This window comes from Mesoplodon densirostris, chromosome 18 (assembly GCF_025265405.1).
Source record: "Mesoplodon densirostris isolate mMesDen1 chromosome 18, mMesDen1 primary haplotype, whole genome shotgun sequence".
In the NCBI taxonomy this organism is placed as follows: domain Eukaryota; kingdom Metazoa; phylum Chordata; class Mammalia; order Artiodactyla; family Ziphiidae; genus Mesoplodon; species Mesoplodon densirostris.
Genome location: NC_082678.1, coordinates 489,411 through 633,589, shown reverse-complemented (window position 1 = coordinate 633,589; position 144,179 = coordinate 489,411). Strand labels below are relative to the sequence as shown.

General features: G+C 47.8%; 1 protein-coding gene, 1 long non-coding RNA gene and 3 pseudogenes across 8 annotated transcripts; 4 read left to right on the top strand and 1 right to left on the bottom strand.

The window, feature by feature from the left end:
• The first annotated feature begins 32,008 nt into the window (after nucleotides 1-32,008).
• LOC132478452 (phosphoethanolamine/phosphocholine phosphatase-like) lies at nucleotides 32,009-37,993 on the top strand (annotated as a pseudogene).
• Nucleotides 37,994-38,936: 943 nt separating this feature from the next.
• LOC132478336 (uncharacterized) lies at nucleotides 38,937-107,589 on the bottom strand. 7 transcript variants are annotated; one of them, XR_009530388.1, is made up of 8 exons: nucleotides 107,412-107,589; nucleotides 106,168-106,264; nucleotides 59,529-59,605; nucleotides 53,030-53,106; nucleotides 52,372-52,614; nucleotides 47,731-47,973; nucleotides 45,257-46,951; nucleotides 38,937-39,005 (listed from the first exon to the last, which is right to left on the bottom strand). It is a non-coding gene; the product is annotated as an uncharacterized LOC132478336 (long non-coding RNA). The 7 variants fall into 7 exon arrangements; XR_009530384.1 differs by lacking the exon at nucleotides 38,937-39,005 and adding an exon at nucleotides 40,302-41,089; XR_009530386.1 differs by lacking the exon at nucleotides 38,937-39,005 and adding an exon at nucleotides 40,302-40,813.
• On the top strand, nucleotides 55,139-63,419 carry LOC132478333 (probable ATP-dependent RNA helicase DDX28; annotated as a pseudogene).
• LOC132478334 (DPEP2 neighbor protein-like) lies at nucleotides 66,165-68,369 on the top strand. The gene is made up of 2 exons (XM_060081434.1): nucleotides 66,165-66,231; nucleotides 67,360-68,369. Exons 1-2 carry the CDS (start codon nucleotides 66,165-66,167, stop codon nucleotides 67,620-67,622), a joined length of 330 nt encoding a protein of 109 aa, XP_059937417.1. The 3' UTR covers nucleotides 67,623-68,369.
• Nucleotides 69,477-71,178, top strand: LOC132477907 (dipeptidase 2-like; annotated as a pseudogene).
• Nucleotides 107,590-144,179: the final 36,590 nt, after the last annotated feature.

Genomic DNA, 144,179 nt, shown 5'->3' with positions numbered 1-144,179 from the left:
TGACGCCCGTCCTAACCAAGGCCCTGACACTGTCCCTCACTAAGGCCCTGACACTACTTCTAACTCAGGCCCTGACATTATTTTATACCTAACGAAGGCTCTGATGCTAACCCTAACTAAGGCCTTGACTCTATTCCTAACTAAGGCCCTAGACCTAACCCTAGACCTAGCCCTCCCCTAACCCATCCCCATCCCCATCCCCATCCCCAGTCCCTGATTCTGATCCTATAGAGGCCCTTATGCTCCTCCTAGGTCTTGCCCTGAAACTGTGCCTACCAAAGGCCGTGATACTGGTCCCAAAGAAGGCCCAGGTGCTCTCGATAACTAAGGCCTTCAAAGTGTCCCTCGCTCCGTTCCTGACTTTATCCCTATTCCGTAGTTACTGTCCTGCCTCTTACCCTACCTGAAGCCCTAATACTGTGCCTAACTAAGGCCCTGACTAGTCATCACTAAGGCCCTGACACTGTTTGTAAGTAAGGCCTGGAAGGTGTGCCTAATGCAGGCCCTACTGCCGGCAATAACTAAAGGCCTAACACTATCCTGAGCTAATATACTGACCCATCTCGAACCAAGGTCCTGACACTATCCCTAAGTCAGCCCTGACACTGTTCCTCACTAAGGCCCTGAGACTACTTCTAACTCAGGCCCTGACATTATACCTCACGAAGGCTCTGATGCTAACCCTAACTAAGGCCCTGACAGTGACCCTAACTAAGGCCTTGACACTATTCCTAACTAAGGCCCTAGCCCTCCCCTACCACATCCCCATCACCAGCCCCATCCCCAGCCCCGATGCTGATCCCACAGAGGCCCTTATGCTCCTCCTAAGCCTTGCCCTGACACTGTCCCTACCAAAGGCCGTGATACTGGTCGTAAAGATGGCCCAGGTGCTCTCAATAACTAAGGCCTTCAAAGTCTCCCTCTCTCCGTTCCTGACTTTATCCCTAGTCCATAGTTAATGTCCTGCCTCTTACCCTACCTGAAGCCCTAATGCTGTCCCTGACTAAGGCCCTGACTAGTCATCACTAAGGCCCTGACACTGTTTGTAAGTAAGGCCCGGAAGCTGTCCCTAATGCAGGCCCTGCTTCTGGCAATTACTAAAGGCCTAACACTATTCTGAGCTAATATACTGACCCATCTCGAACCAAGGTCCTGACACTATCCCTAAGTCAGCCCTGATGCTGGCCCTAAATAAAGACCTGAGGCTGTCCCTACCACAGGCCCCGAAGCTACCCCTAACTGAGGCCTTGACCCTCCACCTAACTCAGGCCCTGATCATGTCTTTAACTAAGACCGTAATGCTGATCCTACAGAGGCCCTGATGCTGCTCCTGAGTCATGCCCTGACAGTGTCCCCAGCTAAGGACCTGATGCTAGGCCTCACTCGGGCCCTGTCGCTCTCCGTACGTCAGGCTGTGACGCTGTCCCTACCTGAAGCCCTGACACTGGTTCTAAACAAGGCCCCGATATTCTCAGTAACTAAGGTGTTGACACTATACCTGGGTCATGTCCTGACAGTATACCTAGATGATAACTTATCCCAGTCTTTATCTAAAGTCGAGCCTCTTATGGCAACTAAAGCCCTGATGCTATGCTTAACTCAGGCCCTGAATTTAGCCCCAAGGCCGTGATACTGTCCCTAACTAAGGCACTGATATTGTCCCTAAGTAAGGGCAGTACTCTCTTCCTAACTCTGGCCCTGCAATTATCAAAGGCTCTGACGCTCGTCCTAACCAAGGCCCTGACACTGTCCCTCACTAAGGCCCTGACACTACTTCTAACTCAGGCCCTGACATTATTTTATACCTAACGAAGGCTCTGATGCTAACCCTAACTAAGGCCCTGACAGTGACCCTAACTAAGGCCTTGACACTATTCCTAACTAAGGCCCTAGCGCTAATCCAAGCCCTAGCCCTCCCCTACCACATCCCCATCCCCATCCCCAGCCCCAGCCCCGATGCTGATCCTACAGAGGCCCTTATGCTCCTCCTATGTCTTGTCCTGAATCTGTGCCTACGAAAGGCCGTGATACTGGTCCCAAAGAAGGCCCATGTGCTCTCGATAACTAAGGCCTTCAAAGTGTCCCTCGCTCTGTTCCTGACTTTATCCCTATTCCGTAGTTAATGTCCTGCCTCTTAGCCTACCTGAAGCCCTAATACTGTGCCTAACTAAGGCCCTGACTAGTCATCACTAAGGCCCTGACACTGTTTGTAAGTAAGGCCTGGAAGGTGTCCCTAATGCAGGCCCTACTGCCGGCAATAACTAAAGGCCTAACACTATCCTGAGCTAATATACTGACCCATCTCGAACCAAGGTCCTGACACTATCCCTAAGTCAGCCCTGATGCTGGCCCTAAATAAAGCCCTGAGGCTGTCCCTAACACAGGCCCTGAAGCTATCCTTAACTGAGGCCTTGACCCTCCACCTAACTCAGGCCCTGATCATGTCTTTAACTAAGACCGTAATGCTGATCGTACAGAGGCCCTGATGCTGCTCCTGAGTCATGTCCTGACAGTATCCCCAGCTAAGGACCTGATGCTAGGCCTCACTCGGGCCCTGTCGCTCTCCCTAGGTCAGGCTGTGACGCTGTCCCTACCTGAAGCCCTGACACTGGTTCTAAACAAGGCCCCGATATTCTCAGTAACTAAGGTGTTGACACTATACCTGGGTCATGTCCTGACACTATACCTAGATGGTAACTCATCCCTGTCTTTATCTAAAGTCGAGCCTCTTATGGCAACTAAAGCCCTGATGCTATGCTTAACTCAGGCCCTGAATTTAGCCCCAAGGCCGTGATACTGTCCTAACTAAGGCACTGATATTGTCCCTAAGTAAGGGCGGTACTCTCTTCCTAAATCTGGCCCTGTAATTATATATAACAAAGGCTCTGACGCCCGTCCTAACCAAGGCCCTGACACTGTCCCTCACTAAGGCCCTGACACTACTTCTAACTCAGGCCCTGACATTATTTTATACCTAACGAAGGCTCTGATGCTAACCCTAACTAAGGCCCTGACAGTGACCCTAACTAAGGCCTTGACTCTATTCCTAACTAAGGCCCTAGCGCTAATCCAAGCCCTAGCCCTCCCCTAACCCATCCCCATCCCCATCCCCAGCCCCAGCCCCTGATTCTGATCCTATAGAGGCCCTTATGCTCCTCCTATGTCTTGTCCTGAATCTGTGCCTACCAAAGGCCGTGATACTGGTCCCAAAGAAGGCCCATGTGCTCTCGATAACTAAGGCCTTCAAAGTGTCCCTCGCTCTGTTCCTGACTTTATCCCTATTCCGTAGTTAATGTCCTGCCTCTTAGCCTACCTGAAGCCCTAATACTGTGCCTAACTAAGGCCCTGACTAGTCATCACTAAGGCCCTGACACTGTTTGTAAGTAAGGCCTGGAAGGTGTCCCTAATGCAGGCCCTACTGCCGGCAATAACTAAAGGCCTAACACTATCCTGAGCTAATATACTGACCCATCTCGAACCAAGGTCCTGACACTATCCCTAAGTCAGCCCTGATGCTGGCCCTAAATAAAGCCGTGAAGCTGTCCCTAACACAGGCCCTGAAGCTATCCGTCACTGAGGCCTTGACCCTCCACCTAACTCAGGCCCTGATCATGTCTTTAACTAAGACCGTAATGCTGATCCTACAGAGGCCCTGATGCTGCTCCTGAGTCATGCCCTGACAGTGTCCCCAGCTAAGGACCTGATGCTAGGCCTCACTCGGGCCCTGTCGCTCTCCCTAGGTCAGGCTGTGACGCTGTCCCTACCTGAAGCCCTGACACTGGTTCTAAACAAGGCCCCGATATTCTCAGTAACTAAGGTGTTGACACTATACCTGGGTCATGTCCTGACACTATACCTAGATGGTAACTCATCCCTGTCTTTATCTAAAGTCGAGCCTCTTATGGCAACTAAAGCCCTGATGCTATGCTTAACTCAGGCCCTGAATTTAGCCCCAAGGCCGTGATACTGTCCTAACTAAGGCACTGATATTGTCCCTAAGTAAGGGCGGTACTCTCTTCCTAAATCTGGCCCTGTAATTATATATAACAAAGGCTCTGACGCCCGTCCTAACCAAGGCCCTGACACTGTCCCTCACTAAGGCCCTGACACTACTTCTAACTCAGGCCCTGACATTATTTTATACCTAACGAAGGCTCTGATGCTAACCCTAACTAAGGCCCTGACAGTGACCCTAACTAAGGCCTTGACTCTATTCCTAACTAAGGCCCTAGACCTAACCCTAGACCTAGCCCTCCCCTAACCCATCCCCATCCCCATCCCCATCCCCAGTCCCTGATTCTGATCCTATAGAGGCCCTTATGCTCCTCCTAGGTCTTGCCCTGAAACTGTGCCTACCAAAGGCCGTGATACTGGTCCCAAAGAAGGCCCAGGTGCTCTCGATAACTAAGGCCTTCAAAGTGTCCCTCGCTCCGTTCCTGACTTTATCCCTATTCCGTAGTTAACGTCCTGCCTCTTAGCCTACCTGAAGCCCTAATACTGTGCCTAACTAAGGCCCTGACTAGTCATCACTAAGGCCCTGACACTGTTTGTAAGTAAGGCCTGGAAGGTGTGCCTAATGCAGGCCCTACTGCCGGCAATAACTAAAGGCCTAACACTATCCTGAGCTAATATACTGACCCATCTCGAACCAAGGTCCTGACACTATCCCTAAGTCAGCCCTGACACTGTTCCTCACTAAGGCCCTGAGACTACTTCTAACTCAGGCCCTGACATTATACCTCACGAAGGCTCTGATGCTAACCCTAACTAAGGCCCTGACAGTGACCCTAACTAAGGCCTTGACACTATTCCTAACTAAGGCCCTAGCCCTCCCCTACCACATCCCCATCACCAGCCCCATCCCCAGCCCCGATGCTGATCCCACAGAGGCCCTTATGCTCCTCCTAAGCCTTGCCCTGACACTGTCCCTACCAAAGGCCGTGATACTGGTCGTAAAGATGGCCCAGGTGCTCTCAATAACTAAGGCCTTCAAAGTCTCCCTCTCTCCGTTCCTGACTTTATCCCTAGTCCATAGTTAATGTCCTGCCTCTTACCCTACCTGAAGCCCTAATGCTGTCCCTGACTAAGGCCCTGACTAGTCATCACTAAGGCCCTGACACTGTTTGTAATTAAGGCCCGGAAGCTGTCCCTAATGCAGGCCCTGCTTCTGGCAATTACTAAAGGCCTAACACTATTCTGAGCTAATATACTGACCCATCTCGAACCAAGGTCCTGACACTATCCCTAAGTCAGCCCTGATGCTGGCCCTAAATAAAGCCGTGAGGCTGTCCTTAACACAGGCCCCGAAGCTACCCCTAACTGAGGCCTTGACCCTCCACCTAACTCAGGCCCTGATCATGTCTTTAACTAAGACCGTAATGCTGATCCTACAGAGGCCCTGATGCTGCTCCTGAGTCATGCCCTGACAGTGTCCCCAGCTAAGGACCTGATGCTAGGCCTCACTCGGGCCCTGTCGCTCTCCGTACGTCAGGCTGTGACGCTGTCCCTACCTGAAGCCCTGACACTGGTTCTAAACAAGGCCCCGATATTCTCAGTAACTAAGGTGTTGACACTATACCTGGGTCATGTCCTGACAGTATACCTAGATGATAACTTATCCCAGTCTTTATCTAAAGTCGAGCCTCTTATGGCAACTAAAGCCCTGATGCTATGCTTAACTCAGACCCTGAATTTAGCCCCAAGGCCGTGATACTGTCCCTAACTAAGGCACTGATATTGTCCCTAAGTAAGGGCAGTACTCTCTTCCTAACTCTGGCCCTGCAATTATCAAAGGCTCTGACGCTCGTCCTAACCAAGGCCCTGACACTGTCCCTCACTAAGGCCCTGACACTACTTCTAACTCAGGCCCTGACATTATTTTATACCTAACGAAGGCTCTGATGCTAACCCTAACTAAGGCCCTGACAGTGACCCTAACTAAGGCCTTGACACTATTCCTAACTAAGGCCCTAGCCCTAACCCTAGACCTAGCCCTCCCCTACACCATCCCCATCCCCATCACTATCCCCAGTCCCTAATTCTGATCCTATAGAGGCCCTTACGCTCCTCCTAGGTCTTGCCCTGAATCTGTGCCTACCAAAGGCCGTGATACTGGTCCCAAAGAAGGCCCAGGTGCTCTCGATAACTAAGGCCTTCAAAGTGTCCCTCGCTCTGTTCCTGACTTTATCCCTATTCCGTAGTTACTGTCCTGCCTCTTACCCTACCTGAAGCCCTAATACTGTGCCTAACTAAGGCCCTGACTAGTCATCACTAAGGCCCTGACACTGTTTGTAAGTAAGGCCTGGAAGGTGTCCCTAATGCAGGCCCTACTGCCGGCAATAACTAAAGGCCTAACACTATCCTGAGCTAATATACTGACCCATCTCGAACCAAGGTCCTGACACTATCCCTAAGTCAGCCCTGATGCTGGCCCTAAATAAAGCCCTGAGGCTGTCCCTAACACAGGCCCTGAAGCTATCCGTCACTGAGGCCTTGACCCTCCACCTAACTCAGGCCCTGATCATGTCTTTAACTAAGACCGTAATGCTGATCGTACAGAGGCCCTGATGCTGCTCCTGAGTCATGCCCTGACAGTATCCCCAGCTAAGGACCTGATGCTAGGCCTCACTCGGGCCCTGTCGCTCTCGCTAGGTCAGGCTGTGACGCTGTCCCTACCTGAAGCCCTGACACTGGTTCTAAACAAGGCCCCGATATTCTCAGTAACTAAGGTGTTGACTCTATACCTGGGTCATGTCCTGACACTATACCTAGATGGTAACTCATCCCTGTCTTTATCTAAAGTCGAGCCTCTTATGGCAACTAAAGCCCTGATGCTATGCTTAACTCAGGCCCTGAATTTAGCCCCAAGGCCGTGATACTGTCCTAACTAAGGCACTGATATTGTCCCTAAGTAAGGGCGGTACTCTCTTCCTAAATCTGGCCCTGTAATTATATATAACAAAGGCTCTGACGCCCGTCCTAACCAAGGCCCTGACACTGTCCCTCACTAAGGCCCTGACACTACTTCTAACTCAGGCCCTGACATTATTTTATACCTAACGAAGGCTCTGATGCTAACCCTAACTAAGGCCCTGACAGTGACCCTAACTAAGGCCTTGACTCTATTCCTAACTAAGGCCCTAGACCTAACCCTAGACCTAGCCCTCCCCTAACCCATCCCCATCCCCATCCCCATCCCCAGTCCCTGATTCTGATCCTATAGAGGCCCTTATGCTCCTCCTAGGTCTTGCCCTGAAACTGTGCCTACCAAAGGCCGTGATACTGGTCCCAAAGAAGGCCCAGGTGCTCTCGATAACTAAGGCCTTCAAAGTGTCCCTCGCTCCGTTCCTGACTTTATCCCTATTCCGTAGTTAACGTCCTGCCTCTTAGCCTACCTGAAGCCCTAATACTGTGCCTAACTAAGGCCCTGACTAGTCATCACTAAGGCCCTGACACTGTTTGTAAGTAAGGCCTGGAAGGTGTGCCTAATGCAGGCCCTACTGCCGGCAATAACTAAAGGCCTAACACTATCCTGAGCTAATATACTGACCCATCTCGAACCAAGGTCCTGACACTATCCCTAAGTCAGCCCTGACACTGTTCCTCACTAAGGCCCTGAGACTACTTCTAACTCAGGCCCTGACATTATACCTCACGAAGGCTCTGATGCTAACCCTAACTAAGGCCCTGACAGTGACCCTAACTAAGGCCTTGACACTATTCCTAACTAAGGCCCTAGCCCTCCCCTACCACATCCCCATCACCAGCCCCATCCCCAGCCCCGATGCTGATCCCACAGAGGCCCTTATGCTCCTCCTAAGCCTTGCCCTGACACTGTCCCTACCAAAGGCCGTGATACTGGTCGTAAAGATGGCCCAGGTGCTCTCAATAACTAAGGCCTTCAAAGTCTCCCTCTCTCCGTTCCTGACTTTATCCCTAGTCCATAGTTAATGTCCTGCCTCTTACCCTACCTGAAGCCCTAATGCTGTCCCTGACTAAGGCCCTGACTAGTCATCACTAAGGCCCTGACACTGTTTGTAAGTAAGGCCCGGAAGCTGTCCCTAATGCAGGCCCTGCTTCTGGCAATTACTAAAGGCCTAACACTATCCTGAGCTAATATACTGACCCATCTCGAACCAAGGTCCTGACACTATCCCTAAGTCAGCCCTGATGCTGGCCCTAAATAAAGCCGTGAGGCTGTCCCTAACACAGGCCCCGAAGCTACCCCTAACTGAGGCCTTGACCCTCCACCTAACTCAGGCCCTGATCATGTCTTTAACTAAGACCGTAATGCTGATCCTACAGAGGCCCTGATGCTGCTCCTGAGTCATGCCCTGACAGTGTCCCCAGCTAAGGACCTGATGCTAGGCCTCACTCGGGCCCTGTCGCTCTCCGTACGTCAGGCTGTGACGCTGTCCCTACCTGAAGCCCTGACACTGGTTCTAAACAAGGCCCCGATATTCTCAGTAACTAAGGTGTTGACACTATACCTGGGTCATGTCCTGACAGTATACCTAGATGATAACTTATCCCAGTCTTTATCTAAAGTCGAGCCTCTTATGGCAACTAAAGCCCTGATGCTATGCTTAACTCAGGCCCTGAATTTAGCCCCAAGGCCGTGATACTGTCCCTAACTAAGGCACTGATATTGTCCCTAAGTAAGGGCAGTACTCTCTTCCTAACTCTGGCCCTGCAATTATCAAAGGCTCTGACGCTCGTCCTAACCAAGGCCCTGACACTGTCCCTCACTAAGGCCCTGACACTACTTCTAACTCAGGCCCTGACATTATTTTATACCTAACGAAGGCTCTGATGCTAACCCTAACTAAGGCCCTGACAGTGACCCTAACTAAGGCCTTGACACTATTCCTAACTAAGGCCCTAGCCCTAACCCTAGACCTAGCCCTCCCCTACACCATCCCCATCCCCATCACTATCCCCAGTCCCTAATTCTGATCCTATAGAGGCCCTTACGCTCCTCCTAGGTCTTGCCCTGAATCTGTGCCTACCAAAGGCCGTGATACTGGTCCCAAAGAAGGCCCAGGTGCTCTCGATAACTAAGGCCTTCAAAGTGTCCCTCGCTCTGTTCCTGACTTTATCCCTATTCCGTAGTTACTGTCCTGCCTCTTACCCTACCTGAAGCCCTAATACTGTGCCTAACTAAGGCCCTGACTAGTCATCACTAAGGCCCTGACACTGTTTGTAAGTAAGGCCTGGAAGGTGTGCCTAATGCAGGCCCTACTGCCGGCAATAACTAAAGGCCTAACACTATCCTGAGCTAATATACTGACCCATCTCGAACCAAGGTCCTGACACTATCCCTAAGTCAGCCCTGATGCTGGCCGTAAATAAAGCCCTGAGGCTGTCCCTAACACAGGCCCTGAAGCTATCCTTAACTGAGGCCTTGACCCTCCACCTAACTCAGGCCCTGATCATGTCTTTAACTAAGACCGTAATGCTGATCGTACAGAGGCCCTGATGCTGCTCCTGAGTCATGCCCTGACACTACTTCCAACTCAGGCCCTGACATTATTTTATACCTAATGAAGGCTCTGATGCTAACCCTAACTAAGGCCTTGACACTATTCCTAAGTAAGGCCCTAGCCCTAGCCCTAGCCCTAGCCCTAGCCCCAGCCCCAACCCCAGTCCCACCTCCTGCCCCCGCTCCTACAGAGGCCTTTATGCTCCTCGTAGGCCTTGCCCTGACACTGTCCTTAACTAAGGCCTTGACACTACTACTAACTCAGGCCGTGATACTGTCCCTAACTAAGTCCCTGACAGTGTCCCTGACTAATTGCCTGACTCTCCTAACTCTGGCCCTGCCATTATACATAACAAAGGCTCTAACGCTCGTCCTTACCAAGGACCTGACACTGTCCCTCACTAAGGCCCTGACACTACTTCTAACTCAAGCTCGGACATTATACCTAACAAAGGCTCTGATGCTAACCCTAACTAAGGCCCTGACAGTGACCCTAACTAAGGCCTTGACACTATTCCTAACTAAGGCCCTAGCGCTAATCCAAGCCCTAGCCCTCCCCTACCACATCCCCATCCCCATCCCCATCCCCAGCCCCGATGCTGATCCTACAGAGGCCCTTATGCTCCTCCTAGGCCTTGCCATGACACTGTCCCTACCAAAGGCCGTGATACTGGTCGTAAAGAAGGCCCAGGTGCTCTCGAGAACTAAGGCCTTCAAAGTGTCCCTCGTTCCATTCCTGACTTTATCCCTAGTCCGTAGTTAATGTCCTGCCTCTTACCCTACCTGAAGCCCTAATGCTGTCCCTGACTAAGGCCCTGACTAGTCATCACTAAGGCCCTGACACTGTTTGTAAGTAAGGCCTGGAAGGTGTCCCTAATGCAGGCCCTGCTGCCGGCAATAACTAAAGGCCTAACACTATCCTGAGCTAATATACTGACCCATCTCGAACCAAGGTCCTGACACTATCCCTAAGTCAGCCCTGATGCTGGCCCTAAATAAAGCCCTGAGGCTGTCCCTAACACAGGCCCTGAAGCTATCCTTAACTGAGGCCTTGACCCTCCACCTAACTCAGGCCCTGATCATGTCTTTAACTAAGACCGTAATGCTGATCGTACAGAGGCCCTGATGCTGCTCCTGAGTCATGTCCTGACAGTATCCCCAGCTAAGGACCTGATGCTAGGCCTCACTCGGGCCCTGTCGCTCTCCCTAGGTCAGGCTGTGACGCTGTCCCTACCTGAAGCCCTGACACTGGTTCTAAACAAGGCCCCGATATTCTCAGTAACTAAGGTGTTGACACTATACCTGGGTCATGTCCTGACACTATACCTAGATGGTAACTCATCCCTGTCTTTATCTAAAGTCGAGCCTCTTATGGCAACTAAAGCCCTGATGCTATGCTTAACTCAGGCCCTGAATTTAGCCCCAAGGCCGTGATACTGTCCTAACTAAGGCACTGATATTGTCCCTAAGTAAGGGCGGTACTCTCTTCCTAAATCTGGCCCTGTAATTATATATAACAAAGGCTCTGACGCCCGTCCTAACCAAGGCCCTGACACTGTCCCTCACTAAGGCCCTGACACTACTTCTAACTCAGGCCCTGACATTATTTTATACCTAACGAAGGCTCTGATGCTAACCCTAACTAAGGCCCTGACAGTGACCCTAACTAAGGCCTTGACTCTATTCCTAACTAAGGCCCTAGACCTAACCCTAGACCTAGCCCTCCCCTAACCCATCCCCATCCCCATCCCCATCCCCAGTCCCTGATTCTGATCCTATAGAGGCCCTTATGCTCCTCCTAGGTCTTGCCCTGAAACTGTGCCTACCAAAGGCCGTGATACTGGTCCCAAAGAAGGCCCAGGTGCTCTCGATAACTAAGGCCTTCAAAGTGTCCCTCGCTCCGTTCCTGACTTTATCCCTATTCCGTAGTTAATGTCCTGCCTCTTAGCCTACCTGAAGCCCTAATACTGTGCCTAACTAAGGCCCTGACTAGTCATCACTAAGGCCCTGACACTGTTTGTAAGTAAGGCCTGGAAGGTGTGCCTAATGCGGGCCCTACTGCCGGCAATAACTAAAGGCCTAACACTATCCTGAGCTAATATACTGACCCATCTCGAACCAAGGTCCTGACACTATCCCTAAGTCAGCCCTGATGCTGGCCCTAAATAAAGCCGTGAAGCTGTCCCTAACACAGGCCCTGAAGCTATCCGTCACTGAGGCCTTGACCCTCCACCTAACTCAGGCCCTGATCATGTCTTTAACTAAGACCGTAATGCTGATCCTACAGAGGCCCTGATGCTGCTCCTGAGTCATGCCCTGACAGTGTCCCCAGCTAAGGACCTGATGCTAGGCCTCACTCGGGCCCTGTCGCTCTCCCTAGGTCAGGCTGTGACGCTGTCCCTACCTGAAGCCCTGACACTGGTTCTAAACAAGGCCCCGATATTCTCAGTAACTAAGGTGTTGACACTATACCTGGGTCATGTCCTGACACTATACCTAGATGGTAACTCATCCCTGTCTTTATCTAAAGTCGAGCCTCTTATGGCAACTAAAGCCCTGATGCTATGCTTAACTCAGGCCCTGAATTTAGCCCCAAGGCCGTGATACTGTCCTAACTAAGGCACTGATATTGTCCCTAAGTAAGGGCGGTACTCTCTTCCTAAATCTGGCCCTGTAATTATATATAACAAAGGCTCTGACGCCCGTCCTAACCAAGGCCCTGACACTGTCCCTCACTAAGGCCCTGACACTACTTCTAACTCAGGCCCTGACATTATTTTATACCTAACGAAGGCTCTGATGCTAACCCTAACTAAGGCCCTGACAGTGACCCTAACTAAGGCCTTGACTCTATTCCTAACTAAGGCCCTAGACCTAACCCTAGACCTAGCCCTCCCCTAACCCATCCCCATCCCCATCCCCATCCCCAGTCCCTGATTCTGATCCTATAGAGGCCCTTATGCTCCTCCTAGGTCTTGCCCTGAAACTGTGCCTACCAAAGGCCGTGATACTGGTCCCAAAGAAGGCCCAGGTGCTCTCGATAACTAAGGCCTTCAAAGTGTCCCTCGCTCCGTTCCTGACTTTATCCCTATTCCGTAGTTAACGTCCTGCCTCTTAGCCTACCTGAAGCCCTAATACTGTGCCTAACTAAGGCCCTGACTAGTCATCACTAAGGCCCTGACACTGTTTGTAAGTAAGGCCTGGAAGGTGTGCCTAATGCAGGCCCTACTGCCGGCAATAACTAAAGGCCTAACACTATCCTGAGCTAATATACTGACCCATCTCGAACCAAGGTCCTGACACTATCCCTAAGTCAGCCCTGACACTGTTCCTCACTAAGGCCCTGAGACTACTTCTAACTCAGGCCCTGACATTATACCTCACGAAGGCTCTGATGCTAACCCTAACTAAGGCCCTGACAGTGACCCTAACTAAGGCCTTGACACTATTCCTAACTAAGGCCCTAGCCCTCCCCTACCACATCCCCATCACCAGCCCCATCCCCAGCCCCGATGCTGATCCCACAGAGGCCCTTATGCTCCTCCTAAGCCTTGCCCTGACACTGTCCCTACCAAAGGCCGTGATACTGGTCGTAAAGATGGCCCAGGTGCTCTCAATAACTAAGGCCTTCAAAGTCTCCCTCTCTCCGTTCCTGACTTTATCCCTAGTCCATAGTTAATGTCCTGCCTCTTACCCTACCTGAAGCCCTAATGCTGTCCCTGACTAAGGCCCTGACTAGTCATCACTAAGGCCCTGACACTGTTTGTAAGTAAGGCCCGGAAGCTGTCCCTAATGCAGGCCCTGCTTCCGGCAATTACTAAAGGCCTAACACTATCCTGAGCTAATATACTGACCCATCTCAAACCAAGGTCCTGACACTATCCCTAAGTCAGCCCTGATGCTGGCCCTAAATAAAGCCGTGAGGCTGTCCCTAACACAGGCCCTGAAGCTATCCGTCACTGAGGCCTTGACCCTCCACCTAACTCAGGCCCTGATCATGTCTTTAACTAAGACCGTAATGCTGATCGTACAGAGGCTCTGATGCTGCTCCTGAGTCATGCCCTGACAGTGTCCCCAGCTAAGGACCTGATGCTAGGCCTCACTCGGGCCCTGTCGCTCTCCCTAGGTCAGGCTGTGACGCTGTCCCTACCTGAAGCCCTGACACTGGTTCTAAACAAGGCCCCGATATTTTCAGTAACTAAGGTGTTGACACTATACCTGGGTCATGTCCTGACACTATACCTAGATGGTAACTCATCCCTGTCTTTATCTAAAGTCGAGCCTCTTATGGCAACTAAAGCCCTGATGCTATGCTTAACTCAGGCCCTGAATTTAGCCCCAAGGCCGTGATACTGTCCTAACTAAGGCACTGATATTGTCCCTAAGTAAGGGCGGTATTCTCTTCCTAAATCTGGCCCTGTAATTATATATAACAAAGGCTCTGACGCCCGTCCTAACCAAGGCCCTGACACTGTCCCTCACTAAGGCCCTGACACTACTTCTAACTCAGGCCCTGACATTATTTTATACCTAACGAAGGCTCTGATGCTAACCCTAACTAAGGCCTTGACTCTATTCCTAACTAAGGCCCTAGACCTAACCCTAGACCTAGCCCTCCCCTAACCCATCCCCATCCCCATCCCCATCCCCAGTCCCTGATTCTGATCCTATAGAGGCCCTTATGCTCCTCCTAGGTCTTGCCCTGAAACTGTGCCTACCAAAGGCCGTGATACTGGTCCCAAAGAAGGCCCAGGTGCTCTCGATAACTAAGGCCTTCAAAGTGTCCCTCGCTCCGTTCCTGACTTTATCCCTATTCCGTAGTTACTGTCCTGCCTCTTACCCTACCTGAAGCCCTAATACTGTGCCTAACTAAGGCCCTGACTAGTCATCACTAAGGCCCTGACACTGTTTGTAAGTAAGGCCTGGAAGGTGTGCCTAATGCAGGCCCTACTGCCGGCAATAACTAAAGGCCTAACACTATCCTGAGCTAATATACTGACCCATCTCGAATCAAGGTCCTGACACTATCCCTAAGTCAGCCCTGACACTGTTCCTCACTAAGGCCCTGAGACTACTTCTAACTCAGGCCCTGACATTATACCTCACGAAGGCTCTGATGCTAACCCTAACTAAGGCCCTGACAGTGACCCTAACTAAGGCCTTGACACTATTCCTAACTAAGGCCCTAGCCCTCCCCTACCACATCCCCATCACCAGCCCCATCCCCAGCCCCGATGCTGATCCCACAGAGGCCCTTATGCTCCTCCTAAGCCTTGCCCTGACACTGTCCCTACCAAAGGCCGTGATACTGGTCGTAAAGATGGCCCAGGTGCTCTCAATAACTAAGGCCTTCAAAGTCTCCCTCTCTCCGTTCCTGACTTTATCCCTAGTCCATAGTTAATGTCCTGCCTCTTACCCTACCTGAAGCCCTAATGCTGTCCCTGACTAAGGCCCTGACTAGTCATCACTAAGGCCCTGACACTGTTTGTAAGTAAGGCCCGGAAGCTGTCCCTAATGCAGGCCCTGCTTCTGGCAATTACTAAAGGCCTAACACTATTCTGAGCTAATATACTGACCCATCTCGAACCAAGGTCCTGACACTATCCCTAAGTCAGCCCTGATGCTGGCCCTAAATAAAGCCGTGAGGCTGTCCCTAACACAGGCCCCGAAGCTACCCCTAACTGAGGCCTTGACCCTCCACCTAACTCAGGCCCTGATCATGTCTTTAACTAAGACCGTAATGCTGATCCTACAGAGGCCCTGATGCTGCTCCTGAGTCATGCCCTGACAGTGTCCCCAGCTAAGGACCTGATGCTAGGCCTCACTCGGGCCCTGTCGCTCTCCGTACGTCAGGCTGTGACGCTGTCCCTACCTGAAGCCCTGACACTGGTTCTAAACAAGGCCCCGATATTCTCAGTAACTAAGGTGTTGACACTATACCTGGGTCATGTCCTGACAGTATACCTAGATGATAACTTATCCCAGTCTTTATCTAAAGTCGAGCCTCTTATGGCAACTAAAGCCCTGATGCTATGCTTAACTCAGGCCCTGAATTTAGCCCCAAGGCCGTGATACTGTCCCTAACTAAGGCACTGATATTGTCCCTAAGTAAGGGCAGTACTCTCTTCCTAACTCTGGCCCTGCAATTATCAAAGGCTCTGACGCTCGTCCTAACCAAGGCCCTGACACTGTCCCTCACTAAGGCCCTGACACTACTTCTAACTCAGGCCCTGACATTATTTTATACCTAACGAAGGCTCTGATGCTAACCCTAACTAAGGCCCTGACAGTGACCCTAACTAAGGCCTTGACACTATTCCTAACTAAGGCCCTAGCCCTAACCCTAGACCTAGCCCTCCCCTACACCATCCCCATCCCCATCACTATCCCCAGTCCCTAATTCTGATCCTATAGAGGCCCTTATGCTCCTCCTAGGTCTTGCCCTGAATCTGTGCCTACCAAAGGCCGTGATACTGGTCCCAAAGAAGGCCCAGGTGCTCTCGATAACTAAGGCCTTCAAAGTGTCCCTCGCTCTGTTCCTGACTTTATCCCTATTCCGTAGTTACTGTCCTGCCTCTTACCCTACCTGAAGCCCTAATACTGTGCCTAACTAAGGCCCTGACTAGTCATCACTAAGGCCCTGACACTGTTTGTAAGTAAGGCCTGGAAGGTGTGCCTAATGCAGGCCCTACTGCCGGCAATAACTAAAGGCCTAACACTATCCTGAGCTAATATACTGACCCATCTCGAACCAAGGTCCTGACACTATCCCTAAGTCAGCCCTGATGCTGGCCCTAAATAAAGCCCTAAGGCTGTCCCTAACACAGGCCCTGAAGCTATCCTTAACTGAGGCCTTGACCCTCCACCTAACTCAGGCCCTGATCATGTCTTTAACTAAGACCGTAATGCTGATCGTACAGAGGCCCTGATGCTGCTCCTGAGTCATGCCCTGACAGTGTCCCTCACTAAGTCCCTGACACTACTTCCAACTCAGGCCCTGACATTATTTTATACCTAACGAAGGCTCTGATGCTAACCCTAACTAAGGCCCTGACAGTGACCCTAACTAAGGCCTTGACACTATTCCTAAGTAAGGCCCTAGCCCTAGCCCTAGCCCTAGCCCTAGCCCCAGCCCCAGCCCCAACCCCAGTCCCAGCTCCTGCCCCAGCTCCTACAGAGGCCTTTATGCTCCTCGTAGGCCTTGCCCTGACACTGTCCTTAACTAAGGCCTTGACACTACTACTAACTCAGGCCGTGATACTGTCCCTAACTAAGTCCCTGACAGTGTCCCTGACTAATTGCCTGACTCTCCTAACTCTGGCCCTGCCATTATACATAACAAAGGCTCTAACGCTCGTCCTTACCAAGGACCTGACACTGTCCCTCACTAAGGCCCTGACACTACTTCTAACTCAAGCTCGGACATTATACCTAACAAAGGCTCTGATGCTAACCCTAACTAAGGCCCTGACAGTGACCCTAACTAAGGCCTTGACACTATTCCTAACTAAGGCCCTAGTGCTAATCCAAGCCCTAGCCCTCCCCTACCACATCCCCATCCCCATCCCCAGCCCCAGCCCCGATGCTGATCCTACAGAGGCCCTTATGCTCCTCCTATGCCTTGCCGTGACACTGTCCCTACCAAAGGCCGTGATACTGGTCGTAAAGAAGGCCCAGGTGCTCTCGAGAACTAAGGCCTTCAAAGTGTCCCTCGTTCCATTCCTGACTTTATCCCTAGTCCATAGTTAATGTCCTGCCTCTTACCCTACCTGAAGCCCTAATGCTGTCCCTGACTAAGGCCCTGACTAGTCATCACTAAGGCCCTGACACTGTTTGTAAGTAAAGCCAGGAAGCTGTCCCTAATGCAGGCCCTGCTGCCGGCAATAACTAAAGGCCTAACACTATTCTGAGCTAATATACTGACCCATCTCGAACCAAGGTCCTGACACTATTCCTAAGTCAGCCCTGATGCTGGTCGTAAATAAAGCCCTGAGGCTGTCCCTAACACAGGCCCTGAAGCTATCCGTAACTGAGGCCTTGACCCTCCACCTAACTCAGGCCCTGATCATGTCTTTAACTAAGACCGTAATGCTGATCGTACAGAGGCCCTGATGCTGCTCCTGAGTCATGTCCTGACAGTGTCCCCAGCTAAGGACCTGATGCTAGGCCTCACTCGGGCCCTGTCGCTCTCCCTAGGTCAGGCTGTGACGCTGTCCCTACCTGAAGCCCTGACACTGGTTCTAAACAAGGCCCCGATATTCTCAGTAACTAAGGTGTTGACACTATACCTGGGTCATGTCCTGACAGTATACCTAGATGATAACTTCTCCCTGTCTTTATCTAAAGTCGAGCCTCTTATGGCAACTAAAGCCCTGATGCTATGCTTAACTCAGGCCCTGAATTTAGCCCCAAGGCCATGATACTGTCCCTAACTAAGGCACTGATATTGTCCCTAAGTAAGGGCGGTATTCTCTTCCTAAATCTGGTCCTGCAATTATATATAACAAAGGCTCTGACGCCCGTCCTAACCAAGGCCCTGACACTGTCCCTTACTAAGTCCCTGACACTACTTCTAACTCAGGCCCGGACATTATTTTATACCTAACGAAGGCTCTGACGCTAACCCTAACTAAGGCCCTGACAGTGACCCTAACTAAGGCCTTGACACTATTCCTAAGTAAGGCCCTAGCCCTATCCGTAGCCCCAGTCCCAGCCCCAACCCAAGCCCCAGCCCAATCCCCAGTCCCAGCTCCTGCCCCAGCTCCTACAGAGGCCTTTATGCTCCTCCTAGGCCTTGCCCTGACACTGTCCTTAACTAAGGCCTTGACACTACTACTAACTCAGGCCGTGATACTGTCCCTAACTAAGTCCCTGACAGTGTCCCTGACTAATTGCCTGACTCTCCTAACTCTGGCCCTGCCATTATACATAACAAAGGCTCTAACGCTCGTCCTTACCAAGGACCTGACACTGTCCCTCACTAAGGCCCGGACACTACTTCTAACTCAAGCTCGGACATTATACCTAACAAAGGCTCTGATGCTAACCCTAACTAAGGCCCTGACAGTGACCCTAACTAAGGCCTTGACACTATTCCAAACTTAGGCCATAGCCCTAACCCTAGCCCTAGCCCACCCCTACCCGATCCCCATCCCCATCCCCATCCCCAGTCCGTGATTCTGATCCTACAGAGGCCCTTATGCTCTTCCTAGGCCATGTTCTGACACTGTCCCTACTGAAGGCCGTGATACTGGTCGTAAAGAAGGCCCAGGTGCGCTCGATAACTAAGGCCTTCAAAGTGTCCCTCGCTCCGTTCCTGACTTTATCCCTATTCCGTAGTTAATGTCCTGCCTCTTAGCCTACCTGAAGCCCTAATACTGTGCCTAACTAAGGCCCTGACTAGTCATCACTAAGGCCCTGACACTGTTTGTAAGTAAGGCCCGGAAGCTGTCCCTAATGCAGGCCCTACTGCCGGCAATAACTAAAGGCCTAACACTATCTTGAGCTAATATACTGACCCATCTCGAACCAAGGTCCTGACACTATCCCTAAGTCAGCCCTGACACTGTTCCTCACTAAGGCCCTGAGACTACTTCTAACTCAGGCCCTGACATTATACCTCACGAAGGCTCTGATGCTAACCCTAACTAAGGCCCTGACAGTGACCCTAACTAAGGCCTTGACACTATTCCTAACTAAGGCCCTAACCCTCCCCTATCACATCCCCATCACCAGCCCCATCCTCAGCCCCGATGCTGATCCCCAAGAGGCCCTTATGCTCCTCCTAAGCCTTGCCCTGACACTGTCCCTACCAAAGGCCCGGAAGCTGTCCCTAATGCAGGCCCTGCTTCTGGCAATTACTAAAGGCCTAACACTATTCTGAGCTAATATACTGACCCATCTCGAACCAAGGTCCTGACACTATCCCTAAGTCAGCCCTGATGCTGGCCCTAAATAAAGCCGTGAGGCTGTCCCTACCACAGGCCCCGAAGCTACCCCTAACTGAGGCCTTGACCCTCCACCTAACTCAGGCCCTGATCATGTCTTTAACTAAGACCGTAATGCTGATCGTACAGAGGCCCTGATGCTGCTCCTGAGTCATGTCCTGACAGTGTCCCCAGCTAAGGACCTGATGCTAGGCCTCACTCGGGCCCTGTCGCTCTCCCTAGGTCAGGCTGTGACGCTGTCCCTACCTGAAGCCCTGACACTGGTTCTAAACAAGGCCCCGATATTCTCAGTAACTAAGGTGTTGACACTATACCTGGGTCATGTCCTGACAGTATACCTAGATGATAACTTCTCCCTGTCTTTATCTAAAGTCGAGCCTCTTATGGCAACTAAAGCCCTGATGCTATGCTTAACTCAGGCCCTGAATTTAGCCCCAAGGCCATGATACTGTCCCTAACTAAGGCACTGATATTGTCCCTAAGTAAGGGCGGTATTCTCTTCCTAAATCTGGTCCTGCAATTATATATAACAAAGGCTCTGACGCCCGTCCTAACCAAGGCCCTGACACTGTCCCTTACTAAGTCCCTGACACTACTTCTAACTCAGGCCCGGACATTATTTTATACCTAACGAAGGCTCTGACGCTAACCCTAACTAAGGCCCTGACAGTGACCCTAACTAAGGCCTTGACACTATTCCTAAGTAAGGCCCTAGCCCTATCCGTAGCCCCAGTCCCAGCCCCAACCCAAGCCCCAGCCCAATCCCCAGTCCCAGCTCCTGCCCCAGCTCCTACAGAGGCCTTTATGCTCCTCCTAGGCCTTGCCCTGACACTGTCCTTAACTAAGGCCTTGACACTACTACTAACTCAGGCCGTGATACTGTCCCTAACTAAGTCCCTGACAGTGTCCCTGACTAATTGCCTGACTCTCCTAACTCTGGCCCTGCCATTATACATAACAAAGGCTCTAACGCTCGTCCTTACCAAGGACCTGACACTGTCCCTCACTAAGGCCCTGACACTACTTCTAACTCAAGCTCGGACATTATACCTAACAAAGGCTCTGATGCTAACCCTAACTAAGGCCCTGACAGTGACCCTAACTAAGGCCTTGACACTATTCCTAACTAAGGCCCTAGCGCTAATCCAAGCCCTAGCCCTCCCCTACCACATCCCCATCCCCATCCCCATCCCCAGCCCCAGCCCCGATGCTGATCCTACAGAGGCCCTTATGCTCCTCCTAGGCCTTGCCGTGACACTGTCCCTACCAAAGGCCGTGATACTGGTCGTAAAGTAGGCCCAGGTGCTCTCGAGAACTAAGGCCTTCAAAGTGTCCCTCGTTCCATTCCTGACTTTATCCCTAGTCCATAGTTAATGTCCTGCCTCTTACCCTACCTGAAGCCCTAATGCTGTCCCTGACTAAGGCCCTGACTAGTCATCACTAAGGCCCTGACACTGTTTGTAAGTAAGGCCAGGAAGCTGTCCCTAATGCAGGCCCTGCTGCCGGCAATAACTAAAGGCCTAACACTATTCTGAGCTAATATACTGACCCATCTCGAACCAAGGTCCTGACACTATTCCTAAGTCAGCCCTGATGCTGGCCCTAAATGAAGCCGTGAGGATGTCCCTAACACAGGCCCCAAGGCTATCCGTAACTGAGGCCTTGACCCTCCACCTAACTCAGGCCCTGATCATGTCTTTAACTAAGACCGTAATGCTGATCCTACAGAGGCCCTGATGCTGCTCCTGAGTCATGCCCTGACAGTGTCCCCAGCTAAGGACCTGATGCTAGGCCTCACTCGGGCCCTGTCGCTCTCCGTACGTCAGGCTGTGACGCTGTCCCTACCTGAAGCCCTGACACTGGTTCTAAACAAGGCCCCGATATTCTCAGTAACTAAAGTGTTGACACTATACCTGGGTCATGTCCTGACAGTATACCTAGATGATAACTTATCCCAGTCTTTATCTAAAGTCGAGCCTCTTATGGCAACTAAAGCCCTGATGCTATGCTTAACTCAGGCCCTGAATTTAGCCCCAAGGCCGTGATACTGTCCCTAACTAAGGCACTGATATTGTCCCTAAGTAAGGGCAGTACTCTCTTCCTAACTCTGGCCCTGCAATTATATATAACAAAGGCTCTGACGCTCGTCCTAACCAAGGCCCTGACACTGTCCCTCACTAAGGCCCTGACACTACTTCTAACTCAGGCCCTGACATTATTTTATACCTAACGAAGGCTCTGATGCTAACCCCAACTAAGGCCCTGACAATGACCCTAACTAAGGCCTTGACACTATTCCTAACTAAGGCCCTAGCCCTAACCCTAGACCTAGCCCTCCACTAAACCATCCCCATTCCCATCACTATCCCCAGTCCCTAATTCTGATCCTATAGAGGCCCTTATGCTCCTGCTAGGTCTTGCCCTGAATCTGTGCCTACCAAAGGCCATGATACTGGTCCCAAAGAAGGCCCAGGTGCTCTCGATAACTAAGGCCTTCAAAGTGTCCCTCGCTCCGTTCCTGACTTTATCCCTATTCCGTAGTTAATGTCCTGCCTCTTAGCCTACCTGAAGCCCTAATACTGTGCCTAACTAAGGCCCTGACTAGTCATCACTAAGGCCCTGACACTGTTTGTAAGTAAGGCCTGGAAGGTGTGCCTAATGCAGGCCCTACTGCCGGCAATAAGTAAAGGCCTAACACTATCCTGAGCTAATATACTGACCCATCTCGAACCAAGGTCCTGACACTATCCCTAAGTCAGCCCTGACACTGTTCCTCACTAAGGCCCTGAGACTACTTCTAACTCAGGCCCTGACATTATACCTCATGAAGGCTCTGATGCTAACCCTAACTAAGGCCCTGACAGTGACCCTAACTAAGGCCTTGACACTATTCCTAAGTAAGGCCCTAGCCCTATCCGTAGCCCCAACCCCAGCCACAGCCCAATCCCCAGTCCCAGGTCCTGCCCCAGCTCCTACAGAGGCCTTTATGCTCCTCCTAGGCCTTGCCCTGACACTGTCCTTAACTAAGGCCTTGACACTACTACTAACTCAGGCCGTGATACTGTCCCTAACTAAGTCCCTGACAGTGTCCCTGACTAATTGCCTGCCTCTCCTCCTAAATCTGGCCCTGCCATTATACATAACAAAGGCTCTAACACTCGTCCTTACCAAGGTCCTGACACTGTCCCTCACTAAGGCCCTGACACTACTTCTAACTCAGGCTCTGACATTATTTTATACCTAAGGAAGGCTCTGATGCTAACCCTAACTAAGGCCCTGACAGTGACCCTAACTAAGGCCTTGACACTATTCCTAACTAAGGCCCTAGCCCTAACCCTAGACCTAGCCCTCCCCTAAACCATCCCCATCCCCATCACTATCCCCAGTCCCTAATTCTGATCCTATAGAGGCCCTAATGCTCCTCCTAGGTCTTGCCCTGAAACTGTGCCTACCAAAGGCCGTGATACTGGTCGTAAAGAAGGCCCAGGTGCTCTCGAGAACTAAGGCCTTCAAAGTGTCCCTCGCTCTGTTCCTGACTTTATCCCTAGTCCGTAGTTAATGTCCTGCCTCTTAGCCTACCTGAAGCCCTAATACTGTGTCTAACTAAGGCCCTGACTAGTCATCACTAAGGCCCTGACACTGTTTGTAAGTAAGGCCCGGAAGGTGTCCCTAATGCAGGCCCTACTGCCGGCAATAACTAAAGGCCTAACACTATCCTGAGCTAATATACTGACGCATCTCGAACCAAGGTCCTTACACTATCCCTAAGTCAGCCCTGATGCTGGCCCTAAATAAAGCCCTGAGGCTGTCCCTAACACAGGCCCTGAAGCTATCCTTAACTGAGGCCTTGACCCTCCACCTAACTCAGGCCCTGATCATGTCTTTAACTAAGACCGGAATGCTGATCGTACAGAGGCCCTGATGCTGCTCCTGAGTCATGCCCTGACAGTGTCCCTCACTAAGTCCCTGACAGTACTTCCAACTCAGGCCCTGACATTATTTTATACCTAACAAAGGCTCTGATGCCAACCCTAACTAAGGCCCTGACAGTGACCCTAACTAAGGCCTTGACACTATGCCTAACTAAGGCCCTAGCCCTAACTCTAGACCTAGCCCTCCCCTAAACCAATCCCATCCCCATCACTATCCCCAGTCCCTAATTCTGATCCTATAGAGGCCCTTATGCTCCTCCTATGTCTTGCCCTGAAACTGTGCCTACCAAAGGCCGTGATACTGGTCCCAAAGAAGGCCCAGGTGCTCTCGATAACTAAGGCCTTCAAAGTGTCCCTCGCTCTGTTCCTGACTTTATCCGTATTCCGTAGTTAATGTCCTGCCTCCTACCTTACCTGAAGCCCTAATACTGTGCCTAACTAAGGCCCTGACTAGTCATCACTAAGGCCCTGACACTGTTTGTAAGTAAGGCCCGGAAGCTGTCCCTAATGCAGGCCCTACTGCCGGCAATAACTAAAGGCCTAACACTATCCTGAGCTAATATACTGACCCATCTCGAACCAAGGTCCTGACACTATCCCTAAGTCAGCCCTGACACTGTTCCTCACTAAGGCCCTGAGACTACTTCTAACTCAGGCCCTGACATTATACCTCACGAAGGCTCTGATGCTAACCCTAACTAAGGCCCTGACAGTGACCCTAACTAAGGCCTTGACACTATTCCTAACTAAGGCCCTAGCCCTCCCCTACCACATCCCCATCACCAGCCCCATCCCCAGCCCCAATGCTGATCCCCAAGAGGCCCTTATGCTCCTCCTAAGCCTTGCCCTGACACTGTCCCTACGTAGAGCCTGAGACTACGGCTAACTCAGGCCGTGACACGATACTGAACAGAGGTTCTGATGCTGGTCCTAACTCAGGCCCTCACACTATTCCTAAGAAAGGCTCTGGTGCTACTCCTAACTAAAGCCCTGAGACTACTCCTAATTCACACCCTGACACTCTCCCTAAATAACGCCCTGACATTACTCCTAGCTCAACCCGTGAATGTGTCCCCAACTAAGGCCCTTGTACTCATAATATAGGCCCTACCACGATACCTAACAAAGGCTCTAATGCTAGTCCTAACTAAGGTCCTGACACTGTCCGTAACTAAGGCCCTGACACTACTCCTAACTGAGGCCCAGACACGATGCCTAACGAAGGCTCTGATGCTAATCCTAACTAAGGCCCTGACAGTGACCCTAGCTCAGTCCCTGACACTGTCCCTAACAAAGGCCCTGCTGCCGTCAATATCTAAAGTTTTGACACTATCCTGAGCATATATCCTGTCCTATCTCTTACTAAGGTCCTGAAACTGTCCCTACATGAGCCTTGACGCTGTCCCTAAGTGAGGCCCTGAGAATGTCTTTAACCAAGACCCTGATGCTGATCCTACAGAGGCCCTTATGCTCCTCCTAGGCCTTGCCCTGGCACTGTCCCTACCAAAGGCCATGACGCTGGTCGTAAAGAAGGCCCAGGTTCTCTCAGTAACTAAGGCCTTCAAAGTGTCCCTCGGTCCTTTCCTGACCTTATCCCTAGCCCGTAACCTGGCTCAGTTCATAGTTAATATCCTGCCTCTCATCCTACGTAAAGCCCTAATGCTGTCCCTTACTAAGGCCCTGAATAGTCCTCTTAAGGCCCTGACACTGTCTGTAAGTAAGGCCCGGAAGCTGTCCCTACTGTAGGCCCTGCTGATAGTAATAACAAAAGGCCTGACAGTATACTGAGCTAATATACTGACCCACGTCTAACCAAGGTCCTGACACTATTCCTAAGTCAGCCCTGACGCTGTCCCCAAATAAAGCCATGAGGTTGTCGCTAACATAGGCCCTGAAGCTACCCGTAACTGAGGCCCTGACGCTCTCCCTAAATTAGTCTCTGATCATGTCTTAAGACCGTAATGCTGATTCTACAGAGGCCCTGATGCTGCTCCTGAGTCATGCCCTGACAGTGTCCCTAGCTAAGGGCCTGACGCTAGGCCTCAGTCATGCTCTGACCGTCTCTCTGTCAGGCTCTGACACTGTCCCTACCTGAAGCCCTGACACTCGTTCTGAACAAGGCCCTGATACTCTCAGTAACTAAAGTTTGACACTATCCGTAGGTTATTTCCTGATACTATACCTAGACCTTAACCTAACCGTTTCTTTAGCTAAAGTTGAGCTTCTTATGCCAACTAAAGCCCTGATGCTGTGCCTAACTGAGGCCCTGAATTTAATCCCATGGCCGTGACACTGTCCCTAACTAAGGCCTAGATACTCATCCTAAGTCAGGGCCTCATACTGTCCCTACCTAAGGCCCTGACACTATTCCTAACTGAGGCCCTGACACAATCCCTAACGAAGTCCTTGACACTACTGCTAACTCAGGCCCTGACAGTGTCCCTAAATAACGCCCTGATACTACTCCTAACTCAGGCCATGACATTGTTCCTAAAACTAAGGCTCTGATACTACTCTTAACTCAGGCCCTGATATGATACCTAACAAAGACTCTGATACTATTCCTAACCAAGGCCCTGACACACACTGTCCCTATCTAAGGCCTTGACGTTGCTCCTAACTCAGGCCCTCACACGATTACTAACAAAGGCTCTGTTGCTAGTCCTAACTAAGGACCTGACACTGTCCCCAACTAAGGCCCTGACACTACCCCTAACTCAGGCCTTGACATGATACCTAACAAAGGCTGTGATGCTAGTCCGAACTAAGGCCCAACACTGTCCCTAACTAAAGCCTTGACACTACTCCTAAGTCAAGGGCCTTAGTTAGGTCCTGTTTCAGCACCTTAGTTAGGAATAGCATCAGAACCTTTGTTAGGTATCGTGTCAGGGCCTAAGTTAGGAGTACTGTCAGGGCCTTAGTTAGGTACAGTGTCAGGGGCTGAGTTAGGAGTATGGTGAAGGCCTTGGTGAGGACAGTGTCAGGGCCTTAGTTAGGACTATTCAGGTCCTTAGGGACAGAGTTAGGGCTTCAGGTAGGCTAATTATTACTTACTTAATAAGTAAGCCTTGTTAGGTATCGGGTCAGGGCCTAAGTTAGGAGTACTGTCAGGGTCTTAGTTAGGGACAGTGTGAGGGCCTTGGTTAGGACTAGCATCTGAGCCTTTGTTAGGGACAGTGTCAGGGTCTTAGTTAGGACTAACGTCAGGACCTTCTGTTAGGTACACTGTCAGGGCCTGAGTTAGGATTAGCGTTAGGGCCTTTGTTAGGACAGTATCAGGCCCTGACGTTGGACCAGCATCTAGCCCTTAGTTAGGGACAGTGTCAAGGCCTGGGGACTAAGTCAGGGCCTGAGTTACGCACAGCATCAGGCCTTTAGTTGGCATAAGAGGCTCGACTTTAGCTAAAGCAGGGTTACGTTAAGGTATAGGTATAGTTTCAGGAAATGACCTGGGGATAGTGTGAATACCACAGTTACTGGGAGTATCAGGTCCTTGTTTAGAACCAGTGTCAGGGGTTCAGGTAGGGATCGCCTGGGAGCCTGTCCTAGGGAGAGCGACAGGGCCTGAGTGAGGCCTAGCATCAGGCCCTTAGCTAGGGACACTCTCAGGGCATGACTTAGGAGCAGCATTAGGGCCTTTGTAGGATGAGCATTAGGGTCTTTGTTAAAGACATGATCAGGGCCTGAGTTAGGAGTAGGTTCAGGGCCTTAGGTAGGGAGAGTGTCAGGGCCTTAGTTAAGACTAGCATGAGAGCCTTTGTTAGGCATCATGTCAGGGCTTGTGTTATGTGTAGTGTCAGGGTCTTTGTTAGGGACAGTGTCTGACCTGAGTTAGGAGTAGTTTGAAGGCTTTAGTTAGGGCCAGTGTCAGGGCCTGAGTTAGGAGTAGTCAGTGACTTAGTTAGGGACAGCATTAGGGCTTCAGGTAGGATAAGAGGCAGGACATTATCTACAGATCAAGTCAGGTTATGGGCTAAGGAAAATGTTAGGAAATGAGCGAGGGATAGTTTGAAGGCCTTAGTTATTCAGAGCATCAGGGCCTTATTTAGGACCAGCGTCAGGCTCTTATCTAGGGAAAGCGTCAGGCCAGGCTTAGGAGCAGCACAATTGCCTCTGTAGGATGAGCATCAGGGTCTTTGTTAAAGACATTCTCAGGGCCTGTGTTAGGGACAGCCTCAGGGCCTCACTTAGGGACAGCGTCAAGGCTTACATCAGGAGAGTTCTAGGACGTTATTAAGACATTTGTTAGAATATATTCTCAGGATAGTGTCAGGACTTTAGATATTGACGGCAGCAGGGCCTTAGTTAGGGTCAGTGTTAGGGCCTTAGGACTAGCATCAGAGCCTTCAAAGGACTTGTGTGAGGGCCTGTGTTAGGAGTAGTGTCAGTGCTTTAGTTAGGGCCAGTGTCAGGGCCTGAGTTAGGTGTAGTGTCAGGGCCTTAGTTAGGGACAGTGTCAGGGCCTTAGTTAGGACGAGTGTCAGAGCCTGAGTTAGGAGTAGTGTCAGGGCCTTAGGACTAGCGTCAGGGCCTTCTGTTACGTACAGTGTCAGAACCTGAGTTAGGAGTAGTGTCAGGGCCTTAGTTAGGAACAGTATCAAGCCCTGACCTAGGAGAAGCATCTAGGCCTTAATTAAGGACAGTGTCACGGACTTGGGACTAAATTCAGGGCCTGAGTTAGGCGCAGCATCAGGGCTTTAGTTATCATCAGAGGGAGGACATTAGCTAGTGACAGGGTCAGGTTAACATCTAGGGATCGTGTCACGACATTAGTTAGAGTACCAGGGCCATTTTTAGAACCAATGTCAGGGCTTCAGGTAGGGACAGCGTGAGAGCCTGACTTCGGGGGAGTGACAGGGCCTGAGTGAGGCCTAGCGTCAGGCCCTTAGCTGGGGACACTGTCAGGTCATGACTTCAGAGCAGCATCAGGGCCTTTGTAGGATCAGTATTAGGGTCTTAGTTAAAGACATGTTCAGGTCCTGAGTTAGGAACAGGTTCAGGGCCTTAGTTACGGAGAGTGTCAAGGCCTTAGTTAGGCGTAGCATCAGAGCCTTTGTTAGGTATCGTGTCAGGGCCTGAGTTAGGACTAGTCAGGGCCTTAGTTAGGGACAGCATTAGGGCTTCAGGTAGGATCAGAGGCAGGACATTAGCTATGGATCGAGTCAGGTTAAGGGCTAGGGATAATGTCAGTAAATGAGCAAGGGATGGTTTGAGGGCTTTAGTTACTCAGAGCATCAGGGCCTTATTTAGAAGCAGCGTCAGGGCCTTATCGAGGGACAGTGTCCGGGAAAGGCTTAGTCGCACCACAAGTGCCTCTGTAGGATCAGCATCAGGGTGTGGGTTAAAGATAGTATCGGGGTGTCTGTTACGGACAGCCTCGGGGCCTCACTTAGGGACAGCATCAAGGTTCACTTAGGGAGAGTTTCAGGACTTCAGTAAGAGATGGGTCAGGATGTAAGCTTAGGATTGTGTCAGGATATAGATATTGACAGCAGCAGGTCTTTATATAGGGACAGGGTCAGGGCCTGAGATAGGAGTAGCATCGGTGCTTTTGTTAGGTTAGGGTTAGGGTTAGGGTTAGGGTTATGGATAGAGGTTTTGGGTTAGAGGTTTAGGGTTAGGGGTTAGGGTTAGGGTTAGCGTTAGTGTTAGATATGGGTAGGGTTAGTTAGGGTTAGGGTTGGGGTAGGGTTAGGTTTAGGGTTAGGGATTTAGGTTTAGGGTTTAGGGTCAGGGTCAGGGTCAAGACTAGGGTTTTGGGGTTAGGGTTTAAGGGTTACGGTGAGGGTTAGGGTAAGAGGGTAGGCTTAGGGTTAGCATATGGGTTACGGTACAGGTTAGGGTATGGCTACGGCTTAGGCTTAGGGTATGTGTTAGGGTACAGCTTAGGTTTAGGGTATGGATTAGGGTTAGGATACAGGTTAGGGTACAGTTTAAGGTTAGGGCACAGTTTAGGGTTGGGGTATGGGTTAGGGTCAGGGTCAGGTTAGGGTTAGGGTTTAGGGTTTAGGGTTAGGGTTAGCGAACGGGTAAGGTTTATGGTAAAGGTGAGTGTTAGGGTAGCGTTAAGGTTAGGTTTAGGGTTAGGGTAAGGTTTAGGGTTAGGGTTACGGGTTAGGGTTAAGGTTAGGGTTAGTGTTAGTGTTGGGTTAGGGTCAGGTTCAGGGTTAGGGTTAGGTTAGGGTATGGGTTTGGGTATAGGTTAGGTTATGGTTTAGTGTTAGCGTACGGGTTAGGGTTAGGGTATGGGTTAGGGTATGGTATGCCTTAGTTTTAGGATTCGGGTATGGGTTAGGGTACGGTACGTGTTAGTGTTAGGGTCTGGGTTAGGGTACAGGTTAGGGTATGGGTTAGGGTACGGGCTAGGGCTAGGGTACAGTTTAGGGTGTGGAACAAGGGTGTCCTGAAGGGAGTGGCTTGGGGTCAGGAGGTGGTGGAGACTGTGTTTCGTGGGAGAGTCTTGCTCACCTGTGACATTTCGTTCTCGGGGTCAGCACGGCCGCGCGGATCCACCATCTGCCCATTTCTCTGTTCCTTCATCGCTCACTCATTTCCTTGCTCATTCATTCATTTTCCCTCTCGATCCGTGACTTGAGCAGTTACTAAGGGTGTACTGTCTGCAGCAAAACACAGGACGCAGAGGGCCCGAGAGATCTGTCTGTCGGTAAGACTAAGGCCTGCTCAGCGCGTCACTCACAGTGAGCCTGGGAGTGAACTGTGCACCACCAGGGCAGGGGCTCCAGGGGGACGAGAAGACCATGGAACTGGGGTGCCGCCGCTTCCCGCCTCTTCTCCCTCAGGCTCCCTGGCCTGCCCGCATGCCTGTGGCACAGCTCTGTGTTTGGTCACCCTTTGTGTGGTATAGGCCTGGAGGAGATGGTCAGTGTCCTCATGGGAGGATCCTGCTGCCCACAGAGTACCTGGGACTCTGAATCCAAGTTCAGCAAGGGGAATACTCTGGAACTTTCTGACCCTCCAGGCCCCAAAAGCCTGGGAGCTTGGCTGGGCTCCCATACCCACTTATGCAGTCTCCCTGGATCCTCCATCCCACCACAGTGAGGATCCAGAAGGTGCTATGTGAGGCCCTTTCCAGTCTGGGCAGCACCAGGGCCCTGGGGCTCTTCCAGGCCCAGAGCATCTCTGAGTGTGTTCCAGTGTAGTGAAAAATTGACAGTTTTCACACAGTGTAGAACAGGCCTGGCTGTTATTTATGGTTTGTGTTGTGTGTGATTTTTTATGGTCTTGGAGAGTCCTATCATTTTTTTTAATGCATCAGCACATTTTCCCACAGCACGTGCTTGAGTCCACAGGCTCAGGGGGTATTCCTGGGTTCTCTGGTCAGGAAGGCCCAGTCAGACTGGAGGGGAGACTGACCACACCCAAGGCCTGGTCCTTGTCAGGCAGAGGGCAGGAGATAGTCCAGTTGAGGCAGGATTGAGGCTCATTCCAGGAGGGTCATCCTGACTGTGGTCTAAAGAGATGCTGCTGCTTCTGGGAATATTTTTTTCTAGAGGAGAAAAACAGATGTTGTATAGAGCATGACTTGGACTAACAGGCAAAGGCAAGTCCGTGCAGGCCTGCAAGAGGGGGATCATGTCTCCCAGATCTTCATGGACTGTAGACCCAGCACCTCCGCAATCAGCCCCAGGTGGAGCAGCATTAAGACATAGAAGAAGTGGACTTGGGTCAGACTGCAGCTTTGTGACTGTGCACAGAGATGGCTGACTGTTTCCCAACTCCAGGGTTCTAGAACTGGGGCCTCTGGAGGGCATAGGCATTCAGGAATATGGTGAAGTGCTTATGGAAGAGTAGATAGCAAAATGTAAGCCTCAGCGCAGAGCAAGATACCATGCAAGATAACACAAGACCTCCTGTCAGGAAGTAGCACAGACATGACCTGCAACTGACACTGAGACTTGCTTCTCCCACGAGCGGCTGGGGCAGCGGAAGGCTCGGCTGAGGCAGCTGAGCAGGCTGGGTCTGTACCCCACGACTGGACAGGGCAGAGCGTGCTTGAGCCTTCAACGAGCCTCAGTGACAGGTGCAGGGCCGTGACCATCTTTATTTCCCAGGGACCATCTTCTGTCTCCTCGTTCTTGGGGAGGCTGAAACAAAAACAAACGTTGTGAAATTTCCTGAGCTTTTGTGTGTATGCGTGTGTATTATGTGATTGTGCGCAAGCATGTGCATGTGTGTGCTGTCTGTGCACAGGTCTGTGTACATCCGAGGGCATGTGAGTGTGTTTATGTGCAGGCAGGCACATGTGTGTATGCACGTGTTTTTGCATGCACAGCACGTGTGGTTGTGTGCCTGTGTGTGACTGCAGTCCATCTTTGCATGTGTGTGTGTACATGTGTGTGAATGCAGGTATGCTTGGGCGTGTACGTGTACATGTGTGTGTACAGATGCATACTGTGGGGGGGATGAGGAAGGCACGGGGTTGTTGCTTTCTGGTGCCGCCTTCCCCCACCCTCCCTTTTGCTGTTGCCTCAGCACTTTGTGGTGAAGTGTAGAGACTCAAAAGGAGGACCACTACCCGCTACCGTGAGTGATCTGCCTGCTCATCGTCATGGTCATCCATCTGTCCAGTAAACATCCCTGAGCCTGTGCCATGTGCTGGGGCCTGGGGTCCACAGTGAAGCAGGCGCATGCTCTCAGCTGTGCTCAGCCCAGCCGTGCGCGGGACAGAGAAGCTGCAGGCCAGGTGTGTCTGTGGAGGGAGAGGTTACCTCTGGCTGGTGGGTCAGCGGAGGTGGCAGCTGAACTGAAGGAGCGGGATGGACGGAGCTCGCTCTAGAGGAGGGTGGGGGCAGGGGAAGGGGCTGGGTTCCTGGCTCGCGGAGAGGACGCATCGCAGAGGGGCTGCAAGGGTGGCCAGACAGCTAGCTTTGACTTCGTTTTATAGACAGAACAGTTTTGGAACCAGAGTGACAGGATTAGGCCCACATTTTTCCTCTGGTGGCGGCTGAGGGGTTTGATGGCAGAAGAGAGGAGATGGGCCGAGGAACAGGGGTGACGGTGGGGGCTGTGCCTCCGCCAGGCTTCCAGCCTCTTTGTGGTGGTCCCTTGGGTCCACAAGGTTAGCACACACCTTGCGTGAGGCCGGAATGGGGCTCATTCCCTCTTTCCCAGAAGTAAACGCAACACAGTTTGGAGTTGGTGAGACTGAGGGGGCCATCTTTCAGGAAAGGCAAGCGTCAGCGTTGGCTGGGGTGCCCACCCGGGGACAAGGGGGACCCTTAGCCAGACCCGCAGACCCCGGGGAAGGACACGGTGTGCTCAGAGAGGCAGGGATAGTCAGGAAAGCCAGGTGTGCAGAGAAGGCTCGGCCAAGGGGGCCCTGGGGGCTCAGAGACTCAGGAAGTGAGGGGAGGGGCGGCCAGACAGCCGTGAACTAGGCCCAGGGGTCGACGGACCAACGGTCTTGCTGTGTGCAGGGTGGACACACAGGGCCAGAGGCTCTTCTGTAGGGAACGTCTCCTGGCTGCAGTGGGCTCTGGAAATTGTCTGCGGGTTGCCACACCTTCTGGGGGCTCTCCGGCCCAGGCCCTAGCTGGGAGCTGCCTGTCCAGCCTACCCTGGCTCCACCTCCAGACTGCGCAAGCCTGGGCGGGCGGGACGGGCTCCTCGTGCCTTGGTTGCCATGACCTGTAACGTTTCCTTTCCAGTTTCCAGATTCATTGTAAGTATATATGTACAGTTTCTTGTGTTGTCTTGCGCCACCCATTGGCTTAGGGAAGAACTGCCCTAGTAGGTTGGCCTGCAAGGTGTGCTACTTCAGAGCCTCCATCTGACATACTCTTCCCTGTCCGAAATGCAAACACAGCACACACTCCCTGCCTGGTTTGGGAATGATGACACCTCACCTCTCGCCCCTCCTACCCTGTCCTGCCCACACTCCAACCTCAAGGACACTTCGGTTCCCCATCTGACTCCCGACCCCTCCAGCTGGCTGGGGACAGGCAGCCTCATGACACAGTGTGCACAAAGGTTTCTGGCCGGGCCGTGAGGATGGGGACCAGGTCCCACCTGTGCCAATGAAGCAGGCGTCTCACCTGGATTAGTCTCCGGGCTGTTGAAGGTGGACTGAAGGTCAGACAGTCCAGAGGCCAAGGGCCCCAGAGGAGGGGGGTGTGGGCACAGGTAGACCAGGAGCAGCTGCCCATCTGGTCAGGAGAGTCCAACAACCCAGAGCTTTCTGGTTCCTGGGGGGAGGAGAGGGCAGAGGCAGTGGGGGCCCAAAGACAGGTCTTGCTTCACCTCTGGATGGAGCCACTCAGGTGAGCCCAGGTTTTGAGGGATGAGTTAAAGGATGCAGGCTAGAGGGTCAGGGTTAGAGGATCAGGTTAGACGGTCTGAGTCAGGGTCAGGGTAAGGGTTGGGAGTTTACAGGTCAAGGTCGAGTATCTAGGGGCTAGGGGTTAGGAGCCTTAGGGTTTAGGATTAGAGATTAGGAGGTTAGGGTTAGGGAGTGAACAGTAGAGATTTGGGCGTTAGGGTTAGTGGGTTAGTGTTAAGCACAGCTGACCCACAGCCCCCCTAACCCCACACGTCTGAGTCCTGTAGGGTGGACAGGACTTGCCCGGGGTCACTCACGAGTGGGGGTTCACCTGGACCGCTGGTTATCTACCCCCATCCTGGAACCTGATGGCAGAAGAATGAAATGTCTGCTCTGGTCACTGACTGCTTCAAATCCAACTCAACCTCAGTCAACGGCTGTTAGGGCCTCAGAAGCCCACAGGGTTTCCTCCTACCATCTGAACTGGAGAGAGTAGTGCTGGCCCCACTTGGCCTGGGCAGCCCGGGTCCAGCAGAGGCCTGACTGAGCTCACTCCATGGTCATGTTATGAATTTATACAGAACTTGGTGCAGCGACCTACCAGCCCCCAGGTGCTGCCTCCTGAGGGCTGCTGGGGCCCTCCTGGGACTGCAGGCATCCTTTGTCCCATCTGAGTGGGCATCAATAGACATCAAGTCTCAGGACAGCCCTTGACCTCTGACCATCCAGGCAGTCACCTATGGTCCTCCAGCTCAGGCCAGTCTGGTCCCTGTCAAGCCCCTGTGGCCAATTACTGAGCTGACCTTGCTGCTGGCAATTGAACAGCTACCTGGGCAGCACAGACAGCCCTTTGGGATGTTTCAGTTACTAACATGCATGTGGTTGAGAAAAGGGCCTCCCCCTCACAGGCCCATAGCCTGCCAAGTGAGGTAATAACCGTCTAAACATTTGAGTGTGTCCCTGACACAACAACCATACAGCAGACCATGGCCTTGCAATCCTTTGGGATTCCAGCTGTAACAAACTTTTGATATTCATACTCATTAAGAGTCAAAGATACGGGAGCAACTGGGCCACCCAGTGGACAGTTTCACACTGAGGCCGCATGGTCTTGGAGATCCACATGCACCCATGTGGTCTCTGAAAGCTGCCAATGATGGATTCCATGATACAGCATAATCCTTGAGCCTCCCACTGCTTCACTGAGCAAGAATTTCCTAACTACCATAGCATTTAGTCTCTGCTCTTTGTAAAGGAGGGAGGAGGCTGGATAAATGAGCAGTATTGTTCTTGGGGGATGGGTGAGTCATGTGGCCAGGGGGCAGGTGTGACTCCTGGGCTCCCGCCACCAGAGACATCAAGGAAGGCTGTGCCTTTTGCAAGAGGAAGAGGTTCTTGCTGTTGTGGACGGACAGCAAGAGCACTGGATGGGTGGCTGCAGCCCCTGACCCTAAATCAGCCCCTTCCTTCCTTGGCCTTCAGATCCCACAGCTGTGCAGTGGGCCATCAGTGATGTGGAATCTGCCGCTTTCCCCTATCCAGCATCTGTTCTCATGCCAAAGTCCAGAACCTCAGCTTTCCTTTGGGAACTTCTTACCTGTTTCCAGTCCAAACAGTTCCACAGGGCTGACGCTGTGTTCCACCCACCTTGAAGATGGGCATATGATCCACATCTAGCCAATCCCATGTTCCATCCTGTGAGTGCTCTGATGGGTTCAAGGACGATGCTATGATCCAAACCAGGCCAATGACGTTAATTTTATTTTATTTTTTGGCCATACTGTGCACGCAGGATTTTAGTTCCCTGACCAAGGATTGAACCTGTGCCCCCTACATTGGGAGCTCAGAGTGTTAACCACTGGACCACCAGGGAAGTCCCATCCCCTCATTTTCAAAACTGCTATTGATTTAAAGCACACAAGATGGTTGTGATATGAGTGGCCTTTTCAGTATGACTTCTTTGACTTAGAATGTTTTCAGTGTTTATCCATGTTGTAACATGTATTATGTGTTTCATTCATTTTTTTATTGTGGTTAAAAATACATAACATGGGGATGGGGGGCAAGTGGAGGGAACGGCCCAGATGCACACCATTCACGGACCCTCTGGACTGGAAGGACTCGTGAGAGCCAGAGCCCAGAAATCCGGGGATGGATAAGATGCAGCGTCCCCTCCAATTCCTGTAAGCGCCCCTTGCTCCATCCTGCACCCAAATACCTCAGCTAGGCCCTCGCCCCACTCTTGACACTCCAGACTCAACCGGGACAGACCTCTGCAGCCGCCGCTCCCCACCCTGCAGGAGAAGCTCAGAGGTCCTGTCCCCCTTTCCTCTGAGGGACTCTTTTTGGTGACCACAAAAGGATTTCGTCGCTCAGGACAAAGCTGGTAGAGGACAGTGGGATGGCTGTGCCCGGCGCGCCACGCTTCCTCCTGACCTTCGACTTGGACGAGAGTATCGTGGACGAAAACAGCGACGACTCCGTCGTGCACGTGCCGCGGCGGGCCAGCGGCTGCCTGAGAGCCTGCGTGCCACCTAGCGCGAGGGCTTCTACAACGAATACATGCAGCGCGTCTTCCAGTACCTGGGCGAGCAGGGCATGCGGCCGCGGGACCTGCGCGCCATCTACGAGGCCATCCCCCTGTCGCGCGGCACCGGCGGGCTGCTGCAGTTTGTGGCCAAGCAGGGTGCCTGCTTTGAGGTTATTCTCATCTCAGACGCCAACACCTTTGGCGTGGAGAGTGCGCTGCGCGCCGCCGGCCACCACGGCCTGTTCTGCCGCATCTTCAGCAACCCGTCGGGGCCCGACCCTTGGGGGCTGCTGGCGCTGCAGCCCTTCCACGCACACAGCTGCGCTCACTGCCCCGCCAACATGTGCCAGCACAAGGTGCTCAGCAACTATCTGCGCGAGCAGGCCCACGACGGCGTGCACTTCGAGCGCCTTTTCTACGTGGGCGACGGCGCCAACGACTTCTGCCCCATGGGGCTGCTGGCAGGCGGCGACGTGGCCTTCCCGCGCCGCCACTACCCCATGCACCGCCTTATGCAGGAGGCGCAGAAGGCCGAGCCCAGCTCCTTCCGCACCAGGGTGGTTCCCTGGGAAACCTCCGCCGAAGTGCGCCTACACCTGCATCAGGTGCTGAGGATGTGGCCTGCAGGGGCCACCCGGGCGGGGAGGGGGTGGGGCGGTGGGGGTTGGGAAAGAGAAAGCTAGTTTTATTATTCCCTTTCCCTTTCGTTTCGGTATATCCCTCCGGGATTTCCCGGAATCCCAGGTTGGTCCATTTGAGGACTGGAGGAGGGAGTTGGAAGCTGTCCCCATCTGTGCAGTTAACCCAGCTCGGCTGCCTCCCCCAGTTCCACTGCAAGCGAATTCTGGAGTCTGGCCGCAGCAGCGTGGCACGCATATCTGAGCAGGCGGCAGTGTTTCCACAAACCTTGCCCTCTCAGTTGGGAGGACGGGGTTCCCTGTCAGGGTAGAGAAGGAACATGTCCCGCCGCGTTGCGGTTAACTGTTGCCTTGGGCTGCATGGCCTCCCTCCTCCAGTCTTCTGTCCAGAGGACCCAGGCCCCGAAATGTTTCCCCCACACCTCCCCGCACCAGACTCCCCACGGAGAGAGGTGGCGCTCCTTGCTGATGGTCCCAGGCCTAGATCTTGCTTTACCTACTGTGGCTGTATACTACACTCCTTGCCTCCCCCAACCCCACCCTGTTAGCATCCCCACAGGATAAAAAGCTCGAGGGAACAGTCACCTCCTGTTGGTGGAAAGAGGTAGCACACTGTCCCGGGGCTCGGGTCTGGCCAGCCAGGGACCTCACAGAGCCTGAAGATGTCTCCTTGCACCCCAGCCTCGTCTATGCAGCAAGAAAGCAGGGACTTAACCAAAGTCTCCCCACTGACTGGGCCCTTTTGAGTCCCCCTCCTCCCGTATGGAACAGAAAGCCATGATGCTGTAAAGCAGAGCCAGTGGAAACCCAAGGCCCACCTCCTTCTTTTGGAGTTTCAGAGCTGTGAAGGAGGTGAAGGGGCAGAGGTGAGCGAGGTGTCTCACGCTGCCGTCTGGGGGATGAGGGCGAGGTGAGCTCTGCTCTCAGCCCCACCTAAGTGAGGGAGCTGGTTCCCACTCTTGGAGGAGTGTCCAGCCTGGGGCACCAAGACTGAATACACAACAAAGCAGGCAACAGGCAAAAGAGCAGGGTGCGGCCCACCTTCGCAGAGGGGCACAGGGATCTAGTGTGGAGGGCTCAGTGAGCACCAAGGAGATGGGAGATACTGCTGCTTAGGGCAGGCAGAGGAGGCTTAACTAGTGGGAGCCTTACAAGTGTGTTGCCTTTCAGTCCCTCGGCCCGCTAGCCCTGCAGGGCAATCATCAGGAGGTCATCAGAATTTTATTCAAAGTTGGCACTTGCAGCTGGAGACCCGGTCTTGCATGGCGTAAGGGTCCCCTGTGGGTAAGGTCACCAAACTTCTTGGCTTCCAGTTCTTTTTCCTGTCTCCAGCAGGCCTCTGGGTGCCTCCTCTTTCTTTACCTGGACGCCTTCCCACTGCAATGGGGGAAAGGAAGAGACGCAGCTCACAGCCCAGGAGGCGTGCCGGTCTGGTCCAGTCTTGACTGGAGCAGGCTTTGGTGTGGGACTCAAGAGGCTCACTCAAGGCGGTGCTTGGGTCAGCATCCCAGAGATCCCAGGTTGTCAGCAGCTGGGCTGCGCATAGTTCCTGGGGAAGAATCCAGACCCCTCTGAGCCGATGCCCTCACAGCAGCCATCGGAGTAGTGGCGGGTGATGCAGATAATGGTGCCCTCAGAGAAGGAGAGTTCATTGTCCTTCTGGCGGGTGTATGGGTACAGTGTCATTACTGCAGGGCGGGAGGCGAGGGGTGCCATGAGACGTGCCTCCTGCCCCGCCACAGGGATGCTTGTGCCCACATACTGGACTCTAGGGGGCAATGTGGGGAGTGGGGCAGGAGATGCCTTCTTCAAAGCCCCAGGACTCCTACGCAGCTGAGCTAATATTCAGTATCAGGCCAGCTGCTTCCCTCCTCTGGGGTGGGGTGCGGTGGCGTGGAATAAAAGGCTCCACAAGTGTGACACAAGCCATCCCCTCCACTCCAAGAAACTTCAGTGTTTGAGAGCAGGGCCCCAGGATCTACCCATGTTTTGTAATCTGCTTTCAGCCCCCGTTCATCCTGGTCTTCCCACAATGTCTCTGGCAGGTGCTGGAGGTATTGCTCAGTAGGTGCTCTAGTAGGTGCTCAGTAAATACAGCAACACTGAACAGTGTAGACTTGGCCGAGTGAGCCTTGGGCAAGTCACTTAGTTTAACCTCTCAGGCTCAGCTTCGTCTGTTAAATGGGAGTGTGAAGATCCTAGGAGGTTAAGTAAAAGTGAGAAAATGGATGAGAAGCTTCGACTCTGGGGTCTGGTATAAAGCAGGGGCTAAATTATGTTAAAACCCCCCACATTTACCATTTAAATCATTTTGAGCATACAGTTCTATGGCATTAATTACATTCACGTTGTTGTACAAATATTCTCAGCATCCACCTCCGGAAGTTATTTTCCCTATGGAAAATTCTGTATCAGTTTCTCTAAATTTTTGCCAACATTTGTTATTTTTAGCTTTCTTGATTGTAGGCTTTCTAGTGTGTGGAGGGGTCGGCGTTGTGGTGTTAACTTGCATTTCATCACGACTAATGACGATTAACATCTCTTCATGTGCTTGCTGACCATTTGTATGTCTTATCTGGAGAAGGGTCTTTTGAAGCCCTTTTTCCATTTAAAACATTGGGTTGTTTGCCGAGTCCCGCCAAGCGCTCCTCCTGGCGGCGTTGGTGTTGGTGAGTCCAGCCTGGAGCCGTCTCCGCGCTGCAGGGGCCCGCGCCCCGGGGCATCGCTAGCTGCCTCTCAGGAGAGGAGACGCCCGCCCCCCGGCGCCCGTGCCTGGAGCGCCGAGATCGTGCTGCGCCGCGCAGACGCGGCGCCGGCGGGGCGGGTCTTGCTAGGCATTGGGTGCGGGTCACCTGAGCGCGGCGGCGGTCTGCGCACCTCTGCCGGAAGAGAGTGTCTTGGAAGTGGGCGTCCCGGCCAGAGCGCACCTGGCGCGGGGCGTCCTCGGGGCTCCTCGCCGTCGGCGCCACGCGAGCTGGCGGGGGTCTACGGAGCCAGCACACGGCTGCTGGGAACGACCCGTTCCGTGGGTCCCTGGCACCCCAGCGGCATCCGAGCGCGGAGCGGAGGGCTGCGGACCGCAGGTAAGGGGACAGGGGTTGGTGGGGGTGGGTGGAGGAAGGAACGAGGAATTACACCAGAGCTGTTTGGTACAGGGGCAGAAACAGAAAACTCAGACGTACCACTGCAGAGGCCATGGGAGTTAAGTTGTAAATGCTGCTGGCTTTCAGTAGCCTAGCCTGCAGCCATTCTCTTCTGTAGCTGATGGGATACAAAGCTCTACTGGGTTCTTTGCACGGGATAGTCTTGTTTTGCAGAAATTCAGCTCAGAGCCATCCTTGATGTGTAAGTGTAAGGTCGGATCTTAACAAACGGCATTGCAAAACAGAGGAAAGCTTCAAGTGAGCTTTATTAGGGTGCGCTCCCGGGTGAGGTTCACTGGTCCGAGAGAAAGGGACCAGAGAAGTCGCCCCCGGGCGAGGGCTGGGCAAGATTTTATAGGAGAAGGGAAAGGGGTGTGGTGAATCTGGGAGGGCGCAGGGAATTCCTTATCTGGTTGTCTCTTCGGGTGTTGTGGCACTATCTGGTGCCGATTACATCAGTCTTGGGACCGCTAGTCCCGTCCCTCGAAAGGCGGGAAGGCTGGGCCGGGTGGAAATCCCCCAGGTCAGTTCCTGGAACTGGGTGGTCCGGAATGTCTCCAGGTCAGTTTCTGGAACTGGGTGGTCCGGAGAGTTTCGGTCTGATGCAACCTGTGAATCTGATTGCGTCCCCCTGCCTCGGGCCAGTTGGCCTTACATCCCGACATCTTTGGTGTAATGGGGCGGCGTTCCGATCTCTGGCTACTTCATGCTGAATGGGGGCATCGAAAGGGGAGTCGGGCGACCAGAGGTCCGAGGCTTAGGGGAGACCAGTGGGGGTTTCTGTAGGAAGTAAGGTGTAAGGACCGAGGAACATTTGGTTTGTGGCCACCCGAGAGACTTCCTCCATGCGCCGGCGAAGGAACCTAAGAAAACGGGGGGCAAACATGAGCAAGATACAGATGAGAATTAAGGGGCCTCAGATTGGTGTTAGCCAGGTATAGAGAGTGGATCGCCACCAATCGGGAATTGGGGAGGCGGACTGTTGGTGTTTGCGTTGGAGTTCTTCTCTTAAGCGATGGAGGGCGTTTACAGCAGCATTCCTCCTGTAGGAAGAGGCAGGTACCTCCTTTGTCGGCCGTCAGGAGATCCAGGGCTCGTCGATTCTGGAGAGCGACTCGGGCTATGGAGGTGATTTGGCACTGGAGAGAGGAGATGGAGGCGGCGGAGCCTTCAATGGCTAGCTGGAGTTTATGTTCTAAGTCGCGGGATGTTGAAACACTATGTGTTAGAGCTCCCCCCCCGCCCCCCGAGGCCTGCAGCGACCAGGGAGGAGGCGAGAGAGATGCCTGCGACCAGAGGAAGAAAGATAGCTCTTTTTTGTCGGGTAAAGGGCGGCGTGATTAGCGAGGAAAATTCATCTTGGCTATACAGTGTGAGTTGTGGGACGAGAGTAACGGGGATACATGGGAAGGGGGAGGAAGAATTGATCTCTTTTGTGAGGGAACCATTGCACCACAAAAACATGCCTGGTGGTGCTTCAATTGATGTGTTTACCGTGAGGGATGTGTTGCAAAGAAACCCAGTATCAGGTAGATTTGGGCGGCTGCCGTAACAGATGGTGAGATTTTTTTGAATCAAGGAATATGGGGACTTTTAACGGGGAAAAAGGTGGGTTTTGGGATGTGTAGGAAGTAGAATTGAAGGGCTGGTCGAGTGGGACAGCAGCCAAGGGTGGACGGCCAAGCGAGGCACATAGAAAGCAGTCGGAGATGTTGCCTATTCCTGTGTGGTTGAGTATCTGTAGTGTTTGGTCAGTTCGGCTGCTGCTGCTAGGGCCCGAAGGCATGGTTGCCATCCCTGAATGGTTGGGTCTAGCTGTTTGGAGAGGTAAGCCACGGGGCGGTAGGAAGGCCCTACAGGCTGGGCAAGGAGTCTAGTGGCTATTCCGGCCCGTTCATCCACAAAAAGGTGAAAAGGTCGGTTTGGGTTGGGCAGAGAAAGGGGAGAAGATATCAGAGCGTTACGGAGGGTGAGAAAGGCCTGTTGAACGGCGGAAGGAGAGGTGAGGGGTCCTTGAGGGGTTTCCTTAGCGGCTAGATATAAGGGTTTAGCGAGGAGAGCAAAGTTAGGGATCCAGTGTAGGAAAAATCCTGTAAGGCCCAAAAAGGAGAGAATTTGTTCCGCTGTTTCCGGAGGCTGGAGTTCACAGATAATCCGGGTGCGATTGGCTGTTATATCTTTTGTGGTAGGGGTAAGATGGAGCCCCAGGTAGGTTACAGAAGATATAGATAACTGAGCCTTGGCTGGGGAGACCCGATAACCGCGAGAGCCAAGGTGATTGAGGAGATCTTCAGTATGTTGTCTTGAGAGGCTGAGAGATGGGCTACAAAGGAGGAGGTCATCTACATATTGAAGGAGTGTGCTGGGGGTACGGGAGCAGGAAGTGAAGTCTTGTGCCAGCGCCTGACCGAAGAGGTGAGGACTCTCGCGGAAGCCCTGGGGAAGAACTGTCCAGGTGAGCTGACTGGAAGTATGAGTATCCGGATCCGTCCAGGTAAAGACGAAGAGGAAATAGGAGTCGGGATGTAGGTGGATAGTGAAAAAGGCATCTTTGAGATCCAGAACCGTAATGTGGGTTGTGGATGGGGGGATATGGGAGAGCAAGGTGTATGGGTTTGGTACTACTGGGTGGAGAGGGATTATGGCTTCATTGATTAGTAGGAGGTCCTGGACTAGGTGATAATCCCCAGAGGCCTTGCAGACAGGCAGGATGGAGGTGTTTCAGGGAGAGTCACTGGGGATAAGGAGTCCCTGGTTTAGGAGTCCTGTGATAATAGGTTGTAGGCCCCTAAGGTGAGTCTCAGAGATGGGAAACTGGGGCCTTGATGGAAATTTGGAGGGGTCCTTTAGGCGGATGAGGACGGGGGAATGGTGTGTTGCTATTATGGGCTTAGAAGCATCCCAGACATGGGGATTGATTGGGTTCCATGTGATTGGAAGAGGGGGATAGGAGGGGGAGGGTTCTAGAGACAGGCCGAGAAGAGGAAGCAGGAGTTGGGAGGAGGGGACCTTAGGGTCAAGTCTATCCAGCTGGAGGGAGGCCCCTAAGTGGAAAAGGACATCTCGGCCTAGCAAGGGAACTGGGCAGGATGGTATGACTAAGAAGGAATGAGTAAAAGGGAGCCCTTTGATATGACATGGGAGTCGACTGGTCTGGAGTGGGAAGGATGGTTTGCCATCAATACCCATAACCGAGATCTGGGAAGGAGAAAGTGGCTCGGAATAAGTAGGCAGGACCGAATAGGCAGCCCCCGTGTCCACCAGAAATGAAATGGACTTATCCGCTACCTGTAGCGTTACCCTGGGCTCGGTGAGGGTGATGGGGGTCTTCGAGTCCGGGTGCCGTCAGTCGTCAGCCAATCCCAGCAGTTCGAGTGGTAATGCCATTGGGTCGGCCTGCCCCCCCACGTGGAGATGCTGAGGGAGGGCCAGTCGTAGGGCAGTCACTCTTCCAGTGGCCCGTTAACCCGCAGCTGGGACAGGGCTTAGAAGGAGGTTGGGGATTGGGACATTGGCGAGCCCAGTGGCTTTCTTTTCTGCATTTGAAGCAGGCCCCCGGCGGGGTTGCCTTTTGCGGACCCCATGGATGCTGTGATACATGGGAGATGGCCGGCCTTAGGGCGGCTACAAGAGGTTGGGTTTGGAGGGCCACCTTCTGGTGCATCCGAGCCTGTCAGCTGGATCCTGCCAAATCCTCAGGGCCATTGTAGACTTTAAAGGCCATCTTTACCAGATCTCGAATAGGGGTTTGAGGGCCGTCTTCTGCCCGTTTTAATTTCTTTCGGATGTCCGGGGCTGATTGGGTGATAAAATGGGTGGCTAGGACCGCTGCCCCTGCCGGGGTGTCAGGATCCAGTTGGGTGTAGAAAGTTAAGGCCGCTGTAAGGCGATTGAGAAAGATAGCTGGATTTTCGTTAGGTTCTTGGATTATCTCTTTTAGTTTTTCAAAATGGACTACCTTATGAGCAGCAGCCTGCATGCCAACCAGGAGGCACTGGATCATGAGGTCGTGTTTATGACGGCTATCTTGGCCATCCTGATAAGTCCAGCCTGGATTGGTACCAGGTACAGCAGTCACTCCGACAGGCATGGAGTTGTCGGTAAGGTGAACCTGATCTGCATGGTTTCGGGCAGCAGTTTGAATTCTCTTTCCCTCTCATCAGGGGTCAGAGTAGAAGATAGGATCACAGCGATATCATACCAGGTTAGATCGTAAGCTTGAGAGAGGTAGCGAAATTATTTGATGTAGCGGGAAGAGTCCGCCGAAAAGGAGCCTAATCGCGTTTCTATTTGAGAGAGAACTTGGAGGGAAAAGGGAACATGAACTGTAACTAATCCTTCCGCTCCTTCTACCTCCCTCAGAGGGCAGAGATTTGGATCTTGGGAGTCGGGAGAGCGTGTATGTGCACTAATTGGCGAAGCAAGGGGCGTGGCAGGAGAAACCGTTGAGGGAGGCGAGGGAGCGGTTGGATGGGCCAGAGCGGCTGCGGGATGAGGAGGGACCGCTTCAGGGTTGGGTGGAGGCTGGAGAGAAGCTCTGGAGCGGGGAGAGGCGAGAGATTCGGGTGGGTCGCCTAGTGGAGAGGAGTCATCATCAAAGGAAATTAGGGGCTTGGATGTAGGAGATGTCTGTTTGGCAAGAAAGATCTGGGAAGTGGAACAATCGACGTAGAGGGAGGGGCGGGAGCGTAAATACCAGAAGGCCTGAACATAGGGGACCTCGGATCATTTGCCCATCCTGCGGCAGTAATTATCTAGATCACAGAGGATGTTAAAATTGAAAGTCCCTTCAGGAGGCCATTTGGATTGATTGTCTAGAGGATATTGTGGCCTGGCCACAGTGGAATAGAAAATAAGCCGTCGGCAACGGAGAACTTGGGAGAAACCGAGGGCTGTAAAATTGGCTAGGAGACACCCCAGGGGTGTCTTAGAATCTGGTTTCGATTCTGAGGTTCCCATGACCCCCAGTCTGTCCCTGAGTGAATGGAGAAGGAGAGAGGCGTGCCTGGTCTCAGTCTCCAGTTCACGGCAGGTCGGAGGGCAGTCAGGTGATTGGGACGTCTCCACAGTTCCATAGACCTCACTTGCTATATGGTCGGTCTTTTGATATATGTATTTAATAGGTATTTGTACACGTATGGTAACCCTAATCTTAATTTTTCCATTCACTCCACTTATCCTTTTAGATAAGCATACTTCTAAGTCTGTGAGTGTCTTTCTCTGTGGAAATATGTTCATTTGTGTTAGTTATTAGTTAACACCTATAAGTGATACCATAGGATATAGGTTTTTGCTTTCTGACTTACCTCATGTTCTGTGATTATCTCCAAGCTCATCTATGGTGCCTCAAATAGCAGTGTTTCATTGTTTTCCATGGCTAATATTCTGTTGTATAAATAGACCACTTCTTCTTTATCTGTTCATCTGTTGATGGACCTTTTGGTTGCTTCACTGTCTTGGCTATTGTGAATAAGGCTGCAGTGCAGATTTTTCAGCCTGGGTCTTCTCGATTCAGGTCTCAGGTGAGAGGCCCAGTGGTGTGACTGCTAGATTGAATGGTACCTCAATTTTTATTTTAATTGCAGCTCCCTTCTGTTCTCATTATTGGCTGTTACCACTTTACATCTCACCAGCAGCTAGAGGGTACACAGTTCTCTAAAATCCCTTCAATATTTATTGTTTGTAGTCTTTTTGCTGATGGCCAGTTGGCTGGTGTGAGTTGAAACCTTTTTGTAGATTAGATTTGCATGAGTCTAATAATTACTGAGGTTGAGCTTTTATCCATTTTCCTTTTTTTAAAAGTGAGCCAAATTAACCTCTTCATATTATTTTCTTGAAAAATTTGCAGTTTTGAATTTTTTTGGCCATTCCCTACCTCCGCACAGTTGTTTAGGGCAGGTGTCCTTTACAGCCCTGAGTCCTTCTGAATGTTAAGTGACCATTAGCTGTGGGTTTAAAGCCGCTCTTGTGGGAAACGGCCACAAGGCGGCAGCTTTTCTACATTTCCAACTCTGGGTTTTTGGGCAACAGAGCTTTCCTGGAAATTGTGTTAGTAAGCAGCAAATTAGAGTGGAATGTGCCAGCGAAAAGCCCCAAGAGCATATATATCCTAAATTGTTTGCTTTTTAAATTTAATTTTTATTAATTATCAGAGCAAATTTGATAAAAATGTAGTTCTCCTAGCTGTACAGTTTCTGATTCATCCTATCAATGTATCTGTCTATTCCTCTTTGGATCCTTTCCCGTGTATATTATAGAGTGTTGAGTAGACCTCTCTTCGTATCCCATAGGTATTGTGTGATTATATATTTCATATGTATTAGTACATGTCTGTTAACCCCCATATCCTAATTCATACATTCCTTACACCTTTCCATTTGGTTAAACATAATTTGGTTTTCTGAATCTATGTGTGTCCTTCTCTTGGAAATTATTTCATGGGTATCAATTTTTAGGTAACACCTGTAAGTGATGTCATAGGATGTCTGTCTTTCGGTTTCTTTCTTACTTCAAGTTGGGTGATTATCTGTAGATCCTTCTATGGTGGTGCCAACGGCACTGTTCCATGCTTTTTCATGGCTAATATTCCATTGTGTACATGGACGACTTCTTCTTGGTGCATTTTTCTGTTAATGGACATTTTGGTTTCTTCCAGGTCTTGGCTATGGTACATGTTGCTGCAGTGCAGGATTGCCAGCCTGTGTCTTTTTGATTCTGGTCTACTCATGTGACAGGCCCATTAGTGGGCCTACCAGATCACATGGTAGCTCCATTTTTACCCTTAAACGCATCTCTATTCTGTTCTCACTACTGGCTGTTTCCAGGTTACATCCCACCAGCAGCTAAAGGGTACACAGTTCTCTAAAACCCTTTCAGCATTTATTCTTTGTAGACTTTTTTTTTTTTTGCTGATGATCATCCTGAAGGCTGTGAGGTGAAAGTTTTTGTACACTGGATTTGCATGGCTTTATTAATTCCTGATGTTCAGCCTTTTTCCATTCCTGTTTTTTTAACAGAAAAAGAAAAAGAAACAAAACAAATGTGCGTAAAATAATGCCTCTTGAAACTGTCGTTTTGAAATGTGGACGTCTTTTGAATTTTTTGTTCGATATACGACCCCAGGATTTGTTTTCAGGGCAGGTGTGATTTACAGGCCTGCACTTATTTTGAATATCAACTGACCATTAGCGCTGGGATTAAAGCTGCTGTTGTGGGAAATGGCCACAAGGCGGCAGCATTTTTCCATTCCCAAATCTGGTTACTAGGGCAGCAGAGCCTTTCTGGAAGTCCTGTGCTTAGGTTGTAAATTAAAATGGAATGTGCCAGGAGAAACCCCCATAAGTTTATCTTACATTAATTCTTGTTCGTTGTTTTAGTTTTTTAATCAGGGTAATGATTAGAATATTGTTTGTCCTAGGTGTACACAATCTGGTTCATTTGTGCATTATATATATATATATATATATATATATATATATATATATATATATATATATTCCTGTACAGAGCCAATTCCCATGTAAATTATTGCAGAGTGTTCCATAGACCTCCCTTGCTATATGGTCGGTCTTTTTAATATATGTATTTAGTAGGTATTTGTACACGTATGGTAACCCTAATCTTAATTTTTCCATTCACCCCACCATTCCTTTTAGATAAGCATAGTTTGTTTTCTAAGTCTGTGAGTATCTTTCTCTGTGGAAATATGTTCATTTGTGTCAGTTGTTACATAACGCCTATAAGTGGTATCATAGGATATGTCTTTTGCTTTCCGACTTACCTCATGTTATGTGATTATCTCCAGGATCAACTATGGTGCCTCAAAGAGCAGTGTTTCATTGTTTTCCACGGCGAATATTCCATTTTGTACATGGACCACTCCTTCTTTTTCCACTCATCTGGTGATGGACATTTTGGTTACTTCCATGTCTTGGTTATTGTGAAAATTCCTGTAGTGCAGCTGTTGAAGCCTGTGCCTTCTCGACTCTGGACTTCTCAGGTGAGAGGCTCAGCAGTGGGCCTGCTGAATGGAATGGTGGCTCAATTTTTACGTTTAAATGCAGCTCCTTTCTCTTCTCATTATTTGCTGTTACCACTTTACATCTCACCAGAAGCTAGAGGGTACAGAGTTCTCTAAAACCCCTTCAGCATTTATTGCTTGTAGACTTTTTGCTGATGGTAGTTGACATGTGTGAGTTGAAAATTTTTGGAGGTTAGACTTGCATGAGTCTAATAATTCCTGATGTTGAGCTTTTACCCATTTTCCTCTTTTTTGAAAATGAGTGAGTAAAACTTACCCCTCCATACTATCTCCTTGAAAATTTGCCAGTTTTTTTTTTTTGGCCATTCCCTACCTCCGCACAATTGTTTAGGGCAGGTGTCCTTTACAGCCCTGAGTCCTTGGGAATGTTAAGTGACCATTAGCTGTGGGTTTAAAGTTGCTCTTGTGGGAAACAGCCACAAGGCGGCAGCATTTCTACATTTCCAACTCTGGGTTTTTGGGCAACAGAGCTTTCCTGGAAATTGTGTTAGTAAGCAGCAAATTAGAGTGGAATGTGCCAGCGAAAAGCCCCAAGAGTTTATATCTCCTAAATTATTGTTTGTTTTTTTAATTTAATTTTTATTAATTATCAGAGCAAATTTGATAAAAATGTAGATTCTCCTAGGTGTACAGTCTCTGGTTCATCCTATCAATGTATCTGTCTATTCCTCTTTGGATCCTTTCCCGTGTATATTATAGTGTTGAGTAGACCTCTCTTCGTATCCCATAGGTATTGTGTGATTATATATTTCATATGTATTAGTACATGTCTGTTAACCCCCATATCCTAATTCATACATTCCTTACACCTTTCCATTTGGTTAAACATAATTTGGTTTTCTGAATCTATGTGTGTCCTTCTCTTGGAAATTATTTCATGGGTATCAATTTTTAGGTAACACCTGTAAGTGATGTCATAGGATGTCTGTCTTTCGGTTTCTTTCTTACTTCAAGTTGGGTGATTATCTGTAGATCCTTCTATGGTGGTGCCAACGGCACTATTCCATGCTTTTTCATGGCTAATATTCCATTGTGTACATGGACGACTTCTTCTTGGTGCATTTTTCTGTTGATGGATATTTTGGTTTCTTCCAGGTCTTGGGATGGTACATGTTGCTGCAGTGCAGGATTGCCAGCCTGTGTCTTTTTGATTCTGGTCTACTCATGTGATAGGCCCATTAGTGGGCCTACCAGATCACATGGTAGCTCCATTTTTACCCTTAAACGCACCTCCAATCTGGTCTCACTACTGGCTGTTACCAGGTTTCATCCCACTAGCAGCTAAAGGGTACACAGTTCTCTAAAACCCCTTCAGCATTTATTCTTTTAGACTTTTTTTGCTGATAATCATTCTGACGGCTGTGAGGTGAACGTTTTCATACACTGGACTTGCATGGCTTTATTAATTCCTGATGTTCAGCCTTTTTCCGTTCCCATTTTTTTAACAAAAAAAGAAAGGAAAAGAAACAGAAGCCAAATGTGCATAAATTATGCCTCTTGAAACTGTCGGTTTGAAATATGGACGTCTTTTGAATTTTTTGTTCGATATACGACCCCAGGATTTGTTTTCAGGGCAGGTGTGATTTACAGGCCTGCACTTATTTTGAATATCAACTGACCATTAGCGCTGGGATTAAAGCTGCTGTTGTGTGAAACGGCCACAAGGTGGCAGCAGTTATCCCTTACCAAATCTGGTTACTAGGGCAGCAGAGCCTCAATGGAAGTCGTGTTCTAGGTTGTAATTTAGAATGGACTATCCCAGGAGAAAGCTCCTTAAGTTTGTCTCACAACTTCTTGTTCGTTTTTTTAATATAATTTTTATTTTTTATCACAGCAAGTTTGATTTCAATATTTGGCTTGTTCTAGGTGTGCAAGATGTCGTTCTTGTACACATAAACATATGTCTATTCTTCCTGGGATCCTTATCCCATGTACGTTATGACAGAATGTTGAATAGTCTTCTCTTGGTATTCCGTAGGTCTTTGGTGATTATATATTTCACCTGTGTTTGTATACGTCTGTTAACCCCAATATCCTAATGTATCCAATCCTCACACCTTTCCATTGGTGAACCATAAATTTGTTTAATGAATCTCTGATAGCCTTTCTCTGTGGGAATATCTTCACTGGTATCAATTTTTAGGTAACACCTATAAGTGATATCATACAATATGTGTCTTTCTCTTTCTGACTTACTCCAGGTTGTGTGATTACATCTAGAATCATCTACGGTGCTGCACAGGGCAATGTGTCCTTTTTTTCCTTGGCTAATATTTTGTCTGTACTTGTACCAGTTCTTCTTTGTCCACTCATCTGTTGCTGGACTTTTTGGTTACTTCCATATCTTGGCTATTGTAATACTGTGCAGTGCATATTTGCCTTCCTGTGCCTTTCCAATTCTGTCTTCTTTGGTTATAGGTCCAGGAATGGGCCTGCTGAATGATATTGTAGCTCAATGTGTACCTTTTAAAGGCATCTCCATTCTGTTCTCATTAGTGGCTCTTTCCAGGGTACATCCCACTGAAAGTTGAGGGTATGCATTTCTCCACAACACCTTCAGCATGCATGCATGAATTCATTCATTCATTTATTTTCGTTTGTTTGTTTTGCGGTACACGGGCCTCTCACTGTTGTGGCCTCTCCCGTTGCGGAGCACAGGCACCCACGGCATGTGGGATCTTCCCAGAACGGAGTATGAACCCGCGTCCCCTGCATCGCAGGTGGACTCTCAACCACTGCGCCACCAGGGAAGCCCCAGCATTTATTGATTATGGGTTTCGTGCTGAAGGTTATTCTGAGGGGTGTGAACTGATACCTCTTTGTGGTTGAATTTCCGTGTGTCTCATAATCCCTTGACATTAAGCTTTAAGGCATGTCCTTCTTATTTTTCAAACTGTGATTACAGCTTAGCTCTTCAAAGTGTTTTCTTAAAGTATGTGTCACATTTTGAAATTTTTTGGCCATTACCTCCCTCAAGACATTTTGAGGGCAGGTTTCATTTACAGCCCTGCAGTACTTGTTCACATGAAGTGACCATTAGCACAGGCTTTAAAGCTGCTTTTGCAGGTAACAGCCAGAGGGTGGCAGCCTTTCTAAGTTCCCCACGCTGGTACTAGGGAAACAGACCTTCCTGCCAGTGGTGTTCCTCGGTTATAAATTAGAGAAGAATGTGCCCAGATAAACCCCCAAATGCTTACGTCTCCTTACTTATGTTTGTTTTTAAATTTAATTTAAACTTTTTATTGGAGTAATATTCCATTGTGTACATGGACCACTGCTTCTTGGTGCACTCCTCTGTTGATGGACATTTTCGTTGCTTCCAAGTGTTGGCTATGGTAAGTATTGCTGGAGTGCAGAATTGCCAGTCTGTGAGGTTTTGATTCTCATTTTCTCAGGTGACAGGTCCAGCAGTGGGTATGATTGATTGCCTGGTAGCGCAATGTTTCCCTTTTCAAAGCACCTCCATTGTGTTTTCATTAGTGGCCCTTACCACATCCCCCTTAGAACGGAGGGTACGCACTTCCCCACGATCACTTCAGCATTTATTGCTTGCAGCATTTTTGCTAATGGCCATTCTGACTGCTGTGAGCTGATAGGTTTTTGTAATTTGGGTTTGCGTGTCTTTACAAATACCAAAAATTCATCATATTTCCAAGCCGTTTTTGTTTCTGTTTAAAAAAAAGGAGAACAAAGTGTGCATACAATATACCTCTTGAAATTGTCTTCTTGGAAGGTTGCCCTCTTTTGAATTTCTTATACGGTTTTCGACCCCAGAAATTTTTTGGTGGACAGGTGCCATTACAGAACTGCACGTTTGGTGAATAGTTAGTGACCATTAGCAGTGGGTTTAAAGCTGCTGTTGTGTGAAACGGTCACAAGGAGTCAGCATTTCTTCATTCCCCAATCTGGGTAGTAGGGCAGGAGAGCCTTTCTGGAAGTCATGTTCCTAGGTTGTAAATTAGAATGGAATGTGCCAGGAGAAACCCCCATACGTTTATGTCTCATTACTTCTTACTGGTTGTCTTAATTTTTGTAATCGGGGTAATTATTAGAATATTGTTTGTCCTAGCTGTACACAATCTGGATCATTTGTACATTATATATGTCTATTCATATACAGATCCTCTTCCCATGCACAGTGTTCCGTAGACCTCCCTTGCTATATGGTCGGTCTTTGTGACACATGTATATAATATGTATTGGTATATGTAACACTGATCTTAATTTATCCATTCCTCCCACCTTTCCTTTTAGATAAGTATAGATTTTTCCTACATCTGTGAGTGTCTTTTTCTGTGGAAATATTTTCCTGTGGGTCAGATATTAGATAACGCCTATAAGTAATATCATAGGATATAGGTCTTTTGATTTCCAACTTACCTCATGTTCCATGATTATCTCTAGGCTCATCTGTGGTGCCTCAAAGAGCAATAATTCATTGTTCTCCATGGTGAATATTCCATTGTGTACATGGACCTCTTCTTCTTTATCCATTCACCTGTTGATGGACATTTGGGTTGCTTCACCATCTTGGCTATTGTGAATAAGGCCGCAGTGCAACTGATACAGCCTGTGTCTTCCCGATTCTGGACTTCTCAGGTGAGAGGCCTAGCAGTGGGCCTGCTGCGTCGAATGGAAAACGTAGGGAGTAACCAGGCAACAGTCAGTTACCATGGCAGCCCTGGGAAAAACATTACCAAGTGACACTAACACTCCCAGGAGCCTACATTTGTTTCCACAATAGGTAAACCTTTCTCATTTCTAAAGTACTATACTGTGAAATATGCATCTCAGTCACAACTAGAGGTTACTCAGTGTCTGCTGTGAGTGGGAGGAAAACAGAAGGGCCTTACACAGTACCTAAAGCAATGACAAGAAGAAACTAGGGTCCACGGGCAGAGACAGACAGGCTCAGTCAGGCTCCTATCACTATGACATTCTGAGGAGATTCACTTTGTAAGGGCCCGAGCACGAGAAAGCAGCCACTAACCAGCTACCCTGTCTCAAATATGTGGAGAAAGTCAATGCAAATGCATACCTATGTATTATTCTTTTCTGATCATTCTTTCAGCGTAGCCCTTCTGGCTTTGTGCAAAGCGATTCTTTGTTTTGTACCTGAAAAATGAGTGGCACATGTAAATGGATGAAACTTGTCAGAGCAGACATCCAAGGAGCTCTTCAGCTAACGAACGAGGAGCTCCGAGTTCTGGGAGAGAATCGTAAAAGTGGTGTAGAATCACAATATCTTAGAGCATCCTTTATATGAAATCCCCTCTTGCATATCACCAGTCACTGGTCATCAGCCTATACATGAACTTTGCAGTGACAGAAAACCCAGCACTGTCTAGACAGGTCTAGGCACTTCTAGTTGCTACAGCAGTCTATTATCAAATTCAGAATCTGACTCCCTGTCACGCATCAGTCCCAGTCTGCCTTCTGCAATGGTACACCCCATGGCACACCTCATCTCTTTTCCATCTGGCCCATTTCCCAAACACATGAGGACAATTTTGTTCTTCCTAAAGCTCTCTTCTCCCACGTCACCCTCCTAAATCACTCCTTCCTTCCTGTGTTTATGACTTTGAGGAGCCCCCAAGGTTTTCTCATCCCAAGGCCATGACAAGCAATGGCATCAGTGTGCCTGCTACAGATTCTAGGAAAGGGGCAGGGCCACACAAGGGTCTGGCAAATGTGACTGACAACCTGAAGGGAGAGTACATGTGAGAACCTCAGCCTCTCTTCAGTCCTCAGCCTCTATCCAAGGTTTCTCCATAGCACACTATTGACATTTTGGGCCAGATAATTCTTTTGGGGTGGTGGGGAGGGCTGTCCTATGCCTTGTACGATATGTAGTAGCATCCTGGCCACTACCCACTAGATGTCTGCAGCACCGCCCCACCCGCCCCCACACCCCGGATGTGACAAAGAAAACTGTCTCCAGCCATTGTCAAACGTTCTGGAGGACGGGTGATGGCAAAATCACCCTCACTCAAGAGCCACTGCTCTTTCCAATGACTCTGTTCACCCATGAGGACTCAAAACCCTCTCCTCTGCTGGCTTAGCATTCAACTCTCCAGAACGTCTATCGGGTATCAAAATGCTATTTGAAATTTGATAGTATTTATCTCTATAACGGTGTCCGATGAAAGTAAAACTCTTTCGCCAGATGTTAAGAACCTCCCAGGTGATTAATCCACGTTTACCTTATCTCCTACCCAAGACACTGGAAATTACAGAAGTGATCGGACACCCATTTTCGGTATCCGTTCAGGAAGTACCTGTTGTCTAAGGCTTTTCGGCAACCTGAACAACTGAACTAAAGTAAAATATCCTGCCTGACCGTGGCTTTGTGAGACAAGACACAAACCTGTAGCAGGACCCTCCTCTCTGCTGTTTACGGAATTGAGGTATCTGACTGGAAAGCCGTTGGAGGTGAACTACCCAAGAAAGCAGTGGGTTCAGGATGAGAATTTGGAAAGGGTGACAAGGGAGGAGAGAATGAACCTCAGCTGAAAAGAAAGGGGAAAAGTACCAAGAGATGAGTTCTCTTGACTGAAGAGAAGATACGCTGAAAGCCATCAGCTTGCCCTCGGGGCCCTCAGCTCTCTGGGGAGCTCCAAGGGAAGGGTGAGCCTGGACCTACGACTCCGGACTCCTGGTCTCGGCCCCCAGGCCTGACCCATTCACTCAGACTCTCAATAAATACTTGTATTCAAAGACCTTACACGGGGACCACATCTGGGAAAACATCGCCGCACCCTCATCATAAGTCACAGGGGGAGACCCGAACTGGCCAAGCCATGACAGGAGCTGTGAGGGCGACAAAAGAGCACGGCAGGGATCGGACATCGGATCGCCAGAAGCCCTCCGCCCTCCTGGTTCGTAATGCCAGGGCCCCATCGCCGCGTATCGCCGGACCCCGGTCCTGCCTCCGTCGCGCACCCTTCCCCAAGGCTGGCGGGGGTCTGGAGTCACCATCCCCGGTTCGGACCTACACACCTCGCCGCTGCTGAGCTCTACACATCCCACTCCTTCCACACAGTTCGCCGAGTCCGCGGGCCTTACTGAGCCGCGCCAGCCACCGTCCGCGAGGCCTTGGCGCGCCTGTGACGTCACTGTCGTGCGCCTCTCCCGCAACGAGGGGTGTATGGCTCTCGCACGGCGGCTGCGGCTGTTGTCGCTCACGGCTCGGTTGCTTCCGGCGCCTCGCCGGGACCTGACGGTCTGCGGTCCCATCGAGCCCCTGCCCGTGGTGCGCATCCTGCGGGCTCTACAGCGGCGGCAGGAAGAGCGGCAGAGTGGGCAGCGGGGCCCCCCGCGGCCGGTGCTGGCGCGACCTGGGCCGCTGCCACAACGACTGAGCTCACGTGCCGCAACTACTGAAGCCCACGCGCCTAGAGCCGGTGGCCCCCAAAAAGAGAAGCCACCACAATGAGAAGCCGGTGCACCGCAACGAAGAGGAGCCCCCACTCACCGCAACTAGAGAAAGCCCACGTGCAGCAACGAAGACCCAACACAGCCAAAAGTAAACAAATAAATAAAATGAAAAAAGATACAATACAGTATTGTTAACCATAGTTGCCATGCTGCACATTACATCCCAGAACGTTATTTGTCTTGTAACTGGAAGTTTGTATCCTCTGACCACCCTCACCCATTTCCGCCCCCCCCCCCACCTCATCCCCATAGGTTAAAATTTTAAATAGAGGAGCCCAGATAAACTTCAATGAGCAGGTGACATCTGAGCAGAGATCTGAGTTAGCCAAGTCCGTATCTAATGGAAGAGCGCACAGGAGAGGTAAGGGCCGGTGCAAAGACCCTGGGGCAGGAGCTTGTCTGGTGGGTTAGAAGAACAGGAAGGAGGCCACTGTGGTTGCAGCACAGAAAGGAGAAGAGGGTAACGGAGGTCAGATACACAGTGGATGGAGAGCAGTGAGCAGGCCGGACACAGCGGTCGGACCCCGAATGGCCTTGTCGGACGCTCTGCGGGCTGTGTTGGCGCTTCACGATAGGAGCCAGTGAAGGATTTTAAGGAGAGGAGTGGCACGACTGATCACATTCCCCATGATCACGCCGACTGCTGTATGAAAAACAGACTGTGGGGGCCACGGTAGACACTGGCAGATCATCAGAAGGCTCTTCTGCCACCGATGTCAGAGATGATGGTGGCTCAGGACGGAGAGATAGTAGGGGAGGTGGCGAGAAGTGGTCACATTCTAAAAATATTTTGAAGGGAGAGCAACAGGAGTAAAACGAAGAAAATCCAAATCCCGTGGCCCAGAGATAACTGATAATTTATTTATTCTAAGCAAACTCGGTCCCTCCTAAAAACCACAAAGCTTGCCAAGGATGCTCTTCTCAGAGGTACTACCTTTGTACTACTCAGCCCACTCCGGCATGCCCTCCCCCTCTGCCACTCTCCCCAAACCGCTCTGATTCAAGTCACCAATTACCTCGAAGTGGCTCAATCTATGAGACACTGACCTGTCCTCAATCGTGTTCTGCTAGCAGCACATGGCACGGTGAAGCCTCCCCTCTTGCTTGATCTCTTTCCTCCCTGGGTTCGTCGACCGCACACTCTCCCAGTTTTTCTCTCTACCCCTGCTTTGCAGTCTCTTTTCCTGGTTTCACCTCCTGCCCTCACATGTTGAGGTTGCTCCTCAGTCGTGGGCCCTCTTCCCTGCTAATTTCACACATCCTGCCCCACAAATTTATTCACTCCCATGGTATAAACTACTGGCCACGATCATCTCCAAAGGCATCCCAACCTCACACCAACTGCTCAAAACACATCCCCACTCGGATGTGTTAAGGGCATCTCCTACTCCACGTGTAGAAGACAAAGCCTTGATCAACCTTCCTAAGCTTCATACTCCGTCTCCAATTATTTATTCAGCGGACACTTACTGAGCCCCTAAGATATGCCAAGCACTGCTAGGCACTAGAGACAGAAAGACGAGGCAGGAGGGTAAGGTTCAATAGAACAGAGGGTTATAGAAAGGGAACTTACAGATACGTGTGAAAATAAAAGTGTGCATGGTGCTATGATGGAGCACTTACGTAAGGCTGTAGGAGTCTAGCTCAGCAGCGAAGAGACTGATGGGGGTTGAGGAGGGCCTCCCTCAAAAAATCTCTGTGGACTTCCCTGGTGGCGCAGCGGCTCAGAATCCGCCAGCCAGCACTATTTACAATAGCCAGGACATGGAAGCAACCCAAGTGTCCATCGACAGACGAATAGATAAGGTGTGGCACATATATACAATGGAATATTACTCAGCCTTAAAAAGAAACGAAATTGAGTTACTTGTACTGAGGTGGATAGACCTAGAGTCTGTCATACAGAGTGAAGTAAGTCAGAAAGAAAAACAAATACCGTACGCTAACACATATGTATGGAATCTAAAAAAATAAAAGAGTTCTGATGAAGCTAGGGGCAGGACAGGAATAAAGACGCAGACGTAGGGAATGGACTTGAGGACACGGGGAGGGGGAAGGGTAAGCTGTGATGAAGTAATAGAGTAGCACTGACATATATACAATACCAAATGTAAAATAGCTAGGTAGTGGGAAGCAGTGGCGTCGCAAAGGGAGATCAGCTCAGTGCCTTGCCACCACCTAGAGGGGTGGGATCAGGAGGGTGGAGGCAGACTCGAGAGGGAGGGGATATGGGGATATACGTATGCATAGAGCTGATTCACTTTGTTATACAGCAGAAACTAACACACCATTGTAAAGCAATTATACTCCAATAAATATGTTTAAAACAAAACAAAACAAAAACAAAAACAAGAATCCACCTGCCAATGCAGGGGACACGGGTTTGCTCCCTGCTCCAGGAAGATCCCGCATGCCTCGGAGCAACTAAGCCCACGAGCCACCGCTACTGAGCCCGTGCGCCACAACTTCTGAAGCCCGCGCACATAGAGCCCGTGCTCCGCAACAAGAGAAGCCCCTGCAGTGAGAAGCCCGTGCCCCACGACGAAGGGTAGCCCCTCCTCGCCGCAACGACAGAAAGCCCACGCGCGGCAACGAAGACCCAACGCGACCAAAAATTGATTAATTAAAGCTTATATTTAAAAAAACAAACAAAAAAAAAACACAAAAAAATCTCTTGCTGGGAATTCCCCGGTGGTCCTCTGGTTAGGACCCTGTGCCTCCAGTTCAGGGGGCCTGGGTTCAATCCCTGGTTGGGGAACTAAGATCCTGAAAGCCGGCACCGCAGCCCAAATAAAAATGAAATAAAATAAAATAAAAAAAGAAAGGATCTCTGATTCAAGGTCTAAAGGGTGAGAAGGTGTTTGTCAGGCCAATACGTGGGGAGAAAATTTTTCCCATTTCAGTAAGTAGCACCTCCATTTACCCAATTACACACCATTAACCCACATTCCCCACATCCAATTCATCGCTTACTCCTATTCGCCTCCAAGCCATCACTAACCTTCCAAATATGACTCTAACGTGCCTGCTTTACTCCACCTCCAAGGCCACCACTGTGCACAAAGCCAGCCTCCTAATGAGTCTCCCCAAATCTTCTCCTGCCCCCTCCTATCCATTCTCTTACAATAGCCAGTATGGTGTCTGAAAAAGGCATCTCTGCTAACACCACTTCCCTGTTTATACCCTGCAATGGCTTCCCACCAACTTTAGGATAAATCCCAAACAGATGATGGACTGGAGGTTGGAAGACCAGAAGGAGGTAGGGTGTTAGGTTAGAAAGAGGGATAAAGGGTCTAGGCAAACAGCGAAAAGGGCTGAAAAGAAAATGATCGGCACTTGTACAACAGTCCGGATGCAGGCAGGAGAATGCAGGAATAGCGAAGGAATACGAATAGCCAGCCACTTTTTATTTCTGCAATGCCTTTGCAATTCCCAAAGTGCTTCACTTATAACTGTGATTCTCAAACCTAGCTGTACATTGGAATCATCTGGAGAGATTTTTAAAACTACCAATGGCCAGGCCTCACCCCATTTTAATCAGAATATACACTTCACTAGGGCAGGAATTTTGTCTGTTTCACTCACTGTCCATATGAAAAGTACCTGGGACATACATGGTGCTCAGAAAATATATACTGAATGAATAAATGAAGGAAGGAATGTACCACTATCACCTGAGATCCAAGGAGACATTCTTTTCAAAACTTAGGGAGTAACCAGGCAACGGTCAGTTACCATGGCAGCCCTGGGAAAAACATTACCATGTGACACTAACATTCCCAGGAGCCTACATTTGTTTCCACAATAGGTAAACCTTTCTCATTTCAAAGTACTATAATGTGAAATATGCATCTCAGTCAGAACTAGAGGTTACTCAATGTCTGCTGTGATCGGAGGAAAAGAGAAGGGCCTTACACAGTACCTAAAGCAATGACACGAAGAAACTAGGGGCCACGGGCAGAGACACACAGGCTTAGATAGGCTCCAATCTCTATGACATTCTGAGGAGATTCACTTTGTAAGGGCCCGAGCACGAGAAAGCAGCCACTAACCAGCTACCCTGTCTCAAATATGTGGAGAAAGTCAATGTAAATGCTTACCTATGTATTATTCTTTTCTGATCATTCTTTCAGCGTAGCCCTTCTGGCTTTGTGCAAAGCGATTCTTTGTTTTGTACCTGAAAAATGAGTGGCACATGTAAATGGATGAAACTTGTCAGAGCAGACATCCAAGGAGCTCTTCAGCTAACGAACGAGGAGCTCCGAGTTCTGGGAGAGAATCGTAAAAGTGGTGTAGAATCACAATATCTTAGAGCATCCTTTATATGAAATCCCCTCTTGCATATCACCAGTCACTGGTCATCAGCCTATACATGAACTTTGCAGTGACAGAAAACCCAGCACTGTCTAGACAGGTCTAGGCACTTCTAGTTGCTACAGCAGTCTATTATCAAATTCAGAATCTGACTCCCTGTCACGCATCAGTCCCAGTCTGCCTTCTGCAATGGTACACCCCATGGCACACCTCATCTCTTTTCCATCTGGCCCATTTCCCAAACACATGAGGACAATTTTGTTCTTCCTAAAGCTCTCTTCTCCCACGTCACCCTCCTAAATCACTCCTTCCTTCCTGTGTTTATGACTTTGAGGAGCCCCCAAGGTTTTCTCATCCCAAGGCCATGACAAGCAATGGCATCAGTGTGCCTGCTACAGATTCTAGGAAAGGGGCAGGGCCACACAAGGGTCTGGCAAATGTGACTGACAACCTGAAGGGAGAGTACATGTGAGAACCTCAGCCTCTCTTCAGTCCTCAGCCTCTATCCAAGGTTTCTCCATAGCACACTATTGACATTTTGGGCCAGATAATTCTTTTGGGGTGGTGGGGAGGGCTGTCCTATGCCTTGTACGATATGTAGTAGCATCCTGGCCACTACCCACTAGATGTCTGCAGCACCGCCCCACCCGCCCCCACACCCCGGATGTGACAAAGAAAACTGTCTCCAGCCATTGTCAAACGTTCTGGAGGACGGGTGATGGCAAAATCACCCTCACTCAAGAGCCACTGCTCTTTCCAATGACTCTGTTCACCCATGAGGACTCAAAACCCTCTCCTCTGCTGGCTTAGCATTCAACTCTCCAGAACGTCTATCGGGTATCAAAATGCTATTTGAAATTTGATAGTATTTATCTCTATAACGGTGTCCGATGAAAGTAAAACTCTTTCGCCAGATGTTAAGAACCTCCCAGGTGATTAATCCACGTTTACCTTATCTCCTACCCAAGACACTGGAAATTACAGAAGTGATCGGACACCCATTTTCGGTATCCGTTCAGGAAGTACCTGTTGTCTAAGGCTTTTCGGCAACCTGAACAACTGAACTAAAGTAAAATATCCTGCCTGACCGTGGCTTTGTGAGACAAGACACAAACCTGTAGCAGGACCCTCCTCTCTGCTGTTTACGGAATTGAGGTATCTGACTGGAAAGCCGTTGGAGGTGAACTACCCAAGAAAGCAGTGGGTTCAGGATGAGAATTTGGAAAGGGTGACAAGGGAGGAGAGAATGAACCTCAGCTGAAAAGAAAGGGGAAAAGTACCAAGAGATGAGTTCTCTTGACTGAAGAGAAGATACGCTGAAAGCCATCAGCTTGCCCTCGGGGCCCTCAGCTCTCTGGGGAGCTCCAAGGGAAGGGTGAGCCTGGACCTACGACTCCGGACTCCTGGTCTCGGCCCCCAGGCCTGACCCATTCACTCAGACTCTCAATAAATACTTGTATTCAAAGACCTTACACGGGGACCACATCTGGGAAAACATCGCCGCACCCTCATCATAAGTCACAGGGGGAGACCCGAACTGGCCAAGCCATGACAGGAGCTGTGAGGGCGACAAAAGAGCACGGCAGGGATCGGACATCGGATCGCCAGAAGCCCTCCGCCCTCCTGGTTCGTAATGCCAGGGCCCCATCGCCGCGTATCGCCGGACCCCGGTCCTGCCTCCGTCGCGCACCCTTCCCCAAGGCTGGCGGGGGTCTGGAGTCACCATCCCCGGTTCGGACCTACACACCTCGCCGCTGCTGAGCTCTACACATCCCACTCCTTCCACACAGTTCGCCGAGTCCGCGGGCCTTACTGAGCCGCGCCAGCCACCGTCCGCGAGGCCTTGGCGCGCCTGTGACGTCACTGTCGTGCGCCTCTCCCGCAACGAGGGGTGTATGGCTCTCGCACGGCGGCTGCGGCTGTTGTCGCTCGCGGCTCGGTTGCTTCCGGCGCCTCGCCGGGACCTGACGGTCTGCGGTCCCATCGAGCCCCTGCCCGTGGTGCGCATCCTGCGGGCTCTACAGCGGCGGCAGGAAGAGCGGCATAGCGGCCAGCGTTGCCCCCCCGCGGCCGGTGCTGGCGCGTCCTGGGCTGACGCTGATTTCAGTGCGGCGACCCGACTTGAACCAGCCGGCTCACCTCACGCTGGGCTCTTGGAACCCGCGCCACTCTCTTCATGGGGCTGGAGGAATCGGTGCACCCACGCGGACCATTTCTCCATCGAGTGCGCGCAACATGAGGCTGCAGCGCTGCGGAACCTTTCGCCCAAGGGCAGCTGCACTGAAGTGTTTCTGGAGGTCCCTGTTTTGAGCGTGCTACAGGAGGCTGCTCCCGAAGTTGTTCGGTCCACAAACGTGCAGTCGAGTACCATTCCCCCACTTCTTCGCGGCCGCCACATTCTCTGCACTGCAGAAACCGGCAGTGGCAAAACTCTCAGCTACATGCTACCTCTCCTTCAACGGCTGTTGGGCCAGCCAAGGCTGGACCCCTGTCGTATCCCTGCTCCTTGACGCCTGGTTCTTGTGCCTTCTCGAGAATTAGCCAAACTGGTGCGTGCCGTGGCCCAGGCCTTGGGCAGCTCCCTGGACCTCCAGGTGCGGGAGTTAGGGGGAGGCCATGGCATGAGGAGGATCCGGCTGCAACTGTCCAAACAACCTCCAGCAGATATTCTGGTGGCCACTCTGGGGACTCTGTGGAAGGCCCTGAAAACTCAACTGATCAGCCTGGAGCAGCTCTCCTTCTTGGTGTTGGATGATGCAGACATGCTGTTGGATGAAATCTTCCTGGAACTGGTGGATTACATCTTGGAGGGGAGCCATATAGCAGAAGGCCCAGCTGACTTAAAAGACCCCTTCAATCCCAAAGCTCAGTTAGTGCTGGTGGGTGCCACATTTCCCGAAGGTGGAGGCCAGCTGCTGAGTAAAGTTGCCAGCTTAGACTCTCTAACCCCCGTTACCAGTGACAAGCTCCACTGCATCATGCCTCATGTCAGACAGACATTCATGAGGCCGAAGGGAACAGAGAAGGTGACTGGGTTGGTACAGATCCTTAGGCAGCATGACAGAGCATATAGGACTGGCGCCGCAGGAACTGTTCTGGTGTTCTGTAATTGCTACAGCACTGTGAACTGGCTGGGGTATATATTCTGGATGACCACAAAATCCAACACTTAAAAGACTGCAGGGACAAATGCCAGCCTCAATGAGAGCAGGCATCTTCCAGTCCTTCCAGAAGGGCTCCCGAGACATTCTTCTCTGCACAGACATCGCCTCTCAGGGCCTGGACAGCACCCAGGTGGAGCTAGTCATCAATTATGATTTCCCTCTCACCCTGCAAGACTACATCCACAGAGCAGGGAGGGTGGGCCGGGTGGGGATCGAGGTGCCAGTCACTGTCATCAGCTTTGTGACCCATCCCTGGGACGTGAGCCTGGCTCAGAAGATTGAACTGGCAGCTCGCCAGAGGAGAAGCCTTCCAGGACTGGGGTCCTCAGTGAGAGAGCCTTTGCACCAGCAAACCTTATTGCAGCAGGCTTATATGTGATGCCATAACAGGGACCTTTCCCTCTGTGCTGGATGGGTGAGCACACTTGTCAGTAGGGTGCTCTGGGCTGCCTAGTCACCTTCTGAAGACCCGGGCTGCTGTCTGGCTTCAAAAGGTAAGTTGCTGGCCAACACTTGAGGGTGAACTACTGAGCTTGGCTCTCTGTAGCCTTTCACGTGAAGAATAATGTCGATCTTGGCTCTGTATTATGTCATGGTTTCTAACAATAAGCGATGTTTCTATGGGTGCCCCTTAATAACAGTTTCCACTGGGGCAGAATTCAGTAGACCCTGAGAAGATTCACACTCCAAACTACCACACTTAGGACGAAGGCTCTTTCAATTGATGTTTTAGTTTAAATTTTGTTTCCTGCCCCCAAACATCCATTAAGCCTCCAGGAGAAGGAAAAGGGGATGTGACTAGCAATAAAGAGAAATTTTCTTCACAACAATGGCCATGGCAAGCTTAGGCACTTTTGGTGAAATCTCTCTGGGAAGTACTGGCAGAGGAATAAAAGGCAAACTGACACAGAAATATTGCTTGGTGTGCATTTCCAGGCTCTGCCTTCTTTCCATCTCTTGGTGGCAGGTGGAGGAAGAGAAAAAAAGGTTAAACTTTTTTATAAACCAGCAGAATAAGCTTATAACATCCTCTCACTATCTCTGCATAGGTTCTAGTCTCTGCAGCATTATATAAGCTTTGCCCAAAGTAATGAACTGTTGAAAGTCAAATGTAATACTTCACCAAACAACTTAAAAATGCTTGTGTACTGGAAAGGGTTAAGTTGCAGAGAACACAAATGGACCCAGAGCAACCTTTGCCGAAAGAGAATATTGTGCTAAATGTACAGTCATAGCTCTTTTCCATATGAAGAAACAGTCAGAAGGATAAAAGAACTTGGTCAAAATCACACAAGTCAGTAGGAAAGAATCTGGTTTGTCTGTCCTCAGGGTTGTGTTCTTTAACCACCAGGCTAGCTTTTCTCAAATCTGATTCATGCATAGAATAACTATACACCTCTGCTTGCCTTGAATATTCCCTGTTTATACATATGCCTGCTGCAGTTTTTAATATTGCCCACTTTGACTCCCAAAAGCAACCGAGAATACACAATAATTTGGTCTCTCTATCCATGGACCACTGTGGTGGGACTGCCCAGGAAGCTTATTAAAAGTGCAGCTTCCTGAGCCCTACTCCAGATCTAGATAAGTTTTCTGAGGGTTGGCTCAAGAATCCAGGTACAAGGCTTTTTAAGTGGTTTGGTGGAACCCCCCAGGTGATTCTCTCGCTCTCTTAAGTTAATAAGCCGTTTATTCTGCCTCCCCCAGATGCCCAGCCAGGTCCTGTTAAGGTAGGAGTCCCCACACCACATCAGAGGGATGCTCCCAGCCAAGTAATCTCCGGAGCCTTGGAGATTCTGAATGGTCTCATGCTGGCCCACCTGCCGTGACAAACCTCCGCCAGAGCATTCCCCTTCACATTTTACCTTCTACCACTCCCAAAGGCAGTCTGCTCCAATGAGGCCTGACTTCGTCTGTCCTAACGGGCACCCACTGATTCAAGCAGTTTAGGGACAGAAGATGCTGTGGTTCTCAACCAGGGTGGCCCAACCTCTAAAAGGGTAGTCCAAGCAGTCTCTACCTCCTGGGCACATCCCCTCTGCAACAGCCCCAGTAAACGAAGGTCCCATCTTTGCTTTTTCAAGGTCGGCAACAGGGAGTCCCCTCCTAAAGAAGGTTCTCTCTCATTGCCACACTATCAAAAGCTGCCCCAAGTGTGGTTCCTTCCTGTGGGCCTGATCAGGCTAAGGGCAGAGTTGTCTCCTTCCTTCTCTGAGTCGGACCAAGTCGTCTTACTAACCCCTCTTCACAGTGTTGACCATGATTTTCACGGGGGCTGCTGCTGAGCCTTTATCTCATCCTTTCATGGTGGAGAGAGAGAGGATTATAATGATTTTTACTTCTAGGGAAGAGGGGAGTGTAATGATTATGTTGTCATTTTGTATTATGTCCTTTTGTCATGAATTTGTTTTGAATTTCATATTAAAATGGGCCCACCATTCCCACTTTGTGAGGTCATTCAGCACCCTCATTTTGCACCTTTAACATCTCTCTCAGTATCACTTGGAAATGTTTGAAACGGAATGAGCTTGTCCTCACATTCCTATCAGCTGTAAATCTGGAGCCCCGACATGAACGTAACCATTGAGCAGAACCCCTCTCCACTAGCTGTGTAACACTGGGTAGGCTCCTTAACATCTTGGTTTTTCTAAGCCCTCAGGTGTAAAAATGTGAGGGTTCTATGAATTTATATTTGGGGCAGGACAAGGTCGAGAAGAGTGTGTCTTTGCTTGTATTCTTCCAAACTGGAATGTCTTCCCTCTCTTCCCCATGGGTCCAAATCTCACTTGTCCTTCAGGCCCACTGCCAAGGAGCCTTCCCTGATTCCCCAGTCCAAACAATTCTCTGCCTCTCAGGGTCAGTGCCATACAACCTAGCTGTCTCAACGTTAATCTTGCCTCTCAAGCCAATTTCAGAATGTGGGTCTCTCTTGCCCTCCTGGGGCCCCTGGGGCTGTACCAGCCCACCTGCACACCCCACGTGGGGTGTCTACTAGACTAGGGCATGGGTGGGGAAGCCCAGGGGTGAGGGACCAGGCAGAGTACCTCTGCCTCCACCCTGCTCTCCTCCACAAAACTGCCCCTCCTCCTGAAGCCTGACCCGCAAGTCACAGGTTCCTTATTATGACCTCACTGGGTAGTGATGACCTCACAGGCCTTCTCACAGTTCCATGGCAGCATAACCATGGAAATGTGCTGCCCTCAGAGAAACTTCCCTACCAGTTCTCCACCAGATACCAATCTCTTTGGTTGTCTGAGAATGTCTGACCGGATCGTCTATATTTACTCAAACCTGTGCTCTGTTCCCTGGCTGGGCAGTGCAGCAGGTACACCGAGACCGGGCATCTGTAGAAGAGGCATGGTGTACACACAACCTCACCTGGCTGCCACATGTTCCTGTGGGGCTTGCCCACTACGTAAACCTCAGCACTTTCCCAGCTGTAAGTAATACCAGTGACCTGGGACACCTTCAGGGTCCCACAGTGCTCACTGCTGAGGACAAGTGAAAGGTCATCCCTGAACTAGTGTGCAGGAAGCTTCTGATCTTTATAAATGTTGCCTTCCGCTTTGGGCTACAGGATGCTTCCATTCAGACCCTTTCCTGGTTGGCCTCTTAGCAAAAGGCAAGTGCATTTTTGTTGGCAGATGGTAAACGGAGCAGTTTGAGGAAGAGGGCCACTCTTGAACCGCACCTTCAAACCCAGGCACCTCTGTGCTGTCATGTACACATCTATATCGGTCCCCTCAGACACATCCCATACTGAGCTGCTGAGTATTAGGGGAGAGGGTGGTGCCTTATTCATGGGAAGACCGGAAGAACCAAGGGGGGGTGATGAAGTGCTAGTGAGACTGGAGGGCTGAGCAGATGGTGTCCCAGGAGGCTGGGTGGATGTGAGCCTACACTTGGTACCCAGAACCCGGTTCTGAGTCTCCTGATCACTCTGCCTCAGTATTTGGCCTTGTTCTAATCTAGATAAAAGTATCAGAGGGCTAGAGTTCAGTGTGGTTGTAACAGGCAGTATAAATGGGGCCCAAGAGGGGTTGCCAAGGTGGGAGGGGTCCTTAACCAATTTATATTAGATTATCTTTTTCCAAAACTTGAAAGACGTTTCCATTAAAGCCTCAGAAGTGACACACTGCAAGAAATGTTTTCTCTGTTGTGGAAGGGAGAGATGGAGAGGATCATGATTGCAATTTCTTTCGGGTTCTACTGTTTTCCCTGGCAACGGTGAAGAGACTACCTCATCTGATGCAGCCGTAGGCTCTAGGAATTGCTTTTGCAGCCAGTGTCCCTTCTCTAGGGACTCATAGAGGTGATGGGCCAAGTCTGTGTTTGGGATGTCAAGTAGATTAAAGGTCTTCAGCCAGAAACTGGGAGAGACATGAGAGAGGAAAATTCTGGCAGGAGACTGTGTATAGCAGAAGTGACTGATCAGTTCTGATTTTCTTTGCAGCAGCTGTGGCTCCCATTTCTCCTCCTAAATCTGGTCACTACTATGTCCTCAACCGAGGGTGTGGAGAAACGCAGTTGGGCCGGCATGGGGAGACATACTGCCGGGTTGGTGGCTACCGGGCCTACGGGGATGCTCCTTTGGCCATGCCAGCAAAGGCGGAAGCCGAGAAGCCAGTCCCCAGATGTGCTCCCGAGAGAAAGCAAGCTCCGGAAGAGTCGGACGAAGATCTCGGTTGCTCCAGACCCAAAATCCGGCGATTGTAGCATGGTGCCAGGAGGCGGACTCCACAGAATCTTGCTGGCTGAACCATTCTGAAGACAGGGCAATGGTTTAACTGCCTAAGACAGCGAATGCCTCTTCCTGCAGTGACCCCTCCCGCCCCCCCCCACTGCCCACTACCACAGATTAGAACCTGCGTCGTTCTGTCTGAGCCTTCCTCAGCCAGGAGCCTCCCTGCACACTAAATGGCCATAAGCCAGGAGCCTCAGAAAGTGAGGTTTGAAATGAGAGCCTGCCCTGAACATCCCAGGGCGGAAGCTGGCCTGGAAGAAAACCTGGCATTCCTCTGCTCAATCCTCACGGGCCCCTTTGTGAGCTGAAGAAAGTGAAGTCTGCACTCTGCGAGCCGAGGAGGATGCAGGAGCAGAGACAGGGTGCAGAGAAGCCTTAGCAGTCTACCACATGGGCTCCTGCCCTGAGCCATTGTCAGCGGCCACCACCACAAACCAGTGGGGAGCTGGGCTTTTTGAAACTGAAAGCAGCAATCTGTGGCTTCCCAAAGAGCCTCCTGCCTGGGGTCTCAGGAGGCAGGATAGAGAGGCCCAGGAAGCCCTGCTCCCTGAAGCAAGAACAGGATGGAGAGTCAAGCAGCACGCACCCTGTCCCGAGGTTCACATGCTCCTTTATTGCCAGGCCTTTCCGTCCCCAGTGGCGTCCCTTACTGCTCAATAAAATGCTTTTCTGTAACAGATTTCTAGGGTCGCCAGTGCTCAGACTTAGGTCACTACCCCTGTGCTAGGCACTCCTGCCACCTGGGAAAGGTTCCAAAGGTGGAACAGCTCCAGGGGGTGCCAGGGATCAGAGCAAAAACTTGAGAGGCTGGGGATGCAGGAGTTTGGGCACAGTCCCTAAATCATCTCAGTGGTTGAGCTGCTGTGAGAAGGCACATCCCCAGTGTGCGTGTGTGTGTTGGGGGGAGGGGGTCCCTAGAGGAGGCAGCTAGCGGGAGGGCCTGAGGCTGGAAATGGGGAATGGCGTGCAGCCTCTGAGCAAGCACAGGCACTTAGCCCTTGAGGTTTCTGGGAAAGCTAGAGCCACAAGGGCCACGAGATAAGGCAAGTGTAGCAGCAGAACCCAGGTGCCAGGTCTTTCTTCAGAACCTACACTTCTCCACGAGGCCGGGCCTTCCACGCTGAGGTAGGAGGGATCCTGGCCAGAAGGTCAGCCAGCAGCTCTGGGACGAAGGTTGCTGCGGCGGGGGCTCTGCTGCCATGGAAGCGACTTCATTTCCTTCCACACAAATAGCCTACTGACTGAGTTCCTGCTCTGTTGAGTAAAAGGGTCGTTGACTCTCCCCAGAAGGTTGTTCAGTTCACATCCCAAAAGTCCCTCTATTCAGGCCCTGGGGAGGTGTAGCAGCTCCTGAGGGCGCTCGCCTGAGGCTGGCTGACAGAAGTGGGGGAGGCTCCTGATAGTTCCCAGGCGCTGGTTCAAGTCCCCAGAGAATGGTCATGCAGGGTGGGGAGTCAAGTAGGAAGAGAGAGAAGGTTGGGGGCAGAGAGCCCCCTCCTGAATCCAGAGCTCACAAGGTTACCCCCCCCCCATTTCCAGAAACTATCTCTTCCCCCACACCAGCCCCCATGGCCCAGTACCGGGAAACTGGGAGCCCAGAGCACTTGTGGCCACAGAGACACTCACACGCAGCCCTCGGGGTGGGCGGGGCCGGCTGCGGGCAGATGGGGACGAGATGTGCTCCCGGGAGGCCACGGGCTGCAGGTGGCCCTCTGAGAGAAGCACCCCAGCTTGGACAGGAAGGTTAGAGGCGGGGGAGAGCAACCTAGGGCGCCCCCTCGGAGCAGTGGGTGTGGGAAGAGGGGCGGGGGCGGAGGGAACCCACGATGGGAGGCGAGTGGGCTCTCAGCAGAGGCCAGCTTAGCCCGCGGGAGCTGCCTCTGAGCAGGGGGCGGGAGGGCAGTGCCGCCCTGTGGCTGCCGGGCTTCCCGGATCCGGATCGCGGGTCTCCGCACACGGGTCGCAGGGTCCTGTGACTCTGTATCCCCTCCCTCACCCCGCCCCCCTCGCGAGGCCGCGCCGCTGGGTGGCCTGTGTCGACGGGCAGAACCCCATCGCCCGCCCCTCTCAGACCCGCCTCTGCCCGCCTGCCTTGCCCTGCGCAGCTTGCGGCCCGGGGGCCTCGAAGGTCCCCGTGCACGCAGCCAGCGGCCTCTGCTGTGCCTGCTGCTCCTGCTGGGTCTGCTGCTGTGATCGGTAACCCTCGTGCAGACCACGCTGGGCACCTCCAGCACCCCAAGTCCGCGGGAGCGCACGCGGGCCACTTCCCGCTTGTGGAAGGGTGGCTGCAGTGTGTGCGGGCTGCTGGGGGCCGGTGGGGGCCTAGCCTGGCCCTGGGCAGGGGAGGAGGTCTGGAGCATGCAGCGCTAGTGGGGAGGCTCCCTCACACCACCCCTGGATGTCCTCTCCATCATCTACGGATGCCCTTCCCCTTCTCTGTCATCCCCTCCCTGGCGAGAACCCCTCAGCCCAGGCCTCAGCTGCTCCTAGTATAGTCTGTGTGACAGTGTGAGGTGGGGGACCCCCAGGCTGGCCCAGGCCAGGCAATGTGTCCTGCCTGATCCCAAAACCTAAGGAGCCCACCCATTTGCCTTGACCTCCCTCCAGCCACAACAACATGCCCCTGGTCCTGGGGCAGTTTTACCACAATGGGCTACAGCATGTTAATCTGCGCAATTTCAGCCATGGCTAGACCAGCTTGGACAGGCTGAAAGACAGTCTCGTGGGTGGCCAGGTACCAAAGGGACACACAAGGTGCCACCATGGCTGCTGGGGAATGTGGGGCACTTTGGGGGCCTCAGAGACCACAGGTTACTCACATTGGAACGAAGTTACCATAGTGACCTGGAAAGTGCCATGCCATGGATGCTGGGGGCTACAGGGGTCACAGTGAGCCCACCTGACGGGCTGCCAAGTACCACAGAAAAAGCAACGCATTACATGTGACTTCTGGGCACAGTAAGTGCTGTGCCAGCTGAGGAGGCTATGAGAAGCCCAAGGAGTTCCAAAGCCCAAACTAAGCCCCGGCCTTCCCTCAGTTCTGGTCAGCCTACGTCCCATGCCAGACCCACGAACGGGATGCTGTGCGCCTCACCCTGGAACAAATTGACCTCATCCGCCTCATGTGTGCCTCCTATTCTGAGCTGGAGCTTGTGACCTCAGTTAAAGGTAGACGGGGGACTTCCCTGGTAGTCTAGAGGTTAAGACTCCACGCTTCCACTGCAGGGGGGTCGGGTTTGATCCCCGGTGGCGGAACTAAGAGCCCTCATGCTGCGTGGCACGGCCAAAAAAAAAGGTAAACAGACTGGTGGTAGTGGGTGTTAGGGACTTCAGTAAGCTACCCCTGCCTCTGAAAATGATCATCTGACCTACGTGCCCCCAGCTCTCAACAATACCCGGAAGTTGGCTTGCCTTACTGGTATGGAGGGCGGGCACTCACTGGACAGTAGCCTCTCCATCTTGCGTACCTTCTATGCGCTGGGTGTGCACTACGTGACACTCACCCACACCTGCTACATGCCCTGGTGAGCACCTGAATATATTCAGGAAAAAACGCATTCGCCCTTTTTGGCCAACCAAACAAGCGGGCAATGCAAATCAACACTGCAAAGAAGTCTCACTAGGCATCGGTCAAAAGGGCCATGCTGAAAAAGTGTAAAAACCAGAAATGCAGGGCAAGTCAAGGAGAAAAGGGAGCTTTTTTACGCTGATGGGCGTGATATAAATTGCCAACGGCCACTCTCGAAAATTGTATGGTGTTTCCTAAAACATCTAAAAAACAGAGCTACAGAGCACAGGGCACTTCCACTCATGGGCTTATATCTTGAGAAAACCAAAAATCGACAGGACACAGGCACCCCAAATTTTAGGGCTTCTGTGTTCACAAAATCCTTGACTCGGGTACACCTTAAGTATCTCATGAAAGAGAAAAGTGGATAAACAAGTTGTAGTACTTATGTACAATGGAATATCACTCAGCCATGAAATCAATGTCCTAAGGCTAGTAGCAGCATAATGAGTGGATTTAGGTACGATGATTCTAAGAGAAATATGTCACACAGATAAAGAAACTTATCATAAGATATCAGTTATAGACGGAATGTAAAAATCACTACATGAACTAAATTACAAAACAGAACAGTCACACATTTAGAAAACACACTTATGGCTGCTTAAGGGGAAAGGTGAGGTGGGGTGATGCATAAAACAATAGTTTGAAATTAGCACAGATACCGTTCCATCAACCAAATATGTAATAGAAAAGACCTACTCATTGCTCAGTGAACTGGACTCAACACACCTTATTCACCACAGAAGAATATATCCGCGTAGTAAGAATCTTAAAAAGTATTTATTGATATTTCTCGGTAAGTGAATATAGTGGGTGTAAAGGGGCACAAACACAGCATTGAAAATCAGCTAAATCCCATTATAAATACAAATTACAAAAAAAGCAAAGATAGTGAAAGAGAGAGAAATTCTTACAAAATTCGTTCAGTGGCTGTGATGCAACCTGGATTGACCACATCTAGACCCACAGCTGGAAGAGACATAAGGCTGGACACTCTTGGGGGCGACCGGATTGGTGAGGTTGTGTGAGCAAATGCAGACCCTTTAAAGTAATACTGCGTGCTACCCATTCCATGGGTCAGAAATCTCCAGGTTCAAGGGAATCTTCCTACAGCTAAAACATGCATGGGAAACCCAGAGGATGGTACACCATATGATTGGGAAACGTTTCTAAAACGCACCTCATTTTTCATCTCGTGGTGCTCGGGTTCGCCATTCCAGCTGCTTTACCAACAAGCTCCCCACTTGGAGAATCAGCACCTTTAACCTCCTGTTTCGTACAGTTTGCAATTTGTCCAGAGGTTGAATGGGTAGAGGGGGAACCAATGAGAGATCAGCTCTAGGTGTTTGGACAGACACATGTCACTCTAATTTCCAATCAGGAAGAAGAATTAACCAAAGGCTCTGCCTGCCCCCCGGAACCAGAATAGGGCCTGAAGCAGTCCTGCGGTTTGGAGGCCAGCTCCTAAAAAGGCGAGTTGAAAAATGGATCTCAGAGGCACTAAAATTCACAAACCTGCAGGATAATAAATGATAACTTTCGTACCTTATTGAGGTAAGGCAACGAAGAGGATTTGAAAACAAGGCAGAATTGCAGGAAACCGTTTTCAAGAGGTAGATCGGAGTTGCCTTTAAAGCACATGAAAAGCGGCAGAACTTCGACAATGATGCAGTTGGCCAAAAAGGGCGTACGTTTTTTTTTCCTGAATATATTCAGGAAAAAACGCGTACGCCCTTTTTGGCCAACCAAGCAAGTGGGCAATGCAAATCAGCACTACAAAGAAGTCTCACTTCGCATCGTTCAAAAGGGGTTTTACCATGTTTGAAATTCCAATATTTTAGCCTGACACGTTTTTGGATTTTAGAAAAAAAAAATTTTTAATGAGACAAAAAATCTTTTTTATGACCCAAAAAGACAGCAATAGTTTTATATTTTTATCTATTTCACTTGCACACAAAAGTCTCACGGGGTTATGTAAAGCAGTCCTGTTGGATGCTGTGCATGGTGCAAATATGGATTAAAGCTTTGGAATCTTAAGCTTCACTCACCTGAAACTTTTAAATTAGGATGCAAGCAATCCTTTCCAACATTTGAACAGAGAAAGACACTGTTTTTATTTTATTTGTCAGGTAATTAATCTGTCTTTTGCCCCAAGGAGAGAAACACCTGGCACTTCTATCAATGTGTTGTACAAAAATCTTTGAACACAGAGTGCAAGCAGAGGCTGATACAAGATGTGAAAGAAAAAAAAAGAGAGAGAGAGAGACCCCTGTGGCATTTTCTCCTAACTTATTGCAATCTCCCATTTGAAATGTGGGAATAATCAATCTTCTGAGGAAAAAGGCCCAAGGAAGCTTTTTGCTTTTGTGGAATAATGCAATGCCTAAAGATTTCATGAGGCAAGAAGAATTAATGAGAATGACCATGAGAAATCAAGAAAAGTCAGATCCATGGATGAAGTGATGTTTACCTCTGTGAATCAATAAGAAGTAGGAGCAAATGAAAAGAGAGCTGAATACAACATTTTCTGAATAAATGTAACCTTGCAGCTGTCATAGACAAATTAATGCTCACTATGATACAACATATTTAATTCAGAAAGTTAACTTAAATTTAAAGCTTAACAATTAGATTTATTGAAGAAACGAAAACATATTTGTGGTTTAGAATATATAATGTGTTCTGCAACAGATAAGAAGATTACATAAATAAATAGAAATAAGACTAAATAGAGGAAAATAACAAATTAGATGTTATTAACATTAAAAACTGACACTCATCTAAAGAAAGAGGAGAGACAGAAAGACAGAAGAACTTATATCAAGTATATATTTAAAACTCCTAAATAAGAAGTCTTCAGATGTTAAAAAAAAAAAAAAGTCTTCAATAAGAAGATAATGTAATAGCAAAGATGGGAAAAATATACCAAAAGATATTTCAAGAAAGAGAGTACAGAACGTTAAGTAAACATATCAAAAGATGCTTGGCTTCTTAGTAGTCAATTAAATGCAAAAAAGTCATACCTGGAATTATCACTCACCAACCAGAAAGTTCAAATGAAAATGACAGGTATTATCAAGTTTGACAAGAATGTGTGTAATCCTTGAATCTCATTCACTGCTGCTGAGGATGAAAAATCATACAAATGTTTTGAAAATATTTAGAAATATCTAAAAAGATAAACAGATGAAAGCTATGAGTCAAAAATTTTACTACTACATGTATATTGAACAATAATTTATACACATACCACCAAAGCTCAAGTTCTAGTATGTATATACCAGTGCAATTCTCAATAGACCCAAACTGAAAATCACTCATATTGTAATACATTTTGGAAAAAATTAATTAATAGTTAAATATTTACACTATGGAATCCTATGCAACAGTGTCAGTGCATGACAACAACAACAGGCAACCATATAGGCGTATTCATAAACAACATAAAATAAAAAAGCCCAATCCAAAAGTGATTTTACTGTGCCATTACATTTATATAAAATACAAAATACAGGTAAAGTGATCTTTTTGTTAGATACCAGAACAATATTAAACCTTAAGGGGAGTCACTAGAATTGGACAAGGGGGGTTCTGAGTATCTGGCAATTTTCTGTGTCTGTATCTAGAAGCTATGTATAGAGTGTATGCAGATTCTGAATTTTCTGAAATTTGTCATTTCCTTACAAACCATGCATATTTTTAGTTGTTTTTTATACATAACAAAAAGTAAAAATGATAGACTAGGGAAGGTAATTATATTAGCACTTTAATATCCATGCTTTTCAAGGTGGAAGTGAAAGGTATTAAATACTTGACACTGTGATTACTTCTTAAAAGTAAGGTGAAAATTTCAGATTAATAAATAAGACATACTTCTTCATATATCATACTCAAAGAGGAGGGGTAGAAAGGAGTATTATTTTTTTTTATTTAATATAGAACAGTTAAGATAGAAAATAATGAAAACAGACTAGGTTTAAAAAAGAGCACACTGGACTTCCCTGGTAGCTCAGTGGGTAAGAATTTGCCTGCCAATGCAGGGGACAGGGGTTCAATCCCTCGTCTGGGAAGATCCCACAGGCTGTAGAGCAACTAAGCCCGTGTGCCACGACTACTTGGCCTGCGTTCTAGAACCTGCAAGCAACAACTACTGAGCCTGCGTGACACAACTACTGAAGTCCATGCACCTAGAGCCCATACTCCACAAGAAGAGAAACCACAGCAAGGAGAAACCCATGCACCACAATGATGAGTAGCCCCTGCTCGACACAACTAGAGAAACCCTGTGCAGCGTCGAAGACCCAACACAACCATAAATAAATAAAATTAAGTATTGTGACTTGTGAGATGACTCACTCATGTGGCTGTAAGTAAGAGGCCTCAGCTCCTTGCCACATGAATCTCTCCTTAGGGCTGCTTGAGTGTCCTCATGACATGGCAGCTGGCTTACCACAGGATGAGTGATCTAGCAGAAACCAAAGCAGAAGCTCCAATATCTTTTATACCTTTGGAAGCTGCACTTTGTCATTTCTGCAATGTCTTATTAGTTAAAACATCAGCCCTTTTCAACTGTGAGGAGGCACACAGGTGCGTGATGACTGGGAGATAATTAGGGTATGATTAGGGCCTTCTTGGAGGCTGGCTACCAAGGTGGCTGACTCACCGAACACTGAATTTTGTTTTCTTCACTGATGGAGAGAAAATGGTGAGTGAATCTCATTGGTGTTCTTTGAGATGTACCAAAGCTAGCTCTTGCTCTCACCCCCAGCTGTGTGACTGAGAGGGTCTTGGTGCTCCAGCCGGGTGTCAGGCCTGTGCCTCTGAGTTGGGAGAGCAGAGTTCAGAATACTCGTCTACCAGAGACCTTGGGCACCTTGTAATATCAAAACGGCAAAAGCCTCCCAGAGATATCCGTCTCAATGTTAAGACCCAGCTCCACTCAAAGACCAGTAAGATCCCGTGCTGGACATCCAATGTCAAACAACTAGCAAGACAGGAATGCAGGCCCACCAATTATCAGAGAGGCTGCCTAAAATTATAATAGGTCACAGACACCCCAAAACACAACACCAGATGCGGACCTGCCCAACAGAAAGACAAGATCCAGACAAACCCACCAGAACACAGGCACCAGTCCTCTCCACCAGAAAGCATACACAACCCACTGAACCAACCTTAGCCACTGGGGGCAGACACCAAAAACAACGGGAACTACGAATCTTCAGCCTGCGTAAAGGAGACCCCAAACACCGTCCACAAAGCCAAATGAGAAGACAGAGAAACACAGAGCAGATGAAGGAACAAGGTAAAAACCCACCAGACCAAACAAATGTAGAGGAAATAGGCAGTCTACCTGAAAGAGAATTCAGAGTAATGATACTAAATATGATCCCAAATCTTGGAACTGGAATTGAGAATATACAAGACATGTTTAACAAGGACCTAGAAGAACTAAAGAGCAAACAAACAATGATGAACAACACAGTAAATGGAATTAAAAATTTTCTAGAAAGAAACAATAGCAGAATAACTGAGGCAGAAGAATGGATAAATGACCTGGAAGATAAAATAGTGGAAATAACTACCACAGAGCAGAATAAAGAAAAAAGAATGAAAAGAATTGAGGACAATCTGAGACACCTCTGGGACAATGTTAAACACACCAACATTCGAATATAGGGGTCAGAGAAGTAGAAGAGAAAAAGAAAGAGACAGAGAAAATATTTGAAGAGATTATAGTTGAAATATAGTTCCCTAATATGTGAAAGGAAATCGTTAATCAAGTCCAGGAAGTGCAGAGAGTCCCATACAAGATACACCCAAGGAGAAACATGCCAAAACATATATTAATCAAACTATCAAAAATTAAATGCAAAGAAATAATATTAAAAGCAGCAAGAGAAAAACAACAAAAAACATACAAGGGAATCCCCATAAGGTTAACAGCTGATCTTTCAGCAGAAACTCTGCAAGCCAGAAGGGACAGGCAGTACATATTTAAAGTGAAGAAAGGGGAGAAGCTACAACCAAGATTACTCTACCCAGAAAGGATCTCATTCAGATTCGACAGAGAAATTAAAACCTTTACAGACAAGCAAAATCTAAGAGAATGCAGCACCACCAAACCAGCTTTACAACAAATGCTAAAGGAACTTCTCTAGGCAGGAAACACAAGAGAAGAAAAAGACGTACAATAACAAACCCAAAACAATTAAGAAAATGGTAATAAGAACATACATATCAATAATTACCTTAAATGTAAATGGATTAAATGCTCCAACCAAAAGACATAGACTGGCTGAATGGATCTGAAAACACGACCGGTATATATGCGGTCTACAAGAGACCCACTTCAGACCTAGGGACACATACAGACTGAAAGTGAGGGGATGGAATAAAATATTCCATGCAAATGGAAATCAGAAGAAAGCTAGAGTAGCAATTTTCATATCAGAAAAAAGAGACTTTAAAATAAAGACTATTACAGGAGACAAAGAAGGACACTATATAATCATCAAGGGATCAACCTAAGAAGAAGACATAACAATTGTACATATTATATTTATGCACCCAATATAGGAGCACCTCCATACATAAGGAAAAGGCTAACAGCCATAAAAGGGGAAATCGAAGGTAACACAATCGTAGTAGGGGACTTTAACACCCCTCTTTCACCAATGAACAGATCATCCAAAATGAAAATAAATAAGGAAACACAAGCTTTAAATGATACATTAAACAAGATGGACTTAATTGATATTTATAGGACATTCCATCCAAACACAACAGAATACACTCTTTCTCAAGTGTTTGAGGAACATTCTTCAGGATAGATCATATCTTGGGTCACAAATCAAGCATTGGTAAATTTAAGAAAATTGAAATTGTATCATGTATCTTTTCCGACAATGCTATCAGAATAGATATCAATTACAGGGAAAAATCTGTAAAAGAATACAACCACATGGACGCTAAACAATACACTACTTTATAACCAAGAGATCACTGAAGAAATCAAAGAGGAAATTAAAAAATACCTAGAAACAAATGGCAATGAAAACATGATGACCCCAAACCTATGGGATACAGCAAAAGCAGTTCTAAGAGGGAAGTTTATAGCAATACAATCCTGCCTCAAGAAACAAGAAACATCTCAAATAAACAAGCTAAACTTACACCTAAAGCAATTAGAGAAAGAAAGAAAAAAAAAAAAACCCAAAGTCAGCAGAGGAAAGAAATCATAACGGTCAGATCAGAAATAAATGAAAAAGAAATGAAGGAAACAATAGCAAAGATCAAAAAAACTAAAAGCTGATTCTTTGAGAAGATAAACAAAAGTGATAAAACCATTAGCCAGAGTCATCAAGAAAAAAAGGGAGAAGACTCAAATCAATAAAATTACAAATGAAAAAGGAGAAGTAACAACTGACACTGCAGAAATACAAAGGATTATGAGAGGTTACTGCAAGCAACTATATGCCAGTAAAATGGACAAATTCTTAGAAAAGCACAAACTTCCAAGACTGAACCAGGAAGAAATAGAAACTATAAACAAACCAATCTGAAGCACTGAAATTGAGACTGTCATTAAAATCTTCCAACAAACAAAAGCCCAGGACCAGATGGCTTCAAAGGCAAATTCTATCAAATATTTAGAGAAGAGTTAACACCTAGCCTTCTCAAACTCTTCCAAAATATAGCAGAGGGAGGAACACTCCCAAACTTATTCTATGAGACCACCATCTCCCTGATACCAAAACCAGACAAAGATGTCACAAATAATGAAAACTACAGGCCAATATTACTGATGAACATACATGCAAAAATTCTCAGCAAAATACTAGCAAAAAGAATCCAACAGCACATTAAAAGGATCATACACCATAATCAAGCTGGGTTTATCCCAGTGATGCAAGGATTCTTCAATACATGCAAATCAATGTGATACACCATATTAAAAAACCTGAAGGATAAAAACCATATGATTATCTCAATACATGCAGAAAATGCTTTCGACAATATTAAACAGCCATTTATGATAAACCTCTAGAAACTAGGCATAGAGGGAACTTTCCTCAACATAGTAAAGGCCATATATGACAAACCCACAGTCATCATTGTTCTCAATGGTGAAAAAGTGAAACCATTTCCACTAAGATCAGGAACAAGACAACGTTGCCCACTCTCACCACTATTATTCAACACACTTTTGGAATTTTTACCTACAACAATCAGATAAGAAAAAGAAATAAAAGGAATCCAACTCGGAAAAGAAGAAGTTAAGCTGTCACTGTTTGCCACTAGATGACATGATACTATATATAGAGAATCCTAAAGGTGCTACCAGAAACCTACTAGAGTTAATCAATGAAGTTTGTAAGGCTGCAGGATACAAAATTAATGTACAGATATCCCTTTCATTCCCATACACTAAAGATGAAAAGTCTGAAAGAGAAATTAAGGAAACACTCCCATTTACCCATGCAACAAAAGGAATAAAATACCTAGGAATAAACCTACCTAAGGAGACAAAAGACTTTTACTCAGAAAACTATAAGACACTGATAAAATAAATCAAAGATGACACAAACAGGTGGAGAGATATACCATGTTCTTGGATTGGAAGAATCAACACTGTGAAATGACTATACTACACAAAGCAATCTACAGATTCAATGCAATCCCTATCAAAATACCAATGGCATTTTTCAGAAAACTACAACAAAATATTTCCCAATTTGTATGGAAACACAAAAGACCCCGAACAGACAAAGCAATCTTGAGAAGAAAAACAGAGCTGGAGTAATCAGAATCCCTGACTTCAGACTATACTACAAAGCTACAGTAATCAACACAGTATGGTACTGGCACAAAAACAGAAATATATATCAATGGAACAGGAGAAAAAGCCCAGAGATAAACCCAGACACATATGGTCACCTTATTTTTGATAAAGGAGGCAAGAATATAGAATGGAGAAATCACGGCCTCTTCAATAAGTGGTGCTGGGAAAACTGGACAGCTACAGGTAAAAGAATTAAATTAAAAGACTCCCTAACACCATACACAAAAATAAACTCAAAATGGATAAAAGACTTAATGTAAAGCCAGACACTATAAAATTCTTAAGGAAAACATAGGCAGAACACTCTATGACATCAATCACAGCAAGATCCTTTTTGACCCACCTCCTAGAGAAATGGAAATAAAGATAAAAATAAAAACATGGGACCTAATGAGACTTAAAAGCTTTTGCACAGCAAAGGAAAACGTAAACAAGATGAAAAGACAACCTCCAAAATGGGAGAAAATCTTTGCCAATGAAGCAACTGACAAAGGATTAATCTCCAAACTTTACAAGCACCCCCTGCAGCTCAATATCAAAGAAACAAACAAGCCAGTCCATAAATGGGCAGAAGACCTATTAGACATTTCTCCAAAGAAGATATACAGATTGCCAGGAAACACATGAAAGAATGCTCAACATCACTGATCATTAGAGAATTGCAAATCAAAATTACAATGAGGTATCATCCCACACAGGTAAGAATGGCCATCAATCAAAAAATCTACAAACAGTAAATGCTGCAGAGGTGTGGAGAAAAGGGAACCCTCTTGCACTGTTGGTGGGAATGTAAATTGATACACAGACACTATGGAGAACAGTATGGAGGTTCCTTAAAAAACTAAAAATAGAGCTACCATATGACACAGCAATCCCACTACTGGGCATATACCTGGAGAAAACCATAATTCAAAAAGAATCATGTTCCACAATGTTCATTGCAACTCTATTTGCAATAGCCAGGACATGGAAGCAACCTAAGTGTCCATCAACTGATGAATGGATAAAAAAGATTTTGCACATCTTCAATATAAAATGGAATATTATCAGCCATAAAAATAAATGAAATTGAGTTATTTATAGTGAGGCGGATGGACCTAGAGTCTGTCATACAGAGTGAAGTAAGTCAGAAAGACAAAAACAAATACTGTATGCTAACACATATATATAGAATCTAAAAAAAGAAAAAAATGGTTGGGAAGAAACTACGGGCAGGACAGGAATACAGACGCAGACGTAGAGAATGGACTTGAGGACATGGGGAGGGGGAAGGGTAAGCCGGGACGAAGTGAGAGAGTGGCATTAACTTATATATACTACCAAATGTAAAACAGATAGCTAGTAGGAAACAGCTGCATAGCATGGGGAGATCAGCTCAGTGCTTTGTGACCACTTAGAGGGGTGGGAAACGGAGGGTGGGAGGGAGATGCAAAAGGGAGGAGAAATCGGGATATATTTATATGTATAGCTGATTCACTTTGTTATACAGCAGAAACTAACACACCATTGTAAAGCAATTATAGTCCAATAAAGATGCTAAAAATAAATAAATAAATAAATAATTTATACCTCCCCCAAATTAAGTCTTTTTAAAAATAAATAAATAGGGCTTCCCTGGTGGCGCAGTGGTTGAGAGTCCGCCTGCCGATGCAGGGGACGCGGGTTCGTGCCCCGGTCTGGAGCCTGTGCTCCGCAACGGGAGAGGCCACAACAGTGAGAAGCCCGCGTACAGCAATAAATAAATAAATAAATAAATAAATAAATAAGGGTACTCAATAACATGGTAACTCTAAACCTAAGTATTTTCAATACTACAGCAAAGGTAAATGGATTAATGTCTCCTATTAAACTGTAATTTTTTATATTATGTGCAACTAAAATTTTTTCCCAATATACAGGTAAAATAAAATAATTACTTTAGAAAGGTGAAAACATTCCATGTATTTAAAAACAGTAAAACGATAAGCATATGATATGCATCTTAGATAAAGTAGTGTTTAATTTCAGAACAATTTGTCATTATTGTAACTAGTACTATTATCCCAATTTCTTAAAAATATTTCAATACTTTTTCTATTTGAAAAAATACTTTAATATTTTTTTCTTTGCTCTTTTGTGGTCTAATACATGGTAAGTATTTAGCTGCTAACATAACTTAAAAATATATGTTGTTTTTTACAGCCAAACAAAACGGAATCAAGAAGAAATAGATAACTTGAACAGACTGATCACTACAAGCAAAATAGAAACTGTAATTTACAAAAACTCCCTACTAACAAAAATCCAGGATCAGATGGTTTCACAGGCAAATTCTACCAAATATACGAAGCAAAACTTACACTGATTCTTCTCAAGCTCTTCGAAAAGATTGAAGATTAAGGAATACATCCAATGACATTCTATGAAGCCACCATCACCCTGATATCAAAGCCAGATGCGGGGGGGGGGGACTTCCCTGCTGGCACAGTGGTTAAGAATCCATCTGCCAATGCAGGGGACATAGTTTCAAGCCCTAGTCCGGGAAGATCTCACATGCCGTGGAGCAACTAAGCCTGTGTGCCACAACTACTGAGCCTGTGATCTACAGCCCACGAGCCATAACTACTAAGCCTGATAGCCACAACTACTGAAGCCCACGCACCTAGAGCCCATGCTCTGCAAAAAAGAAGCCAGTGCAGTGAATAGCCCGCACACCACAACGAAGAGTAACCCATACTTGCCACAACTAGAGAGAGCCCGTTCACAGCAACAAACACCCAATGCATCCAAAAATAAATAAATAAAGAAATTTACTGAAAAATAAAAAAACACAGATGGGGACTTTTCTGGTGGTCCTGCAGTTAAGATTTTGCCTTCCAGTGCAGGGGGTGTGGGTTCAATGCCTAGTGGTGGAGCTAAGATCCCACATGCCTCACAAATAAGAAACCAAAACATAAAACAGAAGCAATACTGTAACAAATTCAATAAAGACTTAAAAAAAAAACAACACAGAGAAAGACACTAGCAAAAAAGAAAATTGCAGGCCAATATCTCTGATAAATATGGATGCAAAAATTCTCAACTGAATATTAGAAAACCGAATCTGACAGCACTTAAGAGGATCATACACCATGATCGAATTTGATTCACCCCCGTGTCACAAAGTTGTTTCAACATATGCAAATCAATCAACATGATACACTCCATCAACAAAGGAAAAACACAAAACAAATGATCATCTCAATAGATGCCAAAAAAGCATTTGAGAAACTTCAACATCCATTCATGATAAAAACGCTTACCAAAATGGGTATAAAGGAAACATATCTCAACATAATAAAAGCTATTTATGACAAACCCACAGCCAATATAATATTCAATGCTCATGACAAAATATCAAAGAAGCACGGAAAAGTGATGGAGGAGATGGAGAAATTTCTCAGTGTGCAGGTGCAGGATCAACATCAGCGCTAAATCCTGCTCAGCTTATGGTGATTCAAGAAAAAGCTAAAAGCCTTTATGAAGACTTGAAGAAGAAACACGGGAAAGAATCAGAGGGCATATTTTTTAATGCCAGCCATGGCTGGTTTCATCGGTTCAAGAGTAGAGCCAACCTCAACAAGGTAAAAGTAAGTGGAGAGGCAGCAGGTGCAGATAGGGTAGCTGTCCAGGAACTTCCTGAAACACTTCGAGAAATTATTGATGATGGTGTGCATTTGCCCAACCAGGTGTTTAATGGGGATGAGACACAACTGTACTGGAAGAGGATGCCAGACGGAAGTTACATCAGTAAGAAGGAAAAGTTGATGCCGGGCTGTAAAGCAGCAACAGACAGGCTAACTGTTGTTTGGTGGCAATTCTTCCAGTGATATGAAGCTGAAGCCTCTCTTAGTTTATCATTCAGAGAACCCAAGAACCCTTAAAAACATAGCCAATGACTCTCTTCCTATTGTGTGGAAGTGTAACCCCAAATCCTGGATTACACAGGCCACGTTCCAGGACTGGTTTTGCCAACACTTTATCCCAGATGTAGAGAAATATTGCTTGGAGAAGGACGTCCCAGAAAAACATTCTTTTGCTGCTTGACAGTGCTCTGGGCCACGCCCCTTTCATGGATGACTTTTCCCAACGTCAAAGTAGTGCATCTGTCACCGAATACTGCATTGCTCATCCATCCTATGGACCAGGGAGTTATAGCGACTTTCAAGAAATAATATTTATGTCACACTTTTTGTCAGGCAGTAAAGGTAAGTGAGAAATCAGGAAGAACCTAGGGACAATTTTGGAAGGACTATAACATCTACAAGGCCATAAAAAACATTGACTTTGCATGGTGTGAGTGTATGTTGGTCACCATGAATGGGGATTGGAAGAACCTTTGCCCACAGTTTGTTCATGATGTTTGTGGATTTGAGAAGGCAGATCAGAAGTCTGAAGAGGTCTTCAGCAACGTAGTGACCGTCAGTGAGAAGCTGGAGCTAGATCTGCAAGAGGACGATTTCACTGAACTCCTTGCTGTGCAACATGAGGAGCTTACTGATGGAATTGGAGGCGCAGAGAAAGGATGAAGAGGGATAGGAGGAAGAAGAAGTAACTGAAGAACTGAAGAGATTAACGACACAGAAAATGCCAAGGGCATCTTCTAAATTTGAGGAGGCACTGTTAGTTTTTGAGGCACAGGGCTCGAACCTACAATGGTACCCAAAGGTGGCAGCAGCCATTCAGAATGCAAACCAGTGGTACCATGTCATCATCTATGATGAGAAGAAACGAGCTACAACTCAGACATCAATGGATCATTTTTTCAAGAGGGTAGATAGAATTAAATCCAGCAAGGAACCAGAACCTGTGTCATCAATGTCAGGTATGAGTGAAATTGGAGCTTGCCCCCTGTCTCCCACTGCTGATAATCCTTCACCTCTACCATCTCCCACCTCCTCTCCCTCCTCCAATCAGTAACTCTTCTCGCCTGTTCCCTCGATGCCAGCCCCAGTATCCCAGCTGTTGTACTGTATTACTGTACTTTTCAAGTTACTGTACTGTAAGACTAAAAATGTCTTCTTTGTTTTTGTGCTTGTTTCTTATATACTGTTTGTGTGAAAAGTATTATAAACCTATTATGGTACAATACCATATAGCCGACTGTGTAACCTGGGTACCTCGGCTAACTTTGTTGGACTTACAAACAAGTTGGACTTACAAATGCACTCTTGGAACAGAACTTGTTCATACGTAGCGGACTTACAGTAAAAGCAAAAAAGAAACAGGAACTAATCAAACTTATAAGCTTTTGCACAGCAAAGGAAACCATAATCAAAATGAAAATACAACCTATGGGCTGGGAGAAAATATTAGCAAATGATGAGACTGACAACGGCTTAATTTACAAACTATACAAACAGCTCCTACAACTCAATAACAATATAACAAATAACTCAATGGAAAAATGGGTAGGAGACCTAAATAAACATTTCTCTAAAGAAGACATACAGATAGCCAATAGGCACATGAAAAGATGCTAATCATCACTAATTATTAGAGAAATGCAAATCCAAATTACAATGAGGTATCACTTCACACAGATCAGAATGGCCATCATTAAAAAAAATCTACAATTAACAAATGCTGGATGGGGTATGGAGAAAAGGGAACCCTTCAGCACTGTTGGTGGCCATGTAAGTTGGTGCAGCCACCATGGAAAACAGTATGGAGGTTCCGCAAAAAAACTATAAAGAGAGTTGCCATATGATCTAGCAATCCCACTTCTGGACATATATCTAGACAAAATTATAATTCAAAAAAATATATATAACCCTATGTTCATAGACGCACTATTTATAATAGCCAAGACATGGAAACAACCTAAATGTTCATTAAAAAATGAATGTATAAAGAAAGTGTGGTATACGTATACAATAGATATTACTCAGACATAAAAAAGAATGAAATAATGCCATTTGCAGCAACATGGATGGACATAGAGATAATGATACTAACTGAGGTAAGTCATAAAGGGAAAGACAAATACCATATAATATCACTTACATGTGGAATCGAAAACAGGACACAAATGAACATGTCAGCAAAACAGAAACAAACACACAGATATAGAAAACAGAGTTGTGGTTGCCAAGGAGAGAGTGATGGAAAGATTGGGAGTTTTGGAATAGCAGAAGCAAACTATTCTACATAGGATGGACAAGCCACAAAGACCTACTGTACAGCAGGGGAAACTATATTCAGTATCCTGTGATAAATCATAATGGAAAAGAATATATATATATATATATATATATATATATATATATATATATATATATATATATGACTGAATCACTTTGCTGCACAGCAGAAATTAATACAATAATGTATAAAGGCTGCAGAGGGTGTGGAGAAAAGGGAACCCTCCTGCACTGTTGGTGGGAATGTAAACTGATACAGCCACTATGGAGAACAATATGGAGGTTCCTTAAAAGCTAAAAATAGAACTACCATATGACCCAGCAATCCTACTACTGAGCATATACCCGGAGAAAACCATAATTCAAAAAGATACATGTATCACAATATTCACTGTAGCACTATTTACAAGAGCCAGGACATAGAACCAACCTAAATGTCCATCAACAGAGGAATATAGAAAGAAGATATGGCCTATATATATAATGGAGTATTACTCAGCCATAAAAAGGAATAAAATTGAGTTATTTGTAGTGAGGTGGTTGGACCTAGAGTCTGTCATACAGAGTGAAGTACGTCAGAAAGAGAAAAACAAATACTGTATGTGAACACATATATATGGAATTCAGAAAAATGGTACTGACGAACCTAGTGACAGGGCAGGAATAAAGACACAGATGTAGAGAACGGACTTCAGGACACAGGGCTGAAGGAGACACAGGGACGTAGTGAGAGAGTAGCACTGACATATATACACTACCAAATGTAAAAGAGCGAGTGGTAAGCTGCCGCGTAGCACAGGGAGATCAGCTCGGTGCTTTATGTCCCCCACAGGGGTGGGATAGGGAGTCTGGGAGGGAGCCTCAAGATGGGGGGATATGGGGATATATGTATACATTAAGGTGATTCACTTTGTTGTAAAGCAGAAACTAATACAGTGTTATAAAGCAATTATACTCTAATAAACATGTATTTTAAAATACCACAACGTTGTAAATCAACTACACTAGAAAATATTTCTTAAGTGAAAAAGGTTTTTTGAATGTATGTTTTATTGTGTGTGTGTACCACAGGTTCAAGATATATGAATTATGTCAAATTGATTACATTGTTCTTCAAAATAAAGAATTTTTGATATTCTACATCAGCTGCATAATATAAATGCAGAAAAACTATATTTTTTTTCTAAAGTTCAGAAATACCCATTTTGCTCATTCAGTATACTATAAACCACTAACTGTTAAAAAGGGATTCATGACCTCTTTCTTCCAAAGAAATATTTCTGCACTCACACAAGTTTAATAGAATGTTCCACCATGAACTGGCTTCCCACCTTAGAGACACGAGATTTACATCCTGAAATCTCTTTCTTGCAAAAATGTCCAATTAGCATCCTAGCATTACAGAAAAGAAATGCTTTTTGCCAGATCTCAAATTACATACAACTTTATCACGACATCATGTATGTTTTTTTTCCACACACACAGACTGCATTTTATTTTTACAAGAGAAAAATCAACTGACACCAAACATTGTAAATGTATGACCACAGCAAAAGCAACAATGACTGTAATTACCAAACATGAAACACACTCATACTATTGTCATAATATTGACATTCATTCCAGGAATCCTCCACAGCTCCTTTATTTTGCAGTGAAAGACACCATTTTTTTTTTTTTTTTTTTTTTTTGCAGTTCGCGGGCCTATCAGTGTTGTGGGCTCTCCCATTGTGGAGCATAGGCTCCGGACGTGCAGGCTCAGCGGCCATGGCTCACAGGCCTAGCCGCTTCGTGGCATGTGGGATCTTCCAGGACCGGGGCACGAACCCGTGTCCCCTGCATCGGCAGGCGGACTCTCAACCACTGCACCACCAGGGAAGCCTGACATCATATATATTTAAATTATCAGCACTCACCTGAGATCTTCAAAAATCAACAAAAACATAATTTTGTGCTCTCTTTCATTTATTCTGGTTCTAAGTGGTCATTTCTAAACGAAAGTATTTAAGTATGTTAACATCATCTTATAACATCATATTTCAAATGACTACCGTCTCTCCAAAGATGCAATATGAGGAACTCATAATTAGGCTCTCCAAAGTTTTACTCTTTGAATCTGTATTACACTTCTGCTGAACTTCACACTGTTCATTATTCTCTGAGAATATTCTTTTTCTTGTATGCCCATCTCACATGCTCTTTCATTTCATGAAGTTTTTTCCTACAATTTTATGCCTAGTTTATTTCTGAGAAAATGCATTATTCCAGATTGATAATTATAGACACAAAGACTTCTATATAATTCCCTGAGAGTTTCAAAAACTCCTTCTTTTTTTTTAAATACGTAGATTCTGAAGCTCTCCACAAAGCATTACTAAAATTGCATTTACATAGTATCTACATATTAATCACACATTAATGCATTTACAATTGTATTATGCTTTATTGCTAATTTTGGAGCGTAAACGTAGCTGTCTTATTTACCACCCTCTTGGAAATCACTTTAATATTTGCACTTAGGACTTGAAAGAGAATGGATAAATAAAAACCTGAAGAATATGCAAATACAATTTATATATTTCTCATAAAATTAGGTGATTATCTAACCTTTATCCAGAAAAAAGAAGAGCCCACATACTCTGCAGTCATGATACTCGAGAATGTGTGGTCTTCCAGCAGGAAAACATGCAGTAATCCACGTGGCAGAGTTTACCTGTGACCAGCTGGGGTTAGTGTCCTATGCATTCCTTACATGCAACATATCAGGAGTGGCCAAACTGAATTTGTCAGTTGTGGCAATAAGTATAATGAAGATTTGTAGCAGGTCATGCTCATATATGCAGCACAGGTACAATCAACATTTTGCTCAATTCTGGTAGATCTAAATCTGTATCTGTTACCTTGTCTTTAACGAGGAAATGTCAGAACTGACTTACCAAAAAAAAATGTTTTGTTTGTTTGTTTTAATTACAGTCACAGTGAGTAAGACATAGCTCAGAACAACTAATGTGACTTAGTGATTCTCTCATCAGGAAATGCAGTTTCTACTTCCCTGTTTATTCTCCACATCTTGTAGTAAGTTAAGTTTCAGTGAAAGATAAATCTACAGGGTGAAAAGAAAAGAAAACTTACATGTGTTGATAAGATCATTCTGACAGGTTTTACCACGTATGTCAGTGCTTCTGGTGATGGACACAAGCTAGAGCTCCCTACTCTGACATTTTCACTGATGTCATTCCCCTTGACCCTCAATTTGAAAGTGGATAAAAGTTTTCTATGTTTTCCTCTTTAAGAAATTAAATAAAGAATGCTGTCTAGACATGATCCTCTAATGACTTTCAGTCAGTGGTCATCAAGAGAAGAAAAGCACAGAATCTCATCCCCACAGAAGGGTGACATTCAGTCAGGTAAGAAAATTCTCCCCAAAATCAGAGCTTCATCTTTAACATTCAATCAAAGGCTTTCACAGGTTCTTCATACTCTGCACCCAGCTTTACCATACGGGATTGGCTCTGAGAATCTCACACCAGATGACTGACAAACATGTCATAGTACACTGATCTGGGACCAGATCCTGCCTCTCTTAATGATCTCCCGCAGGGACATTGCAATATTCTAGGATATTTCCTGGAGCCCTCTACTCTATACAAGTACACTTCCAAGTAGAAACAGAAGCTTTGATTCTCACTGGGACCCCTGCTCTGTCCAACCAACCTCTCTAGAAATATGATGTTCTAATCTCTCCTGATTAGAACATTGCACGGTCTCTCACTGTGCTAATTTAGTAAAGGTAAAAGAGAAACAAGAAAGAGCAAACTATGCAGGGAGCAATATATAAGATTCCTTTACTTAATGTATTTATCTGATATACACAAATATTGAGAAATATAGATTCATTTCATAATGGTCAAGAAAAGAGGAGGAGGAACCTCCATGCCAACAGTATATATAAATTGGAATCAATCCTGCATAAGCTCCAGCTAAAGCTTAGCTACAAGGTACTAACTCTTCTCATAAAGCAGCAATAGTTCTCCATCATTTGAAGCACACTGAGGACTCAGACAGCTGGACACTGAGGGTGTAGTCTCCTCACTCGAATTCTGTACCTGCATCACAGAGCAATGAAATATTCCCAAAGAATTATTAAGGATGAGGTGGGGAGCCGAAATAAAAAAGATGAAACCACAGTCTGCCCTACCATCCGTTCTGCTGGATATTACCACCATCTTGGCCCAGTATGACCTTCCCACTTTTCTCTGGGCCTCCCTACTTCCCACCTCCATCCTCTCATTATATCTTACCTCCACTTGGAAACGACTCTAGTTTTTCCACTGATCTTCATCAACAAGCAATCCAAATAGCAACTGTGTATATAACTCCTTAGAAACTTCAGGTATGACTCAGTAATACATGACCTTCGAAGTCAAAAGTTTTCCTAATTCCCTTTATTATTATTTTTTCCAATTTCCATGTACTTACACTCTCAGGACCTCCACTGTCCTCAGGTTCGTCTTCCCTGCAAAATCTGTCAACTTAGACATAGACTTAAGTACCACCTTCTAATTATCTTCTAGGGAATCCAGTTTTTAAAAAAGCCTCAGCAAGCCTTATGGACTTTATTAAAGACTCTTAAAGATAACCCATGGGAGATAGCAGTACACCCACAGATATCTATTTAATACACCCTCAGAGGAATTTTGTTTCTTTTTTATAAAGTCTCTTCTGTCCAATGAAGACTCTCAGCTCTTCTTCTTCAACATATGCAGTGTCTCACCCTTCTGATTACTCTCTGCTGTATCCCAGGGCCACTCCCTTTCCTGATATTACATTCTTTCCCAATTTTGTATGTTAGTAACATCAAATAACATAAAGTATAACATGTTAATTATTATAAAGTGCACCGTTCAGTGATATTAAATACATTCATATTATTGGGCGATCAACATCGCCATTTATCTTTCTAATTCTTTTCTACATTTTAAAACTGTAACTCTATATCCTTTAAACATAACTTTCCTTTTTGTTCCATAACCACCTGAAAAGCATCATTACCCTCCCAATTTCTATGGTTTTGACTACACTAAGTACCCCATATAATTGAAATAAGTAGTTGCATTGTTATGACTCACTAAAAGTCACAAAAATGGCATATTTGGTAGCTAAATTTCCTCAGGATTCATCCATGTTGTAGCATATTCCTAGATGTTTTCCTTCTTAACACTGAATAATATTGTATTATATGGGTATACCACACTTTGCTTATCCAGGAACTAGTGGATGAACATTTAGGTTGCTTTCATATTTTAGCTACTGTGATTATTACTGCTCTATACACTGCAGTACAAATATTACTTTAAGACCCCGATTTCAATTCCTTTGGGTATACCTCATAGTAAAAATTTCCTGGATCATGTAGTAATTCTATTTTTCAATATCTGAAAAATTGCCATACTCTTTTGCAAAGCAGCTGTATCATTCTACATTCCCACTGACAGAGCACAAAGCTTCCAACTCCCTCACATCCTCACCAATACTTGTTTTCTGCTTGTGTATGTGTCTGTGTGCTTGTGTGGGTATGCATGCACACAAATATATAAACATGCATTTAATGATATGGAGCATCTATTCAAGTGCTTAGTCATTTGTACATCTTTTTGAAGAACCATCTATTCAAGTCTTTTATCCATTTTTGAATCAGGGTGTTTGCTTCTTGTTGAGTTGTAGGAGTTCTCTGTATATTCTGAATAGAAATCTCTTGTCAGATACATGGCTTTCAAATATTTTCTCCCATCTTGTGGGTTGCCATTTTATTCTGTTTACATTCCTTTGATACACATTTTTTAAAATATGTACTGCAAATTGTTTATTTTTTTGTTAGCTGTACCTTTGTTGTTCCTTCGTTTCATATTGAGGAAATCACTGCCAAATACAATGTCATGAAGCTCTTCTCCTGTGTCTTCTTCTAAGACTTTTTATTTTATTAGGTCTTATATTTAGTTTTTTGATATGTTTTCATTAATTTTTGCATATGACGTTAGGTAAGAGTCCGTCTTCCTTCTTTTGCATGTTGACAACAAGACTTCTCAGCATCATTTGTTGAAAATACTATCCTTTCTACTTTGAAAAGACTTGGCAACTTGTCAAAACCCATTTGGCCATATATCAGGGTTTATTTCTGGGTGTTCTATTCTATTCTATTGGTCTTGAATAAGGGAAAAAATAGTATAACCTATCCAGGTTGATGAAGAACATAAAGAAAAACCAGGACTGAGAATTAGGAGGGCAATATAAAAAAGCAGGGAGTAAAAGACAGTGTGAGAGAAGATCTTGTACTTGCAAGTTCATGGAAATATGATCATGTTAAATCACTAAACGCCTGACTTTGAACAATACCGTAAATGTGCTAGCAAGAAACGTAACACTTACCCATCTCTGGGAAATAAAGTATGGGCAAAAAGATAAACTACACACAAATGTATTTAAAAGGGAAGGGTTTTCATGGTGTGAGAATATTGTGGGATTTGAAATACAATTTACTTCTGTTCTACCATTGTCTCTAAAATTTATCAAAGTGTATATACAAGCAATTCCAATTCTGGTAATGTGCTTGACAGGTTTAATATGAACTTCAGCAGACCAGTAAATGTACATTGATAGTAGGACTGTTCCCTAATCCAAAAAACAAAACACAAAAACTGGAAAGACTAGAGTTCACTTTGTCAACACACATACAGATGCAGCGATGGTTAACGGTCCAAAAAAAGAAGGTGAGCATGGGTGCAAGAGGTTAATCCCCAGTGTGGTGTGGGGTGCAGAGTTTGAGGGTAAAACCGGTAGAAAATGCTTTTGTTCTACCCTTGATTTTTGAGGTATGGAAATTCACAGGTCACTACCTTCATTTCAAAATGAATGAATGCACTATTCAATTTTTTTTAAAACAGGAGAAGTAAACATGAGTGATAATAAATTTTAAACTGTCGCTGGTCAAATAAGATACTAAGAAAAATTAAATCATATGATTTAAGAATGAAGTGGAGAGATTGTCTAAGATGGTAGCATTCAAAGACCCAGAGCTTGATGCCTCTCATGGGCACACCAAAGTCACAACTGTTTACAGAACAGCAATTGATGAAAAAGGCCGGGACCTACCATAAAAGATGTTTTAGAGCTAAAGATATAAGGAAGGCACCTCGGCAAGACAGGAAGGAAGGGCAAAATCTCAACAGAGTCAAGACCCATCCCCCCAGGTGGGTGGCCCACAGATGGGAGAATAATTACAATTTCTGAGGTGCACCCAGGTGGCAAGGGGTATGAACCCAACATCAGGCTCCCAAGCCCAGGGACCCTGTTCTGGAAAGAAGGGTTCCTAGAAAGTTGGGCTTTGAAGACCAGTGGTGCTTATTTTCAGAGAGCCAGAGGGTTGTGGGAAATAGAGATTCCACACTTAAAAGATGCTCACGGGGCTTCCCTGGTGGCTCAGTGGTTGAGAGTCCACCTGCTGATGCAGGGGACACGGGTTCGTGCCTTGTTCCGGGAGGATCCCACATGCCGCAGAGCGGCTCGGCCCGTGAGCCATGGCCGCTGAGCCTGCGCGTCCAGAGCCTGTGCTCCGCAACGGGAGAGGCCACAGCAGTGAGAGGCCCGCGTACTGCAAAAAAAAAAAAATGCTCACAAAATCCCACATGACCCGAGAATCAGAACGGAAGCAGTCATTTGAATGGATCCTGGGTCACACCTACCTCCTGGTCTTGGAGAGTCTCCCAGAGAGTCCAGAGGCAACTACAGCACAGCCTCAGGGACACAGACACTGGCAGCAGCCACTTGGGGGAGCTCCTTCTACCTCGTGGCCACTGGTACCAGCAAGCGTAATTTCAGAGTCCTCCCTCTATCTTTTTAGCCTCAGGGTCTAGCCCTACCCATTTCCACCAGACTATAGACACAAGTACTAGGATGCTGCAGGCCAAGCAACTGACTGAGCAGGGGCATAGCCCCATCCACCAGCAAACAGGCTGCTTTCAGACCCTCTCAATGCACAGCTGCCGCTGGACATGGGCCCAGCCACCAAAAGCCCCAGGACCAGCCTCCACACCTCAGTGGAGAGGCACCAGCCCCAGAGTCCTTGGCCCCTCTGACAAGTGAGCCTGCTCTGGCCTTGGAATCAGTCCCACCGCCGGCAGGTGATTACTGCACAGGGACTGGATGGAGCTTGGACCTACCCAACAACAAATCTGCTCTAGCAGTGGGATCAGCCTCATACACCAACAGGCACACACCAGCTCCAGGAATACCACAGCCCAGCAGCCTGTGTGACCAGAACACTCACTTGCAGGCCAGAAGCAGCCATGGACTCGCTTGGGTCTTGACCCTGCCCATCAGAATGACAGCACAAGATTAGGGATACCCCAGACCCTGCAGATAGCTGTGTCAGGAACAGTGATCCAACACCAACTCTGAGACTCCTGGGCCCTGCAGCCAGAACTCAGGACCTGTGTCTTCCTCCCAGTAGCCAGCATCACCCCAGTGACTGGGCACTAGCCCTGATATCACCTGGACTGCAATTCTACCCATAAGTGAACCAGCACTAGATTTGGTGTCCCACAGAGTCGTGCAGCCAACTGCCTTATGATTTAGCCTCACCAAGCAGCACAGACAGCCTCCATACAAGGCAGAGTCTGTCAAACAAGCAGTCTGGGGGCAGCCAAGCCTACCAGACCACCCACAGCAGTCAGCCCACCACAATAGAAGAGCCCAAGTAGCCCACATAGGGGGTACACCTAGAACATATAGTTCTAGTGACCAGGGGACAGTGGGCTGCTGGGACACATAGGACCTCTCCTACAAAAGGCCACTTCTCGAAGGTCAGGAAATGTAACGAACCTACTACATACACAGCAGTAAAAACAGCAAGTTAAGAAAAATGAGGTGACACTGAAACACGATCCAAATGAAGGAACAAGGTAAGAACTCAGGAGAGGATCTACGTGAAGTGGAGGTAGCCAACCTCCTCAACAAGTAGTTCAAGGTAATGACTACAGAGATGACCAAAGAACTCAGAAGAGGATCTACGTGAAGTGGAGGTAGTCAACCTCCTCAAGAAGTAGTTCAAGGTAATGACTACAAAGATGACCAAAGAACTCCGAAGAGGATCTACGTGAAGTGGAGGTAGCCAACCTCCTCAAAAAGTAGTTCAAGGTAATGACTATAGAGATGATCAAAGAACTCAGAAGAGGATCTACGTGAAGTGGAGGCAGCCAACCTCCTCAACAAGTAGTTCAAGGTAATGACTACAAAGATGACCAAAGAACTCAGGAGAAGATCTACGTGAAGTGGAGGTAGCCAATCTCCTCAAAAAGTAGTTCAAGGTAATGACTACAGAGATGACCAAAGAACTCAGGAGAGGATCTACGTGAAGTGGAGGTAGCCAATCTCCTCAAAAAGTAGTTCAAGGTAATGACTATAAAGATGATCAAAGAACTCAGGAGAGGATCTACGTGAAGTGGAGGTAGCCAACCTCCTCAAAAAGTAGTTCAAGGTAATGACTACAAAGATGACCAAAGAACTCAGGAGAAGATCTACGTGAAGTGGAGGTAGCCAATCTCCTCAAAAAGTAGTTCAAGGTAATGACTACAGAGATGACCAAAGAACTCAGGAGAGGATCTACGTGAAGTGGAGGTAGCCAACCTCCTCAAAAAGTAGTTCAAGGTAATGACTACAGAGATGATCAAAGAACTCAGGAGAGGATCTACGTGAAGGGGAGGTAGTCAACCTCCTCAACAAGTAGTTCAAGGTAATGACTACAGAGATGATCAAAGAACGCAGGAGAGGATCTACGTGAAGGGGAGGTAGTCAACCTCCTCAACAAGTAGTTCAAGGTAATGACTACAGAGATGACCAAAGAACTCAGAAGAGGATCTACGTGAAGTGGAGGTAGCCAACCTCCTCAAAAAGTAGTTCAAGGTAATGACTACAGAGATGATCAAAGAACTCAGGAGAAGATCTACGTGAAGTGGAGGTAGCCAACCTCCTCAACAGAGAGTTCAAGGTAATGACTACAGAGATGACCAAAGAACTCAGGAGAAGATCTACGTGAAGTGGAGGTAGCCAACCTCCTCAAAAAGTAGTTCAAGGTAATGACTACAGAGATGATCAAAGAACTCAGGAGAAGATCTACGTGAAGTGGAGGTAGCCAACCTCCTCAAAAAGTAGTTCAAGGTAATGACTACAGAGATGATCAAAGAACTCACTAGAAGATCTACGTGAAGTGGAGGTAGCCAACCTCCTCAAAAAGTAGTTCAAGGTAATGACTACAGAGATGATCAAAGAACTCAGGAGAAGATCTACGTGAAGTGGAGGTAGCCAACCTCCTCAACAAGTAGTTCAAGGTAATGACTACAGAGATGATCAAAGAACTCAGAAGAGGGTCTACGTGAAGTGGAGGCAGCCAACCTCCTCAACAAGTAGTTCAAGGTAATGACTACAGAGATGACCAAAGAACTCAGAAGAGGATCTACGTGAAGTGGAGGTAGCCAACCTCCTCAACAAGTAGTTCAAGGTAATGACTACAGAGATGACCAAAGAACTCAGAAGAGGGTCTACGTGAAGTGGAGGTAGCCAACCTCCTCAAAAAGTAGTTCAAGGGAATGACTACAGAGATGATCAAAGAACTCAGGAGAAGATCTACGTGAAGTGGAGGTAGCCAATCTCCTCAAAAAGTAGTTCAAGGTAATGACTACAGAGATGATCAAAGAACTCAGGAGAGGATCTACGTGAAGTGGAGGTAGCCAACCTCCTCAAAAAGTAGTTCAAGGTAATGACTAGAAAGATGATCAAAGAACTCAGGAGAGGATCTACGTGAAGTGGAGGTAGCCAATCTCCTCAAAAAGTAGTTCAAGGTAATGACTACAAAGATGACCAAAGAACTCAGAAGAGGATCTACGTGAAGTGGAGGCAGCCAATCTCCTCAACAGAGAGTTCAAGGTAATGACTACAGAGATGATCAAAGAACTCAGGAGAAGATCTACGTGAAGTGGAGGTAGCCAACCTCCTCAAAAAGTAGTTCAAGGTAATGACTACAGAGATGATCAAAGAACTCAGAAGAGGATCTACGTGAAGTGGAGGTAGCCAATCTCCTCAAAAAGTAGTTCAAGGTAATGACTAGAAAGATGATCAAAGAACTCAGGAGAGGATCTACGTGAGGTGGAGGTAGCCAATCTCCTCAACAAGTAGTTCAAGGTAATGACTAGAAAGATGATCAAAGAACTCAGGAGAGGATCTACGTGAAGTGGAGGTAGCCAATCTCCTCAAAATATAGTTCAAGGTAATGACTACAAAGATGATCAAAGAACTCAGAAGAGGATCTACGTGAAGTGGAGGTAGCCAATCTCCTCAAAAAGTAGTTCAAGGTAATGACTACAAAGATGACCAAAGAACTCAGGAGAAGATCTAAGTGAAGTGGAGGTAGCCAATCTCCTCAAAAAGTAGTTCAAGGTAATGACTATAAAGATGACCAAAGAACTCAGGAGAAGAGTGGACGACCAGAGCAAGAAGGTAGAATTTTTTTTAAAAAGAGTTAGAGCACTAAAGAACAACAAAACAGAGATGAGGAATACAATAACTGAAATGAAAAATACACTAAAAGGAAACTACTGTAGACTAAATGACACAGAGGAATGAATCAGAAAACTGAAGGACAGAGTACTGGCAATCACTGAAGATGAACTGTAAAACAATAGATTAAAATGAAATGAAGAAAGTTGAACAGACATGTGAAACATCAAGTGTACTAATATTTGCATTATACTGGTCCCAGAAGCAAAAAGGAAAGAGAAAGCAGTGTAGAGCATACCTGAAGACATAAGAGCTGAAAACTTCCATAAACTGGGAAAGAAAACAGACATCCAAGTCCAGTAAACACAGTAAGGCCAAAACAGGATCAACCCAAAGAGGACCACACCAAGACTCATTGTAATTAAAATGGCAAAAAAATAAAGATAAAAAGACACTATTAAAAGGAGCAAAGGAAAAGCAACAAGTTACAAACATGCGAACTTGCATTAAGTTATCAGCTGACTTTTCAGGATAACCTCTGCATTCCAGAAGGGAGTGGCATGGTATATTTAAAGTCATGAAAGGGAGAAGCTTATAACCAAAAATACTCTACCCAGCAAGGCTCTCCTTCAGATTTGATGGTGAGATCTAAAGTTTTACAGAGAAGCAAAACTAAAAGAGCACAGTATCACCAAACCAGCTTTATGAGAAATCTTAAAGGGGCTTTTCTCAGTGAAAAAGAAAAGGCCATGACTGAAACATAAAAATTAGAAAAGGAAACTTACTAACAGAAAAACCTCATTGGATAAGGCAAATATTCAACAAAGGCAGTAAATCAACCATGTACACAGCTAATAGGAAGGATGAAAGAAAACAGTAATAAAATCATCTATATTCACAATAAGAAGTTAAGGGACACACAAAACAAGTAGATGTAAAATATAAGGTCAAATTCAGTAACTGTGGGGGAGCAGGGTAACAATGCAGGGTTGTTAGTGTCCATGTAAAATTAAGAGCTCAGCAACTTAAATAATCACACACACACACACACACACACACACACACACACACACAACTGAAAGAAATCCAAACATAATATTAAAGATAGTCCTCACATCACAGATGAATAAAAGGGGAAGAAAGGAACAGTGAAGAAATTAAAGAGGGATTCTAAAAATACCAAAGAGAAATGAAAATGAACACACAGTGATCCAAAATCTATGGGACACAGCCAACGCAGTTCACAGGGGGAAGTTATAGTGATACAAGCTTATTCTTAGGAAACAAGAAAAATATCAAATAAACAACCTAACATTACACCTGAAGGAATTAGAAAAAGAAGAAAAAAACAAAACTCAAAGCTGTCAGAAAGAAAAAAATTAAGAAAACAATACCATATGCAATCACACTAAAAATAATAAGATACCTAAGAACAAACACACCTAAGCAGGTAAAAGACATGTACTCAGAAATGTATCAGCCATTGGTGAAAGAAGTTGAAGGCAACAGAAAAAGATGAGAAAATATAGCAGGTGCATGGACTGGAAGAATTAATACTGTTAAAATAACCATACTGCCAAAGACAATCTACAGATTTAATGCAATCCCTATCAGAATACCAAAGCATTTTCATAGAACTTGAAAAAGTAATTTTAAAATTTGTATAGAAACACAAAGACCCCAAATAGCCAAACAATCTTGAGAAAGAACAGAGCTGGAGGCATCAGGCACCTTTACTTCAGATTATACTGCAAAGCGACAGTAATCAAAGAGCATCGGGCCAGAGCAAAAACAGACACAAAGATCACTGGAATAGAATAGAGATCCCAGAAATAAGCCCACACGCGTATATTTAATTGATTTATGACAAAGCAGGCAATATGGAGAAAGAACTGTCTCTTCAATAAGTGGTACTAGGAAAACTGGTCAGCTACATGGAAAAGAATAAAATTAGAGTATTTTAGCACACCGTATATAAAATTAACGCAAAACTGAATAAAGACCTAAATGTAGGACCACAAAACCCCGAGAGGAAAAAACAGAACATTCTTCAACATAAATGATAGCAACAGTTTTGCGTTCAGTCTACTAAGGCAAATGAAACAAAAGCCAAAATAAACAAATGGGACTTCACTAAACTTAAAAGATTTTGCACAGCAAAGGAAACCAAAGACAAAATGAAAAGACAACCTGCTGAAGGAGAGACAATATTTGCACATGATAAGAGGTTAACACCAAAAAGATGACCAAGCAAGGGTTCATATCTAAACTACAGAAACAGCACATACAACTCAACATCAGAACTGCACCCAAAATATTTTTTTAAAAAATGAGAAGACCTAAATAGACATTTTTCCAAGGAAAAAATACAGATAGACAGCCAGAATGCACAAAGATGCTAAACATAGCTAATCGGCAATAAAATGCAAATCAAAACTATGAGATATATCACCTCAGTCTTGTCAGAATGGCTGTCATCAAAAAGGTCACAAATAACAAAGGTTAGTGAGGATGTGGAGAAAGGGAAACTCTTGTAAACTCCTGATGTGAATGTGAAGTAGTGCAGCTACTGTGGAAAGAAGAATGGAGGTTCCACAAAAAACTAAAAATAGAACTACCATAATATCCAGCAATTTCCCTCTTGGGTATATCAGAAGAAAACAAAAACACTATTTAAAAAAAAATAATAACTGCACACCAATGTTCATAACAGCGTTATTTGCCATAGCCAAGATATAGAGTCAAACTAAGTGTTCATCAATAGGTTAGGGGATAAAAAATGATATTTATGATGACTTCAGCAAAAAATGAAATTTTGCTATTTGCAAGAACATGGATGGACTTGGAGGGTATTATGCTTAGTAAAATAAGCCGCAGAGAAAACAAGCCTGGTAGGTTATCACTTACACGTGGCATCTAAAACATTGAATACAACAACAACAACAATGAAACAGACTCACAGATTAAAGAACAGACTAGTGGTTACCAGCAGGGAGAGACAGGGTGGAGGAGCAAAATAGTGGTAGGAGATTCTGAGGAAGAATCCACTATGTATAAAATCAATAATCTACAGTGACGTTCTGTATAGCATGGGGAATAGAGCCACTCTTTTATAATAAGTATAAATGGAGAAGAACCTAAACATTTATGAATCACTATGTTGTACCTCTGAAACTAATATAATAATGTAAATTAACTATAGATCAATAAAATATAAAGTAAGAAACAATAAAGGAGAGACAGATTATTAGATAGAAATCAATTAAATAAACACAAGTTTTGGAAATCAAGGAATTAAAAAACAACATGTAAGACAACATTGGCCTTTAAAGTGTACGATCTATTCATTTAAAAGAAATCATTTAAGTGGTGAAAAATGGTACCCATTCTCACAATTTTGTATATCTAGGATAAATTATTATCTACAAAAATATGTTACAAATATTCACTCAAAAAGAAAGAGAAAATTTGGATTAACCCATTTTAGTATACAAATTTAATATCAAAGTCTCTATGTAACATTGATGTGAATAAGTTCTGTTAGCCACTTCTAGTTTCTTTGTGATGTAAAATCTTTTAAAGCATAAAAATCAGCCTTTCTACATCATTCCATTAGACATACATAGAAGTTAAAAGAAATGAGAAGACAGAAAAATCAACGAGGAAGGTGAATTTACTGAGAAACAGCCATTCGTTCTCCCTCCTCCTTTGCTTTTCCTCCTTTCCCAGGTCTCTTTCGGTTCCAATCAAGAGAAGTCTTGAGAATTCTGAGAATATTTCTTTGAGGGCTTCAAACCACCATACCTATGTCCTCTGCCACAACTACACACACGGGAACAAAAATAAACCTCTGCTATCTAATCATGTAGGAGAGATTCATGCAAAATAAACTCCTACATGGAGACCAACAGGTGAGTTTTCTACCTGTTCTTTATAATGTCCTTCCATTATAGTAAATCCCACACATTATGAGGCAGAAGGGGTTATGTGAGCTCTTCCTTGAAGTCAAAAACCTTGCATTCATTTCAAGTACCTGGTGATCATAGGGTACAGCCAGGGAAGGTGCCATCACCCTCGGGGGGGGGGGGCGGTGAATGGGCTTCCGCAACCATGCACCTCCTGATGAACAGATTCTGAAGAAACAAAGGGCGGTCACACCGCAGCCAGCCTGTCAGGCTGTCGGGCCACTGGGCAACCCCACCAGTCTGGAAGTGCCCCATAAGTTGCTCAAAGCAAAACTCTGCACCCCCACCGTGAAGCCAGGCAATTTGGGCCAGAGAGTCAGAGGAGACCGGTAATCAACTCCTCCTCTCTGCTCACCTCCTTGGGGTTACAGCAACCCCATCTCCAAACCCAACTCTGATCCTGGAGTGCCAAGGTGAGAGCACAGGTGGGCTCTGCCGGTGCTTCAGTGCCTTCTGGGAAGCCCCCTAGTTTGAATATGATTTGAGTTTGATCCTGAGAAACCATCAGAACTTCCCACCAGAGATAAATGAGGAGATTCTGGCCTTTATTAGTGCGCACAGTGAGCCCGGTTGTCTTGGCTGTACTTGCCAACCCTCCTATTTTACGCACCTATGTTTATCCACCTTCCTCCCTGTGAGTACCTTTGATTAACCCTGAGCTCAGACTCCTGACCTATTACAGTGACTTTTTCAGTCTTTCTTTAAAAATGTACAGGTAGGGTTTCTCTGGTGGCGCAGTGGTCGAGAGTCTGCCTGCAATGCAGGGGACACAGGTTCATGCCCCAGTACGGGAGGATCCCACATGCCGTGGAGCGGCTAGGCCCATGAGCCATGGCCGCTGAGCCTGTGCGTCCAGAGCCTGTGCTCCACGATGGGAGAAACCACAACAGTGAGCGGCCCGCGTACCGCAAAAAAAAAAAAGAAAAAAAAAAAAAAGGACAGGTAATAAAATGAATTTAACCTAGAAGCAGCAGCTCAGTAAGGGAAATAAAATCATCAGAAGTTATCTAATCACAGCCACAGCCATCCAGGGCCCTGTCTTATCTGCTGGGGCATAAGAATGGGACCTTCCTAAACTTGAAGGGCATCCAATCAGATAAGTTGATTACGCTCACCTCTGGCTCTTGGAGGGACTGCTAGGCAGTCTACCCAGTGTATACTGACTGCAAAACACAGTCATGGTTTTGAAACACCTATGCTCCAGGAAAGATTTTTGCGGTGCATGGGGAAGGTTTCTTTTTGACATCAAGCAAAAAATAAGTCACCAAGCCCTTTGAGCACAGGGCTTCTTAAGAGGGAAGTAGAAGGAAGGAATGGGCAGAAAACATGATCTCCTCGGAAGTGCAGGGCGTTTTTCCAAAAGAGTAGGATTTAGTCTCAGTTTAAGGAGAACACCTTTAAATAGCTGGGACAGCTCCAAACTGCAGTTTAGGGAACGAGTGCTCCAAAAGAACAATGCTTTACAAGTCCTGGCCAGGCAGCAAGAGGATGAAGAGTTGGTTTTGCATAGTTTTGAACGCAGGAGTAAAGAAACCGAGGCATCCCTGACTAAAAGGGCCTGAGATCCTGTGGCATCAGTGGGTCAGTCAGTTGCAGGGGGCAGGGGGTGTGGGGGGCGATATTTCTCTCTCAACGTCTCCCAGGGCAGCCACCCCTCCCTACCCCACCCCCCTACTCCCTTCACCCTTCCTCCCTCCACTGTCGGGTCCCCAGGGACAGCACTTCTTAAGCTGGAGCGCTCAAGCACCATCTCTGCAGTCTGGATTCTTCCTGGAGCCTGGCAAGTTCTGGGACAGGAAGCCAGGTCTGCAAGGCCGCTGGGGTGCAGTCAGCCCTGGAGGTCTGGAGGGGAAATGGAGCCCTGAAGCCCACCCACGTCCTTGAAGCCGAGGGAGGAACACATCCTTCTAACAGTACTTCTCAGGGGTCAGCATGCTCCCCACCCGACGGTGATCCATACTCACTTGAGGCAACAAGGACTGCCTCTAACTGGCCCCCTCGATTGCGCCTTAAGGGTCCTCGCACATGTGTCATAGCGCAGGCCCTGGATCTCTTTAGTCAGCCTAGGCCAGTGCTGCCGGGGTCCCTCCAGTCCCATCCCCCAGCCCCTCCCTCTGGGACTGTATCTAATAGAAGAAAGAGCACAGAGGAATTGGCTAAATCAAGGGACCTGGGAGCCTGGGTATGAGTTTGAAGACCGAGAACCTAAGGCACAATTACATATTATCGGAGACTCTTGTGGGGTGTGTGGGGTGAGGTTAGGAGGCTGAGAGGCTGAGTCGACCTGGTGAGTCCAGCCCCAGGACACCACACAGCCCCGTCCCCGCTTCCCTGCCATCAGACAAGGGGTGCCGCAACTCCAGCCGGGACTCTGCACTTCCCCCTCCCTGATTCTCCTCCAGAAGAGCAGGTGGTCCCGCTCTGAGGGCAGCGACAAGACAACGGACCAAGTCCCCCCGCACTAAGGCGCTACTGGAAGCTCTTCCTGCACAGCAGTGCTGGCTTGGAGCAAACCCGAGCACCGCCAAAGTTGGTCTCGTCCTGCAGCGGAGGGACGCAGGGTTTAAGCCAGCTGCCCTGGCTTTAAAGCAATCAGCCCCCCCTTTAAGTCAGGTGACCCGACTTTACATCACTGTGTGCCCCTCAAGCCTGCAACTTCAAAAGTTGGGAACTTCACTTTGATCCCAGCACCTCACATAGCTGAATGCACACTAGTCACCCCCAAGCCTGGCTTAGAGGCAGGATATAAGGTAAGGGGATGGGCGTGCACTCATGGTGATGAGGGTGTACTTCATGTACCAGAAGGGTCTAGGCACTCTGGGGTACAGCTAGCAGTGCACGATACAGCAGCTCCCTGGCAAAGCTGGTGAGGCCCAGGGAGAGCAGACACACCCATGCGTGCAGAGGTTCCAGGATGGGAGCTGGAGCACAGCCAGCCGGGAGGGTGTGAAAGTGGAGGATCTGAGCCTTTTGTGAAAGGCAGACACAGAGGATGGATGAGAAACAAAGACCAGATGAAATATGGATTTGAAAAACACACCCTGCTCTTGAAATTGGGGTGGGGGGGCACCCCAGACTTGAGACTTCTTACTCCCCAGTACCTAGTGCTTTGGCCTTTGCCCAATTACTTATAAAATTTACTGATAATATCTAACCCATAGAATACTGCATTTGTAGTGGTATTGCATGTTAATGTTTCTATAGTGGAAAAATCTTTTCTACAAGAAACATGTACACTATCTGAAATCAACTAAAACCCCTCTTTATAAAGTATTATATTGGACTTCCCTGGTGGCGCAGTGGTTAAGAATATGCCTGCCAACGCAGGGGACATGGGTTCGAGCCCTGGTCAGGGAAGATCTCACATGCTGCGGAGCAGTTATGCCCATGCGCCACAACTAGTGAACCTGCAGGCCACAACTACTGAAGCCCGTGGGCCTAGAGCCGGTGTTCCACAACAAGCGCAGCAAGAGAAGCCACTGCAATGAGAAGCCCGCGCACCACAACAAAGAGTAGCCCCCGCTCGCCGCACCTGGAGAAAGCCCGCGCACAGCAACGAAGACCCAACACAGCCAAAAATTAATTAATTAATTAATTAATTTTAAAAAGTACTATATCCTTCTATACATCTTCTCTGGGAAGCACAGAGATGGCGTGGGAGAGTGAGAAAGACCAATATTTAGTGCACATCTCTCATGCAGGTGCTCTGCTGGCTCAGATACATTTATCCCCACTTTACAAAGGAGGAAATAAGCTCAGAGAGGTTTAGTAATGTTCCCAAAGCCAAACAGCTATTGAGTGGCAGAACCAAGATCTGAACCAAGTCTGTTACCTCCAAAGCCTAAGTCCTCATCACAACAAAACTCAATTAATATTTACATTTATCGAATTACATTGCAGCCTGGGGAGTTCTTGGCACAATCCTGAATAAGAGTGAGAAAGAAAAAAATAGCATTGTTCCTACAGTCAACCAAAATTTTTGGAGCAGCGGCTAGATGCCTGGTCCTTTTTGGGGTTCAGCAGTGATCACGACAGGAAAAGTCGTGCTTTCATGAACCATGTAGTGGGGAGGAGAGACGGGTGCAACTTGGGTGAGGGATTTCACCTTGCTGGGCCTCTGTTTTCTCATCTGGAAAATGGGATGGGTGTTCCTCATTTTCTGGGATTGTCCGGCTGGACATTCTCTGATTCCATAAGAAGCATTTGTTTTCCTGTTTCTTTAAAATTCATTCAAGCCATGAGCCGTGATGCATGATGTTAGCTGCTCCCCAAATCACTCTTCCCCACCCTTTTCCTGTGATCAGGTCTTTCCCGAAACATGACTCACAATCAGTCAAGTCACAGAACCTAAGGGGCACCCAGCAGAAAAATTCCAACCCTTGCTTCTCAGGAGCTCTGTGGTCTACCTGCCAGGTAAACTTAACTCACCTGGGACAAGGTGGCCATCCCTGGTTTCACATCAACATGATCTCAGGCACAAACCTCCTTTTTTTCCATTTGGTCTTTAAGTTACTTGTTGAAACAACTGTACAAATATGACAAAGGTATAAATCAGGCATCTTCTGCCCTCAGCGCCTACTAATACATGATGTTCTGCCACTTTAAGGATAAAGATAGAACATTTCAACATTCTGCTGCCCTCATCATTTGTCATTTTTGTTGATATTTCTATTGAATACATCTTTCAATATTTTAACAATGGAACATTTATTTAGGTTGCTCCAGACCCAGCCTTTAGTGGTAAGGGATTTGTTGTCATATTTCAATTATGTTTCCTTTAAAAACCATTATCCTATTTAAATGGATTAAGTCAATTCTATAGGCATGTATCTTATGATATTCATGAAGTTAATACATAGAGGGCAGTAGTACAAGTTGATCGCACTTGAGAACCTCTAGTAGCACAGTTAAGTGTACATAGTATCTATGTGTAAACCAAAGTACATGCCGAGTGAGATTCTCCTACCCTTTTCACTCTGTGCCCCTCAAACCTGTGAGAAATGGAATATTTCTTGCCATCTCAGTAAACAAAGGATATCACAGTCATCAGCCCTTGCAGCCCTCCAGTGTGAGCCGCGAGCCCTGAGGATGTCAGGATATGCAAATACAGAATGCAGGCCCCAGAGCGCTGAGGTGCATATGAAAGGAAGGAATTCAGGGAGCCCAGCCTCTGGCATCTCCGCAAACAAAGAAAAGCGCTGCATTCCTCACGTGGGGAGAGCGGGTTTTCCTTAGTTAACAATCACCTGCTGATGGTCCCCATTACCTGCGCCAGTGCCCTGCCCTATCCCCTGCCCCGGTCCTTTAGCTCAGGGAGGAAGGAGGGCAGAGGGACTCCGCTGAATAAGGGGCCTGCGAGCCTCGGGAGGAGTTTTTAGCCGCCTTCCCCGCAGTCGGGGGGAGGCGCGCTGACGCTGCAGCCGGGCCCTGCGCCTCCCTTGCCCCGTTTCCCCTCAGGACACTCAGGCCGACCCCCTCCCTACGCCCCCCAGGCCCCGCGAGCCAGGCCGAGGGCAGGGGCGAGAGGAGGGACCGAAGTTCCCGGGACCAGACGCTGGGGGCCACCCTTTCTGCACAGCAGCGGCGGGTGGCAGCGAACCCCTGCCCCTCAGAAGCTGGTCTTGCCCTGCCGCCAGGGCACCGTACCAGGCGGAGGGTCGGCGCCCACTTACCCGGCCCGCCGTCCGCACGACTGTCGCGGCTTCGGCCTCCGGGGCCCCTCCAGAGCCGGCAGCGTCAGTGAGGCCGCCCTCGCCGCGGGCTCCGGGGCAGTTCCGTGAAGGCGGAGGGAAGAGACCCCGAGCCGGGAGCTCCAGCTCTGCGGAAACGCGGGCTCCGTTCTGGGCGCAGTGGGTGGGACTGCTCTGCCCCGAGGCCTTCTGGGAGGGACGGAGGCGCCGGGGGAGGGAGCCGCCAGGAGCGCAGGGCCCCGTCGGAGGTCCTGGAGGGGCGGCCCGGCCTGAGGGCCCCGCCCACTGTGACCGCAGCCCAGGCATTTTTCCTGGAGTCCTACACTACAAAGTTAGAAAGATACACGGTCTATGGTAAATATTCACAAATGATTGTTGCTGCTGTGCTTTCTATCCTATTAAAGGTGTAAAATCCATAAAACACTTTAAGTTCAAAATTAAATATGAATTTTTACCTTTCTAATTATGTCTCTGCTCTTCACAATTGTCGTTAATGAATCAGAGACTGTGGCATCACTAGTTAAAAGTGAGCTTGTTAAAAAAATAGAACTCAGGCCCACCGGACCTACTGAATCACAATCTGAACTTTTACAATCTCCCCAGTGTACTTGTGTACCCATGAATAGTTGAAAGGTACATTTCTACCTCGACACGTCTTTTCTGTCTGAGAAATACACACATTTTATCCAATTTGATATAAATAAAACACTCAAAAATGCATATGCCTGTGTTGAAACCATCATTTTATCATTTCTTTTCCAGATAAGTATAGTCTCTATACTGGTTTTGTGGATCACATGCCACACTCTTTTCTTGTAGTTAGAAATAAGATAGAGAAACTTACTTTGTAAAAAATATATATATATATATATATATATATATATATATATATATATATATACATTAGTGGGTAATTGAAGACACTCTTCTAAATTAAAACCAGTTCTCTTAACTTGCTCTTTTCTTCTTGGGTCACATTATGAACTCTTCCCGTGGCCACATGGTATGTGTACTTTTAATTTCAGGGACTGCTGACATTCCAGGATATGGCCATAGTTTTCTCTCAAGAGGACAGGCAATGCCTGGACCAAGATCAGTGGGAACTGTCCAGGTATGTGATGTTAGACAAGTATAGGAACCTGCTCTCCTTGGGTGAGGATACCTTCCTTCCAGAATTCCTTATCCAACCACAGGGTTTAGAGTCCTTCATTTGTAGAATGTCTCCTGGAATCTTCTGCTTCCTACAATAGGGTTCCAGATTGCAACGTTTCAGGAAAGATTGGGAGTTTGTGGGTATAATTTATCTTATTCTTTTAACATTGCAGCCTCCCTCAGCCGCATAGCACAGGGAGACCAGCTCAGTGCTTTGTGACCACCTAGAGGGGTGGGATAGGGAGGGTGGGAGGGAGGGAGATGCAAGAGGGAAGAAATATGGGAACATATGCTTATGTATAACTGACTCACTTTGTTATAAAGCAGAAAATAACACATCATTGTAAAGGAATTATACTCCAATAAAGATGTTAAAAAATAATAAAAATAATAAAATAAAATTGCAGCCTCCCTTTTAATATACTTTGTAACTGCTTGGGCTGTGTCTATATGAACTGTGTACTATATGCTTCTGTCACAGTCCTTACAATATTTTATTGTCTTATTTTCTGTAACAATTCTCCATGGATTCTTTGGGCTTAAGGTATACTAAAAGGGAGACTGCGATTCTGGGACTTCCCTGGTGATGAAGTGGTTAAGAATGCGCCTGCCAATGCAGGGGACACGGGTTCGATCCCTGGTCTGGGAAGATCCCAGTTGCCACAGAGCAACTAAGCCAGTGGGCTACAACTACTGAGCCTGTGTGCCACAACTACTGAAGCTGGTGCGCCTTGGGCCCGTGTGTCATTTATTTTTTGGAGAAGCAACCACCTCTGAGTGATCAAAATTTAGACCAACTAGTCAAAATGCTTTATCACCTGTTCTAAAACACTGATCAACAGAACAAGTTTTACTAGGGATAACAGTGTAATTGTATTCTGGAGTTCATAGCGGCAATATGGTTTATGACCTTGATGCTGGATCACGACATTTCAATGGTATAACTGCTTTTAATTGTTCAACGATTAAAGTCTCACGTGATCTGAGTTCTGTCTGGTTGCTTTCTGTCTATTGCAGATTTCTGCCAGTAGGAAAGGACAAGAGCATTGCGGCTTACTTTACAAAATGTCTGGAAACTAAATGATGATATACTCTACATTCAATTAATTTATACATACCCTACTGTAGAACCATGTTTGTTAAGGTGGCAGAGCCCAGTAATTATGTAAAACTGAAACCTTTATCTGCACTGGTTCAAGTCCTCTTCCTAAGAATATGTTTATAATCAACATTCTTTCACAAATGACCCAATTTAATTCACCATAACATTCCTCATATTAATTAAATGGAAAATCCTAGGCTATATACAAATCCAGAAAGGGCCAACAATCCTCAGCCCCCATGGATGATTACAAACCATTGCTGAGGCATACAAATTACTTCTTAAAGAACCACTATGTCCATCAACATCATCAATTTATATATTATTGCCCCAATGCTAACCTTAACCCTGGCTCTCAAAACATGAATTCCTCTTCCCATATCTTACCCACTAATTAATATAAATGTTGGCATATTATTTATATTAGCCATATCACCCCTAGCCATTTATTCCATTCTCAGATCTGGATGAGCTTCATGTTCAGAATACTCACTCACTGGAGCCCTAGGGACAGTAGCACACACACTCTCATATGAAGTAATGTAGCAGTTATTCTACTCTCAGTCTTACTGATAAATGGATCATTTACACTTTCAACAGTAATTATTACACGAGAACGCCTATGACTAGTTTTCTCCTGACCCCTACCCAGAATTTGATTATCTCCGCGGTAGCAGAAATCCAATGAAGCCCCACTTGAGTTAACAGAAGTAGAATCAAAACCTGTATATGTCTTCAATGTAGAAAATGTAGCAGGCCCATTCACCCCGTCCTTCCTAGAGAATATGTCAATTTCCTTATAATAAACGTTTCCGCAACAATCTATTTTTAGGAGCATTCGACAATCCCTAGGTGCCAGAATTATAGATTCTTTCATCTTGTGAATATAGTTTTTTTTAAAAAATGATTTTTTATAGTTTTACTGCTTTTAAACAAAATGTACTCCATTGCTGTGGAATATTCCTTCATAGGAGCGTGCATGGTTCATTTCTGCATCTGCTTGTGATGGTCTTCAGGTTCTTTCAGGTTTGGCTCCTGTGGCTGCAGAGTCCATGTCTGTGTGTCCTGGTGCAGGGCTGGGGGGGTTGTGTTCAGCTGGGAGGAACACTGTGGGTCTGTGTGCACGGACTTCGCTCTCTGAGGCCCGATTGTTTCAGAAGTGGTTGCACCCCCCGCTGCGCACCAGGCTTTCCATTGCTCCACATCCTGCTGATATTTGATACTGTGTCTTCATGTCTGCCATTCTGGTAGGTGTGTGCACAGTAGTTTTCTTACGGTTTTAATCCATCGGTTGTTAGTGAAGTTGTGCATCTTGTGTTATTCACGGACTACTTCCTGTTGGTTTTTTTTTTAAGTTTTAAAAATTTGGTCCAATACACAAAACATAAACTTTACTATCTTAACCATTTTTAAGTGCACATTTCAGGGTCCAGAAGTAATTCGCACTGTTGTGCAAACTTGACCGCCATCGCCCTCCAGAATATTTTCATCCTGCAAAATTGAAACAGTCCCCATTAAACACTCAGTCGCCATTGTCCCTCCCTCAGCCCCTGGCACTCACCATCCTACTTTCTGTCTCTATGTTTCCGACTGCTCTAGGGGCCTTGTATGAGTGGATCAAGCACTGTTTGTTTGTCTGTGTCTAGCTTACATCACTGAGCATTAATGCCCTCAAGGTTCATCCCTGCTGCAGCCTGTGTCAGAATTGCCTTCCCTTTTAGGCTGAACAACATTCCTTTGTATTGATGGACCATGTTTTTCTTCTCCATTCATCCATTAGTGGACACATGTACTATCTACATTCATTTCTCCTGTCATAATATTTGTGGAATAACGTCAGAAAGTCCTATGAATCAAAAGTCATTTGCCATTAACTTTTTCCTTAAGCTTTTTATTGTGAAAAACATCAAAGCTAAGAAAAGGGAAAAATACATGTCAGCTTCACTTGTGTTCAGGACTTAATGCTTTACGGACTCACTTTATGGATTCACTTTATTCCCTGTGTGTGTGCTATGTACATGCGTGTGCATGTGCCTGTTTGCATACCTATGCTGTGCATGTGCATAGGTATGTGCACTTGCACACGTTCGTTAGTGTGCACTTGCTCACGTTAGTGTGTGCATGGGCATATGCGTGCATGTGTGTTCATATGCTAGTGTGTGAATATATTTGTGCTGTGCACCTACATATGTTTGTGTGTGTGCTATGCCCGCCTGTGTGCACAACTGTGTGTTTGCTGGAACCACTTGCAGATATATCCACACGCAGCTGCTCTAACAATCCTGCGTAGCCACGTAAAGGTCACAGATCTCAGGGATTTAAATGGATGGAGCAGGATGTCCTGACACAGAGTCTGTCTTCCAATGACTGTCACGGTCTCAGTAACATCCTTCACACCTTCCTTAAGCCCCATTCAGGGTCCAGTTTAGACCCCCATTACATTCAGTCACCTGCCCCAGGTCCCCTAAAGCTACAATGTCACAGTTGGAGAGGCCGGCCAAGGCTGGGGATGCCCCTCCTGTTGGCCTGGCCTCCAGGCCCTGCACTTGGCTCCTGTGTTCCCATCTCTCAGCCAGGCCCCGACTTGGATGGGGCCGCCACCTCTTTCCTCACAGTGTCCCATCACCCAGTCAAGGGGGTTCATTCTCCCAAAGTCAGCATCAGGAGTGGGGGCGTGACAGTCCCCACTGGGTCTCCTTCATGTGAGACCTTGTCCTTTTTTTTTTTTTTTTTTTTTTTTTTTGCGGTATGCGGGCCTCTCACTGTTGTGGCCTCCCCCGTTGCGGAGCACAGGCTCCGGACGCGCAGGCTCCGGACGCGCAGGCTCAGCGGCCATGGCTCACGGGCCCAGCCGCTCCGCGGCATATGGGATCCTCCCAGACCGGGGCACGAACCCGTATCCCCTGCATCGGCAGGCGGACTCTCAACCACTTGCGCCACCAGGGAGGCCCGACCTTGTCCTTTTGAAAGAGCAGGCGCCCTGCCCTCGGGGGTGGGGGCTGGGGGGTGACATGCGGCCCACGATGGGCAGGCGGGTCACCAGGTGGGGCGAGCCAGTGTGCAAGGAGCTCCGCGGTGGGTTCTCCTCTCCAACAGCTTCTGTGCCCCTACCTCTCCCCGTGACTCCCCTCGAAGACAGCGCGGTGCCCGGGACGGGAGCCATGGGAGCTGTCAGCCACTGCCCCCTCTACACACACGCACACGCACACGCACACACACACACACACACATGCACATGCACACGCTGCAGGGAAGCAGGACCTGAGTGCAGGGCTCTCAGCGGCCCTGAGCTCCCCGCCCGGAATTGGCCAGTGGAATGGACAGACCGGATCTCCCGGCCCGGACCATGCAGGACTGTCCTGCCTGGGTTCCAGTGCGGCCGCCTCCTTCTGGAAGCCTGGGAGGCTGGAATCAGGCCACTTCTTGTCTGTCCTGGCAGCAGACGGGGCTGCACTCTCAGAAGTTCATGGCTCACCCATGGATCCTGACCATCAGGTGGCCAGAGAAATTGGTAACATTTCTGTTTTGCCTGTTGAAATGTTTAATGACAAAGATTTTGTTCAGTTTCCTGATGTGGGTGTCCAAAGATGAGAGACCCATGTGTGTGATCTGTACCTCCTATGAGATCAGCCCTAAGCTAGTTTAAACATGGTCAAGTTCTGTCTACATGGTAGATTTAGACCTCTGCATGTCCTTTCTACTGATTATGTTCAGAGCTGACCATGTGTTGTCTATAAGAAGAAGATTTAGGCCTGACCATGTTCTGTGTACGCTAGGACTATGGGAACCTGGGTAGAAACCCGGCCTGGCCTCAGGACTGGGAAGCTCCGTGCCTGCATCTGAAGGTGAGTGCTTAAATGTCTGGGGTCTGGAACTGAGGTGGGCTTCTCTAAGTAACAGCCTCTCTTCTGAGTGTGGTTACTTGGTCCTCCCAAGGGTCAGTGCTCTGGTCGGGGCCTTAGTCTTAATCCCTGTAAGGTTCACCTTCCCTGGGGCTCGTGGAGAATCCACAGGAGGGCTACCTGGCAATAATTCCAATTCACCAGCACGTGCATGGTGCGTAGGGAGGCAGGTTTAGCCGGTGAATTGATTGCAGGGCACGCAGATCGGGCAAAAGCCCGATGGGTAACAGCTGAGGCTGCTGCTGAGCTCTCCTTCCATTCTACCGTCCCTACTCAGAAGCGTCCAGAGCTGCCCCTCTGCTTTCAGCCCTGCTGTCCTGTGAGTTATCTCAACAAGCATGTGAGACAAGAAAGGACTGAGCCTGCCAGAGCCAAGTAGTGTGTTCAACTTTAGCATGAAAGCTTTAAAAACAGGTAAAATCAACAGAATCAAACTGAAAAGAGGAGGACTTCTCTGGTACAAGTGTGGGGAGAGGAGACCCACCTGCCACATTTTCCCATCCCAGGAGGCCCCAGGAACACAGCTTGTTTCCACATGAGGGGATCCACCAGCAGAGCCATGGTGTCCTGACCAAGGGGACATGTCACCCCAGGTGCAGGGTCTGGGGAGGTGAGGTCACCCTGGAGACTGTGCACGTGTGACCCCAGTTGGGGGAGTCTGGGGAGGGCGGTTCACCCTGGGACTGTGGACATGTGACTCAGGTGGAGAGGTCTGGGTAGGAGGGGTCACCTGTTGAGAGAGAACGTGTGACTTTAGGTGCAGGGTCTAGGGAGGTGGGGTCACCGTGGTGAGTGTGGACGTGCGACCCCAGGTAAAGAGTGTGGGGACTGTGTGGCTCTCACCACATCTGCATGGGTCAGGATCACATGTACGGGGAGAGCCCATATGTGCTCTTTGCCTGCAGTGTGTCTTTTCCCCTTTGAGATTTCCAACCTCTGCATTAAGGGTATTGACCTGATTAACCTGTGGTACCTTTTCTTCTCTTAGTCTTCTCACATTCATGTGAGGTCAGGCATGTTTGAGTGGGTTGCTGCTCTGTGTTCTGGTGAGTGACAATGCTTGGTGGTATCGTATTAATAACATATCATATCATATGTCTAATCTATGGGGGTCACCACTGCCTGGGTCCCCCTGGACAGAGGTCAGGTGAGCACAGACTAGCCCCCCCTAAGAATGGTCTCCCATGTGCCATGTGAGGGTACCGTGATGGCCCCTAAGGTAGTGGACTGTGTCTGGGCCTCTGACATCTGTGATGAAGGGGAGTCGAAATGGAATCACAGTGAACAAGACATTATTTTAAGAATTTATTTTAAGTGAAATAAAACACACGTCACATACCCTTTACCATCTTCACCATTTTAAGTGCACGTTTCTGAGGCATCAGATCTATTCACTTTCTCGTGGAGCCATCACCACCATTGCTAGGACTTTTCATCTTGCAAAACCAAAGTTCCACAACCACGAACGTCTCACTCCCCATTCTCTCCCACTGCCCCTGGCACCGATATCCACTTCAGTCCCTGAGTTGTGGACTCCAGGGCACCCACTGGAGTGGAATCCTGCCGTGTTTGCTGAGGGGTCACTTTGGAAGAGCTGACTTTCAGCCTGAAGCTCTGCCTGTTTGCATCTGAAGAATCTGCATTTAAGGAGAGGGTGTATGAGGAAGGGGCTGTATGAGGGACAAAGGTGTCTGGGGTGCAGATGAGCCAGGACCTGACCAGCTGCCTGTTGGGTCCTCTGGATCCATCTCTTGGTCTGTGCCTCATCTGCATCATCACTGTTCCCGCTGGCACCCCTGGGGTGCTGTCTGAGTGAGATTCCCCTGGTGCCCCTGCTCTCCTCCCCTCCTCCTGCTGGTTGGGGAGGAAACTGCTTGCTGTGGGGTCTGTACTCCTGAGGCAGGAAGGACCCTGCAGCGTGGACCTGCAGAGTGTGGGTGTGGCCCCAAGAGCAGGGGACCCACATAGGACACAGCATTGGGGCGTGACAAGTGCTGGGGCTGCCCCATCACCGACAGGGAATGTTGCCAAGATCCTGCTCGGGAGGGCGTGGTGGGTGGCCTGGGACCCCAGAGGCCCCATTCCTATCCTGGAGCTTGGAGGGTGCATCCCCATGGGCTCCAGATTCAACCCATATCTCAGCCACATCCCTCTGTCCTGTCTTTGACCTCAGGAAAATGAGCTCTCTTGTCCACAACATAGGCCTGGTCCTGTCGGTATTAGGATTCTTTAATTTAGGCATCCTGGGATAGCAGCTCTTTTTAGGCCTGAGAAGGAACAGCTCAGGAGTGTACAACAATTTCAGATGAAACTAATCTTCAATGACTATCTCTATAGTGCTAGGTTGTTGACTTCTATTAATCACTGTTCTCCTGGTTTTAGCTCTGATGTGGGGATTACAGAGCAGTCAACATTTAAATCTTCTTAATCTGTGTATTTGTAGCATCAGTATCATTACTGACCCATAGTTTTTATGCTTTGGGAAGAGTTATTGATTTCATGTATCATGTAAAGGATTCACAATGATGATAGAGCAGCTAAGATTACAATAATGGCTGGTAAAATGTTCAAATTTTCTCTACCTGTGCATCTATTGTACATATATGAGTTAGTTTAATTGTCAATATTAGTGAAATAATATAGAGGACTAGAGAACTTCTTTTAAAAATCACTATTAATGTGTGTGATGAAAATGTAAAAGTTCTTCCATAATCGGTGATGTTGTATCTTGAGAGCTTAGATGAAATTGATATGCCTTTGTGATATATACTATTTTAGCCTATGATTTCACTTTGAAAGTTTTACATCACTTTTTACTTTTATCTCATTTATTGAGAAAGACATAATTGTTATGCTGTTGGCTTCAAACTGCTTGAAAAGGACTTGAGTCCTACCTTATTTTACATTTACATAGGTAGGACTTCAAATATAGGATATGGTGGAGGGCATCCGTGCAACCATTCTAGGTTAGGAGCAGCAGTTTCCACTGCTGAGACTTCTCGTTTGGACACAAATGGTTTTCACAGTATGAAGATTATTAGCATTACTGCTGCTACTGAGACGAATGAGCCTAAAGACAAAATATTTCATGTTGTGTGTGCCTCAGAGGAATGTAGTAACCTCCCTGAGAGGCCAAGAAAGTGCTGCAGGAAGTCATATTTACTACTACAAATATACCTGTGAAGTGAGTTTTGCTACTGCTGAGTTAACTGTGTAACCTGAGAATAGTGGGAATCAGTGTAGGAAGCCTCCTATAATAGTGAAGACTGCTCCCATGGACACTACGTCATGGAAGTGTGCTACTACATAGTATGTATCCTGGAGGACAATGTCTGGGGATGAGTTGGCTAAGATGATTCCTGTCAAACCACCTACTGTAAAAAGGAAAATAAAGCCTAAAACTCATAATAGAGTGGGATCTCATATAATATTACCTCCGTGAAGAGTTGCTAATCAGGGACTTCCCTGGTGATGCAGTGGTAAAGAATTGGCCTGCCAATATAGGTGAAACGGGTTTGATCCCCGGTCCAGGAAGATTCCACATGCCGCGGAGCAAAAAGCCCGTGCGCCACAACTACTGAGCCTGCCCTCTAGAGCCCGTGAGCCACAACTACTGAAGGCCACATGCCTAGAGCCTGTGCTCTGCAACAAGAGAAGCCACCGCCATGAGAAGCCTGCGCATGGCGACGAAGAGTAGCTCCCGCTCACCGCAACGAGAGAAAGCCGGTGCGCAGCAACGAAGACCCAACGCAGCCAAAAATAAAAAAATTAAAAAATTAAATAAAGAGTTTCTAATCGGCTAGATACTTTTACTCCTGTAGGGATAGAAGTAATTATGGTAGCTGATGCAAAGTATGCTACTGAGTCGACAGCTATCCTTATGGTAAATATAAGATGGGCCCACAAGAGAAATCCTAAAAGGCCAGTGGACATGACTCATAATATTCCCAAATAGCTGAAAGGCAGTTTTTGTCCTAAATCGTATGTAATGATATGTGAAATTATAACAAACCCTGGTAGGCCATGAATACACACACTTCAGGGTGACCAAAGAATCAAACTAGGTGTTGCTATAGGATTCGGTTTCCTCCTGCAGGGTCAAAGAATGTAGTGTTGAGATTTCTATCTCTTAACAGTATGGCAATTCTGGCTGCTTGGACTGAGAGTGGTAATTATAGTAATATGGCTATAGTTAGGGAAGACTAAACAAATAATGGTGTTTGGTATTGGGATTTGACTGCTGGTTTTGGATTAAAGACTATAGTAATACAAGAAATAGCACGAAGAATTGAAGAGACACCTGCTAAAGGTAAGGAGGAAATGGTTAGGTCGACAGAGGCTCCTGCGTGGGCCAGATTGCAGGCTAGAGCTGAATATACAGTTCCACTTTTACCAGAACCAGCTTCTACTATTGGTAATATGAGTAGGAGTAAGAATGATGGGGGAAGTAGTCAAAAGTTTACATGATTTATTTGGGGAAATGCTACCTCAGGTATCCCAGTTATTAGTGGCCCAAGTCAGTTTCTGAACCCTGCAGTATAATGGGTACAACTCTAAAGAAAATTATTACAAGTGCAGGGACTGTTATGACTATGTTAAAGATTTGGGCATCTCCAAGTAGCGCTCCAGGTTAGCATAGCTCAACCAGGATTAATATCCTCAAGGCGCTGCCTGCTACTCCAGCTCAAGCACCAAATAGTAAATATAAAACACCAATATCTTTGTGATTTGTTGAAAATAATCAGCAGTGTATGAACAGAGGTAAAATGACTTGAGCTCGCATTAGACTGTAAACGTAAAGACAGAGATGGAGCCTTCTGTTCTTGTCCCGTTTAGCTGTGGATCTAGATGGGGTCAATGCAGGTTTCATCACAGCCCCTGAACGAATTTTGTAACAGTTTCTCCTTGGTTTTTTTTTTTTGTAATTTATTTTTATAATGGGGTATAGCTGATTTTCAATGCTGTCTTTCTTGCTGCTGCACATCCACTTGATTCACTTACAGAGAGACATCCATAAATTCTTTTTCAGATTCTTACCAGTCATATATATTCTTTTATGGTGACTAGAGTGTGCCCAGTCCAGTTCTTTGAGCTATAGAGTAGGTCTTGTCAATTACCTATTTGGTCTTTGGAACCCTATCTGTGCTCATTTCAACCCTCTGGTTTATGCCTCACCCCACCCCACCTTTCCCCTTTAGCAGCCTTAAGTTTGTTTTCTAAATGTGTGACTCTCTTTTGTAATTTAGTTCATGTGTAGCCATTTTTAGATTCCACCTATAAGTGATATCTTATGCTAAGTGTCTTTTTGTGTCTGACTTATGTCACTTAGAATGATTGTACCTAAGTTCACGTGAGTTGCTGCAACTGGCCTTATTTCATAGATCTCATGGCTGAGTAATATTCCATTGTACATAAGTACCATATCTTCTTTATCCATTTTTTCCTTCCAAGGACATTTATATTGTTTCCAAGTCGAGGCTCCTGCAAAAGGGCTGCACTAATAGTTGAAGTGCCTGTGTCCTATGGGTTTATGGTTCTCCCGAATACACACCCAGGAGTGGAAGTGCTGTATGCTCTGTAGCTCTATTTTTTTAAATTAATTAATTTTTTGGCCTGTGTTGGGTCTTTGTTATTGCACGTGGGCTTTCTGTAGTTGCAGCAAGTTGGGGCTACTCTTCGTTGAAGTGCATGGGCTTCTCATTTCAGTGGCTTCTCTTCTTGCAGAGCATGAGCTCTAGGCTTCGGGCTTCAGTAGTTGTGGCTCACGGGCTCTAGAGCACAGGCTCAGTAGTTGTGGTGCACGGGCTTAGTTGCTCCGCAGCATGTGTTATCTTTCTGGACCAGGGCTCGAACCCATGTCCTCTGCATTGGCAGTTGGATTCTTAACCACCGCGCCCCCAGGCAAGTCCCTATAGCTCTGTCTGTGTTTCTGGCATGGTATGACATGGCTGTTTTGATAAGTACTTTATTTTCTAGTAAATTTCAAGTGTATAAAAAACTTTAAATAGCAGTATAAAGTTTTCCACATTCACAAAATTCTCCAGTTGGTTTTACCCTGTGAGAGTAGGAGGGCCACTCTCCCAGGGAATGAGCACATAACCCCCAAATGAGGAATAATTATGGTTTCCACATTATAATCCTATCTACAGACCTGCTTCAACTTTCACCAGCTGCCCCAGCTTTGTGGAAATGTATTTTTCTATTCGAATCCAGTTTTCTTTTCTTGGAACCATCACTGGGGCTTTTCCTCACTTAAAAAACCTTGCTGGGTTTAAAGTGTACAAGATGAGCATGATCTGGGTGGTTTTTCTGTATGGCTTCTTTCACTTAGGGTGTTTTCAGTGTTTATCCACATTGTAACATTGATCATTATTTCATTCATTTTTTCCATTGTGATTAAAAACACATAACATTTACCATTTAAATCATTTTCTAAAAACTTTTTAAAAAATTATTTTATTTTATTTTCTATTTTTTGGCTGTGTCGGGTCTTTGTTGCTGCACGCAGGCTTTCTCTAGTTGCGGTGAGTGGGGCTACTCTTCGTTGCTGTGTGCAGGCTTCTCATTGCGGTGGCTTCTCTTGTTACGGAGCACGGGCTCTAGGCGCACAGGTTTCAGTAGTTGTGGCACGAGGGCTCAGTAGCTGTGGCTCACGGGCTTAGTTGCTCTGTGGCATGTGGGATCTTCCAGGACCAGCGCTTGAACTCGTGTCCCCTGCATTGGCAGGCAGATTCTTAACCACTGTGCCATGGGGAAAGCCCCATTTAAACCATTTGTAAGTACACAGTTCTGTGGCATTAACTACATTCACATTGTTGTAAAAATATCCTCACCATCCATCTCCAGAGCTTTATTTTCCCCATGTGAAACCGTAACCATTAAACACGAACTCATCTCAACCCCTGGCAACCTTATTCTACTTTGTCTTTGAGTTTGACTTATCTGGATACCTCATACTAGTGGAATCATAGAATATTTGTCCTTTTTGTGTCTGGCTGGTTGCACTTAGCATAATGTCTTCAAGGTTCATCCACATTGTAGCATGTGTGAGAATTACCTTAGTTTTAAAGGTTGAATCATATTCCATTGTGTATATACTACACTGTACTTATCCATTCATCTGTTGAAGGATGTGTTGTGTTGCTTCCACCTTTTGGCTATTGTGAATAATGTTGCTATGAATATGGGGTACAAATGTCTGTTCCAGCCCTTGCTTTCTAATATTCTGGGTGTACACCCTGGAGTGGAATCAAGGAATCACATCCATGTTTTTTAGGAGCCACCATACAGTTTTCCACAGCGGCTGTATAATTTTACTTTATTCCTTTATATGACAGAATAATGTAGCTTATGAATCTACCTTATTTTGCTTATCCATTTACCTGCTGATGGACATTTAAATCTTTTCTACCCTGGGCTATTGTGAACAGTGCTGCTATGAATAATTGGTGTACAAGTTTTTGTTTGAATGCCTGTTTTCCATTTTTTTGGTATATATCTAGGAGTGGAGTTGTTGAACCACATGGTAATTATATTTTATATTTTTAAGTAAATGGTAAAGGTTTGTACGAATAGACTGCACCGTTGTGCATCTCCACAAGTAACTTTTAAGGGTTCCAATTTCTCTGCATTGCTGCCATTTGTTATTTTTATTTATATATTTTAAAATTGATTTTAAAGTTTATTTTTATTCTAGTGTGTGTGAAGGGGCATCACACTGTGGCTTTCATTTGCATTTTCATCATGACTACTGACGTTTGACATCTTTCCATGTCCTTGTTGACCATTTGTATGTCTTGCCTGGAGAGCAGTCCATGCAGCCATTTGTCTGTTCCAAAAATGTTGTTGTCTTTTTGTTGATGAGTTGGAAAAGTCCTGGGTATATTCTAGGTAAAGAGTCTTATCAGATATAGAATGTGCCAATATTGTCTTCCATTCTGTGGGCTGTCTTCTTCCTTTCTGGATAGCCTCTTTTGATGCACAAAGGTTTGTAATTTTGAGGAAATCCAATTTATCTATTTTTTTCTTTCATTTCTTATGCTTTACTGTCAAATCTAAGAAACCATTGCTAAATTCACGGTCAGGAAGATTTAATTCCTTGGTTTATTTGAGAGTTCATACAGTCATCCCTCGGTACCCACTAGGCCAGGCTTTAGGCCTAGGTTTGAGTCAGTGTGAGGGTTCAGGGGTCACAGTTTAGGGTTAGGGGTCATTGTTGGAGCATCCTGGTAGAGGGCTGTGGCTAAAGGGTCGGGGGTTAGAGTTTAGGGGTCGGGGCAAGGGTCTAGGGGTCTGGGGCTAGGGTTGTTAGGGGGTTATGGTTAGAGGTTAGGGTTCTTAGGGTAAAGGTTAGAGTTAGGTTTAAGCACAATTGGCCCTCATTGCCCTCCCCTCTCTTTCTCTCTGAAGCCTCCAGAATGGATGGGACTTGCCCAGGGTCAAACAGGAGTCAGGGAGCTGAGATCAATAACTGGTTTTCTGGCATCCCTTCCCCCAGTCCTGGGCTCTGAGAGAAGAATGAAATGTCTGTTCTTGTCTCGGACTGTTTCTTATCCAACTCAACCTCTCTCAAGGATTGGGGAGGGTGTCAGAAATCATGCATGGTTTCCTTCTGCCCTCCTACCTGGGAAGGGTGATGCTAGCCCTACTCTGCCTGGGCAGCCCAAGGTTCCAGCACAGCCAAGACAGGAGGGCACTCAGTGGACACGTGTGGATTTATACAGGACTGGGGGCAGTGACCTGCCAGCCCCCAGATGCCGCCTTCTTAAGGGCTGGTGGGGCCCTCCTGGCCCTGGAGGCATCCTTTGTTCCATCTGAGTGGGCATGAATAGATGATCAAGTCTCAGGAAGGACAGCCCTTGACCTCTGACTATCCAGGCAGGCATCTGTGGTCCTCTAGCTCAGTCCAGCCTGGGCATTGTCAGGCCCTCGTGTACAGTTATGGAGCTGACCATGATGCTGGGCAATTCAAGAGCTACCTGGGCAGTGTAGACATTCCTTTGAGAAGTTTCAACTACCGACATGCATGTGGCTGAGAAAAAGGCCTCCCGCTCACAGCCTCATAGGCTGCCAAGAGAAGTAATAATCCTCTAAACTTTGGAGTGTGTCCCTGACACAACACCCATACAGCAGACCATGGCCCTGCAATCCTTTGTCCTTTCAGTCGTTAGAAACTTTTGACATGCATATTCATTAAGAATCAAAGATATGGGAGCACCTGGACCGCCCAGTTGGAGGTTTACACTGACACTGCCATTGTCTTGGAGAGCCATATGCATCCATGTGGCCTCTGGAAGCCTGCCAATTATGGGTTCCATGGCATGGAATAATTCTTGAGCCTCCCGTTACTTCATTGCACAAGAGTTTCCTTACCACCCTGGCATTTGGTTTCTTCCCTTAGAAAAGGAGAGAGAAGAAACTGGAAAAGGAGCAGTATTGTTTTTCAGGGATGGGCAAGTAATATGGCCAGGGAGATGGCATAACTCACGGGCTCCCACCTCTCAGGGGCAGGAATGAGGTCTGTGTGTGTTCTGAGGGCACATAGGCTGTTCTGGGCCAGCCTCTGAGATGTGAGGACCTGATGCCCAAGGAAAGAGACTTGAGTTTACCACCACCAATGATCCTGACTTTTCAGCAAGTGAAAGAACTTCTTGCAGTCTTGGGAGGGACAGTGAGAGCACTGGATGAGTAGCTGCAGCCCCTGACCCTAAGTGAACCCCTTCCTTCCTTTTGTGTCAGATTCTGTGCTGTGCAGTGAGCTGTCATTGACTTAGTATCTGTTGCTTTCTCCCAGCGAACATCTGTTTTCAGGCCCAAGTGCCTCAGTTTTCCTTTGGGAATTACATCTCACCTGCTTCCAGTCCAAACAGTTGCAGAAGGATGACCCCATGTTCCACCCAGCTCGAAGAAGGGTTTACAACCCACATCTAGCCAGTCCCATTTTCCACCTTCTGGTGTTGGGTCAAGGATGAGAATGCAAACCAAGCCAGATCAAAGGCATTTAAAACCATGACTTTTTGGAATCCAAGAAAAGGAGAAACTCTTTCTCAGAAAATGGATGGTGAGTGGTTGTCAGCCTAGAACTGCTGTTGGCCAAAGGGCAGTGAGAGAGCCTGTGCCTGTAAACAGGGTCCCCCAAAGGCACTGAGCGGGACAAAGGTTTGGAGAGAAGCAAGATCACACTGAGACAGTGTGAGCCGCTGGACCTGCCAGGTCCCAACCCATTCTTCAACTTGTCACTTGCAAGTATTAATGTATTTCTACCCTTACAATAAATACTAATTTATTTTACTTCCGTAAGTGTGTCCAGTCACTGGGAAAAGAAAAAGTCCTGGTTGATACATCTGAGTCAATAATCCCTGATCCTTCCTCAGGTGTCCTCACTGGGTAGGCGTGGCTGGGGGAGGTGAAGACACTGGGTGGGGTCATAGACTAGGGGAGCTGCCAGACATCTCTGTCCCTGCTCCTTCCCTGTCCCAGGAGAGGGAAACCCTGGAAGAGTGATAGGATAACCAGTAGAGGAAGAGGTTCCTCAGTGATTAATTGGCCTTTTTGTGTTTTCCTTAATTTAGGGACCATTTTGGTAATGTGTTTTTACAAAGAAATCCCCCTTTTCCTCTAGGTTTCCAGTTTGTTACAGTAGGTTTCTCTTATTTGACGTTTACTTTTTCCTGTCTAATTTTCTACAGAATCATGACAAATAATGAACAAATACTGATACTTTACTATTAACTGAAGTCCCTATTCACTTTCCCTTTGTTATACCTTTCCTTGTTCCAGGGTCTCAAAGGACATGGGGTCATCATGTCTGTTTAGTCTCTTCTGGGCTCTGACAGTTGCTCAGACTCTCCTTGTTTCCATGACCTTGACAGTGTGGAGGAGGACTGGTCAGGTATTTTATAGACTGCCGGGCACTGGGATTTGCTTGGTGTTTTTGTCGTGGTTAGACTTGGCTTTGAAAAAGCAGATCACAGAGGTGAAGTGCTTCCTCTTCACTATATATCAAGAGGACAGGCTCTTAAGGAAACTTCTCACTTATATTCTTAACTTTGGTCACCTAGCTGAAGCAGTGTTTGTCAAGTTTTCCCACAGGTTAATTTTTTTCCCATGTCCATCCTGTATGTCTTATTTAGGAGGAAGTCATAATGCAGAAGCCACACTTGAGGAGAGAGGTGTTACAGCTGAGTGTCTATATGAATTGTTTAGAAGCTTTGTGCATAGGAGATTTCTATTTAACACCATTCATCGAAAACTATGTAATTTATTTTTACCAGTTTGGACACGTGAATGATTACTGTAAACTTTTGTTTATAATCCAGCACTACATTATTAGACTGCTTAGTTCATTCTTGCTTTGGCTGTTGAGAGCTTTTTCCATTTGCTCCTGTTTTCATTTTACATAATTTTTCTTTTGTGGGTTTTTAAAATTTTGGGTACTTCTTTACTTTCTGATATTTTAAGATTACGCTGCTTCATATATTTACTGTCTTAGTCCTAGCATCAGCCCTTTCTTCAAAGAGCCCTTGTTCCTTTTATTAGAGAATGGTATTAAAAACTTACATGTGGGAGCTCAATATGCTCAGCTGACAGTACATAGAAATACATGCATGTATCCCAGCCTATGCATATACACATAATTATAAAGATATCCATATGGAACTATGTGTAGGCTAAAGATAGTTTATACCGATGTCTCCAACCGGATCTGTTATGACATGGATATCGTAACCTTTTCCCTTTGTTTGACTGTAACATCCCACTCCAGTGGTAAGAAACCTGACTTCCACCATTTGTCATTTATTAAATTCAGTGCTTGTTCCATTCGATTACTGATATAGTAGTTTCAGTACTGTTAGCTACTACCCCTCATGGGAAAGAACTTAGAGTCCACTGTGTATGTATGGCATATTTTGTCTTTGGCCTACAGATTCTGTACATTTCCAAAGTTAACTTAGGTCAGCCCATTTGTCCCACTACCAACAGTGAGTTTTTCCATACATTTCTGAAACAGTTAGATTCTTTGTTACATTGTGTATTCCAGGCTTTGACACTCCCATATCCTAAGTAGCTAAGTTTGAATAGATTGTAAATTACTTGTTGTGTTGTAAAAATCTGTGGGTGTAGACAAATGCATAGTGACAGGTATTCACCACTAAAGTATCATATGGACTATTTCTACCACATATTCCTTAAACTGTTTACCAGTGTCAGTTTTACCTTTTCTAGAATGTCATATAAATGAGGTCATACAGTGTGTAGCACTTCAGACTGGATTCTTTCACTTAGCAATGTACGTGTTAGTTTCATCTATATCTATCTATATATATTTGCATGGGTTGATGATCCATTCCTTTATATCTCTGAATACTATTGCACTGCATGTATATGAGAGGAAAAATAATTTTCCCTCTACACCTCTATGTTCTTTATTGAGATCTCCCTTGTAATGAAAAAGAGACGAACTGGAGAAAACAATCAGAAGTTTAATATATACCATGCGTACCTCCTGTATACTTGAAAGATACCCAGGAAAACTGAGTCACTCCCTGAAATGGCCCAAGCCATTACCTTAAATGCTATCTTCTGCTGAGAACAAAAGAAAGATGTTAGGGAATGGAGGAAGCCACTTAAGGGATGTTATTATTCAAAGCCCAGTAAACAAGGGTATGGTTGTTACACAGATTTACATCCAGGCCTATTTCATTGACAAGCTTTGTTTTTTTTTTTTTTAAACATTTATTTATTTGGCTGCACTGGGTCTTAGTTGCAGCCTGTGTAATCTTTAGTGGCGGCATGCAGGCCCTTAATTGCAGCATGTGGGATCTAGTTCCCTGACCAGGGATTGAACCCTGGTCCCCTGCATTGGGAGTGTGGAGTCTTAACCATTGGACCAGCAGGGAAGTCCCAACAAACTTTTCTTGATATTTAGTCATCTTTCAATTCCTGGTCCAAAGAGGGACATACCCTTACAAATGGAGATATCCTTAATAAATGGAAATTTACCTCCTAAAAGGGCATTTTCTACTTATTTATTTATTTATTTTTTTTGCGGTACATGGGCCTCTCACTGTTGTGGCCTCTCCCGTTGCAGAGCACGGGCTCTGGACGTGCAGGCTCAGTGGCCATGGCTCATGGGCCCAACCACTCCGCGGCATGTGGGATCTTCCCACACTAGGGCACGAACCCGTGTCCCCTGCATCGGCAGGCAGACTCTCAACCACTGTGCCACCAGGGAAGCCATCTACTTGGTTTTGAAAGATTCTCCTGGGTCTGCTGTTTCTTAAATTAACCAGTCCAAAATAATCCTTTTGTCAAATGGGCATATTTTGGGGTGGTGTATTCTGCTCCCCTTGACATGTATGTGCCCTAATTTGCTTATGAATTCATCTACAGAAGGACATCCTGATATCTTAAGTTTTTAGCCATTATGAATAGAGCTGCTGTGCATTACTTGATGCTAGTTTTGGTTTGAACACAGTTTTTCAAAGCAGTTGTCTAAATACAAGAGGTACACTTCTTGGATCCTAAGGTGAGACTTTTTAGATTTGGAAAAAACTGCCAAACTGTCTTCCAAAGTTGGTTGTACATGCATTCCACCAGCATCTTGAGCATATTCTTGTATGCTTATTTACTGCCTGTTTATCTTCCTGGGCTAGGTGTGTGTTTCAATCTTTACTAAATTTTAATAGCGCTGTTGGCATAATTTGAGTACAAATCCTTTAACAGATATGTGTTTTGGAAATAGTTTCTTGCAGTTTGTGGTTTGTCTTCCTGTTTTCTGAATAAGGTCACCAGACCCAAAGTCATGTAGATTATCTTTTTTTGTCTAGGATTTTTATAGTTTGGTAATTTAAATTTGTCTATGGGCAATTTTGAGTGAATTTTGGTTTAAGTTGTAAAGTTTGTGTCTACATTCATTTCATTACATATGGTTTGTAATTAATTGCTCCTTAACCAATTTTAGAGAAGATACAGTGAGACACTTGGCTCCATTTCAGTTTGGATTTCCAAACTTAGTATATACAGCAGAACTGCCTTCCGGATGAGGCCTCTGGGTTTGTGAGTGCGGCACTCCCGGCACTTTTCTCACGTCCCACAGGGGGCGCCAAACCCACCTGTCTGACCCTGGGGGCACAGGTGCACCCTGCCCACAGACGTTGCTCTGTGACAAGCAGACGGGAGCTTTGTCTCCTGTCAGGGCTTAGGTTTCTGGAACATGAGGCATTGTCCACACTGACAGGAGCTGGGATTTCTCAGGAGCCACTGGTGAGGAGACTCCGCAAGAGGAAAAAATGAGCAAGTGTGGAGAATCTTCCTGTGCAACTGACTGCTGGCTGGGTGGGGTGCATCTTCAGGGGACTCAGGAGAGAAAGAGTTTAACGTGGAATACTGTGTGCTTTTAGTTAGCTTTATATGAAGTGTAGATGGTGACTACTGTCGTTCTTTGGAGTCCGGTGTCTAGTTTTCCAGGCACTGATTGTTGATGGATTGAGGTAGAATAAACATTTTTTTACAACTTTATTGGAGTATAATTGCTTTACAATGGTGTGTTAGTTTCTGCTTTATAACAAAGTGAATCGGTAAAACATATACATATGTTCCCATATCTCTTCTCTCTTGCGTCTCCCTCCCTCCCACCCTCCCTATCCCACCCCTCTAGGTGGTCACAAAGCACCAAGCTGATCTCCCTGTGCTATGCGGCTGCTTCCCACTAGCTATCTATTTTACGTTTGGTAGTGTATATATGTCCAAGCCACTCTCTCACTTTGTCACAGCTTACCCTTCCCCCTCCCCATATCCTCAAGTCCATTCTCTAGTAGGTCTGTGTCTTTATTCCTGTCTTACCCCTTGGTTCTTCATGACATTTTTTCCCTTAAATTCCATATATATGTGTCAGCATATGGTATTTGTCTTTCCCTTTCTGACTGACTTCACTCTGTATGACAGACTCTAGGTCCATCCACCTCCTTACAAATAGCTCAATTTCGTTTCTTTTGGGGGCTGAGTAATATTCCATTGTATATATGAGCCACGTCTTCTTTATCCATTCATCTGATGATGGACACTTAGGTTGATTCCATCTCCGGGGGCTATTGTAAATAGAGCTACAGTGAACATTTTGGTACATGTCTCTTTTTGAATTATGGTTTTCTCAGGGTATATGCCCAGTAGTTGGATTGCTGGGTCATATGGTAGTTCTATTTGTAGTTTGTTAAGGAACCTCCATGCTGTTCACCATAGTGGCTGTACCAATTCACATTCCCACCAGCAGTGCAAGAGTGTTCCCTTTTCTCCACATCCTCTGCAGCATTTACTGTGTCTAGATTTTTTGATGATGGCCATTCTGACTGGTGTGAGGTGATATCTCATTCTAGTTTTGATTTGCATTTCTCTAATCATTAATGATGTTGAGCATTCTTTCGTGTGTTTGTTGGCAGTCTGTATATCTTCTTTGGAGAAATGTCTATTTAGGTCTTCTGCCCATTTTTGGATTGGGTTGTTTGTTTTTTTGTTATTGAGCTGCATGAGCTGCTTGTAAAGTTTGGAGATTAATCCTTTGTCAGTTGCTTCATTTGCAAATATTTTCTCCCATTCTGAGGGTTGTCTTTTCATCTTGTTTATGGTTTCCTTTGCTGTGCAAAAGCTTTGAAGTTTCATTAGGTCCCATTTGTTTGTTTTTGTTTTTATTTCCATTTCTCTAGGCGGTGGGTCAGAAAGGATCTTGATGTGATTTATGTCATAGAGTGTTCTGCCTACGTTTTTCCCCTAAGAGTTTGATAGTGTCTGGCCTTACATTTAGGTCTTTAGTCCATTTTGAGCTTATTTTTGTGTATGGTGTTAGGGAGTGATCTAATCTCCTACTTTTACATGTACCTGTCCAGTTTTCCCAGCACAATTTATTGAAGAGGCTGTCCTTTCTCCACTGTACATTCCTGCCACTTTATCAAAGATAAGGTGACCATATGTGTGTGGGTTTGCTATTATAGGTCTTTTCCTTCTCTTGTGTTTCTTGCCTAGAGAAGATCCTTTAGCATTTGTTGTAAAGCTGGTTTGGTGGTGCTGAACTCTCTCAGCTTTTGCTTGTCTGTGACGGTTTTAATTTCTCCATCCAATCTGAATGAGATCCTTGCTGGGTAGAGTAATCTTGGCTGTAGGTTGTTCTCCTTCATCACTTTAAATATGTCCTGCCAGTCCCTTCTGGCTTGCAGAGTTTCTGCTGAAAGATCAGCTGTTAACCTTATGGGGATTCCCTTGTGTGTTATTTGTTGTTCTTTTTCCCTTGCTGCTTTTAATATGTTTTCTTTGCATTTAATTTTTGACAGTTTGATTAATATGTGTCTTGGCATGTTTCTCCTTGGATTTATCCTGTATGGTACTCTCTGTGCTTCCTGGACTTGATTAACTATTTCCTTTCCCATATTAGGGAAGTTTTCAACTATAATCTCTTCAAATATTTTCTCAGTCCCTTTCCTTTTCTCTTCTTCTTCTGGAACCCCTATAATTCAAATGTTGGTGCATTTAATGTTGTCCCAGAGGTCTCTGAGACTGTCCTCAGTTCTTTTCATTCTTTTTTCTCTATTCTGCTCTGCAGTAGTTATTTCCACTATTTTATCTTCCAGGTCACTTATCCGTTCTTCTGCCTCAGTTATTCTGCTATTGATCCCTTCTAGAGTATTTTTAATTTCATTTATTTTGGTGTTCATTGTTGCTTGTTTCATCTTTAGTTCTTCTAGGTCCTTGTTAAGTGTTTCTTGCATTTTCTCTATTCTATTTCCAAGATTTTGGATCATCTTTACTATCATTATTCTGAATTCTTTTTCAGGGAGACTGCCTATTTCCTCTTCATTTGTTAGGTCTGGTGGGTTTTCATCTTGCTCCTTCATCTGCTGTGTGTTTTTCTGTCTTCTCATTCTGCTTCTCTTACTGTGTTTGGGGGTCTCCTTTTTGCAGGCTGCAGGTTCGTAGTTCCCGTCGTTTTTGGTGTCTGTCCCCAGTGGCTAAAGCTGGTTCAGTGGGTTGTGTAGGCTTCCTGGTGGAGGGTGCCTGTGTTCTGGTGGATGAGGCTGGATCTTGTCTTTCTGGTGGGCAGGTCCACGTCTGGTGGTGTGTTTTGGGGTGTCTTGGACTTATTATGATTTTAGGCAGCCTCTCTGCTAATGGGTGGGGTTGTGTTCCTGTCTTGCTAGTTGTTTGGCATAGGGAGTGCAGCACTGTAGCTTGCTGGTCATTGAGATAAGCTGGGTGTTGGTGTTGAGATGGAGATCTCTGGGAGATTTTCACCGTTGGATATTACGTGGAGCTCGGAGGTCTCTTTTGGACCCGTGTCCTGAAGTTGGCTCTCCCACCTCAGAGGCACAGCACTGACTCCTGGCTGCAGCACCAAGAGCCTTTCATCCACACGGCTCAGAATAAAAGGGAGAAAAAGGAGAAAGAAAGAAAGAAAAAGAGGATAAAAGAAACTAAAGTAAGGTCAAATAAAATAAAGTTATTAAAATAAAGAATTATTAAGAAAAAATTTTTTAAGTAAGAAAAACAAAACCCCCAAAAAACGGGCGGATAGAACCCTAGGACAAATGGTGAAAGCAAAGGTATACAGACAAAATCTCACACAGAAGCATACACGTACACACTCACAAAAAGAGGGAAAGGGGAAAAAAATCATAAATCTTGCTCTCAAAGTCCACCTCCTCAATTTGGGATGATTCGTTGTCTATTCAGGTATTCCACAGACGCAGGGTACATCAAGTTGATTGCGGAGCTTTAATCCGCTGCTTCTGAGGCTGCTGGGAGAGATTCCCCTTTGTCTTCTTTGTTCGCACAGCTGCCGGGGCTCAGCTTTGGATTCGGCCCCGCCTCTGCGTGTAGGTCGCCGGAGGACGTCTGTTCTTCGCTCAGACAGGACGGGGTTAAAGGAGCCGCTGATTCGGGCGCTCTGGCTCCCTCAGGCCGCGGGGGAGGGAGGGGCACGGAGGCGGGGCGAGCGTGCGTCGGCGGAGGCCGGCGTGACGTTGCGTCAGCACGAGGGGCGCCCGTGCGTTCTCCCGGGGATGTTGTCTGTGGAGCCCGGGACCGTGGCGGTGGCGGGCAGCACAGGCTGCCGGGAGGGGAGGTGTGGAGAGTGACCTGCGCTCGCACACGGGCTTCTTGGTGGCGGCAGCAGCAGCCCCAGCGTCCCACGCCCGTCTCTGGGGTCCGCCCTTTCAGGCGCGCCTCGCGCCCGTCTCTGGAGCTCCTCCTTTCAGCAGCGCTCTGAATCCCCTCTCCTCACGCACCAGGAAACAAAGAGGGAAGGAAAAGTCTCTTGCCTCTTCGGCAGCTCCAGACTTTTCCCCGGGCTCCCTCCCGGCCGGCCGTGGCGCATTAATTCCCTTCAGGCTGTGTTCACGCCGCCAGCGCGCTCTGACTGAAGCCCGAGCCTCAGCTCCCAGCCCCGCCCGCCCCGGTCGGTGAGGAGACAAGCCTCTCGGGCTGGTGGGTGGCGGTCGGCACCGGTCCTCTGTGCGGGAATCTCTCTGCTTTGCCCTCCGTACCCCTGTGGCTGCGGTCTCCTCCGCGGCTCCGAAGCTTTCCCCCTCCACCACCCGCAGTCTCCGCCCGCGAAGGGGCTCCTAGTGTGTGGAAACCATTTCTCCTTCACGGCTCCCTCCCACTGGTGCAGGTCCCGGCCCTATCCTTTTGTCTCTGTTTATTCTGTTTTCTTTTGCCCTACCCAAGTACGTGGGGAGTTTCTTTCTTTCTTTCTTTCTTTTTTTTTTTCGGTACACGGGCCTCTCACTGTTGTGGCCTCTCCCGTTGCGGAGCACAGGCTCCGGACACGCAGGCTCAGCGGCCATGGCTCACGGGCCTAGCCGCTCCGCGGCATGTGGGATCTTCCCGGCCCGGGGCACGAACCCGTGTCCCCTGCATCGGCAGGCGGACTCTGAACCACTGCGCCACCAGGGAAGCCCCGTGGGGAGTTTCTTGCCTTTTGGGAGGTCTGAGGTCTTCTGCCAGCGTTCAGTGGGTGTTCTGTAGGGGTGGTTCCCCGTGTAGCTGTATTTCTGATGTATCTGTGGAGAGGAAGGTGATCTGCGTGTCGTACTCTTCCGCCATCTTCCCCCTCTCCCAAACATTTTAATAATAGTAATTTTTCTGACGCATGAGTGAGGAATATTGTTTCCTATTGTGCCTTCAGTTTCTTTACCAGTGCTTTATAGTTTTCTGAGTATAGGTCTTTCGTGTCCTTGGTTAAATTTATTGCTAAATAGTTCGTTCTTTTGGATGGAATTGTAAATGGGATTGTTTTCTTAATGTTTCTTGCTGGTGGTTCATTATTAGTGTATAGAAACGAAACTGATTTGTGTATATTGAGTGCATATTTTGCAACTTTACTGAATTTATTTTTTAACATAGTTTTTGAAGTAATGTGAACAATTGCAATACTAAAATCTCACCGTTTCTACTGCCCCCCAGGTGATCCACAGGACCCACGACATGGTAGCTACTAATACACTCTTCCCACGGTGCCTCTTAATACCGTGCGGACTCCTACAAGGGAAATAGGTATCACAACTTTGGTTGAATGTGGTCTGGGTAAGTGTTAGCCTCTATAAGAAAAATTTGATGTCTGTCTTCTCTGATTTTCTGGCACGATACTGACATGGTTGTCTAGAAAAGTAATTTACTTTCCAGTAATTTAAAATGTACAGAAAAGTTGCAATAATGTCAAAAAGTACTCATATTTGCCACTTGACACAAAATGCTCAGTGTGTTTTGCCCAAGGCACCAGCACATAACCCCTAAATGAAGAAATCCTGATGTCCACATTATAATTTAATACTCAGCCCCACTTCAACCTTCACCTACTGTCCGAACGGTATGAAAATGTCTTTTTCCATCCTGATCCAGTTTTCTTTTTCTGGAACCATGACTGAGTTTCTCCCTCATTTGGACAACCTTGATGGCTTTGAAGCAGACAAGATGAGTATGGGATCTAGGGGGCCTTTTCTGTATGGCTTTTTTCACTAAGAATGTTTTTAACGTTCATTTTTGTAACAAATATCAGCGCTACAGTTTTTTTTCCATTGTCATTAAAAATACAAAACACGACTTTAGCATTTAATTCACTTTATGTATACAGTTTTGTGGTATTAACTACCTTCATTTAGTTGCACAAACAAGTTAACTAACATGCGTACCTCCTGTGTGCATGGCAGATACCCAGGAAATTGAGTAACACCCTGAAACGGCCCAAGACATCACCTTAAATACTGTATTCATCTGAAAGGGGAAAAAATGGAAGGGTATAGTTGTTTCTGTCTACATTCACTTGATTGTATATGGTTTCCAATTGATGTTGTGTGACTAGTTGTGGAGAAGTCATGGGATAGGTGGCTTCATTTCAGTTTGAATTTCCAAATTTAGTGGATTCTGCAGGCTTGTTACAAGGTTTACAAACTTCATATTGGATCAGGACATCCCCTGGTGTAACTGGTATTCACGGTTTGTTCAACAGTTAAAGGTCTGTGTGATATGAGTTCATCCGGGAGTAATCCAGGTTAGTTTCTGTTATACATTTGTCCCAGGATGAAAGGACAAGAGAACTAAGACCTAATTTATAAAAGTGCCTTCAAACTAATTGATACTGAAGTATAGTTAACCTACAATGTTGTGTTAATTGCTGCTGCACAGCAAAGTGATTCATATATACGTACATACATATGTACATATTTTTCATATTCTTTTCCATTATGGTTCATTACAGGGTATTGAATACAGTTCCCTGTGCTGTACAGGAAGACCTTATGTATCCATCCTATATATAATAATTTGCATCTACTAATACCAAACTCCCAATCCATCCCTCTCCCCTGTCTTCCCCTTGACAACCACAAGTCTGTTTTCTATATTTGTGAGTCTGTTTTTGTTCTGTAGATAGGTTCATTTGGGTCTCAGTTTATAATCCACATATAAGTGATATCGTATGGTATTTGTTGTTCTCTGTCTGACTTACTTTGTATGATAATCTCTAGGTCCATCCATGTAGCTGCAAATGGCATTATTTCATTCTGTTTTATGGCTGAGTAATATTCCGTTGTATATATGTACCACATCTTCTATATCCATTCATCTGCTGAGGGACATTCAGGTTGCTTCCATGTCTTGGCTATTGTGAATAGTGCTGCTGTGAATGCTGGGGTGCATGTATCTTTTTGAATTATAGTTCTGTCTGGATATGTGCCCAGGAGTGGGATTGCTGGGTCATATGGTAATTCTAGTTTTAGTTTTTGAGGAACCTCCATACTGTTTTCCATAGTGGCTGCATCAATTTACATTCCCACCGGTAGTGTATGTAGTACACCACACCGCTTCCAGCATTTCTTTCTAGACATTTTAATGATGGCCATTCTGACCACTATGAGGTGATAACTCACTGTAGTTTTGATTTGCGTTCTCTAATAATTAGCGATGAGGAGCATCTTTTCATGTGCCTATTGGCTATCTGTATGTCTTTGGAGAAATGTCTGTTTAGACCTTCTGCTTATTTTTTGATTTTTTTTTTTCTTTTTTGAGCTGTATGAGCCGTTTGTATATTTCAGAATTAAGACCTTGTGGGTCGCATCATTTGCAGGTATTTTCTCCCAAACAGTTAGCACAGGTAGTGGAACAACTGGATACCCACATGCAGAAGAGTAAAGTTGGACCCTTACCTCCCCCCACCCCATATACAAAATCAACACAAAATGGACCAAAGGCCTAGGTGCAAGAGCCAAAATTATAAAACTCGTAGAAGAAAACATGAGAGTAGATCTTCATGACCTTGGATTTGGTCATGATATCTTAGATCTACCGAAAGCACAAGCAACAAAGGACAAAATAGATGAATTAGACTTCCTCAAAACGAAAAGGAGTTGTGTATAAAAGGAGCAAGGAATAAGATAATCCACCATCCAAAATGGCGCAGGATGTTTGCAAACCATGTATCTGATAAAGGACTGTATGTAGCCCACCGGCCAAGCCCCCGGTGGTCCAGTGGAGTGTCTGTGCGGCCCCTCCCGTCCTCGGTGATCAGGGAATTTCAGGCCCCACGGCACCCGAGGGGTGGTCACTGGTCATCCTCGGCACCCTCAAGGAGTGAGTGAGTGCTGGATGGTTTTGAGCCCCGATGCACTCCCATTACTGCCCTCAAAGGCTGAAGCCTTCAGCATGCCTCCAGAAGGACACAGAGTATTTGCAAGTCTTTGAGAGCCAAGAGAACAGTCTTCACTTTTCTGAAAAGGGCATCTCACTATCTCACAGCATGACCATTTTCAATCTGGCTCTCGGGGTGCCCTCCCACCTTCTTTATTTCTCTGAGAGTGGCCATGGTGGTTTGGCTGTCCCCAGTCCCCACACCAGGTGACAAGGCCAGTGGGGCCAGATCCTGGTGGCCCTTATCTTCGTTGGAGATTAACCCAGACCCTCGGCCTGTGATTGAATGGGGATGCCCCTGCTTCTCCCCATCACCGATTCTCATCTCTTCCTCTATCTCTTTTCCTCTTGCTTTTCAGTCTCAGATTTACCTGATGGTTACCACTCACAGCTCCCGCAGAGCCCAGAGATTTCTCCTTGAAGGAAAGGTTCTGGAAAATCAGAGGGATAAATAAAGGATGCAGCTGATTCCCGCCTTGTGCTGACACCCAAGAGGGTGAGGAGAGTGAGCGTTTTCTCATTAGAATTTTAAATCCTGCAAGTAATAGATCACTGGGGGTGGGGGGCATCCAGTGTTTTCCTGCTCATTCTCATGATGTCATTCCTGAATTTTTATGTGGTAAGTAATTTATATTATTTATCAGTAATTTGATTATTGATATAATCAAATTATTATCAAATTATCCTGAGGGGGATATCCATTTAAAACATGTTAGAGGTAACTCCAAGGGATTTACAACAAACAAGGACACAGAACCCGTTCTCCAGACACTGGCTGAGAGATTCCTACCCTGAGCCGCAGTCCCCTGGAGGGCGGAGTGGCCATGACTCTCCTCCCACAGGTGAGCCTACACAGGCACATCCCACGTGGGACCACTGCATCGTAGAACCTTAGAGTGGCCAATGGCAGGCCGCTGGCCAGAGATGCGGACAAGAGAGAACTGCCCAGCAGCCTGGGACAACGCCGGGGTGAGGCCTTAGGAAGGGCCAGTGTCAGAGCCTCAGAGATGACTTGAAGAGCGTTCAGGCTGTTGAGGACATCGTCAGAGATGCACTTAGGGACATATTCAGGGCCTTAGTTGTGGACAGGATCGGGGCATTATTTAGTGACAGCTGAGACTCTAGGGGACAGCATCAGGGCCTGATACTGTCCCTAACAAAGTCCCTAACCCTATGCCTGACTCAGGCCCTGACAGTGTACCTAACAGAAGGCCCGGACGCCAGTCCTAACCAAGACCCTGACACTGTGCCTAACAAAGGCTCTGATGGTAGTGCTAACCAAGGCCCTGACACAGTCCCAAAGTAGGGCCTGAGACTACGGCTAACTCAGGCCGTGACACGATACCTAACCAAGGCTCTGATGCTAGTCCTAACTCAGGCCCTGACACTGTCCCTAACTAAGGCCCTGATACTACTCCAAGCTCAGGCCCTGACACGATACCTAATGAAGGCTGTGATGCTAATCCTAACTAAGGCCCTGACAGTGTTCCTTACTAATGCCTTGAAACTATTCCTAACTAAGGCCCTAGCTGCAGCCCTAGCCCCAGCCCCAGCCCTAGCCTTAGCCTCAACCCCAGCTCCAGCCCCAGCCCCAGCCCCAGCCCTAGCCCCAGCCCTAGCCCAAGCCCCAGCCCCAGCCCCAGCCCTAGCCACAACCCCCGCCGCAGCCCCTGTCCTAGCCCCTTATTGCTGATCCTATAGAGGCCCTTGCGATCCTCCTAGGCCTTCCCCTGACAATGTGGTAACTAAGGCCTTGACACTATTTCTAACTAAGGCCCCAGGTCCATCCCCAGCCGCAGCCCCAGCCCCTGATGCTGATCCTATAGAGGCCTTTATGCTCCTCCTAGGCCTTGCCCTGACACATTCCTTAAGTACGGCCTTGACCCTATTCCTAACTAAGGCCCTAGCCCTAGCCCTAGCCCGTGTCCCAGCCCGAGCCCGAGCCCCAGCCCAAGCCCCAGCCCCAGCTCTATCCCTAGCCGCAGTTACAGTCCCAGCCCCAGACTCAACCCCCGCCGCAGCCCCAGCACTAGCTGCAGCCCTAGCCCTAGCCCCAGCCCCAACCCCAGCCCTATCCCTAGCCGCAGCCGCAGCCCCAGCCCTAGCCCCAACCCCCGCCCCATCCCGAGCCCCTTATGCTGATCCTATAGAGGCCCTTGCGATCCTCCTAGGCCTTCCCCTGACAATGTGGTAACTAAGGCCTTGACCCTATTTCTAACTAAGGCCCGAGGTCCAGCCCCAGCCGCAGCCCCATCCCCTGATGCTGATCCTATAGAGGCCTTTGTGCTCCTCCTAGGCCTTGCCCTGACACTGTCCTTAAGTAAGGCCTTGACCCTATACCCAACTAAGGGCCTAGCCCTAAACCTAGCCCCAGCAACAACCCTATCCCCAGTCCCAGCCCCAACCCCAGCACTAGCCCCAGACCCAGCCCTAGCCTTAGCCTCAGCCCCAGCCCCAGCCCTAGCCCCAGCCCCAGACCCAGACCCAGACCCAGCCCCAGACCCAGCACTAGCCCCAGACCCAGCCCGAGCCTTAGCCTCAGCCCCAGTGTCAGCCCCAGCCCCAGACCTAGCCCCAGCCCCAGGAACAACCCCAGCCCCTGATGCTGATCCTACAGAGGCCCTTATGCTCCTCCTAGGCCTTGCCCTGACACTGTCCTTAACTCAGGCCTTGACACTACTACTAACTCAGGCCCTGTCATTATACCTAACGAAAGCTCATGCTAAACCTAACTAAGGCCCCAGCCCTAGCCCGACCCCTAGCCCCAGCTCCAACCCTAGCCCCAACCGCAGCCCTAGCCCCATCCCCAGCCCCAGGCCTAGCCCCTGATGCTGATCCTATAGAGGCCTTTATGCTCCTTCTAGGCCTTGCCCTGACACTGTCCTTAAGTAAGGCCTTGACACTATACCTAACTAAGGGCCTAGACCTAAACCTAGCCACAGCCCCATTCCCAGACTTAGCCCCAGCCCCAACCCGAGCCCCAGCCCCAGCCCGAGCCCAAGCCCCAGCCCCAGCCCTTTCCCTAGCCACAGCCACAGTCCCAGCCCTAGCACCAACCCCTGCCCCAGCCTAAGCCCCAGCCCTACCCCTTGCCGCAGTCCCAGCCCCAGCCCCAGCCCCAGCACTAGCACCAGACCCAGCCCTAGCCCCAGCCCTAGCCACAGTCCCAGCCCCAGCCCCAGCCCCAGCACTAGCACCAGACCCAGCCCTAGCCCCATCCCCAGCCCTAGCCCCATCCCCAGCCCTAGCCCTTGCCCCAGTCCCAGCCCTGGCCCCAGCCCCAGCCCTGGCCCCAGCCCCAGCCCTAGCCGCAGTCCCAGCCCCAGCCCCAGCCCCAGCACTAGCACCAGCCCCAGCCCTAGCCCCAGCCCCAGCCCCACCCCAAGCCCCAGCCCCAGCCCCAGCCCCAGCCCCAGCCCCAGCCCTAGCCCCAGTCCCAGCACTAGCCCCAGACCCAGCCCTAGCCTTAGCCTCAGCTCCAGCCCCAGCCCCAGCCCTAGCGGCAGTCCCAGGCCGAGGCCCAGCCACAGCACTAGCCCCAGCCCCAGCCCTAGCCCTAGCCCTAGCCCCAGTCCCAGCCCCAGCCCCAGCCCTAGCTTTAGCCTCAGCCCCAGCTCCAGCCCTAGCCCCAGCCCCAGGCCCAGCCCCAGCCGCAGCCCCAGCCCTAGCCCCAGTCCCAGCCCCGGCCCCAGCCCCAGCCCCAGCACTAGCCCCAGGCCCAGCCCCAGCCCCAGCCCCAGCCCTAGCCCCAGTCCCAGCCCCGGCCCCAGCCCCAGCCCCAGCACTAGCCCCAGGCCCAGCCCGAGCCCCAGCCCCAGCCACAGCCACAGCCACAGCCACAGCACTAGCACCAGACCCAGCCCTACCCCAACCCCAGCCCTAGCCTCAGCCCCAGCCCTAGCCCTTGCCCCATTCCCGGCCCCGGCCCCAGCCCCAGCCCCAGCCCCAGCCCCAGCCCCAGCACTAGCACCAGACCCAGCCCTAGACCCAGCCCCAGTCCCAGGCCCAGCCCCAGCCCCGGCCCCAGCCCCAGCCCCATCACTAGCCCCAGCCCCAGCCCTAGCCTTAGCCTCAGCCCCAGCCCCAGCCCCAGTCCCAGCCCCAGCCCCAGCCCCAGCCCCAGCACTAGCCCCAGACCCAGCCCTATCCTTAGCCTCAGCCCCAACTCCAGCCCCAGCCCCAGCCCCAGCCCCAGCCCTAGCCCTAGCCCCAGTCCCAGCCCCAGACCCAGCACTAGCCCCAGACCCAGCCCTAGCCTTAGTCTCAGCTCCAGCTCCAGCCCCAGCCCCAGCCCCAGCCCTAGCCCAAGCCCTAGCCGCAGTCCCAGTCCCAGCCCCAGCTCCAGCACCAGCCCCAGCCCAAGCCCCAGCCCCAGCCCCAGCCCTAGCCCCAGTACCAGCCCCGGCCCCAGCCCCAGTACCAGCCCCGGCCCCATCCCCAGCCCCAGCACTAGCCCCAGCCCCAGCCCCAGCCCCAGCCCTAGCCGCAGTCCCATCCCCAACCCCAGCCCCAGCCCTAGCCCTAGCCCCAGTCCCAGCCCCAGTCCCAGCCCCGGACCCAGCCCCAGCCCCGGCACTAGCCCCAGCCCCAGCCCTAGTCTTAGCCTCAGCCCCAGCCCCAGCCCCAGCCCCAGTCCCAGCCCCAGCCCCAGTCCCAGCCCCATACCCAGCCCCAGCCCCAGCCCCAACCCCAGTCCTAGACCTAGCCCCAGTCCCAGCCCCAGCCCAGGCACTAGCCCCAGGCCCAGCCCTACCCTGGGCCTTAGCTCCAGCTCCAGCCCCAGGCCCAACCCTAGCCCAAGCCCTAGCCGCAGTCCCAGCCCCAGCCCCAGCCACAGCACTAGCACCAGCCCTAGCCCCAGCCCCAGCCCCAGCCCCACCCGAAGCCCCAGCCCCAGTCCCAGCCCCAGCCCTAGCCCTAGCCCTAGCCCCAGTCCCAGCCCCAGCCCCAGCCCTAGCTTTAGCCTCAGCCCCAGCTCCAGCCCCAGCCCCAGCCCCAGGCCCAGCCCCAGCCCCAGCCCTAGCCCTAGCCCCAGTCCCAGCCCCAGCCTCAGCCCCAGCACTAGCCCCAGCCCCAGCCCTAGCCTTAGCCTCAGCCCCAGCTCCAGCCCCAGCCCCAGCCCCAGCCCCAGCCCCAGCCCCAGCCCTAGCCACAGTCCCAGCCCCAGCCCCAGCCCCAGCACTAGCACCAGCCCTAGCCCCAGCCCCAGCCCCAGCCCCACCCGAAGCCCCAGCCCCAGCCCCAGTCCCAGCCCCAGCCCCAGCCCTAGCTTTAGTCTCAGCCCCAGCTCCAGCCCCAGCCCCAGCCCCAGGCCCAGCCCCAGCCCCAGGCCCAGCCCCAGCCCCAGCCCCAGCACTAGCACCAGACCCAGCCCTAGCCCCATCCCCAGCCCTAGCCCTTGCCCCAGTCCCAGCCCCGGCCCCAGCCCCAGCCCTAGCCCCAGCCCCAGCCCTAGCCCCAGCCCTAGCCCCAGCCCTAGCCCCAGCCCCAGCCCCTTTTGCTGATCCTATAGAGGCCCTTGCGATCCTCCTAGGCCTTCCCCTGACAATGTGGTAACTAAGGCCTTGACACTATTTCTAACTAAGGCCCCAGGTCCATCCCCAGCCGCAGCCCCAGCCCCTGATGCTGATCCTAAGAGGCCTTTATGCTCCTCCTAGGCCTTGCCCTGACACATTCCTTAAGTAAGGCGTTGACCCTATTCCTAACTAAGGGCCTAGCCCTAAACCTAGCCCCAGCCCCAGCCCCAGCTCCAGCCCAAGCCCCAGCCCTATCCGTAGCCGCAGCAGTAGTCCCAGCCCTAGCCCAACCACAGCCCCATCCCCAGTCCCAGCCCTAGCCCCTTATGCTGATCCTATAGAGGCCCTTGCGATCCTCCTAGGCCTTCCACTGACAATGTGGTAACCAAGGCCTTGACACTATTTCTAACTAAGGCCCCAGGTCCAGACCCAGTCCAGCCCCATTCCCTGATGCTGATCCTATATAGGCCTTTGTGCTCCTCCTAGGCCTTGCCCTGACACTGTCCTTAAGTAAGGCCCTTACCCTATACCCAACTAAGGGCCTAGCCCTAAACCTAGCCCCAGCCCCAGCCCCAGCCCCAGCCCCAGCACTAGGCCCAGACCCAGCCCTAGCCTTAGCCTCAGCCCCAGCCCCAGCCACAGCCCCAGGCCCAGCCCCAGACCTAGCCCCAGCCCCAGGCCCAGCCCTAGCCGCAGCCCTAGCCCCAGTCGCAGCCCCAGCCCAGCCCCAGCCCTAGCCCCAGCCCCAGCCCCAGCCCCAGCCCCAGCCCTAGCCCCAGCCCCAACCCGAGCCCCTTATGCTGATCCTATAGAGGCCCTTGCGATCCTCCTAGGCCTTTCCCTGACAATGTGGTAACTAAGGCCTTGACACTATTTCTAACTAAGGCCCCAGGTCCAGACCCATTCGCAGCCCCATCCCCTGATGCTGATCCTATAGAGGCCTTTGTGCTCCTCCTAGGCCTTGCCCTGACACTGTCCTTAAGTAAGGCCTTTACCCTATACCCAACTAAGGGCCTAGCCCTAAACCTAGCCCCAGCCCCAGCCCCAGCACTAGGCCCAGACCCAGCCCTAGCCTTAGCCTCAGCCCCAGCCACAGCCCCAGCCCCAGCCCCAGCCCCAGCCCCAGACCCAGCACTAGCCCCAGCACCAGACCTAGCCCCAGCCCCAGCCCGAGCCCAAGCCCCGGCCTCAGACCTATCCCTAGCCACAGCTGCAGTCCCAACCCTAGCTCCAACCCCCGCACCAGCCCCAGCCCCAGCCCGAGCCCCTTTTGCTGATCCTAGAGAGGCCCTTGCGATCCTCCTAGGCCTTCCCCTGACAATGTGGTAACTAAGCCCTTGACAATATTTCTAACTAAGGCAACAGGTCCAGCCCCAGCCACAGCCCCATCCCCTGATGCTGATCCTATAGAGGCCTTTATGCTCCTCGTAAGCCTTGCCCTGACACATTCCTTAAGTAAGGCCTTGAACCTATTCGTAACTAAGGCTCTAGCCCTAAACCTAGCCCCAGTCTCAGCCCCAGCTGCAGCCCGAGCCCCAGCCCCAGACCTAGCCCTAGCCCTAGCCCCAGCCCCAGCCCTAGCCCCAGGCCCAACCGTAGCCCCTGATGCTGATCCTACAGAGGCCCTTATGCTCCTCCTAGGCCTTGCCCTGACACTGTCCTTAACTCAGGCCTTGACACTGCTACTAACTCAGGCACTGTCATTATACCTAACGAAAGCTCTGATGCTAAACCTAACTAAGGCCCTGACAGTGACACTAACTAAGGCCCCAACCCTAGCCCGACCCCTAGCCCCAGTTGCAGCCGTAGCCCCAACCCCAGCCCTAGCCCCAGCCCCAGCCCCAGCCCCAGCCCCAGCCCCAGCCCCAGCCCAAGCCCCAGCATTAGCCCCAGACCCAGCACTAGCCCCAGCCCCAGACCTAGCCCCAGCCCCAGCCCGAGCCCAAGCCCCAGCCTCAGACCTATCCCTTGCCACAGCCACAGTCCCAACACTAGCTCGAACACCCGCACCAGCCCCAGCCCCAGCCCCAGCCCTAGCCCCTTATGCTGATCCTATAGAGGCCCTTGCGATCCTCCTAGGCCTTCCCCTGACAATGTGGTAACTAAGGCCTTGACACTATTTCTAACTAAGGCCCCAGGTCCAGCCCCAGCCCCAGCCCCAGCCCAAGCACTAGGCCCAGACCAAGCCCTAGTCTTAGCCCCAGCCCCAGCCACAGCCCCAGCCCCAGCCCCAGCCCCAGCCACAGCCCCAACCCCAGCCCCTGGCCCAACCCTAGCCCCTGATGCTGATCCTACAGAGGCCCTTATGCTCCTCCTAGGCTTTGCCCTGACACTGTCCTTAAGTAAGGCCTTGACCCTATACCCAACTAAGGGCCTAGCCCTAAACCTAGCCCCAGCCCCAGCCCCAGCCCCAGCACTAGGCCCAGAGCCAGCCCTAGCCTTAGCCCCAACCCCAGCCCCAGCTCCAGCCCCAGCCCCAGCCCCAGCCCCAGCCCCAGCCCCAGCCCCTTATGCTGATCCTATAGAGGCCCTTGCGCTCCTCCTAGGCCTTCCCCTGACAATGTGGTAACTAAGGCCTTGACACTATTTCTAACTAAGGCCCCAGGTCCATCCCCAGCCGCAGCCCCAGCCCCTGGTGCTGATCCTATAGAGGCCTTTATGCTCCTCCTAGGCCTTGCCCTGACAAATTCCTTAAGTAAGGCCTTGACCCTATTCGTAACTAAGGCCCTAGCCCTAAACCTAGCCCCAGCCCCAGCCCCAGCTCCAGCCCAAGCCCCAGCCCCAGCCCTATCCGTAGCCGCAGCAGTAGTCCCAGCCCTAGCCCCAACCACAGCCCCATCCCCAGCCCCAGCCCTAGCCCCTTATGCTGATCCTATAGAGGCCCTTGCGATCCTCCTAGGCCTTCCCC

What these genes read in the sequence shown, in the direction of transcription:
- LOC132478334 (XM_060081434.1), top strand. Translation starts at nt 66,165, where the DNA reads ATGTCTGACCGGATCGTCTATATTTACTCAAACCTGTGCTCTGTTCCC. An exon ending in CTGGCTGGGCAGTGCAGCAG is followed by an intron (nt 66,232 to 67,359) that starts GTACACCGAGAC and finishes TTTTCTTTGCAG; the next exon opens with CAGCTGTGGCTCCCATTTCT.